The 144,179-nt window shown below is 35.4% G+C and overlaps 6 protein-coding genes and 2 pseudogenes across 6 annotated transcripts; 4 read left to right on the top strand and 4 right to left on the bottom strand.

The window, feature by feature from the left end:
* Positions 1-23,031: 23,031 nt before the first annotated feature.
* Positions 23,032-23,526, top strand: LOC120127499 (probable calcium-binding protein CML11). Its single transcript, XM_039145397.1, has one exon. It carries the CDS (start codon positions 23,032-23,034, stop codon positions 23,524-23,526), a length of 495 nt encoding a protein of 164 aa, XP_039001328.1.
* A 510-nt stretch (positions 23,527-24,036) lies between these two features.
* On the bottom strand, positions 24,037-30,320 carry LOC120127507 (annotated as a pseudogene).
* Positions 30,321-44,168: 13,848 nt separating this feature from the next.
* Positions 44,169-49,053, top strand: LOC120127497 (syntaxin-22-like). The gene is made up of 7 exons (XM_039145395.1): positions 44,169-44,505; positions 44,937-45,030; positions 45,267-45,406; positions 47,901-47,975; positions 48,425-48,582; positions 48,677-48,777; positions 48,961-49,053. The coding sequence occupies exons 1-7, from the start codon at positions 44,318-44,320 to the stop codon at positions 49,024-49,026; spliced, it is 822 nt and encodes a 273-aa protein (XP_039001326.1). The 5' UTR covers positions 44,169-44,317; the 3' UTR covers positions 49,027-49,053.
* Positions 49,054-49,645: 592 nt separating this feature from the next.
* LOC120127506 lies at positions 49,646-50,794 on the bottom strand. Its single transcript, XM_039145401.1, has 4 exons — positions 50,696-50,794; positions 50,217-50,586; positions 49,915-50,101; positions 49,646-49,834 (listed from the first exon to the last, which is right to left on the bottom strand). Exons 1-4 carry the CDS (start codon positions 50,792-50,794, stop codon positions 49,711-49,713), a joined length of 780 nt encoding a protein of 259 aa, XP_039001332.1. The 3' UTR covers positions 49,646-49,710.
* Positions 50,795-64,404: 13,610 nt separating this feature from the next.
* On the bottom strand, positions 64,405-68,370 carry LOC120127498 (heat shock factor protein HSF8-like). Its single transcript, XM_039145396.1, is given in 4 exon segments — positions 64,405-64,769; positions 64,772-65,298; positions 65,301-65,742; positions 67,806-68,370. Coding segments are annotated over 4 exon segments (1,539 nt in total). The 5' UTR covers positions 68,115-68,370; the 3' UTR covers positions 64,405-64,508.
* A 4,965-nt stretch (positions 68,371-73,335) lies between these two features.
* Positions 73,336-76,933, top strand: LOC120127500 (E3 ubiquitin-protein ligase RNF14-like). The gene is given in 8 exon segments (XM_039145398.1): positions 73,336-73,877; positions 74,224-74,298; positions 74,385-74,634; positions 74,637-74,897; positions 75,251-75,636; positions 76,036-76,262; positions 76,375-76,522; positions 76,784-76,933. Coding segments are annotated over 8 exon segments (2,010 nt in total). The 5' UTR covers positions 73,336-73,343; the 3' UTR covers positions 76,913-76,933.
* Positions 76,934-81,715: 4,782 nt separating this feature from the next.
* On the top strand, positions 81,716-87,392 carry LOC120127505 (ABC transporter B family member 2-like). Its single transcript, XM_039145400.1, has 12 exons — positions 81,716-82,099; positions 82,179-82,233; positions 82,572-82,747; positions 83,297-83,497; positions 83,574-83,833; positions 83,916-84,444; positions 84,550-84,929; positions 85,104-85,516; positions 85,600-85,841; positions 85,918-86,165; positions 86,248-86,660; positions 86,753-87,392. The coding sequence occupies exons 1-12, from the start codon at positions 81,716-81,718 to the stop codon at positions 87,301-87,303; spliced, it is 3,852 nt and encodes a 1,283-aa protein (XP_039001331.1). The 3' UTR covers positions 87,304-87,392.
* A 94-nt stretch (positions 87,393-87,486) lies between these two features.
* LOC120127503 lies at positions 87,487-94,776 on the bottom strand (annotated as a pseudogene).
* Between the last annotated feature and the right edge of the window lie 49,403 nt (positions 94,777-144,179).

The raw sequence follows: 144,179 nt of genomic DNA, 5'->3' as shown, positions 1-144,179 counted from the left end.
TGAACACATCACTGCGTTCAATGAGCTAGTGGAGACTTATTGGGTATGGATGAAACCTTCAAAGATGGAGATTTGGATTTAATGTTGTTGTCATCTCTTCCAGATGAATTTGAGCACCTTGAGACAACGTTACTTCATGGTAAGGATAAAATTACCCTTAAAGATGTAACTGTTGCTTTGTATAGTTATGAGCTTAGGATGAAAACCAAGAAGGAGAGCAAGTACGAAGCAGCAGAGGCCATGGTTGCAAGAGGTCGCTCGAAAAATCAAAAGCCAAAGAGGAGAGGGAGATAAAAGTTGAAGTCCAGACTGGGAAAAGATGAATGTTCCTTTTGTCATGAAAAAGGCCATTGGAAGAAAGATTGTCCCAAGCTGAAGAAGAACGGAAAAGCTGCTCCAGATGCATGTGTTGCAGAACATGATGTCAATGACTCTGAATCATTAGTTGTTTCATCGTCAACATTCCATTCAGATGAGTGGATATTAGATTCAGGTTGTACTATCATATGTCTCCTAATCATGAATGGTTTTCCGATTTAGTAGAACTAAATGCATGAGTTATTTATATGGGCAATGAAAATGCCTGTAAAACTGTTGGGATATGTTCAATTCAATTGAAGAATCAAGCTGGATCAACTAGAGTTCTGACTGATGTCTGATACGTGCCCAGTTTGAAGAAAAAACTCATCTCGTTGGGAGCTTTGGAATCCAAAGGCTCAGTAGTCACTATGAGAGATGGAGTTTTAAAAGTCGCATCTAGCGCACTTATGATGATGAAGGGCATCAGAAAAAATAATTTGTATTACTACCAAGATAGTACAATTTTTGGAGCAGTTGCAGTAGCTTCTAGAGGCGATGATTTGGACACAACCCAGTTGTGGCATATGCGTTTGGGACATGCAGGAGAGAAATCCCTGCAAATTTTGGCAAAGAGATAATTGTTGAAAGGTGCAAAGGCTTGCAAATTAAACTTTTGCGAGCACTATGTTCTAGGAAAGCAGAAAATAGTGAAGTTTGGCACCACTATACATAATATAAAATGTACTATGGATTATATTCACTCAAATGTATGGGGTCCTTAAAAGACATCGTCTTTGGGAGGAAACCATTATTTTGTAACTTTTGCAGATTACTTTTCCAGAAGAGTTTGGGTGTATCCGATGAAGTCTAAAGATGAAGTGCTCCGAATTTTCCTTAAATGGAAAAATATGATCGAGAACCAGACTGGTAAAAAAATCAAACATCTTAGGACGAACAACGGAGGGGAATATAAAAGTGACCCATTCTTGACGTTTGCTATGAGTATGGTATTGTTCGACACTTTACCGTTAGAAATATACCACACAGAATGGGGGTAGCAGAGCGTAGGAATCAAACACTATTGGAGAAAATTCAATGTATGTTGTCTAATGCTGGGTTAGGTAAGGCATTTTGGACTGAGGCTGTGACATACGTTGGTCATCTTATAAATCGTCTGTCGTCATCAGCGATAGGAGAAAAAAATACTATTGGAGGTATGGTCTGGAAAATCTGCTACTGATTATGATTCCTTACATGTATTTGGATCCACTGTTTATTATCATGTGAATGAATCCAAGCTTGATCCGAGAGTAAATAAGGCTCTCTTTTTGGGAATCACTCATTGAGTGAAGGGATTTCGCCTTTGGTGTTTAGACACCAATAAGATAATTTGTAGTAGAGATGTTACCTTTGATGAATATACCCTAGTAAAGAAGGTAACAAATAAAGCTGTCTAGACAACTAGTACTCCACAATAGGTAGAGCATACTCCAAAACATGTGGAGTTTCAACAGTCGATGATTCCAGAAGTTGATGCAGCTGATTCTTCAAATCCAATAAAAGAATCAGAAAATGAAGAGTTTCAAACCCAAGAACCATTGGAGACACCAGAACCAGTTGCAGTTACTCGGCCAAGGAGAGAAATTTGTAGACCTGCTCGATTTATTGATATGGTGGCCTGCTCTTCCAGTTATTGATGATGATATCCCTATCACTTACCAAGAAGCAATACAAAGCTTGGAAAGTGATAAGTGGAAAACTGCCATGGATAAAGAAATGCAATCTCTCCAAAAGAACAACACTTGGAAACTAGTACAATTGTCGAAAGGTAAAAGAGTAATTGGATGCAAGTGGGTATTTACAAAGAAATATGGATCTCATATCAAGAAAGATGTTTGCTACAAGGCAAGGTTGGTAGCTAAAGGCTACGCTTAAAAGGAGGGAATCGACTACAATGAAGTATTTTCCCCTGTTGTGAAGCATTCCTCTATTAGATATTGTTGGCCTTGGTAGCACAGTTGAATTGGGAGATAGCTCAACTTGATGTGAAGACGACTTTGTTTCACGGTGATTTAGAAGAAGAGATCTATATGACTCAGCCAGAAGGATACAAATATGGTGGTTGTGAGAAATGGGTTTGTAAGCTGAACAAATCGCTATATGGATTGAAGCAATCTCCGAGGCAGTGGTACAATCGATTTGATAGCTTTATAAGGAGGCAAAAGTACACTAGAAGCAAATATGATCATTGTGTGTATTTGCAAAAGCTCAAAGATGGGTCAAAAGGAGATAGACAAATAAAGGCTCAATTGAATCAAGAGTTTGAGATGAAAGATTTAGGGTGAGGCCAAGAAGATTCTTGGTATGGAGATAAGCAGAGATAAATAGAAAAAATGCTTTGTTTAACACAGAAGCAGTATCTAAGAAATGTATTACAATGTTTTGGCATGAATGAAAATACCAAACATGTAAGTATCCCCTGGCTTCTCATTTGAAACTTAGTTCTCTGTTATATCCTAAAACTAATGAAGAAAGAGAGTATATGGTAAAAGTTCCACATGCTAATGCAGTTGGGAGCTTGATGTATGCAATGATGTGCGTCCTAACATTTCACAAGCAGTTGGAGTAGTGAGCAGGTACATGCATGATCCTGAAATAGGACATTGGAAAACTGTGAAATGGATTCTACTGGTATCTCCAACAAACCGTGGATGTTGTTTAGTTTCTGAACATGATGAAACACTTGGTCAGTGTGTTGGATATGCTGATTCTGACTATGCAGGTGATTTGGATAAGCGTCGATCAACTACTGGGTATTTGTTTACTCTTGCTAAAGCCCCATTAAGTTGGAAGCCTACTATGCAATCTACGGTGGCTTTGTCTACAACAGAGGCAGAATACATGACATTTTCAAAGGGTGTAAAGTAAGTAATTTATCTTAATGGGTTGATGGAAGACTTAGGAGTTGTTCAAAGTCACATTAATATCTATTGTGACAGTCAGAGCACTATTCTTCGAAGAATGAAAGATTATTTCTTCAGAAGATTACGACAGCAGAAAATCCTGCATATGATGGCCAATGTGGTAATAGTAATCAAGTTCAATCATTGTTTGAACTTGATTAACATCCTGAAAGTTTGAGCATCTTCAGGTGTGTGGCGCTTGTGAGCGCAATTAGAGGCACTACATAATTTGGGGAGTTGAAGAAGTTGAGTAGGCTTGGTAATTTCAAGTCAAGGTGGAGACTTGTTAAGTAGGCTTGCAAATTAGCAAATTGGCAAGTTGAAGGCTTGCAAGTTTACAGTTGGCAAGTAGCCAACTTGTGTACATGGGATATTCATCCTTGGTTAGCAAGTTGCCAACTTGAGCACATGGGATAATTCATCCTTGGTTGGCAAGTTGACAAGTTGTGCAAGTGACCAACTTGTGCACATGGGATAATTTACTTTGGTCCCTAAACTATTAGGTTATTTATAAGTTTAGTCCTTAAAACTCAACTATAAATAGGCTTAAGTGTTTTCATTAGAAATTATCCCAAAACAAGTTCTCTCTTCAATTTGCTTTCTTCATTCTCCCACTTTGGGAATTCTAAAGAATTCCATTGTTGTAATATTGGCGATATAGTGAAGTTATCATCCGGTGTGGTGCCCGAGGAGTAGATGATATTTTCGTCGAACCTCATAAATTTGGTGGTTTCTCATTTATTGTCCTTTATTTGATTTTTCCATTATGTTTCAATATTCAATTTGACGGGTTTGTCCGTTGTGCAATCTTTGGTGGTTTTAATCTTGATATTTCAAATAAATTTTGAAACTATGTTTGTGTGAGAAATAACCCGGTTTCCTCAACAGAAACATCATCCAAAAGATTAACTGCTCAAGGGAATCCTCCACAGTCATGTCAATAGGAGTTTGTTGAATATTATTGTCCTCTTTAGGTGGGTCAGGAGGATACGCTAGAGGAGGGCTTTGTTCATTAGTATTGTAGGTGTCATTTTGAAGAGAATATATGATCACATTTGGGTTGGCATTCTCATCCATGAGACGGTCGAGTGTTTATCCGCATTTAAGATGGTACATTCCTACGTTGAGGAGTTGCATGAGAATTATTAGCTTGTGTTGGGCATGGGATAGGATGAGAAATTCAAAGAGTGTAATAGTTGAGGCTTGCGAACTAAAATAACCTTCAAATTTTTGATTGACATGTGAGTTTTGCCTTTTTTTTGAGTTTCACAGAATCTCGTGGCATAGACATAGTTGGATGTTGGTGAGGTGCTTGCTGCTGGGTCATTTGCCTGAGCATTCTCAACTTCAAATATGTGATTAAATTTGGATCCAGTAATAAAGTTTTAACTGGCTGGTTTTTATTATCATCCTACTTTTTAGCTATTCGTCGGGGTCGTCGAGCAAAGGTAGAAGAATTTCACTATCGGAAAATAGGAATTCCAACTTTTCGATATAACAAGGAGAAAACAATGACAATTATCTCTTAATAAAAAGGAGAAACAACTCTCAAGAAAACTCTCTAATTTCTCTAGTATTGGGTGAAATCTAGAATGATTTGGGATGGTTTTGAAGCTAAATGGGTTAGAGTATTTATAGTTGAAGCTTAAGTACTTATCTTGTAAATACCCTAAAGTATAGAGACTAATTTGGGTAATTTTACCTTGCCAATTTTTAACCAAAATATGCCGTGAATCTTGAATTTTACCACTGCACCATTCAGTGCATTAATGCACCGAAAATTATTTGACTTTTAACAATCTCCCACTTGAAGATTTGATTGGAACAATCATATCTTCACACCATCTTCTACCTTGTACCATTCATGTTGCTTACGTCTCTGAAAGACCACAAGGGATCGACACCAAGTAAATTTATCAACATTGACTGCCTTTGTCATGAAATCTGTTATGTTGTCTTTGGTATGGATTTTCTGCATATCTACCGTCTCTTCTTCCACCTTTTCACGAAAAAAATGGTATTGAACTCGTATTTTTTTGTCCTTGAATGATTAATTGGATTCCTTGCTAGATGCAAGGCGCTTTGACTATCACAAAACAAAGAGATATACTCTTGATTGTGCCCGAGTTCCTCCAATAACATCTTCAACCATATTGCTTCTTTACTAGCTTGTGTAGCTGCTACATATTCTGCCAATGTTATTGACGTAGCCACAACTGACTGCAATTTTAAAACCTAGCTTACAACTCCACCAACAGCTTTGAACACATATCTTTTAGTAGATTTTCTTTTATCCAAATCCCCTGGAATCACCATGTATCGACTAACCACTCCCACTGTTTGTGCAATGTCTGGTCTTGTGCATATCATAGCAAACATTAAACTTCCCACTGTCGATGCATATGGTACTTGAGACATCCTCATCATCTCTTTTTCACTGATAGGACTCATACTGGAAGATAATTTGAAGTTTAATAGGAAGGGGGTAGAAATTGTCTTACAATCTTGCATGTTGAATTGTGACAAGATATTCTTCAAGTAATTCTTTTGTGAAAGCCAAATCTTATTACTTTTTGTGTGGTGAGTTTGCATTCCTTAATCTTATTGCTGATCCCAAGTCATTCATTTCAAATTCGCTAGCCAGTTATACCTTCAATTCTTCAATATCTTTGTTGGGGCCTTCAACCAATATGTCATATACAATAGCAATATAACAAAATCGTTATCACCAAACCTCTTGAAATAGCACAAGGGTATGCATTAAGTCTGTTGTATCCAAGGCACACAATGAATGAATCAAAATCTTATACCAACACCTAGGCACCTATTTTATACCATACATAGATTTATTCAACCTTCAAACCAAGTTATTCTTCTTTTTCTTCAAAACCTTCAGGTTGGAGCATGTAAATCTTCTTCAAGATTTCCATGAAGAAAAGTTATTTTAACATCTAGTTTCTTTAGATATAAGTTACATGTAGCACATATTGCCAAAACTACTCGAACCGTTGTTAGTCGAACACAGAAGAAAGTTTCATTGAAATCAATACCTTCTTTTTTAGCATATCCTTTAACCACAAGTCTTGCACGATTCCTCTCCACTTGATTGATACTATTTTGCTTGATTTTTAAGATATATTTATTACCAATTGGCTTCATTCCTTGTGGTACTGGCACAAGGTCTCATGTATTATTTTTATGAAGGGCTTCAATTTCTCCTTGCATTGCCATCATCCACTGTAAAGCATCTGAGCTGTTTATTGCCTCTTAGAATGTTGATGGCTCACCGTCTTCTGTTAAAAGACAATATGTAATATTTCATTCTATAATATAATCTGAGTGCCAATTGGGACGTCTTTTCACACGATCTGATTGATGAGTTGTTGGAGCTTCAGAACTCTCTGGTTCTTGTTTATCATGTACTAGTTTTGCTTAAGAAGAATCTCAATGTTCAAACTCCTTTTCCATTTATATATGCAGTCTTTGACTTTTCAGCGCTACCATTTTCTTATTTTCTTTTTAGTTTATCTTCTACAAAGACATCCCTACTGATGATCACTTTGCGTGCAGTGGGATCCTACAAGCGATACCCCTTTACTCCATCAGCATACCCCAAGAATTTGTATTTCCATATTTTGAATCCAACTTTGAAATTTCTTGGGAGTTGTACATCACATACACAATAGTTCCAAATACATGGAGGTTTAAATAATCAGCTGGTTTACCAGTCCACATCTCTATTGGTGTCTTTAGCTCTTTTGTAGTTGATGGAGCTCGATTCACCAAAAAAATAAGAGGTATTAACTACTTCTGCCCAAAATGATTTTTCTAGGCCTACATCCCTCAGTATTGCTCTTGTTCTTTCCAACAAGGTTTATTTATCCGCTCTGCCACTATATTTTGTTGAGGAATATACGCCAGTGTGAATTGTCTTTGATGCATTCTTTTTGCAAAAGTTATCAAATTCTTCACTTGTGTATTCTCCTCCATTATCTATTCGAAACACTTGATGTTATTTCCAGAATCAAGTTCCACCCGCGCTTTTAAGTTTTTGAAAGTTGAAAATCAACTGACTTTTTCTTAATATGGAAATCTCCTGCAGTAGTAATCAATAATTAGACAAAGTACTTTGCTTCGCCTAGGGATGTAAATGATGCTTACCATACGTCAGAATGAACCAATTCTATAACACTTTTCCTCTAGAATTCGACGTGTTGAATTTTAATTAGTGTTGCTTACTTGTTATACAATGCTCACACAAAGTAAGTGATACCTTTATTAAGTCTGTAAGTAGCTTTTTCTCCACAAGGACGTTCATTCCTTGTTCTGACATGTGTCCAAGTTTTTGATGCCATAGCATTGTGGAATCTGAACTACATGAGGCAACAGAGGCTTCTGCTTCTAGCAAAGTCTCTCTATTCAGCATGCACAAGTTTGATGCTATCTTTTGCCTTTCATCACTACAAGTGCTCCATGGAACACATTCATGATTCCTTTCTGCATTTCAATCTTGCTTGCATTATTATTCAACAATCCATAAGATAATAAATTTTTCTTCAGGCCTTTCACGTGCCACACATCTCAAACAACTTTAATTATTCCATCATACATCTTCAATTTGATGGTTCCAACGCCAACGATCTCTAGGCCATGATCATTGCAACTATACATTGTTGAGTTAATCGATTGACGGAATTGGCCAAGAGGGGGTGAATTGGCAATAAAAAATTTGGTGAAAACTTTTGCACAAAATTGAAAGAAATTGCACAGCGATTTAGAGTGGTTCGACTTTCTCAACCAAAGTCTACGTCCACAACCTTAGCTATCCACACTAAGGATTTTCCACAAATTCACTAATTTGTCTTTCTTTTGAGGACAAAGAGTAACCTCACAAACCCTCAAGAATTATACCCCAAATTCTTGAGAACACTCTCTTCCAAAGAGAACAATACAAATTTGCAAACTTACAAGGAAATCCTCACAAGGTAGATTGTTTGCACAATTCTATAACAAAGAAAAGAACACTAAAGAATTAATACAATTGAGCATAATAAGTGTTCTTGAATGCAAAATGAATATTGAATGAAAAATAGGCTTGAAATGCTCAAACTTGAGGTTTGATGCTTTCTATTTGATTCTCTTGATTCTAGTTGCTTGATGTTTCTTGTTCTTGATCAGTGGCTTCTAAGCTTGCTTAAATACTCCTTGAATCACTTTTGAACGTTGGGGATCATTAATGAAGATAATATAGCCGTTTTAGTGTGAAATCAATTAATAAAACAGTTTGGAGCGTGTGGGGAATTGGTACCCCTTAAGGGGAATCGGTTCCCTAAATGTAAAATTCAAATATTTCGACCGTTACACAGGGGGAAATCGGTTCCCTCAGAGCATACTGGAATTCTCGGAGCCAAACCATTCACGGGGGAATCGGTTTCCTCTGAGCAATCTGGAATTTTTGGCTTTGAGATGGTTCGAAATATTTTGAAAAATCGTTTTGAAATTATTTTAAGATTAAAACTTAATTTTACACTTGAGTAAGGATTAAAAATGACATTTGAAAGATTTGGAGTATTATTTTGATATTCGAATAATTATATCGAATATACTTTAGAATTTTTTTTAGAAATCTTAAAATTCATTTAACTTAATTTGTTATATCGAAATATCAAAATGTTTTCAACAATATCTCCCTTTTGATATAACAAAATATTTTAGTAATTTTAAGATTTTGAAATCAAGTTTTGAAATTACTCCCCCTTACTTTAACACTTCTCCATTTAAAACACTTAACACTTCTCCCCCTTTTTGTTAAATCAAAAAGATATTATAAAAGAATTTAAACAAGTTTTTCAAATCATTTAGCCAATTATATATAGTTTAAGCTACTAAGATCACAAGCAAGAGAAACGTTAGCCATTAGTTTCATAATCAATATTCATAATTTTTGTGATATGGAAAAATTGGTCATATTGCTAAAGTGATGTAAATGATGCAATAATGAATAAATTTAACCACACAATATATAAGTTCAAACATCCAAACAAATCCAAAGTCTAACAATCCACAAAATCAAACAATCCAAAATATTCAAAATGTTGAAACAATAATCTTTTAGTTCAAAGTTCTAAAGCTAAACACAGAATCAAACATTTGGATCGGGAGGAGGAAAACGAGCTCGCATAGCGGCCATCTCGTGTGAGAGTGCATCAATACATTCATTCATCGAAGCATTGTTTGTGCGCATCTCTCGGAGGATTTCTAATTGTTGAGCTCCCATTTTGGATAAATGTAGAAGTAAAGCGCGAATCTATGGTAGCATATCAGAAATCGAATGTCTCCATAAAAGATTGAAAATATGGAGGCATTTGATGCATTGTTGTGATTGCTCCTCGGGCTGCTCCTCGGGCTGTTCAGGCTCATCTTCGGCTTCATCGATGTCTCGCATTAATTGTTGAAGCTCGGGATCGTCGTCAGCTTCTGGTTGAGCTCGTGAAGAACTAGATCCTGAAGTATTTTCAGACGATCAAACCCATTCACCGGTTTCCTTATCCTTTATCCATCCTGCTCTCGTTAAAGAAAGAAGAATAATTTGTTTCTTTAGAGGAAAGGAGGCATCTAGACCTACTCTAAGCCTGGCTTTCGAAAATAGATTACTCAAAATGCAACCATAAACTAGAGATGAACAAGTTTCTTGTTAGGAACAAGATTTACGGTTTCAACAATTTCAGTAAAAATGATTTGAGGTAGGTTTATTTTAATACTATTTTGGAAACAATGTAACCACCAAATATCCAAGGCTCTAATAGTAGAATAACGTTCTCCGGATAGTCGAAACCACCAAGAAATCATTATATAAAGAAAACGTTCATGAAGGTCTAAGACACTTGCACTATCCCTTTTTATAACGAGATCCTAAGATTTTTTTTTCATTTGAAATACCATCATTATCTAATCCGAATGCATTGGCTATGTAAGCTGAGTCAATATATAAGAATTGTCCTAGGAGGTAGGAACGAACTCTTATGGTTTCGGTTTCGGTTTGGTTTTTAATACAAACGGCATTAGAATAGAAGATACGAACAAATTGATGGTAGACAATGGGTTCAAGTTCAAAGAGTTTGTCAAATTTCCACTCTTGTAAAAGAGGAAGATATTTAAAATTAATATCTAATATAGCTTGATGAGAAGGGATACGTTCTTCTCTAATTTTGTAAGAGTCGAAATATTGATAATACTAAAAACGATGATTTCTAGGACAAGGATGATTGAAGCACGAGTTTTGAATAGACAAATTAGGATCAATGGGATTAGGATTAGGAATTGGATTTTCATGAATAGGAGGAGGATTTGGAGGTGGATTTGGTTGACGATGTGAGCGACTAGATGATGACCTAGCACGTTTAGGATTGGACATGGTTTAGGAAATCAGAATAGAATGGATAACCTGCAATTTAGAAAACACATGTATGCAATTCAATCAATCCCAAAACTCAATTGAGTCCTCAATATTTCAAGGTTCTCTAATTCAATCCTAATGGGCAAAGTTTTTGAAAACTATTGAAAAATAAGATTTTGAAAAACAATATAGTTTTCATAACAACAACATAATTCAATCAAAACACAACAATTTGAAAAACAAATTTTTTTTATTATTTTGAAATTTTCAAATATTTTGGAAAATTCTTGTGTTTTTGATGAAATTAGTTGTAATATCTAGTTTCTAATCACTAAGCAATCAATGTCCGATCACTATTTCTACCTAGAACTAATTAAAACTAGTCATATGTTCAAAATCAATGAAATAGAGAGTTTAGAAAATTTTACCTTGAAATATGAGATTGAGTGGATTTTGATGTTGTTTGCACGATTTAATGATGCTAGCAGGTTTAGAAGATGATGTTTGAAGTGAATTCCGATTAAAATCGTTGATTTGAGGCAAAATAGATATTTGAGAGAGTAGAGGAGGAGAACGACGACAATGAGAAGAGAAAAGAGAGGGTTTGAGCAAAAATGTGAGGTTCTGCCCGATAAAAACAGAACCCCAGGGGGGTATCGATTCCCCTATGGGGGGAATCGGTTCCCCTTCAAAGGGGGAATCAGTTCCCTCATGGGGGTATCGATTCCCTCTACACCAAAATGCTAAAATCCGATTTTAAACACACAAAATGCTAAATTAATTTTCTCTAGTGGTATTGGCAACTCATATATTGAAAATTAATCATGTTCAAACGATCAAATTATTCTTTAAACGATATTTGAACTTAAAATTAATTTTTCATCAAGAATCATAAACTCCCCCTAATTAATAGCAATGAATGCAATAAAAAATTAGCATTTTTCATTTAGTCTTAAAAGTGCTAAAATTATTTTAAACACTAAGTGAAGATATGTTGGTCAAACCTAATTCTCTCCTAAGTGTCCAAAATCTTTCCTTGTCTAAAGGTTTTGTAAAGATATCCGCTAATTGGTGCAAAATATCAACAAATTCTAGAACTACATCTTCCTTAGTGACATGATCTCTAATGAAGTGATGTCTTATTTCAATGTGCTTAGTTCTAGAGTGTTGGATGGGATTTTTAGTGAGACAAATAGCACTAGTATTGTCACACTTGATAGGAATGGTACCAACTTCAATTTCATAATCAAAAAGTTGTTGTTTCATCCATAAAACTTGTGCACAACAACTACCACCTGAAATGTATTCGGCTTCAGTGGTAGATAATGCACCACAATTTTGATTCTTTGAAAACCAAGAAATCAGTATATTTCCAAGGAATTGGCAAGTACCAGAGGTGCTTTTCCTATCTAATTTGCATCCTCCATAATCCGCAACAGAAAAAGCATGCAAGCTAAAGCTAGAGTCTCTAGGATACCAAAGTCCTAAACTAGGAGTGTCTTTAAGGTATCTAAAGATTCTCTTAACAGCTAGTAAATGTGATTCCTTAGGGCATGATTGAAATCTAGCACATAAGCAAACACTAAACATAATGTCCGGTCTACTTACAGTTAGATAAAGTAGAGATCCAATCATTGACCTATATTTTTTAACATCTACACATTTACCTCCTTCATCTAAGTCAAGCTTTGTTGGAGAGCTCATTGGAGTGTCATGAGGTTTGCCATTTTCCAGTCCAAACTTCTTAAGCATGTCTTTGACGTATTTAGCTTGATCGATGAAGATGCCATCTTTCTTTGCTTGATTTGGAGTCCCAAGAAAAATGAGATCTCCCCCATCATGCTCATTTCGAATTCACTTTGCATTAGCTTAGAAAATTCTTGGCAAAGAAAATTATTAGTAGAACCAAATATTATATCATCAATATAAATTTGAACTACTAATAAATCTTTACCTTTGTGCTTTAAAAACAATGTAGTGTCAACCTTCCCTTTTGAAAAACCTTTTTCAATTAAAAAATTTGACAATCTTTCATACCAAGCTCTAGGAGCTTGTTTTAAATCATAAAGCGCTTTTATCAATTTAAGAACATGATCTGGAAATTTGAATCTTCAAAACCTGGAGGTTGTTCCACATACACTTCTTCCTTTATAAAACCATTTAAAAATGCACTTTTAACATCCATTTGATATAATTTAAATTCATGAAAACATGCAAATGCTAATAACATTCTAATTGCTTCCATCCTAGCTATGGGAGTGTATGTTTCATCATAGTTATGCCCTCTTCTTTAGTATACCCTTGAGCAACAAGTCTATCCTTGTTTCTCACTATATTACCACTCTCATCAAGCTTATTCCTAAATACCCATCTAGTACCTACAATAGATTTATTACTAGGCCTTTCAACTAATGTTCATACTTTACTTCTCTCAAATTGATTTAATTCTTCTTGCATAGCCATAATCCAATGTTCATCATTTAATGCTTCTTTAATGTTTTTTAGGCTCTATGCATGAAATAAATGCAACATAATTACAAATATTTCTAAGAGAAGATCGAGTTGTTACCCCTTTGGATGGATCACCTATAATCTCACCATCCTTGACATAGTTGTACTCTCTTGGATAAGATACTTCCCTTTCTTCAATGGTTGGATTCTCGAGGGGATCATGAGTTTCCTCATCTTTCGTTTCTTCTTTTGATGATGATTCTCCAATGTCATGTCTAACATCATTTGTATTTATAATACCTACATCATCATTAACACAAGAATCCTTCCTCGGAAGGGGATTATCATCGAAAACAACATGTATAGACTCTTCTACAACTAAAGTTCTTTTATTAAATACTCGATAAGCTTTAGAATTTAAGGAATAACCCAGAAAAATTCCTTCATCACTTTTAGCATCAAATTTGCCAAGGTTTTCTTTACCGTTGTTCAAAACAAAACATTTACATCCAAAAGGATGAAAATAGCTAATGTTAGGCTTTTTATTTTTGAAAATTTCATATGGAGTTTTCTTTAAAATTGGCCTAATCATTACTCGATTTACAACATAACAAGTGGTATTTGTGGCTTCCGCTCAAAAAATTTTGGCAAATTATTTTCACAAAGCATGATTCTAGCCATTTCTTCTAAAGTTCGATTTTCCTCTCAACAACTCTATTTGTTGAGGGGTTCTAGGTGCTGAAAAATTGTGACTAATACCATTAGAATTACAAAACTCAGTAAATCCAAGATTTTCAAATTCAGTGCCATGATCACTCTTAACACTAGTTATAGAGTAACCTTTATCGTTTTGGATTACTTTTGAAAACGTGATGAATTTTTCTAATGCTTCATCTTTAGTACTTAAGAATAGAACCCAAGTATATCTAGAATAGTCATCTACCAAGACAAATGCATATTGTTTTCCACCCAAGCTAGTAGTCCTAGTTGGCCCAAAAAGATCTATATGGATCAATTGTAATACTCTACTAGTTGATACGTCATTAATGGATTTAAAAGAAACTCGCTTTTGTTTTCCTTTAGCACAAGCATCACATATTTTATCATTATCAAATTTAAGCTTAGGCAACCCTCGAACTAAATCACCTTGAGTTAGCCGTTGCAAAACACTCATACTAGCATGTCCTAGTCTCTTATTCCATAGCCAACTATCATGTTCATCCTTAGCAACTAGGCACAAATTAGTCATATCAATAGAATCTAAATGCACAATGTATATGTTTCCTATTCTATGTACAACAAGCATAATCCGATTAGATGCAATGTCAATGACTTTACAACCATTAATATCAAACATGACATTGAATCCCTTATCATAAAATTGACTAATACTCAATAGATTATGCTTTAATCCATTCACATATAAAACATTCTTAATTTGTATGGAAGAGGTATTACCAATACATTCAATGTGACCTTTTGAATCATCACCAAAAGTCACTTCTCCTCCATTTTTGGCGTTAAGCTCAATGAACCGATTTTTGTCTCCGGTCATGTGTCTTGAGCATCCACTATCAAGGTACCATGAATTTGGATTTGTTTCCCGTGCCTTGTAGCAATGCTCCTTTTCCTACAGACATAGATTAATTTCTAATTTTTGGTACCCAAATTCTTTTGGGTCCATATTCATTAGTTTCTAAAATCCTAATCCCCTTAGGTATCCATTTGTGTAGGATATCCTTATCTTTAGTATTAATGAGCTCTTTAGGAACCCATATACTTCTAACGATTTTTCCATTAGAGGTTCTTTGGGGACCTCTATGATTTTAGTTTTTAAAACTTTTTCTAACAAAGTTGGATTTTTAATTTTCTCCATTTTCAAAACGTTTGGTTCCAACTTTATCAAAAGAAGTTTTAAGATCATCAATTTTCTTTTGATGATCATCATTGACCTTTGAAAGTAAATTTTGCAAATCCAAATTTTTATTTTCAAACTCTTCTAGTTTGATTTGCAAATCTTTGATTTAACTTCAAGATCGTTGTTGGTTTTGGATATGAGTTTTTTTCATTTTTTAATTTTGAAACATCATTTTTATATTTTAAAAATAATTTCTCATAATCTATAGCCAACCCATTATATTCTTCTAATAACTCATCATAGGATAAATCATCAAAATCATATGAGTTAGAGGTTACCTTAGAATCTTCCCTGAATGCCATCAAACACAAGTTTGCTACTTCTTGTTCCTCTTCATCGAAACCTTCTTCATCGCTCCATGTAGCCATATGAGCCTTGTGCTTAATTTTTTATTGACCCTTTCTCTTCAGTTGTAGGCAATCATATTTGACATGCCCCGGCTTTTTGCATTCATAGCAAATGATCGGGTCCTTCTCTTTTGGTTCATTTTTTAGGCCTTCATTTCGTTTGAATTTTCTTCCTCGGTAAGGTCTCATCATTTTTCTGAACCTTTTGGCAAACAATGCCATTTCCTCGTCATCGTCATCTTCATCCGAATCACTCTCATTTTTTGTGAATTTGAGAGCAACTCCAATGTTTTTCTTCTTCTCTTTCTCCATTGGTGTCTCTTCAATCTTATCAAGGTCCACCTCATCTTCAAGCATCATTTCATGAGTGAGGAGTGAACCGATTAGCTCTTCAAGAGTTAAGGATGTTAGATCCTTAGACTCAATGATTGCCGTCTTCTTTGATTGCCACGATTTTGGGAGGGAGTAGACTAACTTCCTCACAAGCTTTTCATTTGAAATGATCTCTCCATATGATTTGCGACCATTGACAATCATTGAGAATTTATCCATCATAGCTTTGTATCTTCATTTGGTTTCATCCTGAAATTTTCATAGCTATGCGTTAGAATACTAATTTAGATTTCTTTACCTCATCGGTACCTTCATGAGTGACTTGAAGTTTGTCCCATATTTCCTTGGCGGTTGTACAAGATGAAACTCTTCCATATTCATCTGGTCCAAGAGCACAAAATATGATATGGATGGCTTTGGAGTTGAGCTGGAACATTTTTGTCTCTCCTTCACTCCATAATCTTGGATGAGTAAGAGGCTTGAAGTATCATTCTTCTATGACATTCCATGCTCCCATGTCACTTGCTTGAATGAAGTACATCATCCTATTTTTCCAATAGGAATAATTAGCCCCATTGAAGAAATGAGGCTTGTTGACGGGCATCGAATCGAGACCAGAGTCGAAGTTTGAAGTAGAGGCCATTGATGACTTTGATTATCGATGTAACTCTTCCTGAATCGACTCAAGAGGCGATTAAACCTTCAAATGAGTTAGGCTCTGATACCAATTGTTGAGTTAATCGATTGACGGAATTGGCCAAGAGGGGGGTGAATTGGCAATAAAAATTTTGGTGAAAGCTTTTGCAGAAATTGAAAAAAATTGCACAGCGATTTAAAGTGGTTCGACTTTCTCAACCAAAGTCTACGTCCACTACCTTAGCTATCCATACTAAGGATTTTCCACAAATTCACTAATTTGTCTTTCTTTTGAGGACAAAGAGTAACCTTACAAACCCTCATGAATTATACCCCAAATTCTTGAGAACACTCTCTCCCAAAGAGAACAATACAAATTTGCAAACTTACAAGGAAATCCTCACAAGGTAGATTGTTTTCACAATTCTAGAACAAAGAAAAGAACACTCAAGAATGAATACAATTGAGCACAATAAGTGTTCTTGAAAGCAAAATGAATATTGAATGAAAAATAGGCTTGAAATGCTCAAACTTGAGGTTTGATGCTTTCTCTTTGATTCTCTCTTGATTCTAGTTGCTTGATGTTTCTTGTTCTTGATCAATGGCTTCTAAGCTTGCTTAAATACACATTGAATCACTTCTGAACGTTGGGGATCATTAATGAAGATAATATAGCCGTTTTAGTGTGAAATCAATTAATAAAACAGTTTAGAGCGTGTGGGGAATCGGTACCCCTTAAGGGAATCGGTTCCCTAAGTGTAAAATTCAAATATTTCGACCGTTACACAGGGGGGAATCGGTTCCCTCAGAGCATACTGGAATTCTCGGAGCCAAACCATTCAGGGGGAATTGGTACCCCCTTGGGGGGGAATCGGTTCCCTCTGAGCAATCTGAAATTTTTGGCTTTGAGATGGTTCGAAATATTTTGTAAAATTGTTTTGAAATTATTTTAAGATTAAAACTTAATTTTACACTTGAGTAAGGATTAAAAATAACATTTGAAAAGATTTGGAGTATTATTTTGATATTCGAATAATTATATTGAATATACTTTAGAAATATTTTTTGGAAAATCTTAAAATTCATTTAACTTAATTTGTTATATCGAAATACCAAAATGTTTTCAACATACACAGATCCTCCTGAGACATGTTTATAACGAGGAAACTATTCTCTTCTTGAGGTCATGTGATATGTTGCTCCCGAATCAATGAGACATATATCTGTAAACCTCTTTCTACCTTCCACGGTTGTTGACGCTTCACAACATAGAGCATCTCCATCATATAAAGTGTTTGCGGTATTACCTTGTGGATTGGAGTTTTTAGCTAGACTCCAACAATCCTTCTTCAAGTGACCCTTCTTTCCACAATTTTAGCAATTTAAATTCTTCTTGCTTCTCGAATTTGATCTACCACATTTGTGACTGTTGCTTTGGCCACTTTCTATTGATCTCCTTATCATTGTTATCAACGCTTCTACTTGTTACAGATTTATTTGTCTATTTTTATTGCTCTTATATCGATTTTCTTCTTGTAGAATAATAACTGCAACGTCATCGAAGACTAGACTGGTGACATTACTGTTTGACAAGTTGATGATGAGTTGATCATAAGAATCAAGTAGACTTTGAAGTAGAAGTTCAGTACGTTCTTGTTCTTTTATTATACAACTTAAGGATATAAGTTGAGAAAATAAAGTGTTCAGTGTGTTTAAGTGCTCTGTTTCTGAAGTAGATTCTGGCATCCGGAGAGTATACAATTTCCTCTTAAAGAAAATTTTATTGTGCAACGATATGGCCTCGTACAGTTTGGTGAGATGATCTTATATATCCTTAGTTGTCTTCTTCTCCTCAATGCTTGACAATACTTCATCTGCTAATGCTAGTGAAGGTTTGCTATAACATTCCCATCTATATCGTTCCATTTACTGTCATATGTGAAATCTACCAGTCTTTCACTGATAGCCGCTAGACAATCGTCTTTCCTCGGGATGGCCTTAATCTTCAATTTTCGCAATGAGAAATTTCTCCCATTGAACTTTTCAATATCAAATTTTTTTTTCATAGCTTCTATTATGGATAGCTCCCACTATTTCACTATTGTGAATAGTTTTCTAGAACCTTCAAAGAATGGGTAATACCTTCTTACTTTCTTATGTTGGAGGATCCACCTTTTGGTGGCAACCAAAAAGACAATAAGTAGATATTACACACTCAAATCTGACTCTAATACCAATTTTTGTGCAATACGATTATCGGATAGAGCAAAATCACAACTGATAATTTGAGAAAATAAAAATGAAGCTAAAGAAGACACAAATTTTACGTGGAAAACCCCTAAATAATATAGGGTAAAAACCACGGGCAAGTGTAAAAGAATTTCACTATCGGAAAATAGGAATTACAACTTTTCTCGATCTAACAAGGAGAAAGCAATGACAATTCTCTCTTGATAAAAATGAGAAAAAACTCTCAAGAAAACTCTCTAATTTCTATAGTATTGGGATAAAGCTAGAATGATTTGGGATGGTTTTGAAGCTAAATGGGTTAGTGTATTTATAGTTGAAGCTTAAGGACTTATCTTGTAATTACCCTAAAGTATAAGGACTAATTTGGGTAATTTTTCCCTTTCCAATTTTCAACCAAAATCTGTCGTGAATCTTGAATTTTACCACTACACCATTCGGTGCATTAATGCACCGAGAAATTCTTTGACTTTTAACAATATGAGTTCTCTAGGTCTATACGCGTCGTTGCAAGTGGGGATATATTCGCTTCAGTATTTTGCTCATTGTGAAGATCCATATAAGAGTCTTGGGTGTGCCCATATTTATCACAATTGAAACATAATGTAGGTAAGGATTCATACTCTACCACTTGGATGTTATTATTCACCAGAAGCTTAGAAATCAGAGGCTTGGAACAGTCATTTGGACGACCATGCGAGCAAACCTCCCCCGTCTTCCTCCATTTCATTTGATAGTCGAGTTTGATAACTAAACCAATAGACTCCCAATTTTCATGATTAAGCTCCGTTTATACAAAGTAACAGGTAAACTAGGTAAACGAATCCATGCCATTACCTTGCTTGAGAAAGGAGTTTATGTAGAAAAGTATGGCGTCCATGGTTCAATCGTGAGATAATGGCCGAATATTGTCCATGGGCCATCGGCGAGGGCATGAAAATAATCGGCATGAGAATAAAATGAGACCAGAAAGTAATTATTATCAACATCCAACAGTGTTAGACTCTATCAATCAATCAAAAATCGTCAAGACAGGGTGAATTGACCTTTAAATAATTGACCTCAACTAAATTCTTCATCCACTACCTTAGTTTCACACTAAGGATTTCAACAAATTCACTAATTTGTTATTTTTTTTCTAGGACAAAGTATAACCTTTACAACTCTAGTTTTTCTTGGGCTCAACTAAAACCTCGCCCTTTTAACAAAGGATATTTGGTAAACAAGAATAAATCATAAAGTAAGTGGTTACAAAGATATAAGCTCGCAAATAATAAATACAAAGATATTCAATAAATGAATTTAATGCATTAATGTTGCTTTTATAAAAAATTAAATGAGTTTATCTGAAAAATTGATGAATATTACGTCTAATAAAACTCAAAGTCCATTAGCAAGCGTTTTGCAAAACACAAAATAGTCCTACGTGGACAATTTGAAAGGTATTTTTTTGTTTGGGTTACTTTTTCAATAAATGATTTTTTTGGTTTTTTTATAAATAAAAACGCCGTACATATAAGCTAAATATAGGGTGTTATGGGTCACATAGTGTCCTTAGGGTAGGGACACTATCATGTGTAACAAAGGTGAGTATGACATAGATTCTAAAAAATTGTTGCAATGATGTTCAGACAAAAGGAAGATGCTACATACAAACTTCTTTTTTCACATTAAGAAAGCCAAAGGAAGATGGAAAATTCGAAATATATATCAATTAAATTACATTTATAATTTATTAAAATATAGTATTGTATGCCTTTTTATGAGAAAAGTTGAGTTATGATTAATTTTACATGGTTAATCTCTTCTAATTTGAGATGAGAGTTGTAATCAATAATTTATCGAGTTGAAACAGATGATTAACAATAGAGAGATCGAATCTGAGAGAGAAAGAGGGAGCGCCCATTCATCTACCTCTCATGGTAACTTATATATTAACTTTTAGTATCAATGTTAAACTTAGGGTGATGAAAGTCATCTACAAGTTGACATGCTAAATAGAATTGGTTATCAAATAACATATTACAGGTCATGTGAACCTGTTGATGATCACGTTAAGATAAAAAGTTATATTTAGTTAAAAGATATGAAACTCCAGAAGTTTCAAAAATTCAAAAAATAAAGATCGATGGAGATGTTAAAAACTACCAAAATAAATCTCAAAACTCGTTAATAAAAGATACTGCAAAGAGTATAACCTCCTTAAGAAATTAGAAGAAAGTACAATAATATTATTTTAATTTAAAAAATCAAATTGTTTAAAAAATAATTAAATCTTAAAGGGAATATTTATACATATAAATTGATTGGAATTGTGCATGTGCCTACATTGATAAAAAAAAAGTGTTTTAATATTGTAATTTGAAATCCTCCTTAGCATCATCACCTCGAACAAAATTAGGAACCACCCATCCACTAACATGCATTTACAATTGTTATTAGAAAGGGAGGAGAATTGAAGACCCAAAATTGGAATAAAAAAAGGGTTGGTAGATGATTATAACTACCAAAATTTAAGTTTAAATTTTGTTAACCAAAATTTATATTATTAAAAAAGTTCAAGCGTGAAATGGTTGGTAGTGATAGAAGACCAGTCCATCATTAAGTGTAACTTGTGATACGTTATATGGTCTCAAAAATTTAGTGACCCTATATTTTGAAAAAAATTGATAATTTAAGAGTTTTATTTTTCCTACTATACGGACACGTAAAAAAATTCAGTGAAAAAACCTTAATTTTATATGTTTATTTTTTTCTAATTTTGTAAGAAATAATCGTAATATGATAAATTTGATATTTTATAATTTTTTCTTATTATAAAATATTTTAAAAGTCTCATTTTAAAATAACACAGAACCTCCACATCTATTGAGGCGATTACGAGTGATGGACCAATTCAATGCCGTCGTGAACCCAAATTGTTTTGTAAACTATGACCAGTAATGTGAAGGGGGAATAGGTAATAATTGGACGTGGAAAATGTGACAAATAATTTTCAACATTGGCCAAAACAAAATTTCACTTTCACAGCGACCAGTCCACCACATAAAATTCTTATTCTGCCCCAGATTTCATGCATCGAGACATAGTACGAGGTTGATAAGAAGCTTCCCATCCCTCGACCAAAACAGGACGCTACAAACTACACGACACTAATGGTATTTGTTATTTGGATTCAAAATAATTTTTTTTATTAAGTTAAGATGATTACAAAGCAGTATTTGTTTTAAAAATTCTCAACCATTTGACAATGAACGTTCAATCATCTTGTTGCAGTTATTGATGGTCGAACCCGTGAAATCTAAGAATAACAACGATTCCTTTAATCACTGAATTAAATTGGTTCGTGCATATTCAAAATAAATTATGTAAATATAATTAATATTTATGTCATGGATTTTCTTAAATATTCTAGATAATTGTAAAATAGTATCGGTAAAATCACACTAGTAATGAATTGAGGAAATTTTGTTTCATATAATGACCATTTTAATAAGATGGTCTATACAATGTACATCAAAAGTAGCATGGATCTCGTGTCTTCACGAAGACACATGGAAGTCTCAACATCTTTCTCATGCTTTCAGTGGTGGATCCATTAAGGAGTCGGAATGGATGCGTGTTCACCCTCAAATTCGAATTTTCTTCAGATAATTATATATTTTAATAGTTGTGCTCGCCCTGAAATTTGAGCAGTGCCCACCCTATATAAAATTTTTGTGTAATTAACATTTTATATATATGTATAATGTTTTTGGATTCGCTACTGTATGCTTCCATGGTCGTGCTTGTCCATGGGTCTTTCTCGGGCAATGTAGAAGACGCTTACCTCTTAAATCACCATATTTAAGAGAATAATCTCAGGGGTACAATATTTAGAGGATTTTTTCCCATTACAGTATTTGATTGATTTTGGCAATTAATCTTTATTTAAAATATTTTTTAATCATTAAGAATGCATACATCCTACGTAAAATATTAATAATTGAACTTGACAACTCTAAGAAAAACAAATACATCTTTTAACTACCGAAGTTGTTTAATGGATTATGGAAATAAGTATTTAATACTAATAATTGAAAGATTACGAGGGGCAACGGCTAATAAAGTCTACAGTCAGCAAGAAAGACGTGTGATCCGACATTTGGGTTAAACTCTTGTAAAACGAGAGCAAATATGAAGGAATTCCATGAACAAACAATACTATTTCTAGGCACAAATAAAAGCCAACCCATATCTCACAAGAAACAAATTAATTATGTCATCTTGTTTTCTCAAAGATCATTAATGGAAGTGATGACCCAATCTGCCTCACATAGCCCAAAAACAATCATTTTTGTTCCGGTTATTACCTTTCCAAGGAGTTTCTTCTTTTTGACTCTGTTGTAATCTTGTTTTAAAATTTTATAAGATCATAGACATTTTGAAGTTTCTTTTTGTATGAACATGAACGACAAGCAAACGACTAAGCTAGACGAAGATCAACTCGCAGAACTACGAGATATCTTTCAATCATACGATAGGAACAAAGATGGTAGCCTAACACAATTGGAATTCGGTTCACTTTTGCGTTCATTAGGGCTAAATCCAAGCTCGGACCAGGTGGAAGCCCTAATAGAAAAGGCAGATGCAAAAAACAATGGTCTGGTGGAGTTTTCGGAGTTCGTTACGATAGTAGCTCCGGAGCTAATGTTGGAGGAGAAATCACCCTACAGCGAGGAGCAACTGAAGCTGTTGTTTAAGGTGTTTGATAGGGATGGCAATGGCTTCATCACGGCGGCTGAGTTGGCTCAGTCTATGGAGAAGCTTGGACTTTCACTCACCGTGGAGGAGTTGACGGAGATGATCATGGAAGCCGATACCGACGGCGATGGAAAGATCAGTTTTGAAGAATTCTCTTATGCAATAACTTCGGCTTCTTTTGATAATTCTTAGGGTTGATGAAGCCATGCATTGATTTATATAAGTTTTTGTTAGTAAAGCCATGCATTGGTTTATATATGAGTTCTGTCAAGTAGTATGCCTTAAAGCATTTGATGTAATAATGAAAATTTCATGTAATCGGTTATCTATTTATTATGTCATTTTCTGTTGCATTCTGCTTATGTTGATTCATTTGTTTGATTATGAAATATCTTAAATAATATAATAAAGTTATTGGTATATAAATCATAGTGGAAAGAAAATCATTAATAGTTTATGATGTGAGATTCTTATTACATGTAAATGTTAATATATCTAAATTATACCTAATCACAATATTAACAAGATATAATTTTGTTAATGCAAATAGACTAGAACATGTAGATATTATAGAGGAAAAACACCACTAACATCGTCACTTTAATTCAATTCAATGCACTCATCATTCTGGCCATGAATATAGTGTACTTGTATGAAAAGGCTATGGGATATATTTCCCTCACTGGAAATACAAGCGCAATATCAAAGGATCAACCCTTGAGCAGGTGCATTTGGGGACTCATCAGATAGATGAATCTGTGCAAAGTCATCTGCCACTTTTCTTTTACGTTCTTCCTCGGCGGCTCCAACTTTTTCTTTTGTTATATGCCCAAAATCCCCGGCTGCTTTTGCAACCTTGTTGAAAACACCGGTTACCCATGAAGCTCCGGTGAATACATATCTGTTCTTCATTATGGCAGAACTCGCACTGCTAACCTTTTGCTCGGCAAGTGCTGATTTGATTTTCCCTGAGACCTGAAATTTTTGATCCACATCCCGCTCTTTGTCACCAACCACAGTAGCACCTGCACTTACCTTCTCGGTGAACCCGATTTTCTTGTTGAAAGATACAACCTTGGCTGAGGCTGTTGATGTTATCTGGTGCTTCTCATCGAAGCTCTTAGCCTTGTTGACTGCATCTTTTCCCAAGATGAAGCCCTTAGCAAGCATGCCTGTAACGACATCCCCTGCCTTTCAAATAGCGGAATCAGCACCAGCAGGGCTTTTATTTTGTATGGCCTGCAGAAAATAGAATTGCAAGCATTGTTATATTGTTTAAACGAACAATAAAGCGTGACACTTACAGGAGACGGCACATAAGCAGCTGAGGGATGTGCAAAAGCAGCCGGAGGCAGCTTGAAATCTGGAGCCAACGAAATGTTGACAGACAGATCAACTATTGTTGCTCCTTGAAACACAAGTACTTATTTAAGTTGTATGCCATAAAGAGAATAGATTCATGCTGGCTAAGCCAACCCACATTTGTAACATGAATACATGTTTCAAGTGAATTTCCATCGAAGCACAACATATTGCCATACACTACACCGTTAAGTAACTATAGTACTTTTCTTTAACTGTTAGGTATGGCTCATAAATATACCAGTAAAGAGGACATGAGATGGAGCGGAGTGAGCGAAGCGAACGCAGCGAACATCAACTGTCCTTACAAATAAAGTCTCGTTGTGGGGTTACAAATTATGTGGGTTGAGGGTGCGGGGGCGTAGCCCCCGCGGTACGGTACAGGGTTGATTTTGTAATTATGTACTAGGGTTTTTCTATTATAAATAGAGATGTAACCTAGACCTAAAATATCATTGAATAAAACTTCTAGCGCCGCCTAGGCACCGAGGACGTAAGCACATTGCCGAACCTCGTAAAATTCTTGTGTTCTTTCGTTTTCTTTACCCGTTTTCGTCAACAATTGGTATCAGATGTCAGGAGCAAAATTCGAAGTCGCGAAATTCGATGGTCAGGGTAACTTCGGATTATGGCAAACGAGGGTGAAGGATCTATTGGCGCAGCAAGGGATCTTGAAGGCTTTGCGACCTACAAAGCCGGCGTCGATGGATGAGGAAGATTGGGAAGAATTGCAGCAGCGAGCGGCAGGAACCATACGATTATGCTTGGCGGACGAGGTCATGTATCACGTCATGCATCTATCGTCTCCAGACGAAATTTGGAGGAAATTGGAAAGTCAGTTTATGTCCAAATCCTTAACGACAAAACTGTATCTGAAGCAGCGGTTGTATGGGCTGAAGATGCAGGACGATCACGATTTGGCGCAACACGTGAATGTCTTCAATCAAATCGTTTCTGATCTGGCTCGGCTTGATGTGAAAATTGAGGATGAAGACAGAGCGATGATTCTGTTGTGTTCGTTGCCTTCCTCTTACGAACACATGGTGACTACTCTTACATATGGGAAAGAGACTATCAACGTTGAGGAGATTACTGCAGCCTTGTTGGCTCACAACCAGCGGAAGCAGAATGCAGGGGAAAGCTCTCAAGCCGATAGCTTATATGTCAAGGGTAATCGAGATCGTGGACGGAAGCCAGAGAAGGTAGGGTCCGGGAAGCGGAATTCCAGATCCAAATCCAGGGATAAGAAGACGATTCACTGTTACAAGTGCAAGGAGGCGGGACATATGAAGCGAGACTGTCCAAAGTTGAAAAAGCAGACTGATGAGAAGCGTGATGGCTCATCCAAGTCTGTGAACGTGGTCGAGGATGATACTTCTGATTGCAGTGAGGGTGATATGCTTTCTATTTCAACGACACAATTGACGGATGCTTGGATTCTTGATTCTGGATGTTCTTATCACATCACGCCAAATAGGGAATGGTTTTCGACATACAGGCCGGTTAATTCTGGTTCGGTTTATTTGGGTGATGATCGATGTTGCAATATTGTTGGTATTGGTGATGTCAGAATTAAGATGCACGATGGCTCCGTTCGGACGTTGAGTGGTGTTCGACATATCCCAGACTTGAAGAAGAATTTGATTTCCTTGGGCACTTTGCACAAGAATGGTTTTATCCCTAAGGCTGACGAGGATAGGGAAACCATTCAGATTGTTAAAGGAGCATTGACTGTGATGAAAGGCAAGATGACTGCAGGGAATATCTACAGATTGTTAGGGAGTACCGTTGCAGGTGGAGTTCACTCTGTTGAGTCCTGTGATGATACGACAAAATTGTGGCATATGCGCCTTGCTCATCTTAGTGAACGTGGTATGGCAGAATTACACAAGAGAAACTTGTTGCATGGTGTCAAAAGCTGTAAGCTCGATTTTTGCAAGTATTGTGTTCTTGGTAAACAGACTAAAGTCCGTTTCAAGACTGCAAAGCACACAACTCAAGGGATTCTTGATTATGTGCATTCTGATGTATGGGGGCCTTCCACGACATCGTCTTTGGGTGGATCTAGGTACTATGTTACTTTTATTGATGATTTTCACGGAAAGTTTGGGTGTATTTTTTGAAACAGAAATCTGAAGTTTTTGAGAAGTTCAAGCTGTGGAAAGCTGAGGTAGAAAACCAAACAGGACGAAAAATCAAGTGTTTGCGGTCTGACAATGGTACGGAGTACACAGATTCACAGTTCCTACAATTTTGTAAGGAGCATGGGATTCAGAGGCATTTTACAGTGCGCAAGACACCACAACAGAATGGTGTTGCGGAACGAATGAACAGGTCGTTGAATGAAAGAGCCAGATGTTTGCGGTTGAATGCGGGGCTTCCCAAACACTTCTGGGCTGAGGCTGTTAACATAGCGTGTTACCTTATCAACAGATCGCCAAGGGCATCGCTGGCTGGGAAAGTTGCAGAAGAGGTATGGACTGGTCATGATGTTAGTTTTGATAACTTACGGATTTTTGGTTGTCCTGCTTATGTGCATGTACCTGCTGATGAGAGATCCAAACTTGATGCAAATCGAAGGAGTGCATTTTTCTGGGTTACAAGAAAGGTGTCAAAGGATTCAAGTTCTGGGATCCAGTTGCGAAGAAAGTTGTGATTAGTAGAGATGTCGTTTTTGATGAACAGTCTATGTTGCAGCAGAAGCAAGACACGACAGTGGTAGATTTCGAGCAGTTTCCAGTTGAGAAACCAGAAACTTCTCAACCGACTTCTGGTGGTTCCACTACGGATGATTTGCAGGATTATAGTCTCGCCAGAGACAGGGTGAGACGGACGAATATAAAGCCTCTGAACAGATTGGGTTTTGAAGACTTGGTATCTTTTGCACTTACTGTTAGCAGTGATGATCCAGTTACTTTTCATGATGCCGTTACTAGTCAGGAAAACGACAAGTGGATGGCAACCATGGTTGAGGAGATGGAGTCTTTGAATCACAATCGCACATGGGAGCTAGTTCCCCTTCCTGAGGGTAAGAAGCTGATTGGTTGCAAATGGGTGTATAAGAAGAAACCAGCAGTAACAGAAAAAGAGGGGGAGAAGTTCAAGGCTCGTTTGGTAGCGAAGGGTTTTTCACAGCAGAAAGGAGTTGATTATGATGAAATCTTTTCTCCTGTGGTCAGGCACACTTCAATCCGAGCAGTACTTGCATTGGTGGCTAGTTGGGATTTGCATTTAGAGCAGATGGATGTTAAAACTGCTTTTTTGCATGGTGATTTAGAGGAGCAGATCTACATGCGGCAACCTGAAGGTTTCACTCAACCTGGAAACGAGCATTTAGTTTGCAGATTGAAGAAATCTTTGTACGGGTTAAAACAGTCTCCGAGACAGTGGTATAAACGGTTTGACTCCTATATGATCAAGATTGGCTACAACCGATGTGAGTATGATTGTTGTGTCTATGTTAAGAGCCTTGATGATGGTTCTTTTATTTTTCTATTACTGTATGTTGATGATATGTTGATTGCTGCGAAGAACATGGATGATGTTATCGGTTTGAAAACTTTATTGAGTCAGGAATTTGATATGAAAGATTTAGGTGCTGCAAAGAAAATTCTTGGAATGGAAATTTGCAGGGACAGAGACTCAAGGAAACTGCAGCTATCTCAACGGGGTTATGTTGAGAAAATGCTAGAAAGGTTTGCGATGAGCAGCGCGAAACCAGTTAGCACTCCATTGGCGAATCACTTTAAGCTCTCATCAGAACAGTGCCCTAAGACAGATAAGGAAGCTGAAAATATGGCAAAGGTTCCGTATTCTAATGCTGTTGGCTGCTTGATGTATGCGATGGTATGTACTCGTCCTGATTTAGCTCATGTTGTTAGTCAAGTTTGTAAGTACATGTCTAAACCTGGTAAGCAACATTGGGATGCAGTCAAGTGGATCTTTCGGTACTTAAAGGGTACTGTGGGACATGGAATTGTTTTTGGGAGTCAGCGGGATAATCCTTTGGTTGTAGGATATGTGGATTCAGATTATGCAGGTGACTTGGATAATAGAAGATCTACGACAGGGTATGTGTTTACTCTTGGTGGAGGGCCTATTTGCTGGAAGTCTACTGTTCAATCTGTCGTGGCACTATCTACAACTGAAGCTGAATACATGGCAGCGGCTGAAGCTGCAAAAGAAGCTTTATGGCTTACTGGTTTAGTGAAGGAGTTGGGTGTTCAACAAGGTGGAGTTCAGTTGCTTTGTGATAATCAAAGTGCTATTCACTTGGCTAAGAATCAGGTGTATCGTGCTAGAACTAAACATATTGATGTAAGGTTCCACAAGATCAGAGAGTTGGTTGCATCTGGAGAGGTTTTGTTTCAGAAGGTACATACTGATGAAAATGCCGCTGATATGTTCACTAAGCCAGTTACGACAGACAAGTTCAAGCATTGCTTGGACTTGTTGAATGTTTCGAGTTGTTAAAGAAACAAGGTAACCCAACCCACATTGAAGTTTCCAAGGGGCAGGATATTCGCCAAGGTGGAGATTTGTTAGGTATGGCTCATAAATATACCAGTAAAGAGGACAGGAGATGGAGCGGAGTGAGCGAAGCGAACGCAGCGAACATCAACTATCCTTACAAAGAAAGTCTCGTTGTGGGGTTACAAATTATGTGGGTTGAGGGTGCGGGGGCGTAGCCCCCGCGGTACGGTACAGGGTTGATTTTGTAATTATGTACCAGGGTTTTTCTATTATAAATAGAGATGTAACCTAGACCTAAAATATCATTGAATAAAACTTCTAGCGCCGCCTAGGCACCGAGGACGTAAGCACATTGCCGAACCTCGTAAAATTCTTGTGTTCTTTTGTTTTCTTTACCCGTTTTCGTCAACATTAACCAAATTGATGTCCTGTTTAGCTATGGACTTGTCCTGTAGGTAAAACTAAAGGTTATAATGGTAAAACTATAAGTTGATTCCAAATTAAAGCTATCCATGGATCCAGTGATGGACCGAGGGATAGTCTTCACCCCTGAAAATTTCAAATTCTCATATATTTTATATATTTTCTTGATATTTTTTATTGATAATCTATTTTCGCGCCCTAACATAAAATCATGTGTCCAAAGGTGGTTCAACATTTAAACAATCTGGGAAGACAGGAATTGGACTGCAGAAGTGCAGATAGCCTTATATCATGATTGTCAATAAAGAATAGCATGCAGCTGAATTACCAAAAGAAGAACAGCAGTCTCAGCTCCTTGTGAATCCTTGAAGGCAACATAAGCAATTTGAAACACCTCATTGTCACTGCATAAGCATATAATAAGCTTTACGCCTCATCGAAAAGCGAGAATAAGAGATGCTAGAAACGAAAGTTGAAAGTGAAACCAGCCTCTGCATTTCAACATATTCTATATCACCAGAAAAGGAAAAGAACTCACTGATGTCCCGCTCAGTTGCTAGTAAAGAAACGTTGCTGACTTTAATGGTCTTAATCTGCAAATGACAACAACAAGCATGACGAGTAGAATCTTCATAATTAAAAGCAAAAGAGAAATAAAATGTAAATATATGCAAGTTAACAATCTCAAATAACAATTCCTTATTAATTTTATAATATCTGGAAGTCATGGCCTACGATTTCGCTCGACTTATAAGGTAAGCAGTAAGCAAAATTCGACCTCAACAAGCTTACGAGTATATTGTATTCTCAAACTTGAAATCATATGTTAAGTAATAAGTAAATATCAGTTCATCGAATATCTCATGATTTAACTAATTATAACTTGTATTATAAAATTGTTTGTAATGTAAAAAACTCTAAATAAATTCATAGTCTATAGAATTATTTCGAGTAAATAGTATATATTAAGATTATTGTTCCGTCTAAAGTGTGCAAAGGATGTATCTTGTCTTGCCTATTAAAGCAAGTTCACTCTCAATTAAATATAGTCTTGAACCTAAGATGAATTAAATCTTAAAGTAACTTATAGATTAAATTCACTTTTAACGTTCAAAATATGTTTCCTTTAATCTTGAGTAAATGTAAAACTATGTATGTATATCTTATATATTTTAATATATCAATAACCAAAATATCTCCTCGTTGTTGATATGTTGAACATGTAACTCATATATGCTGGGTTTTTTATTTCTAGTTCTCTTAGATCAAATAATGGGTTTCCATACGTATTTCGATTGGTTGGGGGTTTTAAGTTAACCTATCACTGATTTCAACATTCACAGAGAGATAGAGACCGAAGACACACAGTTTTTATATTTCGTGTGGGGGAGTGCATAACTACTCTTGAAGATGTTGGACTATACTCAAGGGAGGTACTAAGATTAAATTATGGGAGGAACCAAGTTACTTAATTTTGAAAAAACAAGGTTCTAAAAAGGTAATTAAATCACAAAACTAGAGGATTGGAGCTTAATTTCACTAATTTCAAAACTATCATGTCCTAAAAAATAATTAGACCAAAAAATTAGGGAAAAACTTAATTTTATTTAACTTTCAAATTGATAATGTCTTAAAAATAATTAAACCAAAATTTTTTTGGATGGAGGCAGGACTTAATTTTAATGGTTTCAAAGTTTTCAAGGGCTCCATGATGTTCCGCCCCTGACTACAATTAAGTTTCTCGGTCGATGGTTATGTTCTAACTCATATAAGTGTTGAAAGATGACATGATATGTGATCGAAACTTTCTTAGGAAAGGTCTCAAAGAATACAATGGTTGTAGAATCCATTTAACATGATTGAACAAGAATTTGGATACACCAGAAGTTGATCACTAAGAAAAGTAGACAAAGATATTCGCCCAAATACACATTTTGAAAATTATTAGAGAATCTTAATACCTGATAAGTCTTGTAATCAAGTACATTAATATGGTTATGACACTCATATAATGTTTCTAGAGTCATGAGCATAGTCTCAAATTTATTTTCTTCATCCATGTAATGACATCCCAATCTCATTTTTTCTTATTTTCGGTTAATAAATATCTAAAAATTAATATTCATATCCACTTTTAATTTGATATAATTATTAATTAGAATATTTAAAACAAAAATTATAGTTAAAAAAATCCCAATCTCTAACATTAAGTCAAGTATTCACAAATATTTGAATTTGTATCATCTACCACCATCACAACTTTTAAGTTCAAGTTAAATAAAAAATTGAGATAAATCTAAAATTAATCCACGAAGATATTAATTAATTAATCAATTCTCTTATTAAAAAGGATTTATATGAAATACAATTGAATATAGATTTCAATGATATAATAAACCTACCCTTAATCAAAGAATCATCTATTCAACAAACAAATGTACCAATCAAGTGATTTTGATGATAAAAGAATTGTTGTTATTTTTTAAGTTTTTAAATTTGAATCTCATAAATTTTAAGGAAATAAGAATTCAATGTCAAATAATTAAAATTATCTTTAACAAATATTATTTTATACTTATTCCAAATTAATAAAAAAAGTTATTGAACAAACCTGTTTCTCCTTAAAAAAAAAAAAAGAAAAATCTATTGAACAAACCTAAAAGCTGGACAATTCAGAAGTAGAACCCACCCCCTTTGAAACAAAGCCCAAGGGAACAACATTACCAGCAAATCACACAATGAAGAATCCCTTGTAAGAATGTAGCTTTTGTTTGTCATAATATTTTTTAAAATATATTGAAAATTGTTCACACAAGAGCAAAAACAACTAATTTTGATATAAACAACTAGTATTATTAAAAAAATAAAAATATCTAAAATTATAATAAAAGTTTACAATTATCATCGTAAATTAAATACACAATTTAAATGTAACATCCCTAATCTGTACCCGATCCGGATACGAATCCGAGGTGTAACATTGACTTTTCAAAACATATGTAATTAACAACTAAGAACAAATTTAAAATTCTTGATCAAGATAAAAAGGTATAAAACTTAACTTAAATAATATAATCATTTCACATTCATATTTACACAAAAGCTTGATAGTTTACATAAATACAAAATATATGATTTTACAAAATCGATCAAAGCATTTCAAATTAAACGTATAATACATGCACCCAATTTACAAAATTAATAAAAAAAACCTACATTTAATTTGTCTTGATCTAATCTTCCCGGTATGCTATCCTCGATAATTCAGTCTTCTGCTTTCTTCAAACCTACGCGTGAGAAAATCACACGCTATGTCTATGACTTAGTGAGGTAAATACTAAGAGTACTAACTTAATAAACGAAATATTTATTGGTTTTTATCGAAACCTTTTATAAAGTATTTCAATTTTTTTCCATATCAAAAAGGTATACTTATAAATATTATTCACTTTGTGTATCTTTGTTCCAAATGCCCAAGGTATTATACTGAGAACGCTAGGTATTTGAGTACATTGAGGTTGTGCACTAATGTTGTAACCACAGCTCGTAATTTGCATCAAAGTGTCACATAATTGTCCCGAAGGACCACATAGGTTTGCACCGAAGTACCACATAGGTTTGCATCAAAGTGTCACATATTTATCCCGAATGACCACATAATTGTCCCGAAGTACCACATAAAACCCTCGACTCTTGGCATGCCAACTATACCTCTAATCCTCATACATATACTTTAGGCTATTAATCACATAATTATGCTCAATCATTATTCGAAGTGTCTCTTATTCACATAGTTACTTTCACATAGTCTTTTCACATACACTTGTTCAAAGTTCACATTTCCATAATCATATGATCATAAAACATAGCTTATATTATAAATTGAATAAAACATTGCAATATAACATAAAACAAATTGTAAAGTTTTCGATCAAAAACACTGAGGTAGGTTTATCGCAATCCTTCCACAATTCTGTTACAAAACAAGAAGTTGCACTCACCTTTGCCTCACTGAAGTTCTAAGCAAAAATCCTTAATCCTTTCGAATCGATACTTAAAATGTCGAGCTGACCGAAAGTTGATTACGTTTAATCACTACACAAAACAATCAAAATCAATATGTTCTTCAAATCGCTTATATCCAATCATAATAACTTATGATGAAAGAAACCCTAACTTTTCATTCATGCCTAGAAGTATCGATACTACCTCTCCAGTACCGATACTTCCCTTCAAGGGTATCAATACCTCCTTAAGGTACTAATACCATTTTGACATTCTGAAATTGCATCTTAAAATGGTATTGATACCATCCTCTGGTATCGATACTACCAACTCAGTATCGATACCCTCTTTAACTGGTATCGATACTACCCTTTAGAAGTACATAGATTTAACCCTTGAAGTATCGATATTGTTCTAGCGGTACCGATACTCGAAGCCCATAATGGGTATTTTCACTTCGAAAATAACCCAAAAACCTCCTAAATCTCTTATATTCATCACACCATAAGCCTTTAAACTCACCCTTATACTTCCAAACCAACTTGTCCTCATTTACTACTCACTAACATACAAAATCTCATTAAAACACTTACATCTAAAAGTCATACCATGTTTTCAACCAAGCTCTTAATCATTTCTAATACTCTTAACCCTTTAATTAGCTCATTGATAATTCAAATATCTCATTAAAACTTCAAAAACTACTTCATATCAAAATTTCATTTCAAAACCCATTTTACAATTTCCTTTCAAATTCACTTATCTTGTTGTTATACTCTTCTATAAGCCTTCCTTAAGTATATATAACACCCAAGCTTTCATTAACACACCAAAAATTGAAGAACCCAATAACTTTTAAAAGAACTTACCTTTGATGGAGATAACGGGAAGAGAAAGAAGGAGACAAATATAAGCTTCCAGAACCCTTCTTATCCAATAACTTATGTTAAATATCTCTCCATAAATGAATTTTTAATTCAATCCATCAAAATACTACTTTGCCCTTCATGTCTTCCATCTTTATAAAAACCTGAGTAAAATTTCCAAAATTAATCCTTAAACTTTTCAACTTAATATAATTTAACTACTAATTTTCCTTTTTTAGTCTTTTGGTCATCGACCCGATGTTTGAGATGTTACATTAAACATTAATATTGAAACTAACCACTTTAGATCATATAAGGACTATACACGGAAATGTTAAAAATTTAATCAAAAGACTCGAACAAAAAATAGATACAAACAAATTTAATAATATTGGCAAACGAATCAAAAAAAGAATGAAGCTATTGAAAGACCATCAAGAATCACATCAAACGTCTTGAGAAACTATCAACGAATGCAAAATTGGACATTCAAATTCAATCTGAGATTCCATAGCAGGTAAGATTGTTAGGTATGATTTATATACCAGTTGGAGGACAAATATTGTAATTGTACCATGGTTGCTTTTATATTATGTAATTGTAATATAATTGTTATTGATTATTTCCAATAATAAGAAAACAACATCTCATCGCTCCCGAGGACATAGGCACCTTGTCAAACCTCATTAAATCTTATGTTATTTATTTTCTTTACTGTTAGTTTATTTCTTATGTTACTTAGCATGATTTCCCAACAATTAGTATCAGAGCGTATTGAGATGACTATGTCAGGTGCGAAATTTGAGTAGTGAAATTTAATGGTCATGGCAACTTCGTATTATGGCAAAATGAGGGTAAAAGATTTATTGGCACAGTAAGGGATTTTGAAAACTCTACGATCTCAAAAGCCGGAATCGATGAATAAGGAAGATTGAGAAGAACTACAGTAGTGAGCGGCATGAATCATATGGTTATGTCTGGCAGACGAGGTTATGTATCACGTGATGAGTCTGTCGTCTCCAGAAGAAATATGGAAGAAATTGAAAAGTCAATTTATGTCCAAATCCTTAACGAATAAACTATATCTAAAGCAAAAGTTGTATGGGGATGATGATGCAGAAAGGTTATGATTTGGCACAACAAGTGAATGTCTTCAATCAAATAATTACAGATTTGGCTAAACTTAATGTGAATATTGAAGATGAAGACAAAGCAATAATTTAGTTGTGTTCATTACCTTTATCCTACGAACACATGGTGATTACTCTTACATATGGGAAAGGAACAATCAAAGTAGAAGAGATTACTTCAGCCTTGTTGGCTCACAACCAATGGAAATAGAATGCAAGGGAAAGTTCTCATGTTGATAGTTTATATATTAAGAGTAATCAAGATCGTGGAAGAAAGTCAGAGAATGAAGGGTATGGAAAACGAAATTCTAGATCAAAGTCTAGGGGCAAAAAGACAATTTATTGTTACAAGTGCAAGGAACCGAGACATATGAATAGAGACTTTCCAAAGTAGAAAAAATAGACTGATGAGAAACATGATGAATCATCTAAGTATGTGAATGTGGTGCATGATGAAAATACATATACAGTGATGGTGATATGCTTTCTATTTCAACAACTCAGTTGACAGATGTATGGATTCTTGATTCAGGATGCTCTTATCATATAACGCCTAACAGGAAGTGGTTTTCGACATACATGTCAGTTAATTCTGGTTCTGTATAATTAGGTGATGATAGATGTTGCAATATTATTGGTATTGGTGAAGTCAAAATTAAGATGTATGATGATAATGTTAGGACATTATGTGATGATAGGCATATACCAGATTTGAAAAAGAATCTAATTTCCTTAGGCACTTTGTATAAGAATAATTTTATTCCCAAGAAAGATGAGGATAGGGAAACCATTAGAATTGTTAAAGGTGCATTGAGTGTGATGAAAGGAAAGATGAATGTAGGGAATATCTATAAACTGTTAGGGAGTACAATTGTGGGTGGAGTTCATTCTGTTGAGTCATATGATGATAATACAAAACTATGACATATGTGTCTTGCCCATCTTAGTGAACGCTGAATGGCTGAAATGCATAAAAGAAATTTATTGCATGGTGTTAAAAGCTGCAAGCTCGATTTTTGCAAGTTTTGTTTTCTTGGTAAACATACTAGAGTTAGTTTCACAACTGGAAAACACAAAACTGAAGGGATTCTTGATCATGTGCATTATGATGTGTGGGGGCCTACCAGAAAATCATTATTGGGTGAATCTATGTATTATATTACTTTTATTGATGATTTTTCTAGGAAAATTTGAGTGTATTTATTGAAACATAAATATGAAGTTTTTGTCAAGTTCAAGCTGTGAAAAGCTGAGGTGGAGAACCAAACTGGTAGAAATATCAAGCATTTGAGGACTCATAATGGCATAGTGTACATTGATTCACAGTTTCTAAAATTCTGTGAGGAGCATGAGATTTAGAGGTATTTTACAGTGTACAAGAGACCACAACAAGATGGTGTTGCAGAAAGGATAAGCAAGTCATTGAATGAAAGGGCAAGATGCTTGAGACTGAATGTAGAGCGTCCTAAAAGCTTCTAGGAAGAGGTTGTGAGCATGACATGCTACATCATTAACAGATCACCAAGGGCATCATTGGGTGGCAAGGTTGCAAAAGAGGTATGGACAATTAATGCGGATGATTTTGGTCACTTGCAAATTTTTGGTTAGCCTACTTATGTCATGTACCTGTGATAAAAGATCAAAACTTCTACAAGAAAGGTGTCAAAAAATAAAAGTTTTGGGATCTGATTACAAAGAAAGTGGTGATAAGTAGAGATGTAGTCTTTGATGAGCAGTTCATGTTGCAGTAGAACCAAGACATGGTACTGATGGATTTATACCAATATCCAGAAGTAGCTGAGAGAGGAAATTTTTAATCCAACTTCTAGTGGTTCTAATACAGTTGATTTGTAGGATTATAATTTAGCCAGAGACAGATAGAGACGTACGAATATAAAGGTTTAAAACATATTGGGTTTTGAAGACATGGTCTCTTTATACTTCACATTAGTAATGACGATCCAACTAATTTCCAAGGGGCTATTACTAGTCTGGAGAAAGGGAAATAGATAGCTGCAATGGTTGAGGAGATGGAGTATTTGTAGAAAAATCATACATGAGAGTTGGTTCAACTTCATGAGGGAAATAAGGCTATTAGTTGTAAATGGGTGTATAAAAGAAAACCAATAGTATCAGAAAAATAGGGGGAAAAGTTCAAGGATAGATTGGTAACAAAGGGTTTTTCACAGCAGAAGGGGTAAATTATGATGAAATTTTTCTCCTATGGTTAGACATACTTCAATCAGGGTAGTATTTGCATTAGTAGCTAGTTGGGATTTGCATTTAGAGCAAATGGATGTTAAAACTGCATTTTTGCATGGTAATTTAGAGGAGTAGATTTATATGCAGTAGCCAGAAGGGTTCACTCAACCTGGACATTAGCATTTGGTTTGCAAGTTGAAGAAATCCTTATATGGGTTGAAATAGTCTCTAAGATAATGGTATAAATAGTTCGACTCCTATATGATTAAGATTACCTACAAGCGATGTGAATATGATTGTTATGTTTATGTTAAGAGCCTTGATGATGGTTCTTTTATTTTTCTACTAGTATATGTTGATAATATGTTGATTGCTGCAAAGAATATGCATGATGTTGTTGATTTGAAAGCTTTATTGAGCCAGAAATTTGAAATGAAAGACTTAGGTGCTACAAAGAAAATTCTTGAAATGAAGATTCATAAGGATAAAAACTCAAGGAAACTGTGGTTATCTCAGCAGGGCTATGTTGAAAAAGTGTTAGACATGTTTGGGATGAGCAATGCAAAGCCAGTAAGCACTCTATTGGCAAATCATTTTAAGATTTCTTTAGAACAGTGTCCTAAGACATATAAGGAATTTGTAGACATGGAAAAGGTTCCATATGCTAGTGTTATTGGTTGCTTGATGTATACAATGGTATGTACTCGCCCTGATTTAGCTCATGCAGTTAGTCAAGTTTGTAAATACATGTCTAAACCAGATAGATAACATTGGGAAGCAGCCAAGTGGATTTTCAGGTATTTGAAGGGAACTGTAGGGAATGTAATTGTTTTTGGTAATTAGCAGGATACTTCTTTGGTTATAGGATATGTGGATTCAGACTGTGCAGGTGATTTGGATGATAACTGGGTATATTTTTACTCTTGGTGGAGGGGCTATATGTTGAAAGTCAATTGTTTAGTCTATTGTGGCATTATCTACAATTGAAGTTGAATACATGGCAGTAGTTGAAGCTACAAAAGAAGCTTTATGGCTTACTGGGCTAGTGAAGGAATTGGATGTTCAGCAAGGTGGAGTTCAGTTGCATCATGACAGCCAAATTGCTATTCATTTGGCTAAAAATCATGTGTATTATGCTAAAGCTAAGCATATTGATGTGAGATTTCACAAGATTAGAGAGTTGATTACTTCTAGAGGGATATTATTACTTAAGGTTCATACTAGTGAGAATACAGTTGATATGTTGACCAAGACAGTTACTAGTGACAAGTTCATGCATTGCTTGGACTTGTTGAATGTTTACAGTTTCTAGAGAAACATGGTTACCCAACCCACTTTGATGTTTGATAAACTCTCAGTTTTCCATTTCATCTCCTAAGGGGCAGGATATTCGCCAAGGTGGAGATTTATTAGGTATTGTAATTATTTTGGTAATTATACTAGGGTTACTTTTATATTATGTAATTGTAACCTATTTTTTATTCATTATTTGCCAATAATAAGAAAAAAGTCGCTCATCGCTCCCGATGATGTAGGCACCTTGGTGAACCTAGTTAAATCTAGTGTTATTTTTTTCTTTACTGTTAGTTTATTTCCTGTGTCACTTAGCCTGATTTCCCAACAAATATCAACATGATTATATGTAGCACCCATATCATGTATACCTTTCCGTACACGAGATACAGAGGTCACATCACTTTTAAAACAATTTGTCTTTTGGAAACCCTTAAAAGTTTATTTCAAAATTTAAGTTAAAACATTTTATCAAAATCATAAAACAATCATCACAATATACTACCAAAAATTTCCCTTTGTATATACATTACATAGCATTTTTCTTTAAATTCGATTACATGCCAGCAATTGTTCAAAATAAACAATGATTGTCATACTGTTACTGATGAGAGTCAATCTTAGCTTTATGATAGCTTATACTGTACCTCGTATACAACTAGTATTTGCTTTTACCTACGCGTGAAATCAACACACGTTAAGTATTTACTTAGTGAGGCATACTATTATAAAGAAACAAAAATTTATATAAATGTATCTCGTGACTATTAAATGACAAATTAAATCGTATAATTCCATAAGGATCAAATAACTCCTTCCCAGTGCAACCAAGTTTCTTTTATACACTCATCAAATTTATTCTTAGTAAGTCCAACCTACCTATCCTTCCATATACTCTTTCCAATCATTATTTATTTGGTCTATGTACGTTAAATGAGAAAGTATTACACAAGTATTGCACCAAAATGCCAATTAGTCCATTATCTGTTATACTTATCATGAAATGGCACCTTATACACCAATAATATATCATTATGTATTTTTATTTGTGGCATCATTTCATGTCAATTAACACGAGTAAGCAATTAACCCTTTATCTAACTGGCAGGATTGGCACCTTTCTGTCAATGCACAGCTAGGCCATTAATCTATTTCATTTTAAAATTCTATAGTTTACACATGTGGTACCAAAACATTCAGTCCCCAAACATTACTATTATTTACATGGATTGTACACCCACTACCAATATGGAAATTCATAAACTTCTTATGATTTTCTTAGTTTTTGAACTAGTTCGTATCATCCATAAGGATTAAGTAAGTCCATATGATTGAAACCAACTTTTTTCATAATCTTATCATATACATCCTTAGTGCTAATGTGGTAATTTACCAACTTTCTATTCATTTCATTTATTAAGATGCACCCATAGTTCTTATACGGTTATTCATCAAGTCATGATGAATTTTGTGGATTTTTACACATAGTGCCTTGTATGGTTATTCATCAACTCATGATGAATTTTGTGGTTTTGCACACATAGTGCCTTGTACGGTTATTCATCAACTCATGATGAATTCCGTGGTTTTTCACACATAATGCCTTGTACGGTTATTCATCAAGTCATGACGAATTCCGTGGATTTGCACAAATAGTGCCCTGTACGGTTATTCATCAACTCATGATGAATTTGTGGTTTTGCATACATAGTGCCCTGTACGATTATTCATCAACTCATGATGAATTCTGCGGTTTTGCACACATAGTGCCTTATACGGTTATTCATCAACTCATGATGAATTTCGTGGTTTTGCACACATAATGCTATGTACGGTTATTCATCAACTCATGATGAATTTTGTGGTTTTGCACATATAGTGCCTTGTATGGTTATTCATCAACTCATGATGAATTCTGTGGTTTTGCACACATAGTGCCTTGTACGGTTATTCATCAAGTCATGATGAATTCCGTGGATTTGCACACATAGTTCCCTGTACGGTTATTCATCAACTCATGATGAATTCTGTGGTTTTGCACACATAGTTCCCTGTACAATTATTCATCAACTCATGATGAATTCTGCGATTTTGCACACATAGTGCCTTATACGGTTATTCATCAACTCATGATGAATTTCTTGGTTTTGCACACATCTCTATACGGTTATTCATCAACTCATGATGAATTTTGTGGTTTTGCACACATAGTGCCTTGTACGGTTATTCAACAACTCATGATGAATTCTGTGGTTTTGCACACATAGTGCCCTGTACTGTTATTCATCAACTCGTGATGAATTCCGTGGTTTTGTACACATAGTGTCATGTACGGTTATTCATCAACTCATGATGAATTCTGTGGTTTTGCACACATAGTGCCCTGTATTATTATTCATCAACTCATGATCAATTCCGTGGTTTTGCACACATAGTGCCTATTTGGTAATCACCATACATATATTAAGCAATCATACATCTATGGCTAGTATAACATATCGAGGAACATAATAAATGCACTCACCTAACTCTCCTTGCTATATATCCATCAGATAATGCTGATTACTCTGGTACTTTGCCTTTGCCCTTAGATTTGCTTGTTTCAGGAGCTTGGTTTCGATCTACTCAAACATTCATAAAAACATATACCATACCCAATGTTAAAATATTTTCTAACCATTATACTTAAACAATACTAAAAAAATATATCATTAACTTTATACACCAATATCAACCTATTTTAACATTTCTAGCTCCATAGTATCGATACTACTACCCTAGTACCGATACTTCTATACTATGGTATCGATACCTCATTCGGGTATTGATACCAAAAATAGGTTCGATGTTGCCTGGTATCGATACCCTTACCATGGTATCAATACTACCCTAATATGGTACCGATACCCCTTACCGATATCGATACCAAAATTAGATTCGATGTTCCGTGGTATCGATACCCCTCATCATGGTATTGATACTACATCATCGGTATCGATACTGATTGAATCAATATCGGTATTACTCATCTAATTTATCTCATTTTAGCCTATAGTATCGGTACTGCAGTACCGATACTCTAGCCCATAATTTCTAGTTTTCAACTCGATTTTCATCCTAATGTGGTCGATTCCCGTTATATTTACCCCTTACAATACCATTAAACTTTTTTTTAACTCTCCATACTAATATTCCTTTATTTATCCTCTTAAAACATCTAAAATCATTCAAGAACATTCAATTATAAGAATCAAACCACTTTTTCTAATATGTTCTTAATACTATCCAATGTTTCTAATTTCTTAATTACCACTTTGACAAGTCAAATCTACCAATAAACATCAACAAACACTCATATAACAACATATCCTTTTAAAACCCATTTCTTTAAATCTCAAATATTTTAGTAATCACTTAGTTTTAATCCTATTTAAACATTCCTTAAGCTTCCATGTCACTTAAGGTTTCAAAACTATCTCATAATCGAAAGGAAAAACTGATAAATTGAAGTTTACCTTTGGAGCTATGGAGGAGAGCAAAACCACAGGAAGAAGAAGAGGAATAAAATAGCTTGTTGCCTTATTTTCCCCTTTCTTTTAAATCCCTAATTTAAATGGGTTTTTAAATTCATTTCACTCTAAAAGACCAAAATGCCCTCTTTATTCATCTATTGATTCAATTTATTCTAACATTATTTCAAATCATTTCTTATATTTTATCATTTATTCAATTTAATCCTCCAATATTACATCTTTGCAAGAAAGCCACTGACCTGCTATTTGGGGTATTACAGTATAAGTAAGTTCCATCTTGATCAGTCGTGACGTTGTCAAATCCCACCTTGAGAAAACATAAATGAAAGAACGACTAAGCAATCGAGAAAGAAAACAAAAAATGTGTCATATAGACAGAGAAAAACATACCACAAATGTTGAATTATTCTTATTAAAAAATTAAAAGAAAAAGAAAAGAGAATCGACAGACGACAACTATGAATTTTAGTCACTCATTTATAAGTTCTTTTACATGACTATCCTTTCTATTTTATTTTTATATTTTAAATATCAGTGGAGATATGAATTAAATTTAACACATGGTGAATTTTAGAGTTCAAATTATGAGGTCTAAGGAGTTTAAAGATTAATGGTGTAATTTCATAATTTTGACAAATATGTTCGTGAATGTTAAATGAACATATTGACGAACATATTATTTGTGAAATAAATATATTCACAAATACTAAATGAATCAAACACGAACATCTTAAAAAATAAACAAACAAACATGAACATTACTGACGGAGCCGGCTTGTGATGAGGGGTGTCATACGTCACTCCAAAATCTTTTGAAAAAATCTTTTTAAATTTAATATAAAAATATTTTTAAAAATAAAATTAATATACTTTTTAAAAAATATTGACAACCTTAAACAAAAATTGACACTCATTATTTATTTTCATCTGCTTAATTTTTTTTATACATTTTATAAATTTGACACCCAAAATTAAATTTTCTCTAAATTTAACACCCAAAATAATTTTTCTAACTCCAACCCTGTTGAACACAATATTAAAAATTTAAACAAAATATGAACAATTTAAAAACTAAACAAACAAATATAAACACAATTTTATTTGTACAAATTGGATTCTTTTACAATACTAACTCTAATTCATATTCGTCAAACTGTTATTAGTAAGGATAAATAGCATTTAATCTTTAAATAACTATTTCTTAATTTAGTCCCTACAATATTTATTGGTTCACATTAATATTATGACTTTGTATTTTTTCCAATTTGATGATTAAAAGTGGTACACTATTTTTTGATTACGTTTCATCATTATTTTAAAATAAAAAATATAGTATTTTACGTATACTTTTATTCTTTGAAAAAACGAAATTTAAATACGATGACTAAACTAAAAAGAGTTTTAAAGTTCTGAGATCAAGGTGGACAAAAGAACTAAGAATCAAATTGTAATTACTTTAAAGTTTAAGGACCATCCCTTTATATATTCCTTTACAGACGTCAAACATGTTCTCCTCTCTTTCTCTCTCTGTCACGGTCCTTATTAGATTCCGTTTTTTTTATCTACTCAAACGGTAGCCGAACAGCCTGCTCGCTTCGCATGTTATTGTCATTTTCCCACTAACTTTCTCAAGAAAATTTATTTTTCTGGAGCGAGTTAGGGGTTATATTAAAATACTTGTAGAGAAGTAGGGATCATGAGCTTTCAAGATCTGGAAGTTGGACGGCCTTTGGCGACGCGCCAAAATCTGAACAACGGCAAGCAAGATGCCACCCAAGCAGTGGCGTCCGGCATTTTCCAGATCAACACCTCCGTCTCTACCTTCCAGCGACTCGTCAATACCCTCGGCACTCCTAAGGACACGCCTGAACTCCGAGAAAAACTGTGAGTCTTTGCCCAATTTCAGTTGTTTCGATCGCAATTTTAACTGATCACGGGATATAAATATGATACTGGTGTGATTTTGAATCAAGTACATAATATTGTTGGTTTAATTTTATATACGACTTTCTTTTTTGGGTGTTTAATTAGGGGTGACATATAATGGCTTTTGTCAAGTTCAATTTGACTTTACTTTTGAGAAAGCTCAGCGAATTATCATTGTCGATTGGATGAATGTCAGAATTCTTTTAACAATTACATAAGTTTTTTGATATATAATGTTGGGTTTTGTATTTTCTTGCTCACTCAATGGTCTCATCATTGTATTGCATGGGCAACGAGTTGCTATCTTTCCAATTTCTTGATTGATTTTGACTATATGGTGTAATTAGGTTTATGAGTGGGGAGTATACCTAACAAATCTCACTTGGCAGGCATAAAACGAGGCTACATATTGGACAATTGGTGAAGGACACTTCGGCTAAACTTAAACAAGCTAGTGAAACACATCATCGTGCTGAAGTTAGTGTAAGTTTATTTTTTGGTTATGATTTTGGGTTTCATCGATCAGCCTTCTCTTTTACCTTTTAAGTCATTGAAAAGAAGATATGACTGTACTGTTTGTTGTTCATTCATGATGTTCCTCATGCTCTATATTTCGAACTCATGGTAATTTGTACATGGGTTATTGAATTTTTTTTTATAACTGCTCGACCAATCCTCTCTGGAAGTACTCGATGCTCTTTATATCCTTGTAATTGTAGGCAAGCAAGAAGGTAACTGATGCCAAACTTGCAAAAGACTTTCAAGCAGTTTTGAAAGAATTTCAGAAAGCTCAACGGCTTGCCGCTGAAAGAGAAACAGCATACACTCCTTTTGTTCCCCAAACAGTTCTTCCTTCAAGGTATTTAGCATCTGAGAGTTTACATGTACTTAGATGTCCAAGTGATTTGAATGCTTTTGTGCTCATGGCATACTTGGAAATTGAGTCAATAGAAAGTGGTTCAGAAAATCCTTAATAAAACATTCATATTGATTACTGAATTTTCTTTCATTTACTGGTTGTAAATAGCCTTCCACCTTCAGTCGCTTGTCGTCCTCCGACCACCGTCCGTCGTCCTCCGACCACCGTCCGCCGTCTTCCGACCACCGTCCGCCGCCACACTCCGACCTCCTTTTGACGCCGTTTTTCTCAAGGATCTTCGTCTACCCACAGCTTTTCCTTATTCATGGTTCTTTTTGTTAGATTCCTCTTCAATCGGAGCAAATCTACTTGCCTTCCTCCGCCGTTCTTTTCCACCAGCAGTTTTCCGAGTTTCGTTTCAACCGTTCCACTGTGCTCGCCGGAAGCTCGTGACAAAAACCCAAGTTCTCTACTGTGAATACCCACTGTTGGTCAACGAAAATCTTCTTGAGAAAAACTTATTTTTCCAGATCGCCATTGCTGGCTCTGGGTTTTCACGTGCGGAGGCATATCTTACCTAGCATTTTACTTCTCTGGTTTTTTCGTTCAAATTTGCATTCAAAATCTAGGACAGTTTGTCAAGTCTCTGGGTGTTTTATTTCAACAGTCATTCATCATGCCAAGTGCTGGAATCCTACCTTCTCTCAAGCTGAGACCTCCGATTCAAGTTCCTTCACCCTCTGCAGTCGCGCATTCTCTGTCATCTCACCCTTCTCATCATGATGAGGTTCGTACTATCTTCATTATGGGTATGCCTGAAGATGTCAAAGAGAGAGAGTTGCAGAATTTTCTGAGATGGCTTCCAGGTTTTGAAAATTCACATTTGAGCTTCAAGGGAGATAAGCCCAAGGGTTTCGCACTCTTCTCAACTGTTAAATTTGCAGTTGATGCCAAGGATGCCCTTCAGAAAATGGTTTTTGATGCTAAGTTGAAGTCCTTTTTGCACATCGAGATGGCAAGGAAGAATCTTGTTGTTAAAAGTGGAGTAGTTACAGATTCTGATTTTGACAAGTACGGAGGTTTTCCTGTTCCTCCAGTACTGCCATTGCCAATTCCAGCTTCTATAGCATCTCCTAGTATTCATGTGCCAGTTAAAGAGGTGTACTGCGATGAAAAATCTGCAGTAAATGGTGTACACGAGGGATCCAGGGAGTCAATCACAAAGGGGTGCAGAGTTGACAAGTCTGGATGCTTCACGTTATTTGTTGAAAATTTACTAGAGAAGATTCATTGGGAGAGGTTTGGATCTCTTTTTTGCTCTCATGGTCGGGTACTTGATGCTTTTATTCCAAATAAAATGAATTCAAAAGGAGTTCACTTTGGTTTTATTCGCTTCGCATCAATCGAAGAAGTAAGGAGAGCGATCTCAAAAATGAATGGCTCTCGTATCGACGGCAGCAAAATTTGTGTTTCTTTCGCTAAATTCAAACCTCGACATTCCTATTGGAGAAAGTCATCGATAGGTGTTCTTCGCAAGTCCGGAATGGAAGATGATTCGAGGAAGAATCATTATAAAGTTGAAGGTGTTATAGATGAAGAAAAACTTCAGGTGTTGAGCAATTGTCTAGTGGGGTGGTGCAAGGACTTTGTCAAAATTGGTCATCTCGCTAGACAAATGCAAGCGAAGGGCCTCACTGGCTTCACCTTAATGAGAGCTGCTGGTAATGCGATTTTAATGATTTTCGAAGACAATGCTTCATTGAGAAGTGTGAAGAACGATAAATCAAAGATTCTCGCAGAGTGGTTCTCCATAGTCGAAGCTTGGTCAGAGAGTTTGGTAATGGAGTGTCGTCGAGTATGGTTAGTTTGCGAGGGTTTTCCTTTTCACGCATGGAATTGGAATACTTTCAAGAACATTGCTAATAAGTGGGGTTTATTACTAGCTATCGACGAAAGTTGTCATTCTCCATCATCCTTTGATCGGGCAAAAATTCAAGTCCTCACAAAGGCTGATGCGAGAATTGATGCGATGGTGGAATTGAAGGTTGGTGACAACTTCTTCAAGGTCATGGTGCATGAGATAGAACTTCATTCAAACCAAACTCTTGGGCTCCTGAAGAAGACGAGTCTCATTAGATCTTGTCTCTTCAATTGTGGTTTTATTTTAGTTTATATGGCTGAAGGTGTTGCTTTTAATTTGCATTATGTTCTGTTGCGCTGTTTTATTCCTACTGCTGGTGGTGTAATTAGAAGTAAGGTGATTAGACTGTGGCTTTGTATGAGGTTAAGGTGTTTGTTGTAATGGTGTTCATCGCCGTGAGAGGATATTTCGTGGTGTCTTTTGTACGGGTATTATTATCAATAAAATTTGAGGTACTCTTTTCTTCCTTCCAATGTTAATGAGACCTCCAACTTCTATCCAAAAAAAAAAATTCAAAATGCCTTAAACTTTTGCTTGTTACCGTTATTCTCACGTTCTTCCTGTTTTATGCAGCTACACAGCTGGTGAGGTAGACATTGGATCAGATAAAAGTGCCGACCAGCGGGCCCTTCTTGTGGAATCAAGAAGGTAACTTTTTCTTTATGAATTCTTACCCTTTTCATATTGCGATCACTTCTGAAATTTGGACATGGATTTTGGGATTTCTTTCTCACAATTTCTTTCTTTAGTTCATGTTCGTTTGGCAGCTTGCACATGTTTTCTGAATAGATTCTGGACTTATATGAATCGTTATTCCTGGTATTTTCTGTGTGTGTTTACTTGCATGCTTGCCTGTTTTCGTATTTGTGTATAATCTTATTCTTAGATTGGAGTATCATAAATAAAAAAGATCCCTAGTGATGCCTTGTATTACACAATTTTAGATTCTAAATATAAAATTCTTCTGGAGGATGATTGACCACATTCTTTCCCATACATCAATACAGTGTGTGCCTTCAAATTATCTTCTTGTTGATTTTTAGGAATTGGTTATCAAACTACTGCCTTTTACCACGTGTGTTTTTTTTTTTTTGCAGACAGGAGGTCCTGCTGTTGGATAATGAGATTGCATTTAATGAGGCCGTCATTGAAGAAAGAGAACAAGGAATTCAAGAAATTCATCAACAAATTGGTGAGGTGAATGAGATCTTCAAAGATCTAGCTGTGCTAGTTCATGAGCAAGGAACCATGATTGGTAAGGAATTTCATCTTTTGTATTGAATTCACCATGATTGTTTCTGATCTTCTGGGTCATGTCGAAAAGTATTGAAAGTTAATCTATGCTGCAGATGACATTGGTAGCCACATTGAAAATTCAGGGGCTGCCACTGTGCAGGCAAAATCCCATCTTGTGAAGGCTGCAAAGACTCAGAGATCAAATTCTTCTCTGGTAATGTATAATGTTCCGATTCTTCAGTTTCAGTTTTACTGATTATACACTGTTATGAACTGTGGATTTAAAGTCCCACCTCGACAAAGATACACTCTCTTTATCCCCTTTTAATTGGGATAGTGGAACTTGTTTGGGGCTTCTTTGTGGATCCAGGAATTAATTTCCTCTCTTTTTGCGCAGACTTGCTTACTCCTGGTGATATTTGCAATTGTGATTCTGATCGTGGTCATAGTCCTTGCAGCCTGATAAGAAGCTTGTCCGATTTGATCATAGAAAAAAAATCTAGATATCTTTGAAGAACAAAAGGGTGATCATTTTGGTGATGCATTTGGTTGTGTTGTTTTGTGAAGCATGATGTCTGACACTCGTGGTATTAGTATATAGCATGTGGTTATCGGTCATTCATTATATGATATAGTGTAGATTATCTTTTAGCGTTTGTGTTTTGAGTTTGTGGAGGTTGTGTTACAGCTTTTTGTGTCCATCTTTTCTTCAAATTTCGTGTAATGACAGTTATAATTACTTGGGTTTTCGATATATATGCGTTTTACGTGCAACGTTTGTGGTATTCTAGACTGTTTTATTACTAGCATTGTTGCGGTAAGCTAATACTAACACCATCTAATCAATTCCCGCTCCATTCCATTTCAGCGAATCAAACGTACCATAATTATTAAACTCGGTTCTAAATGACTACCATAAAGACCATTGATATGAAGAAATGACTCAGACGAAACGAGGTAAAAATCTTTAAGAAACAGATGTGGAGTCTTGTCTCATAATAACAAAGCTTATAATTGAGAAAGTGATGTTGGCTAAGATTGTTTCATGTTTTGGTGCCCGGCCAAAACATAGATGCGTATTTTCCATTTGACAGTACTGATTCTGGATTTAGCACTGTCCTCGAGTGACCTAAACAAACAACTCTGCTTATCTTGCTTTCCTTCCATGCTGCATCTCAAAGATATCAGGTTCACCGATTTCGACAATAGAATAGCCACTTTCATTAAGGGCCCGCAAACACAAAAAAAATGTATGAACTTTCAGCAAATACCTTCATTCGACAATCAACACCCCTATTCAAGTGCATTTTGCCTCTAGTGACAGTTGCGTCGATTACAAAGTAAATTTGACGTGCTTTTTCTTTCACTTACTTGATATCGTGCATGTAGTGGAAGCAGTATGTTGATTTCCATTCCAGTGTTCCGCATAAACAAGATGCCTGATCCGGCATCGATGTGGACTTCAACAGCGGACCGATTGGACTGAAATGAAGGTAATTCTAAGTTGGTGTCTCCGAAAACAGCTATATTTCTAAATCCTGCAACAAGTAGAACACGCAAATCAACATCGAAAAACAGAAGATGAAGCAAGCCTAGTTTTAACATAATGAATTGTTTGTTTTCTACGATAAGGAAAATCAATTGTTGGTTTACCCATCCGCTTTTGAAGATTTTGAAGCTCAAACGGGTCAGCAAATACTCCAAGGGGTAGTCTTTGTATAACTATAACTTCACATATATGAGAAGGTAATTCAGGAATGGACTCTTCGCCAGTCTGCAATCTGATAGAAAAATATAATTGTCGATGAGAACCGTCTCCAACAAGAGAGAGCTCTCGCACCGATAGCCTCACGCCACGATTCTGGTTTTCGGGAGTCATTCGATACAAACTGGAAGAAAGTTCATGTGCCATAAAATTTTCAAAACTTGAATCATCCAGGTTCTCATAGTTGTCAAAATAAGATCTCATTATATATTTCCCATCATCTGAGTTCTGGAGATCGGACGGCCCGCTTGTTTTGACCTGAAAATTAAGAATGCCAAACTCATTGAAACTCAGCTCATTGGCTCGAGTGTCGAAGAAAATTGCAGCAGAAATAAAGAGTTTAATAACGTAGATGATGCTGACTAACCACACTTGAAGAAACGATGGCACCAGGAAAGAAAAACCACAAGATTGCCAGTTTCCGATGCAGGCATAACCAATTACATTTACATTGTTGGGTTGACATTGAGTAACTGAAAGGAAGAAACCAAATAGGGCGAGAAATTACTTGACAATCACATGGAATAACACTTTCTGCAAAGAAAACGAGAAATCTGAAGAGATCGAAGCAGAATTTAATAGGATCTATCAATCTTGCAATATATAAGGATCACTTTCCATAATTTAAAATGTTCCTCTTCACTCATTTTTTAAAACTTTTAACCCAGGCAACAACATGAGCAATTCCATTATCAACAAGAATTATGATCCAAATTATCAATAGCAAGCCAACCCAGAGCTTATAAAAACTAACAGAGAGAGATTCCAGTTACATAAAAAGGAGATGCAGATGCGGTCGCAAAGCATACTAATGCTTAATCCCACGTAGAGTGGGAAATACATTGGATTAGGTATTTAAGGTTTTTATTCTCCACTCCCTTGTTGAGTGATAGAGAACAAATGGACTTCTCGTGCATTGCCGTTGATGTCTCATTTCGTCATGATCGTGGTCGTGGCTTAATGTGCGTCTTTATCACGTTCACGTGGTTGCTATCTTTTTAGAGAAAATTAGTAAGAAAATTTTCTCTGAAAGAACAAATGAAAAAAATGTGAAAGAATTTTTTTGGTATTTATAGACTATTAAGTCTGTACGAATTTTATATTTGCAGAGAGTAATAAATGTTTAATTAGTTGTATTGAAATTTAAAATTTAAAACAAATTAATCTGTAAACGTTGGAATGAACCTAACCAATTTTACGTCTCAATTCAAGATAAGAATTGAGCTGTTAATTATACAGTTACAAGAGTTACAGAAGTAACTGCAGGAGCTACAAATTTATGTGAGTTATATAATGTATTTGGACGCTTTGAGAGCCAGATTTATATGTTTAATTCATCATTTTCATTTGTTTAAAGATAATAATTACACAGAGTTAATTTAGAGAAATAAAATCAAATTTATTTTGATTTGTGTTGGACAAAAAATGCACATATATTTAGCCTATGAATAGAGATCTCATTTGGCTTCTCAACTCATCCCATAATTCACTCAAATATCTCTCAACTCTCTCAAAGCTTTCTAAGCTGCGATTAGAGGAGCAGTATCACCAGCAATTCAATTCAATTTCGGGTGTATAAAATTTGGAGCTGCCATGTTAACCTCGGGGGACGATCCACTTATTGGAGTGATTACATATATAAGGACAAATTCGTTTCTAAGGCAGTGGTTTTTACCATGATACGATTTCGGTTGATCAAATATTATTTTTATTTTTTTTCTAGTCAGCGCTGACGATGTGATTTTGCAGTCAACTTTACCAATAATTTAGAAATAAATTCATAAACTGTAAATATGACATCACCTTTGAGCAAAATGATTCATGATCTTTCCAAGCTCGACGCACTTGATGGAAAAAATTATCGGAGGTGGTCCCAGTGGATACTGATATTTTTTTAGCAGCTTAACCTGGATTACGTTTTACTCAAGCCACCACCTACAATTCTGCTGACCACCTCAATTACCGGAGACAATACCGATACGGTTCAGTCTGATGCCACTGTTGTTGCGACTGTCGCTACTACCGAAAAATACGAGAAGGACAATAAGACGTTGTGAGGATATCTTATCAGCCACATATCTAACAAATTGTTTGACATGTTCCTTAGAGAAATAAGTGTCAAGGTGATATGGGACACTCTGAAGAAGAAGTATGGTGTTAACGATGCGGGCATAAAGAAATACGTTGTCGGATAATGACTCAAATTTCAAATGACATATGATAATCCCATAATGGATCAAGTCCATGACTACAAGAATCTGGTGGCGATATCGTTATTGAAGGAATGCAATTGTGTAAAGTACTCCAAGACAATGTCATCATCGAAAAGATGCCCAAGTCCTGGTCCGACTACCACAACTCTCTTAAGCTTAAGAAGAGAGATATTTCACTTGAGGAACTGGTGGGCCACATGAAAATCGATGAGGCCAACCGTATAAAGGATGAGGTTATAAGTTCTTTTAGTAATATGTCTTTTAAATATAACTTGTTTGAATCTGGTGGTGCATTAGGGTCTAAGTTCAAAAAACCATGAAATGAGGGAATCCGAACAAAAAGATGAAGCCTCATAAAGACGTAAATTTCAAGAAACTCGGAAAGGCCAAAGCTGATGAAAATACGTTCAAATGTTATGTTTCCGGTCTAGCCAGTCACAAAGCCTATCAATTCCAACACTACTCAGACCATCAAAATGACAACAAGCCAAAAATGCATGTTGCATAGAACAATGATGAGATCATTGTTGTGGTGGTTTCTGACGTCAACCTGGTGAAAAATAGTTCTGAGTGGGTGGTTGATACTGGCACTTCCAAACACTTCTGCGCAAGGAAGGATTTTGTCACTGAGTTTGAGGATGGGAACGGAGGTGAACGAGTGTACATGGGGAACTCCAGCAGTTCTGAAATGTTAGGTAAAGGCAAGGTTTTACTCAAGTTGACTTCCAGTAAAACTTTAGCCTTAAATAATGTTTTGTATATACCTATCTTGCGTATAAATTTAATAAATGGTGGGCTTCTGAATAAGGCAGACATTAACGTTGAACTATATTTTGATATAACAATTAAAGTAAAATGGTTTTGTACTTGAATTGAATTTATTCAAAGTTTTCAAAAATAATTCAAAGTCCATTTAAAAGTGGAATTGAGCATAAAACAATTTTCTGGACAAGAAGTACCAATAATGTTCTTACAATATCGATACCTCATAAATAGTATCGATACTGCTCATATGGTACCGATACAAAAGGTAAGGTAAGTATCGATACTCACTAGGTAGTACTGATACTACCAGTATTGCTCAAATTCCAGAATATAAAAATGGTACCGATACCCAAAGGGGTACCGATACTACTCTACATAGAAGTATCGATACCATCAGTCCCCAACGGCTAGTGACAACTAGTTTATTTAAAAATAACAAAGGTAGTATCGATACTCCCTTTAGGAGTACCAATACCCTATGTTCTAGGCAGTTTTATTTTGCACAAAAATTGATCCTCAACGGCTCCAAAACACTCCCAACGGCTAAAAACGACCACAACAACATTCCAACATATAAATACAAGTTGAGAACACTTGAAGAAGAGATAGAACACCTATCCAAGCAATCAAACACAAGAGAAGAGCTTTTCACTCTTTATTCCAAATCTCTTGTAAATTTTGTGTTTTAGTGAGCTAAATTTTGTAAACACCTACCTTAGAGAGATTTCTTTGTTTACTTCTTTTATCCTTTTGTAAAGGGTTTTTTGGTTTTATCTTAGCCAAGTAAAAAATAGGGGGTTTGTAAAGGTTACTCTTGATCCTTGAAAAAGAAAGAACAAATTAGTGAATTTGTTAGAAAATCCTAAGTGAAGAGCTTAGGTAGTGGAGGTAGACTTAATTGAAAAGTCGAACCACTATAATCCTTGTGTTCATTGTCATATCTTTTACTCTCCTTACTTCCTAAACACATTTTTATCAATTCACCCCTTTTGCAACTCTTTCGGTTGTCATTTTTGAGCTTCTGTAAAACCCAACAATTAAGTTAGTTTTTGAGGCAGATAAGTTTGTTCTTTCCCGAAACTATGATTATGAAGGGAAAGGTTTTTTAAACGGGGATTTATTTGTCAAAAAATCAACTTAATGAGAATAAAGCTACCATCACCACTTATATTATTGAATCCGTTGATATGTGTCATGCTAGAACAGGACACATGAACGTTCATGCTTTAAAGAAATTGAAGAAAATGAAAGTTCTGCATAAACTAGACATAACTAGCTTTAACAAATGTGAAATTTGTATAGAATCCAAGCATGCTAAACCTCAATTTAAGCTTATTTCTAAGAGAAATATTGAATTGTTAGAACTCATTCATACTGATCTATTAGACTTTAGAAACACTGAAAGTAAATGAGAAAAACACCACTATATAACCTTTGTAGATGATTACTCGAGATACACAAAGGTTTATCTCGTTAGAATTATAGACAAGACTGAAAACCTCTTTATTATTTATAAGGAAGAAGTTGAGAATCAATTTGATAGGAGAATCAAACGTCTTAAATCTGATAGAGGTGGTGAATACATATTGAATTTCTTGAAAGAGGTGTGTGAGAAGAATGAAATAATTCACGAAACTTTAGCCCCTTATTTTCATCAACAAAATGATATAGCTGAAAGGAAAATAGAACTTTAAAAGAGATGATGAACCATTGTTGATAAGTTCTAGATTATCTGATAACATGTGGGGGTCGCCATTCTATCGACAAATCATATCTTAAACCGAGTACCTCATAAGAAGTTAGATTATACTCTATACGAGTTGTGGAAATGATACACTCCAAATCTATAATACTTGAAAGCGTGGGGGTGTCTGGCTAAAGTAGGATTGTCAAATTTTAAGAAGTCCACTATCGGACCTAAAATCGTTGATGCAGTATTCATAGGGTATGCTATAAATAGCATCGCATATAGATTCTTGCTTCTACAAGACTATTCTATTTGTGAGCTGAGAGATGTTATTTTCTTTGAAGATTCTCTCCCTCAAAGAAACCTAAACTGAATGAAGAACAAAAATAGAAAACATTTTATCCACTTCTTTTAGTGTACCTGCTAGGCCTACTCAAGAAGTTGAATTCGAACCTAGAAGAAGTAAAAGACAAAGAATTAAAACCTCTTTTGGACCAGATTTCATATTTTCCTTTATTTCTGAGATAAATGATTTAGACTCTCTTTCTGATCCTATAGCTCAAATATTTCTGTTAGATGAGGATCTTAAGACTTATGAGGAAGCTATACGATCTATCGATGTCAGTTTATGGAAAAACGCTATCAATGATAAACTAGAATCGAAAATGTCTAATCATACTTGGGAATTGGTTGACTTGCCTAGGGGATTTAGAACTATCAGGAACAAATGGGTCTTCTGGAAGAAACTGAGGTCATATGGTTCTATTCAGAGGTACAAGGCAAGGCTAGTTTTCAAAGGGTTCACTCAAAAATTAGGTATAGACTTTTTCGATACCTACTCTCCCATAACGAAAATCTAAACGATTTGAGTATTATTTACTTTATCCATTCACAAGTTGCAAGTACATCAAATGAATGTAAAGATTGTATTTCTAAATGGAGACTTAGATGAGGAGATCTATATGGAACATTCTCTTGGTTTTGAGGTGCCTGGCATGGAAGACAAAGTATGCAGACTTAAAAAGTTGTTTTATGGCCTCAAGCAAGCTCTTAAACAGTAGTATGATAAATTTGGTTTCGTTGTGAATGGTTCGGATGCATGCGTGTGTTCGAGGATGTTTAATGCTGATTATGTCATCATCAGTTTATATGTTGATAATATGTTGATTTTCAGTAAAAAATTGAGTCCATTAACAAAACAAAAGATTTATTGTCCACTAAGTTTGAGATGACAAATTTGGGAGAACTCGATGTAATCTTAGAAGTCAAAGTTACCAAAACTGAAAAGAGATTTTCTTTGAGTCAAGCACACTATATTGAAAAGTGTTGAAGAAATTCGACAGTTTAGATGTCGTCCCTGTTTGATCTCCTTGTGACCCTAGCATACATCTCTTTAAGAATAAAGGAAGTAGTGCTTCCTAAACTAAATATGCTAAAGTGATCGGGAGCCTAATGTTCTTAATAAACTATACTCAGTCTGATATTGCCTATGTTGTGAGCACACTTAGTAGATATACCCATAATCCAAGTATTGAACATTTATTTATTCTCATACACTTACTCAACTATCTTGAGGGTACAATGGATTTGAAACATAAGATTGTTGGTTATCCTGTGGTATTGGAAGGATATTGTGACGCCAATTGGGTTTCTGACAATGATAAGGAAGCTCTACGAGCGGGTATGTTTTTACTTTGGGTGGAACAACAATCTCGTGGAAATCTACAAAGCAAACTTGTATTGCTCGTTCCACTATGGAGTCAGAGTTTATAACTTTGGACTTAGCTGGGCAAGAAGCCGAGTGGCTCAAAATTTTATTAGCTGAAATTTCGTTGTGGGGAAGATCGATTCCTCCTATTTTCTTATTGTGTGATTTACAAGCTGCGATATGTGTGACAAAGAACCAAGCTTACAATGGTAAGAAAAGACACATTCACATAAGGCATGAATCTATTAGACACTTGATAATGAATGAATTACTCTCCTTAGAGTATATGAAGTCAGAAAGGAACCTAGCAGATCCGCTTACCAAAGGGTTAAGCCGAAAGTTGATCCTAGATTCGTTGAGAGGGATGGATCTAAAGCCGATTGATTGAGGAATTCATAGTGGATACCCAACTTAGTTATTTAAGTTCAATGTGGTCAAACGAAACTACAGAAAGAATCATAGTGTACATTTATCAATCCCTTTGACGAATAATGTACATGTCCAAGTTGAGCTTAATTGCTCTTAATAAATTCATAGCTCAGGGTTTGGGTGGTCTTAGTGAAAAGACTTGATGAATTTACTGATTTTGGATGAATATCTATTCTTAATAAGTTCATAACCCAAAGTTGAGTGGGTAGTCCTAATTGAGAATGACAAAATGAACTAACCGTTAGAAAAAGGTTGTGTTTTATGAAAAACTCTTAATGAATTCAAATCCAAAGTTTGGATGGTCCTAATGAGAATGACATATTGAATTTACCGACTAAAGAGATTGAATATTTATTCTTAATCACTTCTTATCCCAGAGTTTGTATGGTTAATTTATAATAAACTTGAAGAAAGTCATCATACCCTCTGTGAGATTGAGATGTTGTATAAGCTCTTAATTATTTTATAGTCATGTTAAGGGTAGTTTATGGCGAGATAAACATGATGAAATAACCTATGTAAGTGAGAAAGGTTAGTCACCTTCTATGAAAAACATTGGGTCATTTTTCGAACACACTTACTAGAATCCTGAGGTAAGATGGCCAAATATATACTTTTGTATATATATCATACACATCGAGGAATCAGGTGGATAAAGGGGTTAGTTGTGTGTTATGATTTTACCCCTATCTTAGAAAGTTCAATACTAGTTTCACTTTTCTAAGAGAATGATTGTTCATTATCACTATGTATTAGTTCAAGATACGTTCACTAGTTCTTAAGCAACTAATCTCACTATTGCTCTTTTGGAAAAAAATGTTTTTGAGTTTCAGAAAAAAATTTCGCATTAGCGGGGGAATGTTAGTAATGCTCAATCCTAGATAGAGTGGGAAATACTTTGTGATTGGGTATTTAAGGTTTTCATTCTCTAATACCTTGTTGAGTGATAGAGAACAAATGGGGCTTCTCACTCACTGCCACAACCACCGTCTCATCTCGGATCGTGCTCGTGGACGTGGACGAGGTTGAGGTCTAGGTCGAGGCTCGTGGTAATACGTGTCTTCGACATGTTCGCGTGGTTGCTATCTTTTTAGAGAAATTTTGTAAGAAATTTTTCTCTGATATAACAAATGAAAAAAATATGAAAGAATTTGTCTAGTAATTATAGGCTACTAAGTATGTACGAATTTTATATTTGCAGAGAGTAACGGATGTTTAATTAGCTTTATTGAAATTTAAAATTTAAACAAATAGTTTTCTGAAATTAATCTATAAACGTTATAATGAACTTGACCAATTTTATGTCTCTGTTTAATATAAGAATTGAGATGTTAATTATGCTAGTTATGAGAGTTACATAAGTAACTGTAGGAGTTATAAATGTTTATGAGTTATACAATGTATTTGGACGCTTTGATAGCTAGATTCATGTGTTTAATTCATCAGTTTCATTTGTTTAAAGATAATAGTTACATGGAGTTAATTTCGGGAAATAAATCATATTTATTTTTTATTTGTGTTGGACGGAAATGACCCTATATCTAGCCTATAAATAGAGAGCTCATTTGGCTTCTCAACTCATCCTGCAATTCAATCAAATATCTCTCAAGTCTCTAAAAGCTTTCTAAGCTTCTGAGTCTTTCCAGCGATTAGAGGAGAAGTCCACTTCAATTTTGGGTGTACATAATTTGGAGTGGCCGTGTTAACCTCAGGGGATGATCCTTTTATTAGAGCGATTACAACATCGGGACGAATTTGTTTCTAAGACAGTGATTTTTACCACGACACGATTTCGATTGATCAAAGATTTATTTTTATTCATTTTTTTCGAGTCACTGCTAACAGTGTAATTTTGCAGTCAACCTTACCAACATTCACAAAAAAGACAAACTTAAGAGAGAGAAAAGAGTTTACTTTAATTTTCCTTTTTAGTTTCTAGCAGAAGCAATCAATCACCATTGAACCAAATCAATTTTGGAAGAGGAAGGGCAACTCCGATTAGAAGATAACAAATTACACATTTATTATTTAAATTATCAATTTGGTGTAACCCCTAAACTCGACCTAGAAAAATTAGGTTGAATCTAGAGAGTTCAATTGAAATCTTTTTCCCTCAAGTAAACCATGTTCGATTCAAAACTAAAAACAATATATTATAATTAAAAAAAATCCTCAAATTCAAACTTCATAATTTTATTAACACAAGTCATCGTCAAAGATCTAATAGAAATAATAATGATTTAGAAACATGAATAAACAATTCCAAAATTAAACATAAGGTACAAAGTCCCCAAATTACAAAAAAAAAGTTATGAAAATAAATAAAAGCCATACTCCATACTGAAAATAATAGTTCTTCGGAAAAATAATGGCGAAACCCTCCAAGTATCAGTTCACTTAAATCTAAGCATCTGAAATAAAAACTATGGGGTATAAGCTATAAAACTTAGTGTGTCTCTAAAGTGTAGATAAACACAAGTCATAACATAATTCAAATCAATCAATAATAATCATAGTCTGAATCAAACAGTGATAATCATAAATTTGAATATTATGCAAATGGTTATGCACCCACTCATACTCTTGTCACACCATCCAAAGAATGGGTTACCCAGAACCCATCTATCTACAATCAAATCGCACCATATAAAGTGGGGTCTGCCATAAAGGAAGAGGCCACAGAATCCGAAAGTGGCATTTACCCCGTCGAGTGAATGCACTAAACTTCCTCTATTAAAATTTGTTCCAATATGATATGCAAATAACATACATATTCAATGTCGGATCTGATACGATCCAAATAACGATACTTCATAACAAATATTCTGAAGCATATATTTCAATTCAAATAATTCAACATACTCACATATTACGAATGCACAACAATATTCTGATTCCGACAGTTAAACATTTATCACAAGACATTTTCACATTTATCTCAATCAATTTCAGAGTCAGACATGCTTTCAAACAATTTCCAACCAAAAAAGACATTAAGCATCCAAACAAAATAGGGTAAACTACATGTTTAGTACTTAAAGTATCACTTTTGTTTCATTTTAGTACCTAAACTTTCAATTTTTTCAAAACCATACCTAAAGTTTAATTTTTGTTTCATTTTAGTATCCACTGTTAAAAATTTAGGCACTAAAATGAAACAAGAAGTTAACAATGGGGTACTAAAATGAAACAAAAAAAAGAACACGAGTACTAAAATGAAATAAAAAGTAAACATTAGATATAATTTTAAAAAATTGAAAGTTTAGGTACTAAAACGAAACAAAAGTGATACTTTGGATACTAAACATGTAGTTTACCCAACTAAAATAATATAGCATCGAATAATGACACACACCTTGACAAACAGCTAAGGACGGCAATAACCTTTTCCATGGTCAACCCGAACAGTGGATCAACCCGAATCAAAATACTTAATACAAGAAATACAATTCGATTCAAAGTTTGCGGGTAATATGGGAGAAGGTGGTAACTCGATTCTCAGTTTGATCTCTCCTGTAAAATTAACAACGTCCGATTCAAATAACAATTCAATAATTTCATATTACGAAATAATAATTTAACAGCAAAATAAATTTATTTTTGTCTCGATCGGGGAATCAGTAACGGATTTGGTTCGAATATAATGGACTATCGGCAACGAAACTTCATCGACAGTAGTCCCATGGACCGGTGAACTCATGATCAACCTTGTTGTGACCTTAAACGGCTGGCCACCACATGGAAACAGGCGGCGGCACCTAAACAGAACCAACATGGGGTTTTCATAGCCAAACAACGCTGCCCAGGCCACCTGAGCCTTCCTCGATGAGAAGTCTCACAACGACCACAAATGACTGAACAAGACGACAATCGAGGTATTTTTGGTGAGCCAAAGCTCGCGGTTTCGAGTTACTAGAAGAAAAAAAAAGGCACTGACGAAGAAATCAAATGGGAGTGAAGGGCCATGGTCGAAGAACATACCGATAATCCCACCTTGTGTGACCGGCGGTAGTTGGAAGGGGAGAAGGAAGGCGGCGCACCAAGGCTAAAGAAAGAAAGGGAAAATGGGGTAAATTATACCATTGTTCACTCAACTATTTAGTCCTGACGTGGAAATTGATATAAATATACATTTAGTCATCAATACTTATACATTAGGTGAATTTTATCCTAATTTAGTAAATTTAATTTTTAATTAGATTGTGACATGTGTCACAATATAAATGGAAGATATTTTTTATTTTAGTTATGTTATTTTTCATCTAATCATATGATGACATGATGGTAAGAAAGAAAATTTAAGAGAGAAAATTACAAAGAGAGGGAACAGTATGGTTCAAACCTGTGCATTATTGGTTCTCAAGCCAACGCCCAAACCACCAAAGCTAGGCGCACTGCTTGGTGTTGAAGTACAACATATAACATATAAAGTTAACAAATATATATATATATATATATATATATATATATATATATATATATATATATATATATATATATATATATATATATATATATAATATTAGATAATACGTTAAATACATGTATCAATCTTTAGATAAAATAAATCATCATTATTTGTTGACCATTCTTAATTTGATTTTTATTTCTTTAGATAACTGGGTTTTAAAAAAAGTTAAAAAAAAGAATTGTTACTTAAATTAAAAAATATTTAATGATTATATATATATATATATATATTCTCATTAAATTTATCAAATAATTTATATATACTCATTAAATTTATCAAATAATTTAAATTTTTAAATAATTTTTAGTTAATATATATATATATATGAAATAATTAGTAAAATTTTTGAAATTGTTACTTAAGTTTAAAAAATAAATTTGATGATTATATATATAAATTATTGTTAACTCAATCAAATAATTTATTTTTTAAATAATTTCATAAATATTTTAACAAAAATAAATTAATATATATATATATATATATGTGTGTGAAATTATTAGTAAGAAAATTAAAATTATTACTTAAGTTACACGTGTCACCATATAATTGAATAGAAAATAAAATAATTAAATTATAAAATATCTTCCATTCATGTTGCGACATGTGTCACAATTTGATTAGATAATTAAATTTATTAAATTAAATTAAAATTAGGATTAAATTGACATAATGTATAAGTATTGAGGACTAAATGTATAATTATACTAATTTCTTTAAACAATTGTTAACGGCTTATTCACAACAAATAAATAGTTAAGTGATATGATTGATAAAATTGAAAGATTAATGGAAAAAATAAAAGGGATAAATAGTTGAGTGGTCAATATTATAGTTTACCCAAAAATGGGAAAAGAAATAGATGAGCGTCGTAAAATAAAAAGGCCAAAAAATTTATTTGGTCCTTGACATTATTTGAAATTTACGTAATTGGCTCCAAATTTTTTAATCTTGCAATTATGTCAATAAATTCGATTTAAGGATTTGGGGAAATCCCCAAATCTTAGGTTTTGAAATTTGGGGATAAATTGGGGTGTTATATTTGGTCCAATTTAGTACTTAAAGTTTTTATTTTTTCAAAATCATACCTAAAGTTTAGTTTTTATTTCATTTTAGTATCCTTGTCCAAAATTTAATGTTAAGTTTTAACAAAAATTAAAAGTTTATGTACTAAAATGGACCAAAATTGATAGTTTAGGTACTAAACGCGTTAAGTTTTTAACAATGGGATACTAAAATGAAACGAAAACTAAACACTAAGTATGATTTTAAGAAAATTAAAAATTTAAGTACAAAAACGAACCAAATCTAATAGTTCAGGTGTTAAATGTATAGTTTACCCTAAAATGAAAGATCGAAGTCAAAGAACAGATATTTGGGCGTAAATAAGGCCCAGATGCCATAATGCAGGAAAAATTTATTTACCATTTTAAGATCTTGCTTGCCAATGACCTCATAAACTCGATTTAATTTAAAAAGATGAGTTATAAATTAGGAGCCTAATTAAAATATCTTAAAATGTCATTCTTCATCTTTCTTCTCTGTCTGTCGTTTTCTATTTCTCCTCTGGTTTCTTTATTTGTTCTCACCGGCTTAGAAGAAACTAGAAAGGTCTTGTTTCTAGAGCTCCGGTAGCCCCATTATTATACGTCATGCCCATAGTTCCTTCAAGGTTGGAAATGGCAGTTCTTTGAAATAAGCTTTTAGTTCATTGCAACTTATCCATCAACGAAGTTTAGTTTCATACTCCGGATATTTGAAAGCCCATAAAGCTTTAATTATGGACGAGAAAAACCAAAACTTGAAAACAAGACTTTTTGTTTTTGATTTTTGTTTTTGTAGGGAAGTTGAAGAAGAGATTCCATGGTCCAAAAGCAAACTCCATGAATCCTTCGAAAGCTCACAAAGGGTGATCAAGAAACCGGAAATAGCATGTTCAGGAACATTTGCACTCGCACGGATCGAACAACATATTATGCTCTGCTCCATAACAAAACAGAGGTCTCCTCCTATAGTGTCCAACACTGCCAGGCCAGGCATTTAATAACATATTGTCAATCGACCCTTTTCAGGAGTTCAGTTTCACACGCTGCCTGATGCCGTATTACGGTGGCGTTTCGATCGAAACGGAGGACTTTCAACGCATAAACCCACGAGTTTTTACGGTTTTGGACTTTGTAGACGGTGCCGCCATTGCCATTGCCATTGCCAATGACGGATCAAGGTCGGAGAGGCTTTCGATGTCTGGGGCAGTTGGACCGATGGCGGACAGCGACGCCGCATAACGAGACTGTTGCCAGCAGCGGCTGACGGTGGGGGTATGGACAGACGGAGTCCCTGCTGGTGCCTTCTCTCCCTGACTAGTGTCATTTACACATTTTGTATTTTTGTTGTTACCTTCACCTTTGCCTTTTTCCTTATAAACCCAACTTTATTTATTTTTAATATATTTTTTAAAATGTGAATTAGCATTGAAGTTGCAAAGTGTAGTTGATAGCAAATAATGGATCTGTAAGTTCTTGGCCTGACACGTTTCTGAGAATGATTTACTTTGCATTCAGGTAAAAAGACACCATATTCTGTGGAGCTAATCGTTAATTAAAAGCGTGCCTCTAAAATTAGGAGTTCAATTGCGATATGTGAGGAAATAGGAGGTTTTGAATCATCCTACTTGTGCCCTAAACCAGTTGATATCAATAATGTTCAATAACTCACCGATTACCAAATTTGACTGGCAAAAGCTGAAGTGAAAGGAACAAAAACAGAAGAAAAAATGTATATACGTGTGAGAGAACAACACAGATAATCAAGGGATTCATCGTTTTCCAATGCCCAAAATTCAAGGATCATGTCACAAAAAAATATAACTTTCAGGGTTAACTCCAATTAATAAAATACAACAATAGATTAGACCCTCTTGTTATCTGATCTAAGAAGACCCATCTGTTCTGTAAGCTCATCCATATTCTGAGTTTTGTCCCATCCGTCCTCCATCGGTTGCCCTTCTTCATCTTCCTTGCTTTTACCCTCCATCGAGGTTGATTCAATATCCTCAGGAGCTGGACTTCGCAAAAGGTCATCCCAAAATGTAGTGCCATCTAGCAAGGCATCTATGTCTGGATCCGAAACAATGTCATCGAGTTCTAAGGGTAGCAGACCATTTCCAGCCATGCAGTGGGATCAGCCAATCCATCAGTGCCAGTTTCAGTAGGAATATCTACCATTTCTGGTATTTGACCAAGCTCGGGCATAATTATATCCGTCTGAGTAGTGGACATAGATGGTGGCTTTTCTACTCCAACCAGTGCACTCACATCTAGAAATGGTGCTGTTGTGATCTTTTCAGAGGATGTTGTACATGGGGAGGTTTGCATTTCAGATATGGCAGCTGAGGGATGATGCCCTGAAATACCTGAAGTTGTTGGTACAAATGTTGACTGACTTGAGGTTGGTGGAACCTCTTGAAGAGTCACCCCTGATACACGGGTTGAACTGTTCCCATTACCGTCCAATCCACTAGACGATGATGAACCATCGCCTAACATGATATGTTCATTATTTTCGTTAAAGGAGTCCAGTATGGGAGAAGCATCCCCTTTCATTATCTGCATGAGCATTGCTTTCGCCTCATTCATCAAAGGTTGATATTTAACAATCTGCCCATCAGAGGCCGTGGAAGTGTTACCATCCTGCTTAGCCTCCTTTTCTTGTTGGCTTCAGTTATGCGTCTATTGCTCTCATTTTGCTGCTGCACAAATTGAGCAAAAAAACCAGGGCTCTGCATAGCCTTCGCCAAAAATGACATCATCTGCTGCTGCCTTTGCTCCATCCCCTGAAGACGTTGCACCATGTTCTGCATCTGGTTATCAGTAGCCTGTTGCTGCTGCCTTAACCTAACAAGTTCTTGCATCAGCACGTTCTTGTCTCTCTTAAGCCTCTCTACCTCTTCCTCGAGCCCAAATTTCCCAACCTCAACACAGGCACTCACAGATGAACCCTGTCCTTGTGATTGCTGTGTCTGCTGATTACTATGGCCATGGGCAGACTTTCGCCGGCTTATGTTCCGAAGCAGGTGTTTCTGTCCTCTTAAAAACCCCTCATTTGCAAATTCCCAACGGTCTGGATCAACCTTTCGGAAACCCTGTTAAAACAAGCACAAAATATATGGAGAAATCAGAAAAATCAGAAGAACTGTCGCTGAATAAAAGAAATACATAAATACCGGTCCCAACTCCCAACAGAATGATGGAAGAAGGGTACAGACATCCATCTGTTTCAGCAGTGGCTTGATAATTTAGGAACTAGTTTAAACAATAAACTAAAGCCATATTCTTTGAACTTTTTCTGGTAAATGGAGCAAGGTTGCGGAAAATGTACACTGCACAATAGAAATTCAAGAAGAGCCAGCTTAGAAATTTTTTTCTTTGAGGCACTGTACATTTCCCCCAATTCCCAACTCCCAAATAATGCTGGCAGAAGCTGGCAGCAGTAGGTATACTCTACTTTAGGAACTAGTTTAATACAGTGTTAAAAAGGGCGCAAGATGCACTAAGGCGATAGGGGTTTTATAGCCGAGGTGCAAGGCGCGTGCCTTATTGAAGTGAGGCACACTTTTTAAAAATAAAAGATATACAAGATTTTTCCAGTTGTATAATCAAACAAAAAGAGCAGTTAATGCAATATAAATACCAAAGAGTATTCATTATCAGCATTTTATGCATTAAACATCACTTTTGTTCCATCAACCATTGAACCTTGAGAACCCAAGCAAAAACCCCCTTCCTTCCTTGGTCGATTAAAGTACCAGCATGAGCCTACTATTATTGATCAACAGTGAACTATTATCCAATCACACAACTTTCACCTGAACTACACTTAAGACTCCTCCATTGAACTATTATCTAACAAGAACAATGCAAAAAACACTGATGCTTAATTAAAATCTTTCCCTCACATCACAAATACAAAAATCTTACCGCTTAGTTCTTCTTACCTGCAACATATCCATTATTTTTGGTCATTTATTGACCTTTGTATGAAACAAATTAGATTCCATTTCAGTATAAAATATGGAAACTCTACCACTACTGTCATAACCATTTTTTAAAAATAAAAGTAGAACCCAGACAAAAACGGGTATCTACGGCTACATTTTGAGACCTAAATCCACAATACTCAAAGCCTAATCCCCGAGGAAAAGCCCAGAAACCAGATTTCCCAAAATCTGTCAAGATCAAACACATATAAGGGACAAGTCTAAATGTTTGCATTATTGCTCTACTTGCTATGAAGAAAGGAAAATTTGTTAATCAAATATTAATATTCATAATCACTTTCCTTCTTTAGTGCTAAACCATTATATTAACAAATTTTCCATCTTCAAGCTTTACCATTCTCCATAAAAAGCAGAGCCAATATGCCTGCAGTTAGTAAGTTTTTCACCCTACCAGTTAGTTTATCTAAGTGACGTTTTATGCACAAGTCTCTTTACACCTAATACTAAATTACCTTAGAGTCATTTAAACTAGTAACAACAGACAAAGAGAAATAGAAGTAACTATCCTTCGACAACCTTGTAACCATGTCATGAACGACATTGATCTGCTTTCTTTTCCAAATTTCCCTTTTGTGCTCCATTTAGTTGCTGAGAAAATCCAGGAAGAAGCACAGTTAAAACCCGCAAAAACACAATTTCGTGACATGAGAGACAATGACATCTATCAAATCCCCAGTACAAACATCATAGTTAGTTCAGACAGGATCCTAATCCTGTTTTCAGAAACCAAAGCAACTAAAATAATAATATAGCTTCGCATATATGTTCCTTAGTTCTTCACAAACTGATTACTTCAAAATCCTAGCTGGCTGAATCCCTGGCCTAGAGGCCAAGTTAGAACAGTAATTTGCCGCCAACTACCAATAATCCTAAATTTAATTGGATATAAAGACTTCTAAAAATTATCCTCTATGATAGTTGTTTTCCTAAGCCTTCTCAGCAATGACTTCAATGGATTGGAGCCAACCACTAACAATGTATTTAACTCGATTGGTAACGATTTCAAATCCACAGTCAAACCTTATCATCAAGAAGGAAATCGAATATTTCACAAGTCAATCTAAAACAGAGAACGCTCGAGAAAACTATAAAAGTTAAAACAATAGAGCGACAGGTAAAGGAAATAACAAACAAGAAAACCTGCGTACATAGGTGTTTAGTTGCCTGACAAAGCTCGAGAAGTTGTTGTGCTTAAAATACTTGGGCAGAAGATCCCGAGCGAACTCCGGCGGGTTCCAAACAACGAAGCTATTGTTGGTTGGGCTCCAAGAAACGATGGCATCCGTGGCGGGATCATCTACCATATCGTAAGTCTTGCTCAGGAAAGGCGGGGGCGCGTTCGCACTCTGCAACGCCACCGGCTGAGACATTGGTTGAGGTTGCGTAGCTGTTTGGGTTCCTCCGCCGTTCGTCGATGCATCGTTTTGGGTGGTGCTACCGCTACTCACTCCATCCATTCCACTTCACGAATCAAATTCTTGAAACGAAAGAAATAATAAAAGATATCTAATAAAACCAAAGAAGAGAAGGAAAGAGGGGTTCTAGGAACTAGGGTTCTGAGGGAGGGTTGATTAGCGCCATTAGACAATTGCGGATTATCAGGGATCTGGGATTTGAGAACAGAAGACAGAGAGCGGCGTTTAAAGGGAAAAAGCCGATGAGGGTAAGCCTGCACTGCACCAGGCGATTCTCGTGAGTTGGCTTTTAGGCAGCGTCACCCCCCCCCCCAAAATGTCAGAAAATATTACCCAAGTATAAAATACAATATTTAAATATTATAAAATATTTTTATTCTTTATAATTATCAAGATTAAGTAATTTAAATTAAATTTATAAAATATGTTTTATATAACAACAAAACTTGAATATTATTATTAAACATTTATTTTTATTGGATTAGTCTACCATTGTCACGGGCTAGAAACTTGGGTCCGAGACATTGGTGTAAGCGTCCGACTAAGAGGTTCAATATGGAGAATCGGACTTACCGTGACCACCAGACTTAGCCAATTCTTGGAGAATGCTTAACAAGTCCGTGAAAGATCTATTCCGAGGCGTCCGAGAGAAGCGACGAGGGCGATGGGGGCAGTGTTGTCGAGGCTCGTGGATTCGTACCGAGACATGCGAGCAGATATCTGTAAGAGAATTATACAGACTATTGGGCTTGCCCAGAACCATCAGATCTGGCCCGTTCCTTAGAGGATTCTAGAAGGATAAGGTTAGGTGGGGTTGTCTTAAATTAAGGGAGGTGGGTTAGGTGTGAATCAATCCTAGCCCTTCATGTAAAACGATCTTAGCCATCAATTGAGAGAGAGCTCCCCTATAAATAGAGAGCTCTCCTCCCCATTTGTAATCACCCAATTTCATTCTTCTCTTTGTGAGAGAGTAATAAAGCTCTGAGGCATTTGCTCTATTCTTTCTGAGTTCTTTGTTTCTTTGTTCTTGTTGCCTATCTTGGTGGCCAGGAGTAGCCACCTTCGTGTTAGTACTTCCACACGATAGACCGACCTTGTGGCTCGGAGTAGCCACGTTGGTGTTTAAAGCTCCGCAATCCGAAGCCTTGAGGGCTTGGTTCCAACCTTTGTGAGTTTGCACACTCACTTAGCTTGGGTAAGGCTTACTTAGTCGCCGAGAAGACCGAGGAGGTCTAAGGCCGCACGACCCATAAGACCTTGACTCTGATATTCCGACGGTTTGAGGCGTCGAAGTTATGGGGGCGTGACAAGTGGTATCAGAGCGTTTCGTTGTGAGCAGATCACAGTCGAAACGTATTTGGTGGAAGGTGCGAAACCGGGTAAGTTCTGTTTACCTACTCTTCGTTCAATTTAATTTGATAATTGAAATGGGGCACAAGAAAAGAGGAGTTTCCGCACGCAAAGGCAAGGAGTACCATGGTGGGAAACAAGACGAGAGTCTGAGGGGCTCAAGAGCATCATCGATGTCCAAGCATGAGGATGTCGTGATGAGTTCGCAAGGAATGCTAGAAGCAACGAAAGCACACCAAGGGGAGTCGGTTCTCGAGGTAGAGAGGCTCAAGGGTGACGCCGAAGGCATGTCCGAGCGAGACGACATGTTCTCTCATGAAGAAAAGGAGAGTCTTCATGAGGAACAAGGAGAAAAACTCTCATTGTACGAGAAATGGGCCTACTGGATGGAATGTATTGCTGACCACACAGAGAGGCTCATTCATCTAGAGCATATCTCAACTTCGTGGGAACAAAGGGTCGGTAGACTTGAACAAGCCGAGGATGAGGCCAAGCAGACCCAGGGTGTTGTAGAGTCCCGCCTTGATCGATTAGAGTCTATGGAGGGCAGATTCAAGGTCGAGACGCAACGAGTTTTCGACGAGTTGGAGACGGTTCGAGGAGAAATGCCCAAGAAGCCGAGGTAGCGGCTTTGCGAAACGAGGTGGATGAGCTCAAGAGGGAGCTACTCATATGCAAGGGAGCAATGAGTGAATGGGGAGTGCTCAAGACCTTCTTGGAAGGACTTAGACTAGAGGTGATGCTCGGGGAAGAGCAAGGTGACGCCCAGAGACTTTCGGGAGCCATAGCTGTAGCCGGAATGCCGACTGTGCTTGCAGATGTCAAGCCAAGGAGGATGTGTCGTCCAGGCCCATTCCCAGGGATAGTGGCAATAATGGGGGAGACCGGGAAAAGGTGCAGCGGGGAGATGGTATAGAAAGCTCTTCGAGTGGCCAAGTTGAGCCATCGACTGTTCGCGGCCAAGGAAGCCATCGGGAAATAATGGCAAGGCCAAGTCCGGGAAAAAGAAGAAGGCGAGCAAGGAAAAGCTAAATGCTACTTCTGTGATGGTCCTCACTTGATAAGAGGATGTCCCGAGAAGCGTCGCCTTACAACCATCATGAGGATGATGGGAGAAGGAGAAGTAGCGAGAGTTGGCGGATGCACGAGTAAAGCTGCCAAGTCAAGGGAAAGACTTGGTCCGATTGATGGGATCAATGTAGCCAAGCAAAGATCAAAACGAGGCAAGGCTGTCGATGATGAGGCGGTCGAGCCGAGAAGGAAACCAGATGTGATTGCGAATGATCGAGCAATCAAGTCAAGGGCAAGACTTGACGAGGCTATATGTTCTAAAGTAGCCAAATCGAGGGACAAGCATGGTGCGACTACAAGCTGTCAAGTAGTTCGCCCAGGATCGAGACGTGCCGAGACTGGGGATGTCAAAGTAGTCAAGCACAAGAAAGGACCCGGTGCGATAGCAAGTGATAATGCCATCAAGCCGAGGGTGCAAAGTGAGCAGGTTCGCTCACAATATGCCAAGATGCAGGCGTGGTCCAAATTGAGGCGCCTTAGGCATAAGGGGACACTAAAGGAGTATATAAGCCGATTCCGAAGACTCATTCTCAAGGTCCCAAGTTTGACTGAAGAAGAGGGATTCTTCACCTTCATGTTCAGATTAAAGCCGTGGGCAAAGAAGACGTTAGAGCGAAGGGAAGTCAAGGAGCTGTCTAAAGCCTTGACAACCGCGGAGTCCATCAAAGAGTTTGGAGTCAAGAAGAACAAGACTTCCAAACCAAAGCCAAAAGTCGAGGGTAGCGGTAAGAGATTCCGCAATGAAAGCAAGTCGAAGGATGAGGAATGTTGTTCCTCGAGTGGAGGAGCAAGTCCACTCAACAATGAACCAGACGGTGGATCTGGTGATGATGTGAACTCCAATGATAAGGGTTCAATGCGGGGAGTGTCAGACTTCATTGAGCAAGAAGGGCTGACGCAAAAATTTGAGTAAATGCCAACTAATCAGAGGGGAAGGTACATCTCAACACAATTCTAGTGTTCTTTTGAGTTTGATTTGCCGTTTTAAGTGGGTGTAGGTCAAGCAAGACCTAACCTTTAAAGCGGAGGAAACAAAGTTTGGATGGGATCCAAGACTTTGCCGCAAGGGACATGAGGGTCCAAATCGAGGCAAATCAAGACTTGTAGGAAGGAGTTCCTACGTTAGAGATGCACTTGTGGGCATATTAGCCCATTCATCACTTGGCGGCAAGAGCCGAAGCGAGCACAACCATTATGGGAGGCCGAGTCCTTATGGGGGGACATAAGCAAGCGGAGGCGTCGAAAGGCAACCAAGTTGATGTGAACTATGGCGTGAAAGATCGTGAAATTACATGGGACAAAAGCCAAGGCAAGCAGTTCGTATGGGAGAACCGCGACAAGCCAAGGCACTGAAGAGTTTCCAAGATGGTATTGCACAGGATCGTCGAGTGCAGCGACGAGGGCGTCGCTAGGTTCGGTGGGGGAGAATGTCACGAGCTAGAAACTTGGGTCCGAGACATTGGTGTAAGCGTCCGACCAAGAGGTTCAATATAGAGAATCGGACTTACCGTGACCACCAGACTTAGCCAATTCTTGGAGAATGCTTAACAAGTCCGTGAAAGATCTATTCCGAGGCGTTCGAGAGAAGCGACGAGGGCGATGGGGGCAGTGTTGTCGAGGCTCGTGGATTCGTACCGAGACATGCAAGCAGATATCTGTAAGAGAATTATACAGACTATTGGGCTTACCCAGAACCATCAGATCTGGCCCGTTCCTTGGAGGATTCTAGAAGGATAAGGTTAGGTGGGATTGCCTTAAATTAAGGGAGGTGGGTTAGGTGGGAATCAATCCTAGCCCTTCATGTAAAACGATCTTAGCCATCGATTGAGAGGGAGCTCCCTATAAATAGAGAGCTCTCATCCCCATTTGTAATCACCCAATTTCATTCTTCTCTTTGTGAGAGAGTAATAAAGCTCTGAGGCATTTGCTCTATTCTTTCTGAGTTCTTAGTTTCTTTGTTCTTGTTGCCTATCTTGGTGGCCAGGAGTAGCCACCTTTGTGTTAGTACTTCCACACGATAGTTCGACCTTGTGGCTCGGAGTAGCCACGTTGGTATTTAAAGCTTCCGCAATCCGAAGCCTTGAGGGCTTGGTTCCAACCTTTGTGAGTTTGCACATTCACTTAGCTTGGGTAAGGCTTACTTAGTTGCCGAGAAGACCGAGGAGCGTCTAAAGCATCTAAGGCCGCACGACCCATCAGACCTTGACTCTGATATTCCGATGGTTTGAGGCGTCGAAGTTCTGGGGACGTGACACCATGCTCAAAATAAAATGTTCTTTTTTATATTTTTTACAAGTAAAATTTTTATTTTGGTCTTTGAAAAAAGAATATTTTGTTTTGGTCCTAATAGACTAATCTAAATTCAAAAGCTCCAAAGACAACAATGGAAATATTACATTACGTTCAAAAGAGCCAATATATACAGTGCCGTGGTTAGGGGCGCAAATTGCGCGACCGCACAGGGCTCCCTAAAAAATGGGGTCAAAAATATATATATATAGTGGCGTTTTATCAATAAACGCCACTATAGATAACTTATTGCGACGTTTTTTTTAAAAAAACGCCACTATTATTGCGGCTTTATTGATAAAGCGACTTTATTGATAAAGTGGCTTTATTGGTAAAATATAATTATAGATGGATTTATTGCGACGTTTGTTAAGAAAACGCCACTATTATTATCTGAAATCGAATATATCTAAAAAAATAATAATAATAATAACCTTTATACGAATTTGTACAACCCAAAACCCTGCCACGGCCTGAGTATATAATAATCGGTTACTTGTCTCCTCTCCAAGAAAACACCGCCACACGAAGCCCCGCCCCGCGAAAACTTCAACCTCCGCCATGAGAAGAACAAGAAGAGGATCATCAAGGCAAGTCTACCACAACCACCGAAACGAAGACACCTGGTCCGTCAAGCCTCTTCTCCATACACCTCAGCAACGGCCACACGATCCCCAACAACAGCAAGAGGAATCGACCCTCAATTCTCATACGACCTCATCTACTTCTAATGAACAAAACTTCCACGATTCTGCCCACAAACCCCATAGAGTTAATCGAAATCCCCGCTGGAAATACCGTCGTGGCCCCGTGGTAAAAACCCAGTTCGTTAAAAAACCCGAGCTTTCTTCTTCGGAACCTGAGCTTAGTTCTGAGGATAATAAAGCGAGTTTGTGTGCAGTCGAAGAAGTGAATGTAGACCAAGGTGTAAATAAAGAAAGAGAAGCTTTGGAGTCAAAGATTGAAGAGGATGGAGAGAACATTGACGGAGATGAATCACATAGCGGTGCTGATTATGTAGTGAGTAGGTTGGAGGAGCTGCGGTTAAGGGGGGAAGAACCTGGGTTGCCTCATGAGCAGTTGCAAGAGGACGAGGTAATACATCGGATTTTGATTGTTAGGACTTCGTCTTTTATTACCTATCATGTTTTTTCCATGCCATTTCTTTTATTCTATTATAATTGTAATCTAAGGCATTATAATTTTTGCTCAACGAATAAGGATGATTCTGAGTTTAGCTTTGCTTCTTGAAAAACATATGCTTGAAAACAGTGTTGTGTGTTCGTGTTGTCCTAATAAAAAACTGAATTCTATGTTGAAGGAACGTAATGATGATAAAAGGATTTTTCCTCAGAACTTTCTGAACATCAGAAAAGGTTTCTCTCTTTTTTTAATCTATATTCAATTTCCATGTCTGATCCTTTTTTCTTGTTTTTGGTAGTTACTTGTGACACAGTCTATTTATGGAGAAAATGCCTTCATCCTCGACGAGCAGATGGGCTTACGATCCTTGAAGGTAGTTTTTTTCAATCTTTAAGTTATTGTTTTTAGCTAGTAGCTACAACCAAGTGAGCAAGCTTATACCCTTGTGTTACTTTACAGGTTCATATTCATCTTGAAGGCGGTGGTGAGACTATTATAACGGCAAAACAAAATACCTCTAATATTGGTGTAAAAAACGAGACTTCAGATTATTTTTCTTACGCTTTCAAAGTCCAACATCTTCCACCGATTGTCTTGACTTGTTTATTGCCTAAATCATACCCCAGCCATCTTCCGCCTTATTTTACACTCTCTGTTCAGTGGTTGCATCCTGCTAGAATTTCCGAGCTTTGTGGTCAGCTTGACTCAATATGAAGGGGCAAGAAGGACGGGAAGTTATATACCAATGGGCAGAATGGCTGCAGAACTTCTCTCTTTCTCATCTTTGGTTCGATAAAGAAATAATGCTTGGTCCTTATGATATTGAGAGCACAGGAGATAGGCTTGCAGTTTCAGGAAGTGTCTCTCCCGATGTTGATGTTCCATTTATTAGGAGTTACAATGATAGGAAATTCCATGAAAACTTCCTCAAAACCTTGCATGAATGTCCAATCTGTCTTAGTGAGCATGCAGGTAATTCAATATCAATTGTAAAAGTTTTGCTATTGTGAATATTTTCTCTTGTGAACATTTTAGGGCTCCTCCTTTTTGCTTTACCATATAAGCGAAGATAATAAGGAATGATGGGCATGACTTGAGAAGAAGCTAAGGCTTTATTGTGTTGTGCTCTCTTAAGTGTGATCTATATATTTTTATGGTTTTATTTGTTGTGCTAAGGTTGATTAACATGGTGGGACTATAGCATCGGTAATATAAATTTCAGTTAGTGAGCTTCCTACTATAATCTGAAGATAATACTGTACACGCTTTTCAGTCATTTTTGGTCTTATGCTGAAGAATCTTGCCCTTTACATTTTTTTATCCAGGTATTGAACTTATCAGGCTTCCATGCCAGCATTTCTTCTGCTGGAAATGCATGGAAACTTATTCCAATATGCGTCTCTCTGAAGCTACCATAACCAAACTGCAATGTCCTGAAGCTAAATGCGGAGGTATGGTCCCTCGTGGTTTGTTGAAACGGTTGCTTGGTGTTGAAGGGTATGAAAGGTGGGAATCCCCTATGCTGCAGAATACCCTTGATTCAATGTCAGATGTTGTATATTGCCCAAGATGTGAAACGCCTTGTATAGAGGATGAAGAGCAACATGCACAATGCTCCAAGTGCTTCTTTAGCTTTTGTACACTTTGTAGGGAGGGCCGTCATGTCGGCATAGCATGTATGACACCAGAAATAAAGCTTCGTGTCCTCCAGGTATACACTATGTCATTTTCTTCAGTGGTGTTTTCATGCTTATCATTTCTTTTAAACTGATTTTTCTTCAGCGATTGCTCTCATATTCTCCTGGTAAATTTAGAAATCGGAAATAGCTGTAGAAAATGCTATTTGAAAATAATGAGATCATGAGTGGCTCCTGGCTAGAGCCGTTAAAGGTTACTTTTATTGTTTACAGCTTTAGCTTGGATTTCATGGATAAAGTTGGATCAATGTTTGTCAAAGTCTTTCTTCTTTGATGTGGTCATTTTCCCTTACTGCTTTCAGATGATGTAGTATACATTTTATCATTTTCCTTGTCATGTGGTCATCTGCTTTGTATTATTGTATACTGTAGAAACTTTTCTCCATCATTAATGGAATTAATACTGATAACAGGAGCGCCAAAGTTCTTCCCAATTGAATCAAGATCAAAAGCGCAAGGAGCATGAGATGATCAATGAACTTCTTAGCGTGAAGGAAATAATGCGTGACGCGAAGCTATGTCCGTCTTGTCAGATGGCAATCTCAAGAACTGAGGGATGTAACAAGATGGTATGTGAGAAGTGTGGGCAGTATTTCTGTTACCGCTGCAACAATGCTATTGATGGATATGATCATTTCAGGTACACAAAATTCATTATTTACAGATCAAGTCTTATCATTGGCTTGGTTCAACTTTCGAATAGTTGATCTGTCGGTATTTAACTAATGAGGTTGTCTCTTTTCGTATTGTAGGGATGGGGTGTGTGCATTGTTTCCACAAGAAATGATACGGGGATGGGAGGAAAGGATCAATGCACGACAGATGTTAGGTCAAGTTCACGCTCAACTATTCGCCGACCGTGGGACGCCGTGCCCTAATTGTCGTCAGTTAAATGCAAAGGTGAGAATATATTGGGTTTGATGGAAATTTTCTCCTCCTATGCTTTCCTTTAATCTTCTAATGTGAAAACTAGGTAAGATGCCACAAAAATGATACTTTTAGCTTTGGACTAATGATGTCTAGGATTTCTTTTACGTTGTCCGGCTAATTAAGGTTATCCATATGTTTTGTAGTCGAGTTTGTTCGATAGGTGAACCCGATTTTTTGGATTTGTTAAATAGATATATGGATTGATTGGTTCAGTTGTGGTGCATTGAACAGGTAGGCAACAACAACCACATATTCTGCTGGGCATGCCGAATGCACTACTGTTACTTGTGCAAGAAAATTGTAAGGCGTAGCTCTCAACACTACGGACCCAAGGGCTGCAAACAGCACAGTGAGGGGTAGTGGCAAGGAAATGGGCTTCACACATTTTTATTTGTTGTAAATTGTTTCAATAAAACATGGTTTTGTAATAATACAGTATGCAAGTTTGCTGCTGGTTGTGTGTGTGATTCATTTTTCACCTGAATTATACCAAATGAAAAGGGATCCTTTCACTCCCACAATAAGACCCTCAATTAACAGAATGGCTTACTGTTATCCCTGTTCCTACCCTGCTACTCATTTTTTATTGTAACCAAAACGTAATTAGCAAATTTGCTGCTTCCTGCATACACAATGGACATAAGAAGGTAACCATCAACCAGACTTTTAAAAACTGTAAAAAAAATGATTTACATTTCATACGGTAAAAGTATGTTGTTAGAATTAGGGATGGATCAAGGGGTGAGTGTGATAGTAATCTTCGTAAAAGTTTTAAATATCATATATTTTAGATTTTTTTATATTTTTTATTGATAATCTATTATTCTTTCTGATAAACTTTTATGAGTTTGTTCTACTTAAAATTTTATAAATTTATCATCTAAAAATGAAACCTTTATGTCTATCTGTGGAACTATGCTGTTTCTGAAAAGGAACATAAAGACAACATGGGGGGAGTTGGGATAAGGCTTGCTTTTGTCACTTGTCAAAACTGAATAGTCATTGAAGATACATAACCATTGTCCCATACATACCCCATCGTTTTCCCAAAGTCAATTATACATGTCCCTACCCATTTTCAATAAAACAAAGAACTCTTATTTCTTTCATAATATAAAAAGATTATATGATAATAATTGTTTAAAAAAAATTTAGCCATCGATAATTCATATATTTATAAGCGTAATTGTTTAAACTTAAAATCTTTAATAATATTAATATTTTTTAATCATAAAGACTATTTGATAATTTCAAGAACCTTGCCTTTCTAAAACGATGCTCCATGGAGAATTAGGACCTTTTGACTTGGCGTAATGGTTAGATGAATGACATCGGCGGCAATAATTGATGTGTGATCCATATCAACTGCCCTTGACCAAAAGCATAGTTGATGTTCCAACTTTACTAGCGTTTTTCCATATAAATTTTAACTCTCTCGTTGGATTCAAACAAATCATTGATATTAAAATGGACCGATATCAATCTTTGATTAAGGATAATCATTCAATCGAGTCGAGTCAAAAGATTTTGAGTTATTCGAGCTGACTAGTCTTATTTTACAACTCGAATTTTTTCGAGTCGAGTTGAATTTTCAAGTTTATGTTAAAATTAAATTATAAATATTTATAATATTATGATATTATCTTACTCCAATTTAAACAATTTTTTTATAATCATATACAATATATATATATATATATTCATATTATTTCATATGTGATGCACATATATCATATAAAATTCAAAGACTCGATTTAAACTTAAAAATTAACTCACTAATTATTAATATTTCGAGTTATTCAAGCATACTACTTTAAGATGTAGTATACATTTTATCTTTTCCTTGTCATGCGGTCATCTGCTTTGTATACTGTAGAAATATTTATCCATCATCAATGGAATTAATACTGATAACTGGAGCTCCAAAGTACGATTCGGGAACTTCTAAAATTTCATTAATCGAGTCGATTTTTTTTCAAAAATAATTAATCGAACTGAACAAAGTTTGGTTAATCGGTCGTTTAATTGATTTAACTGAAATTTATAAATAATATATTTTATATTTTCGGTTAATTCGATTAATTTGGTTGGTTAATTCGGTTAAATTTAGTTTAAACACTCTAATATATAAATAATATATTAAATTTTTAATAATTTCCATTAATTCGGTTAACCAATTTGAAACCCAAATAACCGATAACCGAAGTTTAAAAAATCATTAATTGTTAACTGATTAACCTAAAATTAATCAATCGATTAATCGGAAAAAAAACTTTAATTCGATTGGTTAAATTGGTTTTAACCGAAGTTTGAATGCCTCTATCTCTAATAGTTAGTTTAATTAAATATCTAAGTCCTAATAAATGTTGATTTTCATAAAATAGTAATTATACTCGAATTTTTTTACTCAATTAATTTGTCTTGATCTAGTACTCATCCCTAATAGTTAGTTTAATTAAATATTTTGATTTAAATACCCTTTAAATTTCTATCAATTTTGAAATTGAGTTAATTAAATTCTCTCGTGGAAAAAAAAATGAGTGGTTAAGTCGATGTATATTTTGAAAGTTATTAAATAAGAATGATTTAAGAGGTTAACCTTTTTGTACTATAATATGTGTCTAATTATGATTGGATAAATTTTTTAAATAATGTAAAAACAAAAAATATATAATTTATAATATTTTTCATAATTTTAAAAGTTGTATGCTTAAATATAAACTTGGTATATGAATTAGATAACTTTTTTCAAGATATACTTAAAGAATATTTGCTCCCAAATTGGTATTTGAACTTTAATTCTATTCATTGTTTTCATATTTTATTAATTATATTAACTCTTAAGAGCGTAAAAACATAAGAATATTTTGGTACTTAAGTGAAGGCGCCTATTTCAAGTATTAAATTAGGAGAAAAGTTCTTTTAATACCAACTCGAGTATTTTGGTATATAAGAATATTTTGGTACTTAAACACGGATCAACTTATCTCAATAGATAAAAAAATCGTTGTTGTTCTTATAGGTCACAGGTTTGAGCACCAGTGGCAGCAACAACGTGATTAAGTATTTATTGTCAAATGTTGAGAGTATTTAGAACATATACTATTTTGTAATCACCTTAGGTTAATAAACAAAATTCTAATTAAATCATGCTCGTGTTTTATTAATGATTATTTACAAATTTCTACATGAAATTTCTTAAATACTTATTCATTTAAATATAAAATTAACTAATGGTTCTTAATTAGTTTTTTTATACTTTTTGTATGTATTTTACAATGTTTTCAAAACCGGACCGGACATTGAACCGGTGATGGTATTGGTTCACTGGTTCAACCGGGTTCAACCGGGTTCAACCGCAGTTGAACCGGATTTTATATAAAATAATTTTTTTTTAATTTTACATAATATTCAAAGCAATATTAATATATATGTAACATTTTTTTTAAGTTTACAATATTAAAAGGTATAAAAATATCACAAGTCATAACATGTATAAATGAAAAATCATAAAATCAAGTGAAACAAAATGATTCAAATCAACTACAACATAATATTTAAGGTAAAACATATTAAATATTAAATATAATTATATAACTATAATCAAAAAAATAAAATTAGGGTTTAAAAAAATCATAACAAATGAAGTCATTTGGTTTAATTGTTTTAAAAAAAATAATCTCACATGGCTAAGAAACATAGAAGAGTATCCCAAAAGTTTAAAGAGTAAAAATATGAGAGCAAAACAATCTCACATGGCTAAGAAACATAGAAGAGCATCCCAACTTACTTCTATAAATAATAGAGGTAATTTGACATTCAAAATCATGGAGCCTTTTGGTGAGCACAAAGCGAACTATTCTTTCGCTTCAATTGAACTCAAATTTTAGGCTTCAATCGAACTTCTAATTTTTTTTGAGTTCGAGCCTTTTCGATTTCTTTCGAGTGATAATTTTTAGCTCGTGAGTTTTGAGTCGAGTTGAGCTTACTTTAAAGTTTCGAGTCGAGTCGATCAGCAATACTCGAATTTGACTCGGCTCGTTGAACAACGACGTTGTTGGTTTAATTTTTTTTAAAGAAAAAAAGTGAACCGGCGGTTCAAACCGGTTTTGCCGGTTTTCAGCCGGTTCACCCTGGTTTTCCCGGTTTTCAGCCGGTTCTTCCGGTTCTTTATCGGTTCTGTGCTAATCCGGTTTTGGAAGTTAACCGAAACGGACAGGCCACCGGTTCACGGTTCAACCGGTCGAACCGGCCGGTCCGATTTTAATAACATTGGTATTTTACCATGATTTGAAGTCCATATTGTAGTATTACAATTTCTTTTGTGTTTGTAGCTTTTGTATATTTAGGGTAAATTACATGTTTAGTATTTTAATTATCATTTTTTTTTTCGTTTTGATTAATTATATAATTTTTTAAAATTATAATTATTATTTAGTTGTTATTTTATTTTGGCACCTACCGTCAAAAAATTAATATTGATGTTGACGTATCACTGTCATGTCATCCTTTAAAAATAAAAAAATATCACGTTAACAGTTCTATTAATTTTTTAATGGTGGGTGCCCAAAATGTAACCAAAATGTAATGCATGTATAATTTTTAAAAAATAGTTCAGTAACCAAAACAAAACAAAAGTGATAGTTGATATACTAAACATATAGTTTATCCATTTTTTTTAGATGTATTAGCATGTTATACAAGCATAATATTCAAATAAGCATTGTAATATTAAATCTTTTTTTATGTGTTATTTCTTGATGTCATTGTAAAATGTAATCAATATTTATGCATTAACCAACTTACTTCAGTGATTAAAGAAATCATTATTGTTCTTAGATGTTACAGGTTTGAGCACCAACACTTACAGTAGGGTGATTGAGCGTTCATTTTCAAATGATTAAGAATAATTAAAACAAATATTCCTTTGTAATCACCTTAGTTTAATAAAAAATATTTATGTTTTAACTTGTATTCAATATTTTTTTTGACTCGTAAGTATAATATTATTGTAAGTGGATAACAAAATGTGAAGTTGGAGCGTATATGTATTCTCAATTGATTAAAAAATTTATAAATTACAACTGGAGTAACCCATTGGCACTTGATTACATAAAATCTCCATGCTGCACCTTTATTTCTCTGTTTTCACTAACAATATTGATGACAAAAGCAACCAATATTTGCAATAAAAGGCCTCATCTACTTCACATCCTCGATCGCTTTTCTTCAGTTCCTAAACATTCTCTTTCATTCATTTTCTGCAACTTCTCTGTTGTTCTTGGGGCAAAAATGGAACCTTCAAGTAACAAAGACAGTGATGATACAAAGAAGAAACAAGTAAAGGAGGAGCATCACAAAGTTCCATTGTCGAAGTTATTTTCATTTGCCGACTTTCACGACTATGTTCTTATGGCTTTGGGTTCCATCGGTGCATGCGTGCATGGTGCATCTGTTACGGTTTTCTTCATCTTCTTCGGGAAACTGATTAACGTCGTCGGAATGGCTTATCTCTTCCCAGAACAAGCTTCTCACAAAGTTGCCAAGGTACATAAACAAAACTTGTTTACGTTTTGGTTAATCAATCATTTTAAGCAAATTTGTTACCATCCTCCTGTTTGAGCAGTACTCATTGGATTTCGTGTATCTCAGCGTGGCTATTTTATTCTCCTCATGGATAGGTTAGTGAAAAATGTCTCTCCTTCACGTAAAAAACATAGTTATTTATATATTGATGATGTCTGTATATGTATATGTATATGTATATGTATATGTATATGTATATGTATATGTATATGTATATGTATATGTATATGTATATGTATATGTATATGTATATGTATATGTATATGTATATGTATATGTATATGTATATGTATATGTATGTATATGTATATGTATATGTATGTGTATATGTATATGTATGTATATGTATGTATATGTATATGTATATGTATATGTATATGTATATGTATATGTATATGTATATGTATATGTATATGTATATGTATATGTATAGAGGTGGCTTGCTGGATGCATACTGGAGAGCGACAGGCAGCGAAAATGAGGATGGCATATCTGAAGAGTATGCTGAATCAAGATATAAGTTTATTCGACACTGAAGCTTCAACGGGAGCAGTCATTTCTGCAATCACAAGTGATATTATTGTCGTCCAGGATGCTCTTTCCGAGAAGGTAATTCATTTTCAGCCCTTCTGTTCTTCTTTAGTTTTGTTTCTCGGTCTCATGAAAACGGTGAAGATGAGAATATAATCCCAAGAGAAGTACTGTGACCTGAGTTAATAGTAGCAAGTTAAACGAAAGAGAAACTAGTTTTAAAATTTGCATTCATGCTAGCATTTATTACTAGTCGGCTGGTTGCTCGGTGTAATTTTTTCTGGGTTTTTAAGCAATGCCCCCACCTGCTTCACACTCCATGAAGCTGATCTGGGTCGTCTGATCACCTGCTTCACAGTTCCAAGCTCTAAAACAAGAGTTGACAGAGAAAAATATGAAATTAAAGGCTGTTGAGGATAAGTTTGAGTTGAGAAGCAGTATGGCCTTAAATATAGCCTGTCTGATCATTTTCATCTCGGTTGGATTGAAATTAGATCTGATCATTCATAAATGCTGTTTGACTATTTATTGCTTTTTGTCATTTTTCTTTAATCGAACAATGGGACATTTTGGATGCTGATCTGAAAATGTTTATGGATAAATCTGAAACGTGGGGAATGATGTCAGGTGGGGAATTTCATGCACTACATAAGCAGGTTTATAGCGGGTTTCAGCATTGGTTTTACCATAGTTTGGCAAATCAGTTTGGTTACACTGTCAATTGTCCCTCTGATTGCCGTCGCCGGTGGCTTTTATGCTTATGTAGCCACTGGTCTTATTGCTAGAGTTCAAAACTCGTACGTCAAGGCCGGTGAAATTGCGGAAGAGGTCGGTTTTTTTCTTCAATCTCCCATGCATTAACGTGAAAATTGATCAAAACAAATAATATGACATGACTTTTCAGGTGATCGGGAATGTTCGAACAGTCCAAGCATTTGCAGGAGAAGAAAGGGCAGTGAAATCGTACAAAGAAGCATTGATGAACACTTACAAATATGGTAGAAAAGCTGGCTTAATCAAGGGACTAGGAATGGGTTCTATGCACTGTGTGCTTTTCGTTTCCTGGGCTTTGCTCGTTTGGTTCACCAGTATAGTGGTTCATAAGAACATTGCAAATGGTGGGGATTCTTTCACTACCATGCTCAATGTTGTCATCTCCGGCATGTAAGTTCTTTTCTCCGGTGAAATCTCAATATATGGAAGTGCTGAAAACTTATTGTAATCCCTTGGTTTTGTTGTGTTGCAGGTCATTAGGACTGGCAGCACCAGACATCTCGGCATTTATCCGAGCAAGGGTGGCTGCGTATCCCATATTTGAGATGATAGAGAGGAATACCATAAGCAAAACCGGCCACAAACTAGGCAAAGTAGAGGGTCACATTGAATTCAAGGACGTGTTGTTCAGTTACCCGTCTCGCCCGGATCTCGTAATCTTCAATAGGTTCAACCTCAACATACCTGCTGGCAAGATTGTAGCTCTCGTGGGAGGGAGTGGCTCTGGCAAGAGCACAGTCATATCATTGATTGAGAGATTTTATGAGCCCCTTGCAGGGGAAATTTTGTTGGATAGGAATAATGTTAGGGACCTTGATCTCAAATGGCTTAGACAACAAATCGGTTTGGTTAATCAGGAGCCAGCTCTTTTCGCAACAACAATCAGGGAGAATATTCTTTACGGAAAAGATGATGCTACACTTGAAGAGATAATGCGTGCCGCAAAACTCTCAGAGGCCATTACGTTTATTAATAATCTCCCTGATAGATTTGAGACTCAGGTACTCCAACATGAGTTTCGTTGGAAGACCCTTGAGTGGTCATCAAGTTGGTAAAGCATTTTTGTCTTGCATTGTAAGTACTAAGAGATCACTTTGGAGGTGCAGGTTGGTGAGAGAGGAATACAACTATCAGGTGGACAGAAGCAAAGGGTTGCGATATCTCGGGCAATAGTGAAGAATCCATCTATTCTTCTACTTGATGAAGCAACAAGTGCACTTGATGCAGAATCTGAGAAGAGTGTCCAGGAGGCACTTGACCGTGTGATGGTGGGACGAACCACAGTCGTGGTGGCTCATCGACTTTCTACTATTAGGAATGCAGATGTGATAGCTGTTGTTCAAAGTGGGAAGATTGTAGAAACTGGCAGCCATGATGAGCTCATTTCAACTCCTAACAGTGCCTATTCGTCACTCGTTCAGCTTCAAGAGACGGCATCACTGCAACAGTACCCCTCACAAAATCATCCAATGAGTATGCCACTCAGGTACATTAACAATGAAGTTAATATTCATTTCTAAATATGGGGTTAATTTATCTAGTTTTATGCCAAAAGTTAGTCATAAAGGACTTAATTTGCATCAGGCATTCTAGCTTTTTTTCTGTATGCTATTCATTAATCAGAACTTTGTTTGCTTTTGCCCCTTCAACTTCTTTATAGCTTGAGTTATTCACGAGAATTATCCCGAACAAGGACAAGCTTTGGCACAAGTTTTCGTTCTGATAAGGACTCCTTACTAAGCCGTGTAGGTGTTGAAGCAATAGATACAGGGAAGCCTGTTTCACCAGGAAGACTGTATTCTATGATAGGGCCTGACTGGTATTATGGCGTCTTTGGCACCGTTGCTGCACTAATCGCTGGAGCTCAGATGCCTCTCTTTGCCCTTGGGGTTTCTCAGGCTCTTGTATCCTATTACATGGACTGGGAAACGACGTGTCGTGAAGTCAAGAGGATTTCCATCCTATTTTGCTGTGCTGCAGTGATAACCGTCATCATTCATGCTGCTGAGCACCTATGTTTCGGTATCATGGGAGAGCGCCTCACTCTTCGTGTGCGTGAAGTGATGTTTTCTGGTAATAAGTGATCCAATCCTAGCACTCCTTTTTCTAGCCACCTGTAAAAGTCATATGTTCTGTACTTAATTTTACTTTTGCAGCCATTTTGAAGAACGAAATCGGATGGTTTGACGACCTAAACAACTCAAGTTCCATGCTTGCATCACGTCTAGAGAGCGATGCAACGTTTTTAAAAGCTGTAGTTGTCGACAGGTCATCGGTTCTCATTCAGAATTTAGGTTTGATCGTTGCTGCCTTTATCATTGCATTCATCTTAAACTGGAGAATCACACTTGTTATATTGGCCACTTTCCCATTAATCATAAGTGGTCACATTAGCGAGGTTCGCACCTTTCCCATTATTTAATTTACACTTGTTATCTTGGCCACTTTCTAGTGATATTCTTCCTATTATTCAGAAACTATTCATGCAAGGTTATGGAGTTAACTTAAGCAAAGCATATCTAAAAGCAAACATGCTTGCCGGCGAGGCTGTCAGCAATATTCGAACTGTTGCCGCATTTTCTGCTGAGGAGAAGATCATTGATCTTTACGCCCATGAGCTGGTAGAGCCCTCAAAGCGTTCGTTTAACCGTGGTCAAATTGCTGGGATATTCTATGGAATTTCCCAGTTCTTCATCTTCTCATCTTATGGCCTTGCATTATGGTATGACGGTTGAGCTTCATAATAGTTCATTAATGAGAAATGAGCATTGTAGTAACTAGTGCATTGCGGTTAATTTGTGCAGGTATGGTTCTGTGTTGATGGGGAAGGAGCTAGCTAGCTTTAAATCTGTGATGAAATCATTTATGGTTTTGATTATAACGGCACTAGCCATGGGAGCAACTTTAGCATTGATTCCGGATCTTCTAAAAGGGAACCAAATGGTAGCATCTGTGTTTGAGATCATGGACCGGAAGACGCAGGTCGCTGGGGATACTGGAGAAGAACTCACAAATGTGGAAGGTACAGTTGAGCTAAGGGGCGTCCAGTTTAGTTATCCATCGAGGCCAGATGCAATCATTTTCAACGACTTTAATCTAAAGGTGCGTTCAGGCAACAGTATGGCCCTTGTGGGGCAAAGCGGATCTGGTAAAAGTTCGGTTCTTGCTCTTATACTTCGATTCTATGATCCAACAGCTGGGAAAGTGATGATTGATGGTGAGTTTTTCTCCAGAAAATCTTTGAAATCCAACTGGTGAAATACTTATTTCAACCAGTCATTCATTTAATCCTTGTCAAATCCTTAACAGGCAGAGACATAAGGAAACTGAAGCTCAAGTCTCTTCGGAAACACATTGGTCTAGTCCAACAAGAACCGGCTCTTTTCGCTGCATCAATTTATGAAAACATCCTTTATGGAAAAGAAGGGGCTTCAGAATCAGAAATAATTGAAGCAGCTAAGCTTGCCAATGCACATGGTTTCATAAGTTCCCTCCCCGTGGGTTACTCGACGAAAGTTGGGGAACGGGGAGTGCAACTATCTGGTGGTCAGAAACAGAGAGTAGCTATTGCTCGTGCTATTCTGAAGAATCCGGAAATCTTGCTACTTGATGAAGCCACCAGTGCTCTAGACGTGGAGTCAGAGCTTGTGGTGCAACAAGCTCTCGACAGATTAATGAGGAATCGAACAACAGTTATGGTGGCACATAGGCTGTCAACTATTAAAAATGCAGACAAAATATCGGTTATACAAGGAGGAAAAATAATAGAGCAAGGGACTCATTCTAGTCTGATAGAAAACAAAGACAGCCCATATTTTAAGTTAATCAACCTTCAGCAGCAACAGCAACTAGAACATTGATGTTACAATGTCTATAAGATAATAACTATACACGAAGAATAAACAAATTACCAAGACAGTTTATGCAAGGTGTTTTATTTAATACTACATATATTTTACATCATTAGAGCCATTATTTTCTAACTCAGATCTTTTATTGAAAACCCAGTTATGCCTAATACTAATCTGGCACCAAATATTGTAGCTGAAATTCAAATGAGAAAATCACATGACAAATTTGACATTGAACATAGGTTAAAACTGTACAATAATTCTGTTGGGTTGGAGCTTTTAATCAAATCATGGTACAAGGTCTTCCTTCTCTGTTCCTACCTAAACCTTTTGCCTTTCTTCTTATGATGGGAACTGCTCACTGGACTGAAGTTGTCCAGCTTGCGTTTTACACCGGTTTGTTCGGGAACACTACCATCTTTGTGTGCTTTTGTATTGGCCTTTCTACTGGTCATGTGTTCTTTTGGCTTCTCCGTTCTCTGAGCTTTAAATTTCGTTTTTACAGGGCCTAGGCTGCCCTTAGAACGGACTTTCTTCTTCTTGCAACCTGATTTGCTAGAACACAAGCCCTGGTATGACAAAGAAGGTTTCGTATTTGATCTGATGTCATTAGTTTGAGGGAGTGCTTGAACCAACAGCAAACTTCTTGGATGGGGTACTACTATCTTCCCCTGGAGATGATTGATTCTTTCTCTTAGATGGGGTGGCATCTGGCCTGGCATGAGAAAGCCTAAGCTCTCTATCCCTAAGCTTCCACGTTCGCCTTTTAACAATCAAATTTGCTGCTTCCTGCTTCCTGCTTCCTGCTTGCTGCTTCCTGCTTCCTGCTTCCACAATGGACAATAGTAACTTGAAAGACAAGAAATCCAAAACTTCTGTCGCTTACACAAATACTACCCAAACTATATTGGATTTCACTAAGTCCTACAACAATACATAGTGAGACTTCCTGGTTCACCTCTAAAGATGCAATCGATAGCAACAAGGAGATCTCCTTACAGGTCGATTGATTAACCTTTTCAAAAGAGCAAAAACAGACCCCATTGAGTGATAGTGGCCTACAATGACACTGCCACTAGGTTGTATGACATAAAATGGTAACGATCAACGAACACTATTATTGAAACCAGAAATTAAATGTTTCACGTTTCAATTGATAAATAAAGGCTTGAAAAATGAAGAAAAAGAGTAGACATACACTTGCTTTGAACAAGACGAAAGCAATACCCTTGCCAACACCAAATTGAGGATCTCTAATAACCTGAACAGCTTCAATGCTAGACTCCAGATTATTAATACCACAAATAACTGATAAATTTCTTCATCCTGCAATGAGTATCAACCTTTTGCTCAGATCATAGTATCATTGGCAGGATTAGGAAACATTAATCTCATACTAGAACCAAGATCGAAATATCAGACAGAAATCTTCACCTTCACATCAAATGGGAGATTACCAACAAAAACAGTCCTCTGGTTATCATAGAGAGGAACATTCTCTGCTTTCAACTTTTTCCTTGGTGGGCATGCCCTATCAACACGAATATGATTTCCTGCAATCTATGTCCATGAAAAAGACAACAGAATCAATATATAGCATCTTCACCCTTAAGCATTACAGTTGTTCAGACCACAATAATAACAAAGAATACCAGGGCCATCTTATTGGCTAAAGATGCCTCGGCAAATTGCTCGGTTTTGAAAACAACGTATGCATGAACACTGCAAAAAAAAGTATATATCATTAGTGATAAACAATATATGTGAGTAAAAAAATAAAAACAAATCAGTCCTCACTCCCCACCTTTGGTTCTGGTTTTTACTTATTGCAGATTTTATTTTGGTTCCTTCTTGAAACTCTATTGTCCCTCATGTTTATGAGATTTGAACGTGTGGTTAAGTATGGTAAGGATTTATACCGCTATGCATGCAGGTTTGGTATTATACTATTTTCGGTTTGCTTGTCATGTCTTGATATTTGTTGTAAAACAGAGAAGATTAGAGAAATATGATTCTATTCAGCTTATTATATAGGCTATTTATACAACTATACAAGCTAATATGAATGGAAAGTAAATCAACTCATTCCTAAGAATTAGCCCGAGATCTTGCTACCATCTATACTAATTTGCAGTCTGTAACTCTCCCTCTCAAGGTAGTGCATAGATGTTAGTCATGCCTAGCTTGTTACATTGAACTCGATTTTCGTTCAGTGCCTTTGTGGTTAAATCAATAAGTTGTTCGGTTGCGGTCGTGTTTTTGGTCTCATTGCGTTTATTGAGATTGCGGACATAATGGGTGCTATTGCGGTCATTGTGGGTATCGTGGCTGTGCAATAACGGTTTCGGATGACACTAAACTCGCTATATAATGGCCGCTATTCCAATGGTGGACCTCTATTTAAATCCCTGGTCCTAACTGTGTGGGATTATCTCTTTTATCTCATTATATTAGGCTGTATTTTTCTTGATTTAATAAGAGAATTTTTCCTTCACCAAAACTCTCAATTGGTGTTAAAAGAAATATGTATAAATTGGCAAAAAAATATGTTATTGATGTTGAAACTTATACATAAACTGTTACCAGCTGGATTCATTGCATTGTACTTCCTCGTATAGGTATTAAAATTGTTGTATACTGAATTCTAGTGACTAGTGATCACAGAAGTTTCTATTTTTGCACTTTCAACAGACAAAATCAATATATGTATATCTAAATTGCAAATTATGAGTCACAAATATGATGAGATTAATATATTGGCCATCTTAATGAAGGTATGTTTTTCACTTATTTCTCAATTTTATGGTTGGAACCAATGAATGTTATTCTAATCTGATTTGGGTTCTCTTTCCATTGATTTATCTTGCATGCAGTGTATATGGTCATTGCTTTAACTAGTGAAAGGGCATTTTGTGACTATTTTTATTTAAATCCACCTATTGTCATACAATCATGTCATTTAGTTTTAGTTCGATGTCTATGTTTAAGTCAATGGTACTATAGGAAAACTATCATTGAATTTGAAGATGCATTAGCAGCTTCCTATAACCCTTGCTACTTTGATTGTTTGAGTGTTGAGGTACTCAGCTTAATCTGTTCAATTTGTGCCATCTAAGTTGATCACAAGTAGTTTGTTCATTAATCTGGAAAAATTTTGTCTTGTTTCTTCTACTTCCTGTCAGCTGTTGCGGTGAATGCCAAGCTTCAATATTGTGTTGGAGCAAAACCATTCTTTGAAGATGCCCACCTATCTGCTGGAAATAAGAAGAAAAGAGTTGGAAATGTTCTGAAGGCATCAAATATGCTTTTCTTTATAGTGGCATATGATCTTGTGCCAACACTAAAAGCAAAATGGGGAATTAAGCTCATCATCAAGAAAACGCTATTGAGTTAAAACTAAAGCATGTATATACTTCTAATGAACTAATTCAAGGCATCATTTAACAATGCATGTTTGGGGTATTAGTCAAATTTTCAAATTTTCTGAAAATAGATCTTGTGGTTTCAGGTATGTTCATCCATTTACCAATATCGAATGCCCTGTTGTCATTGGAGGAGATTACTGTTGGAAAATATCGAGTAATTTCCCTATAACCAGATTAGTGAGAATACGAAATAAAATCGGAAAAATAATACCCGAAATTGATAACAGAGTTCAACCAATTTTTCGTACGTCTTCGGACTGCTGCAGATCTTTTACTAAAGAAAAATTTACAGGTGTTTACAAAACATTCACAACTCACAAGAGAACTCTCTAAACTCTTTAGTATTGGGAGGATGAAATGATTTCAGATAATTTTAAAGCTAAATGGGTTAAGATATTTATAGTTGAAGCTTAAGGACTAATCTTGTAAATACCTAAAGTGCCCATTTTCGGTGCCCCACAATTTGAGCCCCCTAAATTTGACTATCAACGAATCCACTTGCACTTTCGGTGGAAAGCAATTTTCAACAATCTCCCACTTGAAGACTGATTTTAATTTGTCTTCACACCTCGATCAATGCAACAATATTTCTGGTCTTGTTACTCTAGCATGCTAACTGAAGCTGAACACAACTTCATTTTGTCCATAGTCTCCGTCCTATAAACTCACTTGTTATGGAGCGGTTTCTCCGTGGTTGCCTTGTCCCTCAACGTCTTGGCTCCCTTCGACTTTTGTCCACTAGTCTTTGAAGGATTATTCCTCACTTGAACATCCTCGGAAAACCCCTGCTTCGACCCTTCTCTTAAGATGGTCTTTGAAGCCATGTTCTCTACACGAACATGCTCGACAAACTCCTTGAACACAAACAACTCTTCTTGCACTTGGCTTCTACTCGCCTTGGCAGAAATAACCTTATTGAGCCAACTCTCAACGCCTCTTCGATCCTGGGTTCGTCATTTTCTCTAGAAAACTCGATCTTGTGCTCATCCATCACCTTGGATGACTCGGCCCCCTCGGGTAATTTTGCAACAGTTCTGGCATCTTAAGTCTGCGCCCCCTCGTTTGCTCGACTCTTACCCTCGGCTTAGCATCTTTGACACGCGAACTTGTGCCAAGACTACACACATATTCCCTAGACTCACCATCTGGTTCATCATTGAGTGGATTTTCTCTGCCACTCGAGGAACAACATTCCTCATCCTCTGACTTGTCTTCATCACGGAATCTCTTGCCACTACCCTCGGCTTCGACTTTGCTTTGGAAGTCTTGTTCTTCTTGACTCCAAATTCTTTGATGGAATCAGCGGTTGTCAATGCTTTAGACAACTCCTTGACTTCCCTTCGCTCCAACACTCTCTTCGCCCATGGCTTCAATCCGAACATGAAGGTGAAGAATCCATCTTCTTCAGTCAAACTTGGGACTTTGAGCATGAGTTTTCTGAATCGACTCACATACTACTTAAGTGTCCCTTTATGCCTGAGACGCCTCAACTTGGACCACGCCTCTATCCTGGCATACTATGAGCAGACTTGCTCACTTTGCACCCTCGGCTTGACGGTTTTATCTCTTGCTATCGCACCGAGTCCCTTCTTGTGCTCTACTGCTTTGACACCCGTAGTCTCATCACGTTTCCATCCTGGGTTGACTACTTGAGAGCTTGTAGTCTCACCACTCTTGCTCCTTGATTTGGCTACTTTGGAACATGTAGCCTCACCAAGTCTTTCCCCTGTCATGATTGCTTGGATACTCGCAATCTCGGGCTTTCTTTCGGGTTTGGCTGCTTCAACATCAACAGCCTTGCCTCGTCTCGATCCTTGCTTGGCCGTATTGATCCCCTCAATCGGACCAAGTTTTTTCCTAGCTTGTAGCTTTAACACTTGCGACCGTGCCAATTCCCGCTACTTCTCCTTCTTCCATCCTATTCATGATGATTGTAAGGCGACGCTTCTTGGGACATCCTCTAATCAAATGAGGACCATCACAGAAGTAACACTTCAATTTTTCCTTGCTCCCCTTCTTCTTTACACTGGACTTAGCCTTGTCATTCTTTCCCGATAGTTTTCCTTGGCTACAAACAGTCGATGGCTCACCTTGGCCATTCGAAGAGCTTTCTCTACCATCTCCCTGCTGCACCTTTTCCCAGTCTCCCCCACTGTTGCCACTATCCTTGGGCATGAGCTTGGACGACATATTGCTACTTGGCTTGACTCCTGCAAGCTCAGTTAGCTTTCCGGCTACAGTTATGGCCTCTGAAAGTCTCTGGGCATCTCCTTACTCTCCCTCGAGCATCGCCCCTAGTCTAAGTCCTTCCAAGAAGGTCTTGAGTGCACCCCATTTACTCATTGCTCCCTTGCATATGAGCAGCTCCTTCTTGAGCTCATCAACTTCGTTTTTCAAAGCCATCGCTCCCACTCGAATTTGGCTTTTTTTGGATCGTTTCTGACAATTCCCGCGAACCACCGTATATTAGAACTCATCCGTCGACAAATTCGTATCGCCGACTAAATTTTGCTATTCACGAAATTTACTATTTATGTGAATAGTAACCTCGCAGAAAAACCGACAAAATTCACCACCAAAAGCTCTGATGTCAGTTGTTGGGAAATAAACGAGTAATTTTCCTATAACCAGATTAGTGAGAATGCAAAATAAAAGCGGAAAAATAATACCCGAAACTGATAACGGAGTTCAACCAATTTTGCCTACGTCTCCGGACTACTGCAGATCTTTTACTAAAGAGAGAAAGTTTACAGATGTTTACAAAACACTCACAACTCACAAGAGAACTCTCTAAACTCTTTAGTATTGGGAAGAAGAAATGATTTGAGATAATTTTGAAGCTAAATGAGTTAGGATATTTATAGTTGAAGCTTAAGAACTAATCTTGTAAATACCCTAAAGTTTGCAGGGACTAAAATATAATTTCCCCACACACTTTTCAACAATTGCTACCCATTTTCGTGCCCCTCAATTTGAGCCCCTAAATTTGACTATCAACAAATCCACTTGCACTTTCGGTGGAAAGCAATTTTCAATAATTACATTACTACAGAATCAGGAACTGGATTGGTGCATACATCACCTGGTCATGGTAAGGAGGATTATGTGTCTGGTATGAAATATAGACTGCCTATAAATTCTCCTGTAGATGATGATGGAAAGTTCACCGATGAAGCCGGGCAGTTTAATGGGCTTGATGTTATTGGAGATGGTAATGTTGCAGTTGTCAAATACTTGGATGAAAAAATGTCCCTTATAATGGAAGAATCATATGGTATGTTCTTCATTTAAAGGCGATCTTTTTACTACTTCCATTACTGTTATTTTTTCTTCGATAATTTTATGGTCTGTTACTCTTGCCTGCTATTCTTTTGCTGACATATTGTTAAACCTAAAGGGTAGCCATGCCAATAATCAACATCTCTATTCTGTTATGCAGAACATAAATATCTCTATTCTTAACCTTGAGGTCGTAGGATTGAGTCTTACGGAGGGCATTTCATAATTCGGAGGTCTCTTACGGAAGTTGCTCTCAACCTAGTGTTGGGGTAGCCTACTATCTTACCTCCCCTTATCACACATATATATATATATATATATATATGGGAAAAAAGGGACAACCATTTTTATATATATAATATATATATAAAACGAGTCCCCACACCCGTGTCCTCCTGTCAGATCTTTTTGTGTTGTATCCCTTGTCTTGAGCTTAACTCAATTGACAAGTTGGACATCTAGGATTCTAGACATGTACCTGAGTCCGACACCCACACTCGAGTAGTATGAGCAACAACGTTTCGGGTTGGGTGATGCTTAACACTATGTAAAGTGATAAAATATATTTAAGCTCATTGCTAATTTGCTTTCCACATCTTAGATATTGATTTTCTTTCCTCTCATTTTTTCTACTCTATCATGCAATGAATGAAAGAAAATTACTTTTCTTTTCCATCTTTCCTACCACACATACTGATAGAAATAAAAAATTAATATGTTTTTTACCTTTCTCTTTTGTCTCTTTCAATTTTTTAATCTTTCCACCTTACCAAGGGAAGCCTTGATTTTATCTTTTGGCAAATGGTACCATTTATGTTAACAGTTACATTTTATGTAATCATATGTTTTGATAATGACATTTTAGGCTCAAAATAGAATTTCTGCCATGACTTCCGGCCGTTCTGATTGGTGCATATCAAGGCAAAGAACATGGGGTCTTCCCATTCCTGTATTCTATCACGTGACTTCAAAGGAACCTCTTATGGACTATTGATCATATCAAATGTAAGGTGTCCTCTAAGTCTTCTGCCTTCATTTAGGTTTTTCTCATTTGATATCTTTGAAGGAGGATTCATTACTTATGTTTTTGGGTTTCTATTAAAGTTTGGGTTATTTTCCACTTGAGGGCCTACAGTTAGATTTTCTCACTGATAATCTTCAAGGATTCAATAGTGATATTTTGGATTTATATCAAATTTGGGTTATTTTCCACTTTTACGAGGGTCCCTAATTATTGCCCTTGTATGATACTTTTAAACTTCTGTGTAGCTATTAAGGTTTCAAGCCATGATGTTCTGGTCATTTTTTGTGGCAGCCATTATAGCCGGAAAAGGCAGTGATGCATGGTGGTACATGACAGTGGAGGACCTGCTACCTGTGAAATATCGTGATACAGCATCAGAGTATGAGAAGGGGACGGACACAATGGATGTTTGGTTTGACTCAGGTTTGTTTTAGGGGTTGAGCTTTAGTGCTTTGCCGCCTAAGAGAAATAAGTTAGAATGTAGTTTCTTGTTCTTGCTTTAGCATCATCACAAGATTGACATCATCATTTCCACGGTCATAAAATTGTTAAGGTTGTCTTGAGAATTCTCCAGATAACTGTGCATCAAGTTGATTGTTTCTGAAACTAGAAGTGTCTTGGAGTTTTAGCCTTCTGGGTGTTTCCTTATTTTCCTCGCTTAATTTGATTTTTACAACAAGACATGAACTTTCAACACTGCTATCTAAAAGACCCAAATTTAGATTTTCTGGGTTCCTCCCTTTCTTTGATTTCCCAGTCTCTGTTGCTTCTTCGCTTGGACCCAAGGTAGTGATTTCAGCCTTCTCTTTCTCATTTCGCTTCCCATGCTTCAACTCCGGTTCACCCGAATCCAATGAATCGACATTATTAGGGTCATCAAAGGATTCCATGGGTTTTCTTTTGAAAGGATTGCCATCGGAAAAAGGGAAGAAGCAGCGGTATCTGGATCCAAAACGTCACCAAAGAACCACCTTCCGATAAATTTAACTAAGGAAGATAATAATGTGTTGGTTTAAATATTTCAGAATAATTTACATTTAATTCCAGTTACTTACACAAAATAATAATTTTAATTAAATATAATAATAATTTAATCATCTAATATTGTGACATGTCAATCTATAATTGGATTGATTAAATTTATTTGTAATTTGTTTAATTCATTAAATTTATTTTATTCTAATCATAAAATAAGAACACAAATTGAAGAAAACGAGCGCAGCAAAGATACGAACGAGGGGCGCCTGGCTTACCAACTCAACAAGCGGCCACTGCGCCAAGGGTACTCCATTGTTAATGTTTTACAACAAATAGTATATACTCAAATTAATAAAAGAACGACGGGGTCGCCTGGTTTTAACTTGAAGTAAAATTTAATTCAAATAATAAAATATATTAACTTAAAATATATATTTTAACAATTTTTTGGGTTGGATCGGATATTTTTCACTCTAAATTTATGTTAATATATTTTGCTCTTTTATTGAAAAATATCCGATCTGAAAAAATTGTTAAAATATATATTTTAAGTTAATATATTTTATTCTTTTATTAATTTAGAAAATATATTCTTTTATTAAAATTTAAGTAGTTGGATGGTCTGTTTTATCGAATTAAAACATTGGTGGTCAAAATGAATTTTGACTATAGTTGAGTGGTCACCCGTATAGTTTACATTTTTTATGGTACGTTTTATTTGTTTCTTCGTCGTTCTCTTTATCTGTTACTGATCTTTTTGTTAAGTTTTTTTTTTGAAAACTATCTTTTTGTTAAGTTGAATGAATGGTTGAAACCCCATTCTCAATTCAAGATGTTGCAGTGTTTATTTGTTATTTCTATTTACGTTTGATTTTTTGAGTAAAATGTCATGTATTAGTTGTGTTCTGCATTACATGTAACGAGTTGGTTGAAGTTGAAGTATTGTTAAGCTAGATTAGATCTAAAAAGTTAATATTTAATTTGATTTGATTTTAAAACTCGTGAGTTAAAAATTATCAAATTTAACTCAAATTTGAAATTAAAAATCGAAGTCTGACTCAACTCAAAAGCTCGTAAGTTTAATATTTTCTTTTTCCACTCAAAATCGTAAATTGAAGTTCAATTCGAACTCGAAACATTTTCAGACTTAGCTCGATTGAATCTCAAACTCAGTTTCGATCCAAGCTCGAACTTGAGATCGGTTCAAACTCGAACTCAAACTCGAACTCTAGTTCAAACAAGAACTTTAAGTACATTAAAATCTTATATTGTATTCCTAAAGAATGACATATAAATGATAATATCATTAAGAATTTAATTTTAAAAAAATAAAAAGTTAATATATATATATATATTAATTATTCACGAGCTTTTCAATTCAGATATTAAGTAACTCGCTTCGACTCGTTAAGAATTCGAATCGATTTCAAACTCGAGTCAATTCCATTCGATTCGAATGTTAACCGAATCGAACTCGAATAACTCATCTCATAAACAACCCTATGCATATGTTTTATATGATTTGTTTTTTAATAATTAACTAATGTTTATATAATTTTGTGTAGATTACAATAATTCTAAACGTAAAAATAACAAACGACAGGAAAAAATATATGAAATGTTTGAATCTAAAAACGAATCTTTTGAATATTAGCACTGATATGCTTCATAGTATTAAGTTCCATGTTAATTTAAAGTAATGGGAGTTAATCTAATATTGAAATTTATGATTTTTCAAATATTGAATCCAAACTGTTTATCGAGCTTTCTCTTATTTATGGAAAAAGAGAGAGGAGATTGATTACCAAGTGCTTCATCGATAATCTTTTACGGCGTTTGTTTCTAAAACACCGATAAATATTTTAATTTTTTACAGCGTTTTGTTTTCATAAACGTCATTAATAGTTGTGTGGTTGCACTGCCGACGCTTCTTGTTTTGCTTTCTTTTGCATCGGGAACTATTCTAGCGAAGCTTTAAAATACAGTTATAGAGTTAAAATACGCTGTTATAGATCAATTTAATGTGACCATCTTATCATAGAATATTAAATTCTTCACGTTGTCGTAACCGGTTTTCGTCCGGGCATGAATTTCATTTGGCGGGAAAAGTGATGTAAATAAATGGTTTTTAAAATAATTTGAGAGTCGCCATCGGCCTTTTGGATCAGGTAGGTCGAATACCTAAAAATCATCCTTTAAAAGAATTTTTAACAAAACATCGATTAAAAGATAAACTGGTCTGTATTTTAACCAAAAATTCGTTCTTTTTCATAATAAAAAGGGATTCGTGGTCGGTTATGTTTAGGGAAGGATTAGCACCCCTACAACGCCCAAAATTGATACTTTTTAATTATAAATTGTCTCTATCATTAAAAATTTAAGAATTCAAATATATTTAATTTATAATTATGTTATTTCAAATTTATAATTTTATAAAAATACATAAATATAAGAAATATCTAATTATTTAGAAATATCAGAAAAGGGCTTCTAGGTACTTTAAGACAGCTCTTTTCTTCGATATAAATAAATAAATAAATATCAAAATATGATTATTTCTTAAAAATAATTTATAAAATTAAATAAATAGGATTTTTATAAAAATAAATAATCATATATTATTTATTATATATATATTTATACATAATAATAATAATAATAAAATATAAAAAAATAATAATGAAATTAAAACTATAAATAAAAAAAACTAGTAATTAACTTAAAGTATTAAAATGACTAAAATAAAATTATCTTAAATTCGAATATCATATTAAAATAAATTAAAAACATGTATTTGGGATTAAAAAATTAATTATTAAAATTAAAGGATTAAATCAGTAATTACCTAAAATATTTATAATTATGTTAAGTACTAAAATACATATATAAAATTTGAATACCGAATTAAAAGGATCTAAAATTTGCTTTAGTGACTAAAATGGAATGTTACAAAACTAAGATGGCTGCGGAAAGGATTTATCCATACATGTAAATTATGTATATACCCCTTCCCAAAACGACGTCGTTCGGGAAGGGATATATATTCCCCTTCATAGCTGGCCCGAAGGGCCAGCAGCCTCATTATTCTTTTCTTTTTCTCTCTCAAAACTGAGAGAGTTATAAACTCTCTCACGCCTCTCTCTAGCTTCTGTCGTCGAAGAGAGACCGATCATCAACCGACCGCCTTGCCCCGGCGCCGGTAACCACCGCCGGCCACCACCCATGGTGGCCGGAATGTACAACATTACCTCACTTTCAAGATCCAACAACCCCAAAACCGAATCTGGCTTTCTTTTCTCCTAAAAACCCCAAGAATTTCCTAGATCTAGGTTTTATACCTTCGAGTTTTCGATGTTTCGACGGCGGTTTTGAAGTTCCGTTGAAGGTAAGCCACTCCACTCTCTTCTCTTTTCTTTTTGCTCCCTGTCGTTTCTGGTTTATGCTCTGTTTTAGGTTTGCTGTTGGTCTCCATTTCTTGCAGTGAACGGTGGCTTTTATAGCCACCTTCGTGCTCCTCTTCGGACTGGTTAAAGAATGTAAGCCTCGGTGAGTCACCAAAGCTAGGCTGGTGACTCACCGTAGGGATGGTCGTGGGATGCCATCTGGTGTTCTGGAATTCTCGTTTGGTGTCGTGGCAACGACGGAGCAGCGTGGAGGTTTCTGGCGAGGCGGCTGGAAGCTGAATCGTCAACGTGAAGGCTGGATGAGGCACTGGAGTGTCGGCAGCTGGACGTTGGACCACCTGGCAGAGGCGACAGTTGGCCTTCTGGAACCTTGGAGGCGGCGGCAGTAATGCTAGGGTTTAGAAACCTAGCTGAAACCCTAAATTAGTTTAGGGTTTTAGTTGGGTTATCTGGTTGGGCCAGAATTGGGCTCCGGGTATTGGGTATTATTGTAATTGGGCCTGTAATAATAATAAATTATTTATTTAATAATAATATAATATAATAATAATATTAAAATAATATATAAAAAAACAATAATAATAAATAAAAACAAATGAATAAAAAACTAGTGTCTTCAGCTGCCCCTCTTTGTTCATTCTTGTGTTAACGAGAATAGGGCAAAGATGAAAAGACAATAAGTTTTTTTTTTCATTTGACTTCACTTGATTATGATGGAAATGTTGAACAAGTTCTTCTTCTTTGGGATTAGTTCTTCTCATTATGAACTTTTTCACTGGGGATGACAATTTATCTTCTTCTATAATGCTATTTAGCAAAAAGTTGAACAAATTCTCCTTTTTCAAATGAGTTCTTCTCATTATGAACACTTCTGGTAATGTTGATGCTGATCTATCTCCTTCTGTGATAGAATCATGAAAAAGATTGAGCAAGTTCTTCATTCTTCAGATGAGTTCTTCTCATTATGAACTCTCTCTGGAAATGTTGATCCATCAAGTGACGAATTCAAGCAAAAAGTTGAACAAGTTTTTCTCATTATGAACTTATTCTTCCTTCTTCAGATGAGTTCTTCTCATTATGAACTCTACCTGGTAATGATGATCCATCGAATGATGAATTCAAACAAAAGGTTGAACAAATTCTTCTCATTATGAACTTCTTCTTCCTTCTTCAGATGAGTTCTTCTCATTATGAACTATCTCTGGAAAAGCTGATCCATCGAGTGATGGATTTGAGCAAAAGGTTGAACAAGCTCTTCTCATTATGAACTTCTTCTTCCTTTTTCAGATGAGTTCTTCTCATTATGAACTATCTCTGAAAAAGCTGATCCATCGAGTGATGGATTTGAGCAAAAGGTTGAACAAGCTCTTCTCATTATGAACTTCTTCTTCCTTCTTCAGATGAGTTCTTCTTATTATGAACTATCTCTGGAAAAGCTGATCCATCGAGTGATGGATTTGAGCAAAAGGTTGAACAAGCTCTTCTCATTATGAACTTCTTCTTCCTTCTTCAGTTGAGTTCTTCTTATTATGAACTTTCTTTGGAAAAACTGATCCATCGAGTGATGGATTCGAGCAAAAGGTTAAACAAGCTCTTCTTATTATGAACTTCTTCTTCCTTCTTCAGATGAGTTCTTCTTATTATGAACTTTCTCTGGAAAAGTTGATCCATCGAGTGATGAATTCAATCAAAAAGTTGAATAAGTTCTTCTTTCTTCAGATGAGTTCTTCTCATTATGAACTCTAACTGGAAATGTTAATGATGATCTATAGAGTCAAGCAAAAGGTTGAACAAGCTCTTCTCATTATGAACTTCTTCTTCCTCTTCAGATAAGTTCTTCTCATTATGAACCTTCTGGCAACGTTGATCCATCGAATGATGAATTCGAGCAAAAGGTTGAATAAGTTCTTCTCATTATGAACTTCTTCTTCCTTCTTCATATGAGTTCTTCACATTATGAACTCTAACTGGAAATGTTGATCCATCAAGTGATGGATTTGAATCTTTGCTAAAATCTTTGAAATTCCTGTCAATATTTAACATGGATAAAATGAATGGAAATTCACTTATTTTTGCAAATGCCTAAATATGATGCATGAATGTTGATGCAATCTTCATTTGACTTCAAAATGGTGAACTCGGTTTTCCTCCACTTCATCATTTATTGCCAGGGTCACCACTGGATATCAGTGTAGCAACTTATGCTATCAAGCTTGTATTTCTGAAGAACCATCTGATCAACTTGTATCTTTATGTCTTCTTTGCTTCATGAAAGTCTCAGAAGAATTGTTTCATTTGTGGAACTCTTGTCGTAGTCAGAACTATGACCTTGATGCCCCATTTTGTCTTGGATAAAACCAACTTTCTTTACTTGGAGTTGTGCAGAAATCCGATAAAGCTTTCATATTTGAAAAGAGAATCTGTCATCTTTAAAAAGGAAATCTATCATCTTTGAAGAGTGTAGATGTAGATATGCCTGACTCAGCAGGGATTAATTAGGAGAGTAGAGTCTGTTTTGATTTGAATCTTGAAACATATCACAAGGAGGATTTATCCTAATTCCTTTCATGTATCCATATATAATCAGATCTTGAATAAGGCAACTTGGACCATATTATGTCGAGATGTTTAACAACAACCTGTCGTTCAACCTTAGTAGGCGCCACTAGTTTCTTGTTTAAAAATTTCAGTTCTCCTTCTGTGGAAAGAAATCTTCATCATATCTCATTTCTAATCTTGGGGTTGAAGAAGACAGACTTTATCTTGGATCAATAAATGAAAACCATATGATTGCAACATTGGTTCAGCACCATAATCACTGGTTCGTAAAATATTTGACAACACATTCTTCATCTCCTGTGGTTTCTGTCCAGATGTAAATATTTGAAAACATATTCATCATTTCTTGTGGCTTATGCCTGGATTTCTGGTCAGGGAGGCTCTTTCGTAGCGCTCAGAACTTTCGTATAACGTCACAAGACCACTTGAGAACAAAACTCAATAGGAATACAAATGGGATGTTGGTATGACCAAAAAGTCAGTCAAATTCACAAAATATGCTAGTGTCGAACTGAATAAGAGACACTAAATGATCTTGATATCATCTCGGGCAAGGGCAAGTGTGATATTGATTACGCTTTCTTCTTGGCTAGCAATGATGATCCCAATAACAACGGGAATAACAGTAATATAAGTGAGAGTCGAGTCTCCCTTTTCAATGTCATCAAGTAAACAAAAACTGATGTGAAAAACAGCTTCATAATCTCAACATTATGGTTGAAACTAACTGCCTGGAATCTCAAAGAAATATTTCCAATCATCACCGACACACAGAATGCAAAATTCAAAGCTGAGATCTTGTGGAACTGAACCCTGGATCGAGTAGTCTACCTGGGGACCATCTTTATTTATGCAACCGTGATGTAGCTTAACAAAGAACACAATGTCATGTGAAACACGGTTAAAAAGATTGGGTATTTGAAAACATACTTGCTGAGTAGATATTTGTTCAACAACATGATCATAATGTAACTGCCTGATGAACGAAGCAATTATGTGTAGTCAGATTGATTGTTATTGTTTCACCATTTTCATTCTTCATATTTTTCTGTCTCATTGGAAATATCTGCTCAAGTCAATGATTTTTAACACATGATGATGTGGGCCTTCAGCATGCCCCAACATTAGCTAATACAAGTGTTCAAAATGCATCAACAGTCTTGACTCTAATTGAAAGGGGCTTTTAGCATACCCCAACATTTTGCTGATATAAATATTCAGGATATTACTGATTCTGATTGAAAAAGGCTTTCAGCATGCCCCATCATTTTGCTGATTCTGATTGAAAAAAAGGTTTTCAGCATGCTCCAACATTCAATTCTTGTTAATTTGAGCCTTTAAAATGCCCCATATGGATTTGTCTGAAAGAACCTTTAAAATGCTCCAACATTTGCTGATACAGATATTGAAAAAGTGCTTAACATTATTTCTTGTTGAGATGAGCCTCCAAGAATACCCAAATATTCATATTGTTGTGAGCCTTCAAAATGCCCTATTTCTGGTTGAAACGGGCCCTCAAGATGTCCCTCTAGATCTGTCTGATTCACTCTTAATGTCTGTTTGACTGAAATGTCATGATCCCAACGAGGTTCAATTTTGACAATGAACCGTTGTAGGTACTTGTAGCTTTATTCGTGCCCCAAATCTGTTTATCTTGAATATTCTCATTCTGGTGTTGCTGAACAGTAGCGTTGTCAAGTAACTGGTGAAATTCTCTTTCTGTTGTCACAAACTTAAGAAGTACTCAATCATTCTGACAGAAATGTCTGAGATATGTATCTTCTGAATGAGGTGACCATTTTCTGTATCTGGAGGGATTTAGTCAGACAGAGTAATATAAATAGCTTGGTGATCCGTTCCAGGCTGACACAGTGGCTTATCATCTTTCAGTGAAAGCCATCTCTGAAATATACTTTTCTGTGGGAGAGAAACCAATTTATGTGAATAGTAATCTGGTGCAATAGCAGGACTACATATACAGTGGTACAGACTCTTGAAAAATCCACACCCATGCAACATGTTGATTATGATAACAACTCGTCTGATTATGAAGCGATCTTTCAGGATTTCACATATATTGATAGTTCTTTATGATACCGAGGAAATCCTGAAGTCTGATTCTGATGAGGAGAATAAACTATTATTCTTGACAAAAATAGGATATTCATAGGTTGAGGCTTCAATAGCCATGGAGAGATGTGGTCCGAATTTATCAATTACAGAGTTGACAGATTTTATATGTGCTGCTCAAATGGCTAAGGCTGCTGACGCACTTCTTTCAGGAAAAGATATGAAGCCATTATGCAATGACCCCAATTACAAGAAAAGGCAAAACCCAGGCTATGATTTTTGAAAAAGGAAGAAGCAGATGAAGCTTGAAAAGAAGCTTCTTAATGAAGACGATCATGCAGTTCATCTTTTAATTCCAATGATTGGTTCTGGGGTTTCTACCGAACCAGATCAGATAACTCAAAGAACACTTCCAGAAGATGCTATTGGGTCTCCTTATTTCTACTATGAGCAAATTCATCTTTTAAATTTAATGATTGGTTTTGGGGTTCATACCAAACCAGATCAGATAACTCAAAGAACACTTCCAGAAGATGCTATTGGGTCTCCTTATTTCTACTATGAGAACGTGGCACTTGCTCCAGTTAATGTTTGGACTGGAATATCACAGTACTTATTCGATGTAGAGCCAGAATTTGTAGATTCGAAGCATTTTCATGCTACTACACTGAAAAGGGGCTATATTCATAATCTGCCAATTGAGAACATATTTCCTCTTATTATGCTTCCTCCATGTGCCATACATGATGCTTTTCCATTGACAAAAAAAGGATGGCCTTCTTGGGATCCAAGAACAAAGTTGAACTGTTTATAAACATGTACAGGAAGTGCCAAATTGACAGAAAGGATCTGTAAGGCTCTTGAAGCTTATGACAATGAGCCACCTCCGAGTGTCCAGAAGTATGTTCTTGATGAGTGCTGAAAATGGAATCTGGTATGGGTTGGAAGGAATAAAATTGTTCCACTTAAACCTGATGAGGTGGAAATGTTTCTAGGTTTCCCTAAAAACCATACACAAAGATCTGTTAGAGACAAGTTCCCCAGTGATATCAATGTCCTGTCTCTTTTCTCTGGAATCAGTGATGCAGAGATTACCTTCTATTGTCTTGGCATACTTTTAAAAACAAATGTGTAAGAACTGAATAGTGATCAGTTGGAGCAATTTATGAGTAGATTTGGTGGATTCAATCTTGTTGTCGATGACATCTAATGTAACAATCTTACTGGGACAAATAAATATCATCGGGATGACTAGAAGACTTTTGTTGGTGCATTTTCTTGCAATGACTGCTACGACAACTGTCTCTTCTGCTTCTCCAATATATCCCACTCTTTTCGAATCATGGAACGGTTTAGTTGACAGTAAAACTGGTCATCTTCAACTTTTGGAATCCTGTAACCAATGTTCACCCATATGAAAGGCTTATAAGTGTAGAATCTGTTTCAATGTCCTATTCTATGCCATATGTTCTCAATTTCAAGTTCAGCAATCTTCTGAAAGACATAATGGATATAATCTTGTCAAGGAAATTGATCAACATGGAAGAAGTAGCAATGATGTATCAAGACTTGATCCAGCATCACGGTATAACCAGAGTGCAGGTAGTGACTTGTTCATTCCCATAATACATCTTACTGGGACTTATATCTCTGTGATGTAATCTGCCAGAAACATGGATTGATGGCTGGGGAAAATAATTTGTCTGGTGATGCTTATCGACCTCAACATGAGATAAACGATAATCTTCCTTGATGAGCTGCTAATAATGTCATAGGAGAGTGTCACAAGTTCAATTCTCCAGACTTTCTGGCTTCTTGGACCAATGGCTTTCAAAAATGTGAAGTGCTTCATTATTCTGGCCTCGTTCATTCTTTTGTTTCTACAACAGAGGTAGAATAAACAACAATTGCTTCAAGGACCTTCCTCATTTGAGACTGTCCTGTTTGAAAATGTTTTTTTCTTCTCCTTTCTTTATCGAAGAATGAAAGGATTTTGCAAAGTAATGCACTTCTCAAGTTCACAATAGAATCAAATCATAAATAATGAGTTTAATGAATATCAAATAAATCAACTACACTTTTAAATCATTCAAAAATCATAGTCCTATAGCAAGTGTCAAAAATATTGACTGATTTAAGGTATAGGTTGGTTCTGGTAAAGTAGGTTCTTTCAAGTTGGTTTAGTATGTCGCTTCGGGCTTCCACTAACTTGAAGAAATGGTTGTTATGCTCATCTTGTAGAGATACTTCTTGATTCCAGAATCTCAGGAACGTCTTTGGGATGTGCGGTGCTTCATTTAAGAGCTTAAGATCATCTCTTATGTCGTTTGTTGCACCATTCAATATTCGAGCCGCCTTTTCAGGTTTTCAACTCGAATCCTCCTTTGGTTCTAAGATGTTATTTAAAAATTTACATCTTGAACCTCCCTTTTATCATTTTTCATATCATGCATTAAGGATTTTAAAAACTAATTTTTGCAAATAAAAATCAATCTTGAGAGGCGGAATGAATTCTGAAGATATTCTCTTTAGATGCCTTCAATCTTGCTTTGCTTGACTTGGATCTGCTTTGTTGGGGATTTTTCTATCATCTGGATCCCTCTAGACTGCCAAATTTTTTTTATCCATTCATATTTTCTCATATCTTCAACATTTCTTGCTCTTCTTGCTGAATATGAATATTTGAACTAATTGTACTTGATCAACTTTGTAACTTGAGGTTCCATGAGTCACCCATCTTGGTTCAATTTTTTTCCTTTTTTCCTTTTTTTTTCTCCTTTTTTTCTTTTGTTTTTTTTCAAGTATAATATTTCTTGACAGAATCTGAGTTTATTTGGTTTCTCATAACTTTCCCATTCATTTCTGCCAAAATCAATGCTCCTCCGGAAAAGGCCTTTTTTACAACGTATGGCCCTTCCCAATTAGGCATCCATTTCCCACGGAAATCTTTATGTATAGGCAAGATCTTTTTTAGTACTAGATCACCCTCTTGGAATTCTCTTGGATGTACTTTTTTTGTCATGAGACTTCATCATTCGTTTTTGATACATCTGTCCATGGCAAATAGCTTTCAATATTCTCATCAATAAGGTTTAATTGATCAAATCGAGCTTGGATACATTCAGTCTTCTCCAATTTTTCCTCTTTTAGGATACAAAATGATAGGATCTCAACTTCAATTGGTAATACTGCTTCCATCCCATAGACTAAACAATAAGGTGTTGCCCCAGTAAATGTTCGCACAGTAATTCAATATGCATATAAGGCAAAAGTTAGCTTCTCGTGCCAATATTTGTAAGCTTCAGTGGTCTTTGTAATGATCCTCTTAAGGTTCTTATTTGCTCCTGCAAATGCCCCATTCATCTTTGGGTGATATGACATTGAGTTGGCGTGCTTGATCTGTGCGCGAAGTTTAGTCATCTCATACATAGAAGTCCTTGTAAAAAGAGGTATCTCCAGTGGGATGAATATTCAAGATTAACTTTACTTACATGAAAAATGTAATTAATGCATGATATATTTATTTCAATTAATCACTTTTTCCTTCTTCTTGAGTATGCCCTAATCACTCAAAATTATCTTCAATGAGTTGGTCCATGATGCCTCATCTCTTCTCTTCTTGCAGTAAAATTCACGGATAATTAAAAGTTTGGTTCTTTTGAGGTCTTTTGGTTTATGATGGTTTTGTGTTTGGAAGGATAAATGTGTGACTCTTAAAGTCATGTATATGGTGGAAGGTAATATCATCAATCAACTCTATCCGATAAGGTAAACATCTAGAGTTGGTGTCTCAAAAAAAGGTAGAGACATTTCTTCAGAGTCTCAGATAAATGTAGTGTCAAGATTTGGTTTTGGTAAGGGTCGAATAATTGGCATTGGATGGGATATTGAAGATATAATTTTACCACTTGCCAATAGATCTATAACTATTGAAAAATTAAAAGAATATTTAATCTACTTGATACTCAATAATCTCAAGATTAAAATTTGACTCTTTGCTCATAACCATAAAAGAAACACATATTTATTTATTGCACAAAAGGCGGAGAAAGGAACAAAAAACATATTCAAACAAGATTATGAAAATAGAAAGTACTACAGTGGTAGATAACACTTCCACTTATTTATGCATCATTACTCCTATATTGTTGGGTGTGTACTTGGCCCAGGATTTTTATCCTTATTTGCCCCCCATTTCTTGATCATTTCTTGTATCAAGACTCCCTTGTCGATGAGCGTCTCTATTTCCTTTAACAGTGACCAACAATTCCCTGTTGAATGTCCAGATACTCCCAAGTGAAAATTACAGAAGCTATTTTGATCATAGCAATGGGCATAAGGCTTTGGTGACACCTTCACCAATCTTGGTGTAATGTATTGACCTTTAACCAAATGAGGGTACAGATCTGAGATAGATTCTTGAAACACCTTCAGAGTTTTTCTCTCTCGTGAGGCTATCACTTTCTTTGATCGTTCTGAACGAATGAATGCTCTCATGTTATCGAGGGGGTTCTGAATACTCATTTCAGCTATAACTGGGGTAATATTAACCATATTTCTTAAGTTGTCCTTTGCCTTACTGGTTTTCGGAAAATCTGATACATGTATCTAAGGTGTCTTCTGGGTTATATCTGCCTCATTCTTTCTTAGACCTATAGGACAATCTCGAATTACATCCATGGGAGCCTTTTGATTTCTTTTCCCATTTTCTTGTGCCCGATATTCTTCGTAGGATTTGGTTACATTAGTTTCTGTTGCAACAACGGTTTCTGAACATTGAACTTTAACCCTTCTTTTATCTTGCATTTTTGAATTGCTTGCTCTAAAGGGTCTTGGAAATTTCCCTTAAGGTTACCAGGAACCTTAGCTGAACAATTTGGAATTCCAGTCTGATTTATCCAAGGAACTTCCTTATAGGTCCAATTCTCATTTGGAGGCCACTGTGATTGATCAAGTTGTGGAGTAATTGATCTGGCTGAGAGCATTTTTGGATGCAATTTTTCACTCGAACAGTGGAAGGGAGGAAATTGAAATCCCTGCACATTCTTTTTCTTCTTGATCACTCTATAAGGTTTGGCACCATGTTTAACTGAATAAGACCTCACTGTATTAACCCCAGCTTCTTTCTTGACTTTAGTATTGTTAGAGCCTCTTATCTTGCCATTCTTGATAGCCATTTCGATGATTTCTCCACTTATGATAATGTCAGAGAAATTATTAGGGACAACCCCTATCATGTGATTAACATAAGGAAATTTTAATGTGTTGATGAACAAAGTAGTGAACTCTTTTTCAGTCAATGGTGGATGTACTTGAGAAGCAACGTCTTTCTATCGTTGTGAATATTGTCAAAAGCTTTCATTGCACTTCATATTCATGCTTTGCAACATTGTTCGATCAGGGGCCATAGCAGTCATGTGCTTGTATTGACCCAAAAAAGCTTGAGCTAAATCCCTCCAAGAACATATTTGAGTATGTTTTAGCTGATTATACCATCTGGATGCAGACCCAGATAAACTGTATTGGAAACAGTGGATCAACAACTTTTCATTCTCTGCATAGCCAGTCATACGACGACAATACATAGTGATATGATATGAAGGGCATGTGGTCCCATTATACTTCTCAAAATCTGGAACCTTGAACTTTGGTGGAATAACCAGGCCAGGGACCAAACTTAGTTCTTTGGCATCAAACCCATAAAATGACTCAACTGTCTCTATAGAATTTATCACCTCTTCTATATTTTCTAGTCGTTGAGTGAATTTTTCCTTCTCAACTGATTTGTTTAGGTCAAGGACCTCATTACTAATACAAAATTCATCAGGCTTCAACTCAGAAGTAGTAGGACAATCAGTGGGGAACGATGCTCCAGCTTGATATGGTGAGTTCTTAACAGCGAAGTAAATCGGTGATTGAATTTCCTGGGGTACAGAGGTGAACTCAGGAATATGAACAGGTGTAACACCCAAAGCATTTATGGGGTTTTCAACAAGACTCTTTCCAGCGGTCTGGTGCTTCTCAATCATTTCTTTCATATTGTTCAGTAGATCGATATGAGAATTTGTGATATTAGCTTCAATTTGTGTCAACTTGCTCCTCAATTCCTCTTGTATTTCTTTATGCTCTATCTCAAATTTGGCTAGCCTATCCTCAGTTTCTTTAGACATTTTTCTTGTGTTTTGCTAAGCGTTCTTCTACAAGGGAGAACCAAGATCACTTCGGTTGAAATCCTTATTTTAATGAATGAATGTTTTAACGTATGATATTAGTTTGAAACTATAAATGTAACTATACAAATATGAAAATGTAAAGATGTAAAATAATACAAAAGCAAACAACAAATGCAAAATGAAAATACAAAAATGCAAATGCATGTATGAAAAGGTGTTACTCAAGAGTGATCATCTTAGAACATATTTCATTGAACACAAAAGTTTCGGTACATCAAACAAAACTTTACATATAGGGATATATTTCATTCCTAACTTCTCCAAAGCCAAATTAGTCTATCAGCTTAAGGGACATATTACTTGTCTGGACTGCAACTTCTTCCATGACATTCTCTTTCATCTTCTGTGTCACTTCTCGGAGTTGCTCATTTTCCTTTGTAAGAGAACCTTTCTGTCCAAGAAGTTCTTGAACAAGATCTTCATATATGTTGCAATTCTTTTTCAGCTTGGTGACCCCTGTGATCCACTCTTCTGGGGTGTTTCCTATGCCAGCATTTCGAAAGGCTTGACTGATCTTCTGAAAATCTTCATGCATGGTTTTCATTTCTGTGCTCAATTTCTTGTTTTGGTTGTTCAAGTCCTTCAAATAACATGCTTGAGCTTCATAAAAACCTCCACTACTCTGAATGTCCCGACTGATACTCTTACTATAGACTGCTTTTGGTATTAATCTGGTAGGATCTTTGTGTAATACTTTTGGTATTAATATAACCGGTTCTCTATGTACAGAACTTTCCTCGATCCTCGTAGTTTCTTCAGGATGTCATTCCTTGGCCGCATCATATTTTGTTTGATCATAAAACTTTTTGTCCATTTACGATTTCTTTCCAATATGATGAACAGTCTTTCCAGTAAACACCTTTTGGTTATGCCATGATCATGCAATGCAAACAAAACAAATCAATATGAACAGATTAGAGCAATGTAACATGCATGAAAAAAATAAGAAAAAATAGAATAGTTAGTACCAAATAAAAAAAATCTATCTATCAAGGTATAAATCTTAACCTCATGCTTTCTAGTTCCATGCTTTGTTTGGAAAATTTAACCTAACCGCATGATTTCTAGTTCGCATGCATTTATTCAGGAAAAAGAAAAGGAATTAAAATAAATTAAAAGCTAGAGCTTATTTCTCCTTTTTGTATACCTACTGACAAAATTTTGGCATGGTTTCAGATCGGGAGAGTTTCTAGGGTTTATTATATGCAGGTTTTCAGTTCTAGGAGTAAAGGTACTCGAACTGTCCTTGTTGATGCCCCCTTGGGCTGTCAAACCCTCAATCCTAGTCCATTACAGATTTATGCGGATCTAGTTCAATTCGAGGGGACACATTTCTCTATGCCTAACACGGAGAATAAATTCTCACGAAGACATAGAGCATATGAACCCCGAAAGTTTCTTGCTAGTTCTGACACGGAGAATAAATTCTCACGAAGACGTCGCTTTCACTCCCACTTAAAAGGGACAAGCTTGATTAGAAAGCTTATGTTATGCAATGCAAGTGTTGTGTGTAAGGAGAAATGTTCAAACCTCTAACAGACAAATGAATTTTTAATTTCTAATTAATAGAGACAATTTATAATTAATTTTAAAGTTTGACAGTCCCCAGCAGAGTCGCCAAGCTGTCGTAACCGGTTTTCGTCCGGGCACGAATTTCATTTGGCGGGAAAAGTGATGTGAATAAATGGTTTTTAAAATAATTTGAGAGTCTCCATCGGCCTTTTGGATCAGGTAGGTCGAATACCTAAAAATCATCCTTTAAAAGAATTTTTAACAAAACATCGATTAAAAGATAAACTGATCTGCGTTTTAACCAAAAATTCGTTCTTTTTAATAATAAAAAGGGATTCGTGGTCGGTTACGTGTAGGGAAGGATTAGCACCCCTACAACGCCCAAAATTGGTACTTTTTAATTATAAATTGTCTCTATCATTAGAAATTTAAGAATTTAAATATATTTAATTTATAATTATGTTATTTCAAATTTATAATTTTATAAAAATATACAAATATAAGAAATATCTAATTATTTAGAAATATCAGAAAAGGGCTTCTAGGTGCTTTAAGACAACTCTTTTCTTCGATATAAATAAATAAATAAATATCAAAATATGATTATTTCTTAAAAATAATTTATAAAATTAAATAAATAGGATTTTTATAAAAATAAATAATCATATATTATTTATTATATATATATTTATACATAATAATAATAATAATAATTATTATAAAAATATAAAACAATAATAATGAAATTAAAACTATAAATAAAAAAAACTAGTAATTAACTTAAAGTATTAAAATGACTAAAATAAAATTATTTTAAATTCGAATATCATATTAAAATAAATTAAAAACATGTATTTGGGATTAAAAAATTAATTATTAAAATTAAAGGATTAAATCAGTAATTTACCTAAAATATTTATAATTACGGTTAAGGACTAAAATACATATATATAAAATTCGAATATCGAATTAAAAGGATCTAAAATTTGCTTTAGTGACTAAAATGGAATGTTACAAAACTAAGATGGTTGCGGAAATGATTTATCCATATATGTAAATTACGCATATATCCCTTCTCGCCAAATGAAATTCGTGTCCGGACGAAAACCGGTTACAACACACGTCAATATCCAACTCTTAAATAAAAAATTATAAGTAAGATTTTACTTTTAATTAGAATTATAATCAATTTTTATAAAAAAAAATTCAACTGGTTTAATATTACAAAGGTAAAGTACTCAAATGGTCTCTTGATTATATGGTATTATTTTATTAAATTCATCGTCTATTAAAAGTTATAAAATTATTTTCATACTATAGAGTGTTGCTTGTTGAGTCCCTCTACTATAAAAAGTTACAAAATGATCATCTGAATATTCATTATGCTTCAATTTCATCATTTTTTATTAAAAAATTAGAAATTCTCTAAACTGAACGTTAATATGATTGTTGTGATGTGATAGTCAATTGAGATTTTAGTATCTTATACTCAAAATACCGTCAATTATTGATAATTAAAGGGTAAAAAAAGGCAATGCGCGCGCGCACACCTTGCTATTGCATGATTAACCACCCATATTCATGCTAAGGTTATTGTGTCTTCGACACGTATAGAGTATGGTATTTTTTTTTCTTTTAGATAAAACTAATAAACTTTTTTTCCTTAATTTTCCATTTTTTATTCTCTTTCTTTCTATTTTGAACATTTTCATTCAATAACCGGGTAAAAATAAGTTTACTTTTTTTAATTATTCTATTATTTTTTTCTTTTCTTTTAATCTTTTAACGCATACATATTTTACATTATATAGAAGATACACTTCGTCAACAGCGTATTTTTTTATGTTTTGTCACATAAGTAAAGTTATATTCAGTCAATTGTACATTTATGTGCCACATGTGTAAAAACATATCTGATAATTTTCGTAGTGATAAGCTAGAAATATTTTTTTAAGGTAATCACATGTTTATCAATAATAGAAACTTTTCGTATGGATATATATGAATAAAATTTTAAGATAAACACTATAAATAAAATTAAGAACTAATATAAAGAAATTTAGATTTCAGGATGTACATGTGTTCGCTCTGACATACATATAGATATACTACTAAATTTACGTCTTATAATAATATTTTATTTCGATATATAATATTTAAAATTATGTGTCCACCTTAACATACACATAGATCCGCCGGAGCATTTACATCTTATAAAAATGTTTTATTTCAATAAAGAATAATTAAAATTGTTATTTTCATAAATACTATATATTAGTATATAAACTCACTGAAGGAGTCGAGCAATAATGAGGAGTGTCAAATGACACCAAAAATTTTAGAAAAAAATAATTTTTTTAAATTTATTATAAAAATGAACGTTCATTATTAATTTTTACCAACTTAAAAAGGTTTCTTCAATTTTTTTTAAATTTGACACCTTATTTTTTTTTTAAGTCTGATATTGTCAACACACCTTTTTGTCCTACTAGGATTCAAACTCCTAAAAATAGGATAGAATTTTGCTAGGATTCAAACTCCTAAAAATATGATAGAGTTCTACTATTATTTAAACTCCTAAAGATAGGATCCACAAACATTATAAATAGTCATTGTAACTCACTATTGTAACACATTCGGAGGAGGATATACGAAATACCAAGCAAAAGATTACAAGCAACTCGTAGCCATTTTTCGAAGCATTTATATTTTGAAAGGTAAAGTTCATACATTCGCATATTATTTTTCTTTACCCTTGCTGTGTTTTGATTTCGAAAGAAAACTGAGAGAAGTGTTTTTGACCGATTAACGGGGGCGTTTTCGAGATCTATTTTTGTAGATCTAGTCCCCGAGGCTTGTGTTTTTGAAAAACTATTCGGATTTTTATAAACGGGTCGTGTGGATCCACATGTTTTGTCGTTTTTTCTTCGATTAGCTTTTAATTTTGATCCCTAATTCATTTTTTATTTTAATTTAACCCTTATTATTTATATGTATATATTTTATTTATTTATTTATTTATTTTTTTTATTTTTCTTTGTGTTATATTATATTATTTTCCTATTATTATATATATATATATTATATTATTATTTTTTTATCTATGTTTATTTATTTACTATGTTTTTTTTACTATATTTTCCTAACGTTATATATATATATTCTTACTTTATTTTATTTATATTTCTATGATTACTATTTTTAGTTAATATTATATGTATATTTATTTTTCATATTATTATTATTATTACTATTTACATTTTTTATATTTTATTTATATATATATATTTATTATTTTATTTATACTATTTATTTATTTTCATTATATTTTTAGTTTCTTTGCTCTTATTATTATTTTTCTTTTTAAAAAAACACTTTACTTTTTTATTCTTTTTGTATATATATTTTATCTTCATTTATTTTATTTTATTCAATTTCATTTTTTTTCATCCAATTATTTTATGTTTATTATTATTGGTTTCATTTATTTCCTTGGTTTACTCTTTAGTTTTGTTACTTTCTTTTATTATTATTATTTTCTTTTAAAATCTTATTTTTAAGGGTATTTTCGTAAACTCATTAAGGGTAAGTAATTCAGATCAAATTTTACCTTTTAATTTAACTTGCAATTTTCTTAATCAAAGACAACTGGAAATTACGTAGTACCGAAAGGACGATTCAAGGGTGCTAATCCTTCCTTGATCGTAATCGACTCCCGAACCCGACACATCTTTGGAAAGACGCAGATAAGGTAAGAAATAGGGTATCCGATCAACCTATTTGTTTTAAATAAATGATCGGTGGCGACTCCAATTCACATTTTTCAAGTCAAAGCCCAATTCCGGGGCCCAACCGAAAGACGGTTGCTACAGCTTGGCGACTCCGCTGAGGACAAGTAAGTGAGTCAGGCTAAGGTAATTTCAGTTGTCTTTTTAACGAAAAGGGTAAGTTTAAATTTTAAGGTAACATTTCGATCCTTTTTTATTTACTTTTGATTATATTTTCGAGTAAATAGTTGTACTAATCGTTTTCTCGTGATTTCAGCCTTCAAATCTTTTTCATTTAAGGCTCTATACCCGAGCTATAAACCCTGTCTTAAGTAGGGGTGAAAGTGATGCCTTCGTGTGAATTTATTCACCGTGTGGGCCTAGCAAGTAGCCTTCGGGATTCATATACCTTATGTCTTCGTGTGAATTTATTCACCGTGCGGGCATAAGGGAATGTGTCATCTCGAGTTTAACTTAGTCCACACAAGCCTGTGATGGGTTTAGGACTAAGGGTCTGGCAAGCCCAAGGGGGCACCAGCAAGGAGAACTCGGGTACCGTTTTTTAGCACCTAAACCAGGAGACTTTGAAGAATTAGAGCCTACCCCAAAACATCATTTCAAACCCTAGGATGCCAGAATTATTTCATGCTTTACTTTCTGTTCAAAGCATGCGAACTAGACAAATATGCGGTTAGGATTTGTTTGAAATTAGCATGCGGGATAGAGATAATGTCCGAGTAGGAATACTAAGCATGTTCGGGTAGATATCATGTGGGGTAGGATTTTTCATTTTATTATTTTGATTTACCTCACTAATTTTTTTTTATTTTGTCCTCTTTTATTTTGTTTTCATCATTTGCATCATAACAAGAAGACATTGATCCCTAAAAAGGTATTTATTACACAAAATAATCTGAATTAATGGATAAAGGTATTGTAATACAAGAGATTAAAAACCCCAAGGTACGACTATGGTTCGAGAAGACTCAGAAAGAAAAGGGAGACAGTCTTCAAGGAAGCTATGTGTCAGAACTGGTTAGCTACGCCTCTATTAGCCTAAAGCAGAACGACGTGCAAGAGCTTCGGGACATCTGGGGCAGTTGGAAGAATGATTGGAAACAGAAGTTCAGTCAGCGATATGGTGACATTGCACTTTTGTTTCATGTTAAGACCGATGAGTCCTTAACTAGAGCCTTGGTTCGATTCTAGAACCCGGGATACAGTTGCTTCACTTTTAACCAGGAGGACATGGTACCTACCATCGAGGAGTATACTACACTATTGCACTATGAAAGCATTAAACTGGAGCGAGCCTACATCAAACACATCAAGAGTCAGTCTTTCAAGAACAGACTAGCTAAGATTACAGGAGTTGATGAAAAGTGGGTGACTGACCGACTCCGAAACAAAGGTAACGGGCAGGGAATTGAGTGGATCCACATAAGGAAACTAATGAATGACCACCCTGATGAATGAAAGACTATAGACCTTTTTTGCACTAGGTCTGTATGGCTTGATCATCTTTCCGAAGATTTTGGGATGCATTGACGCAGCCGTTGTGGAACTGTTTGAGAAACTTCCGAAACGGGTCAACCCAGCACCAACCATCTTAGCCGAGACCTTTCGGTCTCTCAACCATTGCCGAAGAGCTAGCGGAGGTAGATTCATTGGATGTGTTCAGCTCCTTCAAGTCTGGATTCACAACCACTTCTAGAAGAATAATGGATTTGCCTACCACCGATTTAGCACTACGAATTCACCTTTGAGAGAGTTCATCACCATGAAATGGCATGAAGGAACTTCAAAAGAGAAGTGGATGAAAGTCTTCACTCATCTATCAAGACCGAGATACTACTTGGAGAGCCCCCTGGTTGTTCCTCAGTGACGTTCTTTTCCAATGTGGGGACTCTGACACTATGACCTTATCTGAACTTTGGGATGCAGTTGGGTATGCTCCATTGTTAGCACTTAGACAGTATGGGGCACGTCAGTTTGTCCCAGCAACATGCAGACTAGCTAAATCAGAGTTTGAGTATCACGGTGACAGTTATAAGAAGAGGATCAAAAAGATTGTCGACTCATGGAAGAAAGTGTTACGGATGGATATTGTGGCTGCTAAAGACATGCTTACCCCAGACTATTTAGAGTGGCGAAGATTGCGAAAAAATGACAACACCCCGGTGCCAAACTGTGAGGACACACGAACCATGGAGGAGCATCTCAGGCATGTCTCTTCTGGACTTGAGATAGCCAAAACAGAGCTTGAAGCTGTGAACAATGAGCTGGGGAAGAGGATAAAGAAATTTGAGGCTGAGCGCTATCATTGGAATATAGATGCCGACTCTCAGAAAGATCGAGCAGACAAACTAGAAAGAGAACAAAAAAGAGTCCGTTTAGAGCTCGAAGACTTGAGAAAGGGGTATCAAAATAAAGTCAGGGATAACTCCAAGTTGAAAGTGGCTTCTAAATACTGGAATGAGAGAGCTTGGAAGGAACAGATGAAGACTGTCCAGAGGCGCTTAGCAGGCAGTCAACATCAAAACCAATGCTTGAGAATCCAAATGGCTGATCTGGAGAAACAACATGAGAGAGCTGGTAAAACAATAGCAGAGTTAGAAGTTATTGTAGATGGATTCAAAAAGCAAGCGAGCGAGCTTCAGATAATGCCCTTCGACGGGGGTCTGAAGTGGCTTTTCCGTTGGGAGCAAGCACAACAAAGGGTGAAGGCCAGAGACGCAGTCATCCGAGACTTCCTGGATCAAGTACAGAAGGCAGCTCTCCATCTACATGGCCTGACAAGGGAAGCTGGAATGGTTCAACAAGGCATACAACCAGTGATAGATGAAAACAGAAGATTTGTCAATATGCTGGAAGCTGTTCGGGGTCTAGAGGATTTAGTCCGAATGTACCTTTGATTGTTTTTATGTCTCTTACAAGATAAAATATTTTTGTCGAAATAAGGATTATTTATAATAATGGACATTTTTTTGGATCAGTGCCTCGAACATTTCATGCATTTTTTTCATTTTGCGTTGTGCATCTACATTTCATTTTAAGCATTTTCATAAACATGAAATTTCTTCATATAGGATTCGATGAAGTGGTTTTAACCACATGACACCACATGGAAGCAAGATTGTAACATCAAAAAGAAAAAAACTGAAAACAATACAGTGGGAGCCTGATCAGCTGATTGTAGGACAAAGCCTGCCAGGATGATCTAAGAAAAGAATCCCCATATCCTAAGAGTTACGATGTTGAAGCTATTAGCTGTTACCACATAAGAAGCCCCAAACATTCCTTTGAAAACTGTAAGGCGCTTGTCGAAGAAGGGGGCATGGCATATATCATTTGCACTTAGAGGATTGTTTTGTTTGAACACGTCTTTGATCTTTCATGTTTGCTTAATCTTTTAAATGATTGAATTTATGCTGCTTTCTAAGGTGGAGCAATTGAACAAATTTTAATCTTTAGTTCTTCGAATATTAAATGAATTAATGATTCTTTTAATTCTTCAAGAATTATAGATTTTTGACATATGGAAAGATTAGACCTTTCTTACCCTGTCTCAAACCCCAGAATAAAATACCTTGATTCTTTGCCCAAAACAACTCGTGGTCATTACCAAAAGACGAAATTTTGACATTACCTCCTTTTGAAATTCTTGAACATTGCCTTTATCTTTTTGATACACTCATACCTTTCTTTGAGTCAATAAGATCACATCACTGTCTTTTTTAGACTCAAAAATAACCTTTCTTACCATTAAAACCCAAGGCATTGAGTTGTTCATTTTAACATGAGCATTCTTCTAAAGAACCAACTTGGGGCATCTCGCAGGGAGCCTAAACATTGAGACATCTGGGAAAAAAGAAGAAGAATTCATTCGAAATAATTCTATCATACATTAATTACACTGTTTTCATGTGAATAGAATTAATCTTAAAAATCTATCCCCTGGGGATACCTCTTCTGTGAAGATTTATATGTATGAAATGATGAACGACTTTCTTTCTTTATCCCTTCACAACAAGAGAAAATAATATATCCCTTGTGTCCCCTTTTGAGCCTGTAGTATTTTTCTTCTGATTAAACTCTAACCAAGGATCACCCTCCACACTGGGGGGCAAGGTGGAAGAAATATGCTCACATGAGCGAAGACATTGATTCAGATGAGATACCAAAAGGTGAATCAAATGCCAAGTGCGAAGATTCAATCAGAACAAAAAGGGCAAAAACAAAAAAGAAAAGAAGCAAAAAAGAACAAAAAAAAGAACAAAAAGAAAAAGGGACAAAAAAGCATATGGAAAGATTCCCTAAAGACAAATGGTACATCAAGCTTCAAACTATGAGATTGATCAAGCACAATCATTCCCAAATCACTAAATCACTTCACTCGAAGATCATAGAGCATCAAGAGAGAGAAATATTTTGAGCAAGATTGAAGGCATCATAATGAATTGATCCTTGGTTCAACACCCTGAAACACTTGTTTGGGCCTATTTATCCTTTTCTTTCATAACCATGAACCCTGGCCTACATTACATGCCTTAAAAGTCCCTTCTAATCATACATGGATTTCTAAACAAAAGAGAATATCTTCAGATTTCATTCCGCCTATCAGGATTAATCTTTGTTTGTAAAAAATAATGTAATTAATGCATGGTAGAGAAAAATAACAAAGGGGGGTTCAAGATGTAAATCCTGAATAACGTTTTGAAACCAAAGGAGGATTCGAGTTGAAAACCTGAAAAGGCGGCTCGAATATAAAAATTATGCAACTGAGGCGATCACACAAATTCCTTGATAAGGCATCGCACAATCCAAATATGTCTATGAAAGCTGGGAGTCGGAGAAAACTTCCAGTAGAGGAGCATGCAAGCTACCCCATCAAACCTTTGAGCATCAAATGCCAAACCTTTGAGCATCAAATGTCAAACCTTTGACCAAACACAATAACCTGAGACATTTTTATCATTTCCTTACTTAACCATTTCCCAAAGATAGCTTTGATCTTGGCACGTGTCAAATAGCTATAATTTATTGAAGGATTAACATTGTAATTAAACATTTGATATCCAATGAACTCTAGTTTTATGATTCGTCTCAATTGTAAAACCGTGAAAGAGACAATATTTTCAAAACTTTTGATCAAACATTTTTCAAAACATTTTTAATTGATATTTTCAAAACTTTGAAAATAAAAGAGAAAGAAAAACATTTTTTTCAAACAAGTCAGTCTCTCTAGAGTGGATCTTGGTAAATGACATGTGACTTTTAGACACAAAACTCATGCTCAGAATCAATGCTGAAGCAAGAAATGAGGAACATTTGGGGCATCTTTGAAGATTCAACATCAAATATTAGGGCATCATTTGGGGATTCAACATCCTAATGCAAATTATCAGACCTTTTTCAGGAGATAAAATATAACCAATTCATGTTACATGCATCTTATGCATACATTTTAGAGCATCATATTTATCATTTTCCACATACATAATTTTTTGCAGCTTTTAGAGTCAAGTTTTAACTTCAAGACGAAGGATACTCGATTCAAAAGCACCTTTAAAGATTCATATTGGTTGCTTAACTCAGCAGCAAGAAGCTACACTTCGACCAACTCGACAGATTGAAAGTTTCTCTCGAAACAACACAATTTGCTCGAGAGTGGATTTCAACTTCATGACGAAGGATATCTAGCTCGAAGCCAAACTTCACAATAAAGGGGTCTCCACGATTTCAACTTCACGACGAAGGGAATTGTGTCCACCCGCAACATACAATACTTGGATTTCAACTTCACGACAAAGGATATTCAAGTCAAGGCTCAACTTCACAACGAAGTGGCCATCCGCGATTTCAACTCCACGACGGAGGATATCGTGCCACTCGAGACAACACAAGTTCAACTTCACAACGAAGGGACGGCTAGTTGTCAACAAATAACTTCCCAAATTCAGAGTCAATTTCAACTTCACAGCGAAGGATATTGGACTCCAGACAACACAAGTTCAACTTCACGACGAAGGGACCGCTGGTTGTCAACAAATAACTTCTCAATTTCAAAGCCAATTTCAACTTCACAACGAAGGATATTGGACTCCAGACAACGCAAGTTCAACTTCACGACGAAGGGACCACTGGTTGTCAATAAACAATTTCCCAATTTCAGAGCCAATTTCAACTTCAAAGCGAATGATATTGGACTCAAGACAACGCAAGTTCAACTTCATGACGAAGGGACCGCAGGTTGTCAATAAACAACTTCCCAATTTCAGAGCCAGTTTCAACTTCACAGCGAAGGATATTGGACTCCAGACAACGCAAGTTCAACTTCACGACGAAGGGACCGCTGGTTGTCAACAAACAACTTCTCAATTTCAGAGCCAATTTCAACTTCACAACGAAGGATATTGGACTCCAGACAACGCAAGTTCAACTTCACGACGAAGGGACCGCTGGTTGTCAACAAACAACTTTCCAATTTCAGAGCCAATTTCAACTTCACAGTGAAGAATATTGGACTCGAGACAACGCAAGTTCAACTTCACGACGAAGGGACCGCTGGTTGTCAACAAACAATTTCCCAATTTCGGAGCCAATTTCAACTTCACAGCGAAAGATATTGGACTCCAGACAATGCAAGTTCAACTTCACGACGAAGGGATCACTGGTTGTTAACAAACAATTTCCCAATTTCGGAGCCAATTTCAACTTCACAGCGAAGGATATTGGACTCCAGACAACGCAAGTTCAACTTCACGACGAAGGGACCGCTGGTTGTCAACAAACAACTTCTCAATTTCAGAGCCAATTTCAACTTCACAACGAAGGATATTGGACTCCAAACAACGCAAGTTCAACTTCACGACGAAGGGACCGCTAGTTGTCAACAAACAACTTCCCAATTTCAGAGCCAATTTCAACTTCACAGCGAAGGATATTGGACTCGAGACAACGCAAGTTCAACTTCACGACGAAGGGACCGCTGGTTGTCAACAAATAATTTTCCAATTTCGGAGCCAATTTCAACTTGACAACAAAGTATATTGGACTCGAGACAATACAAGTTCAACTTCACAACGAAGGGACGGCTGGTTGTCAACAAACAATTTCCCGATTCCAGAGCCAATTTCGACTTCACGACGGAGGATATTGGACTCGGAACAATTCTACTTACTTGGATTTCAAGTTCACGACGAAGGATATCCAATTCCAGACTCAACTTCACGACGAAGGGGCCACCCGCGGTTTCAACTTCACGACGAAGGGAATCGTGCACACAAGCATCATCCATCTTTAGATTGGATTTCAACTTCACGACGAGGGATATCCAACTCAAATAAGGATTATCTGTCAACAAATACCTTCGAGTTCGACTACGCTCAGCTCCAAGGCACATCATTTACAGCATAACTCAAGGCTAGAAGGGTTATCTGCCATCAAAATTGTCGAGTTCGATTCCATTCAACTTGATGACACATCAATCGCACTATTTTCCGGTTGCAGTCGAGGTTTTCAAGTCGAGAAGAGGACCTGGGTTAGCCGTGCCTGAGTGACAAGCAACCATTTTCAAACAGCATAGCTTAAGTCAAGAAAAAACTATCTGTCAATGAAGATTTTTGAGTTCGATTCCGATCCAAGGTCTTTAAACCGAGAATAAGACCGAAGGGCAACGGGAAGCCACATGCTGATTCAAATTCCGAACTACGGCTTCAATTTCATATCATTTCAAGATGAACTCGACTTCACGATGGAGGAGTCATCCGTAACTCAATTCGATAGGGAGTTATTGAAACATCAGAGTCAATTTTCAACTCCACTGAACGAAAAGTGTGTCTTTTAATCTTTGCCCTATCCCCGTTACACGACTATGGGCAAAGAGGGGCAACTGTCAACACACCTTTTCGTCCTACTAGGATTCAAACTCCTAAAAATAGGATAGAATTTTTCTATGATTCAAACTCCTAAAAATAGGATAGAGTTCTATTATTATTTAAACTCCTAAAGATAGGATCCACAAGCATTATAAATAGTCATTGTAACTCACTATTGTAACACATTCGGAGGAGGATATATGAAATACCAAGCAAAAGATTACAAGCAACTCGTAGCCATTTTTCGAAGCATTTATATTTTGAAAGGTAAAGTTCATACCTTCGCATGTTATTTTTCCTTACCCTTGCTGTGTTTTGATTTCGAAAGAAAACTGAGAGAAGTGTTTTTGGCTGATGAACGGGGGCGTTTTCGAGATCTATTTTTGTAGATCTAGTCCCCGAGGCTTGTGTTTTTTGAAAAACTATTCAGATTTTTATAAACGGGTCGTGTGGATCCGCGTGTTTTGTCTTTTTTCTTCGATTAGCTTTTAATTTTGACCCCTAATTCATTTTTTTATTTTAATTTAACCCTTATTATTTATATGTATATATGTATATATTTTATTTATTTATTTATTATATATTTTATTTATTTTCCTTTGTGTTATATTATATTATTTTATATTTCTATAATTACTATTTTTTTAGTTAATATTATATGTATATTTATTTTTCATTTATTTATTATTATTATTACTATTTAGTATTTTATTATATTATACATACGTTTTTATATTTATATATATATATATTTTATTATTTTATTTATACTGTTTATTTATTTTCATTATATTTTTAGTTTCTTTGCTCTTATTATTATTTTTCTTTTTAAAAAAAACACTTTACCTTTTTTATTCTTTTTGTATATATATTTTATCTTCATTTATTTTATTTTATTCAATTTCATTTTTTTTTCATCCAATTATTTTATGTTTATTATTATTGGTTTCATTTATTTCCTTGATTTACTCTTTAGTTTTGTTACTTTCTTTTATTATTATTATTTTCTTTTAAAATCTTGTTTTTAAGGGTATTTTCGTAAACTCATTAAGGGTAAGTAATTCGGATCAAATTTTACCTTTTAATTTAACTTGCAATTTTCTTAATCAAAGACAACTGGAAATTACGTAGTACCGAAAGGACGGTTCAAGGGTGCTAATCCTTCCTTGACCGTAACCGACTCCCGAACCCGACACATCTTTGGAAAGACGCAGATCAGGTAAGAAATAGGTTATCCAATCAACCCATTTGTTTTAAATAAATGATCGGTGGCGACTCCAATTCACATTTTTCAAGTCGAAGCCCAATTCCGGGGCCCAACCGAAAGACGGTTGAGACAAATATCTCTAAATTATTTTTTTAACTTTATTATTATTATTGATCTATTTTCGGTTTATACTTTCCTCTATCATTGGTTGCTTTACTAATAGAGAACTCTCTTCTTGTGTTTTTACCAAAATATCACCTTTAGACTCAATAATTATTTTTCAGACATCTCTCCTCAAATATTACTGATTTAGCACCCTTTCTGATACAGTGACAATAAAACACGGATCACTATCTGTACCTTCACGGGATTATGTCCGAGCTGGCGTCACGTAAGGGGAAGGCGTGGATCACTATTCGCGGGTTCTGACACGCATGATCAGCGTCTTTCCTTTAATTCCATAACTGTCTGTCTCCCATATTAATTGCCACCTGTCTCCCCCCTTTCTCTTTTCCTATAAATACCACACTCAACACAACCATCAAACCACACTCAAATCTCAAAATTCTCTCATTCTTCATATTATCAATCTTTATATTAAGAAGGTAAAATATTTTCTATTATATTATAATTATTTAATAATTTATTATTTTATTAAATTTTATTGTACTTATTTTTTATTACTTTTTTCAGTTATAAAATGAAAGATGTGTTGCTACGTTTAGATCAGAATCATATCTCGACGCATTTTACCAATATAGTATCAATTTTAAATTGTGTTGTTATTTTAATTATTGTGAATGTTTTATTTATTTAATTTTTAGTATTAATTTATATTTTAATTTGTATACTATTTATTAAATTAGGAGATAGATCGTATGTTAGATCCATTCATTCGTAACGTTAAGTTAGAGATATTGCAAGTGGTTTTTGAATATATATATATAATATATAGTTTTGAAAACATGTTTGAAAACATTTATATATTATAAGTATTTAAAACATTTTGAAAATAAATATAATATATAGTTTAAAAAAACATTTTGAAAACATATATATTATATATTTTAAAAAAATATTTTGGAAATATATAATATAGTTTCTGAAAATATTTTTAAAATATATATATATGGTTTTTAAAAATATTTTGAAAAATGTATATAATATATAGTTTTTAAAATATTTTGAAAACTATATAATATTTGATTTTGAAAATATTTTTAGAAAAATATATATATAATTTTAAAATATTATTTGAAGACATATATTATATGATTTTAATTTTTTTTAAAAACATATATATAGTATATAATTTTTTTAAAAATGTTTTTATTCATTTATTGTTATTTTTATTTATTATTCTTATTTTTTAAATTTATTTTCATTTATTTCTTTTCGTTTCAGGGTTTATTGCCCGAGTCCAATAACAGTCCAACAGTTGGGCCTGAACCAGCCTGTTAAAGTTTAGAGTTTGAGAACCCTAAAATGATATCATCAACAATGTCACAAAATCATGAGGTTAAGGGTCACATGAAACGGCCGGACGTTGACCGAGGATCTCTGGACTGAACCATCCCGGGATTTCAGCAGTAACGTTCACGACCCCGTTATCATCGGAGTAGGCCACCGGTGGCGTGGGTATAAATACCCCACCACGATGACATCAAAGGGGGACAAGGAAACACCAAACCACAGTACCGTACACAAAAATCCACCAGAAACTGTCATCGGCTAAAAAAACAACGAGGGGAAACAAAGACCAAAACTGCCAACGAACCAGTAAAACCACAAAATAACCATCGACGAGGACAGTACACAGAAATACCCACGACAGAAAACCAAGCAAAGTAACCAAGGCGTTATACATAACCACGAACCCATATCAAACAACCAAGAGCCATCAAGCCAACGTCACAAACAACAAGACTTAATACCAAAACAGAAGACATACAAGTGCTAAACCAAAACATCATAACCAGAAAAGGAAGATTTTCATCGGAGCCGAGAAAAGCACGTCGGGAAGATGAAGGGATTCGGCAGTGAAGGTAAAAACCCGAGCACATTTATGTAGATCTATGCCGATTCGATTATTTTCTTGAAAAACAGGCTATAGAACGGTGTTTACCAGCAGCGGTGGTAGTTGGCGTTTGGCGATGGCCGGTATCCTTCGGTGAGGGCTCTAGAGAGAGCCATAGAGAACTATGCTCTCTCTTTTTAGTGAGAGAATGAGAGTAACCAAATGAGGAAAATGAAGAAGCAAAGCTCCATTTTTGGCTTTAAATACCAATTTCGAAACGGCGTCGTTTTGCTCGGGGACTTACTGTGTATTTTTCACGAATGGGTAAACAGTGTCCTTGGTCACTGTAAGATGCAACATTCGAATGTTCAACCGTTTTAATTTGGATTTCAAATTTTATTTTGTTCATATTTTAGTCAATTTCAAAATTTAGGATTAATTACTGTTTAGTCCTCCTAACCTTTTATTCTTCGTTTTGCAGCTTATTTTTTTATTTCAATTTAATCCCTTAATTTTAGGTGGTCTCAATTTAGCCCTCTATTTTTATTTATTTATTTTGATTTTCATTTTAGTTTTAATTTTCTTTTAACATTATTATTATTATTATTATTATTATTATTATTATTATTATTCTTTCATTTCACTTAAATTTATTTTTTATCTCCATTCTTTTTATTTATTTATTTAATATTTTTTCCTTTTATTCGTTTTTTCTTTTATTCTCCTTTTTTATTTATTTTTTCCCTCCTTTGATTTATCATTTTAGTAATTTTGATTATTACATTTTTGATTCATTAGTTTTTATTTAACATTTCTTTTTTAAGGGGTCTTCGTAAATCAATCAGAGAGGTAAGTAATTTGAATCAGATTTTTAAATTTAAATTCTTAATTTTCGCAATTAAAGACAACCGATAAATTAATTGGTACCGAGAGGGCGACTCAAGGGTGCTAATCCTTCCTTGACCATAACCGACTCCCAAACCCGACACGTTTCTGGTACAACGCAGATCAGGTAAGATGGCGTCCGACCCACCTAAATTTGTTTTAATGGTCGGTGGCGACTCCAACCCACTCATTTCAAGTCGAAGCCCAATTCCAGGGCCCAACCGAAAGACGGTCGCGACAGCGTCACCTAGCAGATTTTCATGTTACCGACGCACTTAGATGGGGCTCTGTAGTTTTGGCATTTCTTTATAGAGAAATGTGTCGAGCAACTAATTATCGAAAAAATGCTATCAGCGGATGTCTCATTCTTCTCTAGTCTTGGGCACAGTATCACGAGCCCTTTTTATGTCCGGTCGTGAAAAACCCGTTGGTCTTACTGCTATTGTTGAGGTAATTTCAATACTGAATTCATATAAAAATAATTTTGTTGAGTATATAATGAAATTTTTTCATTGAATAGGTGATCAAGTGCAAGAAAAGACCATCATGATTTACCAGATGAATTGGAAGAAATTCAGCTACTCATTGATCAGAAGGCTGGTATAGACACATGTATTATAATTTTATTATTTACTTTTAATTATCATTATATAATTAAAATATTATTTTGATAAGAATTATATATATTTGTTTTAGTTTCAATGAGCTCCTTATTCTACTGAAGAAATGAGGATTTGCATCCCACATCACTTGAGAGGCCCATTAGATGTCTGGATGGTAATGGTTCCTCTTATATGTTATGCTATTGTCGAATGACATCCTACTGATAATGTGCTCCGCCAATTTGGTTTCGTAAAATCTATTCCGGAAGTACATAAGAATCTCGACGATATGTATGTCGTAACCGGTTTTTGTCCGGGCATGAAAATTTTACTTGGCGGGAAAAATAATGTGGATAAAAATGATTTTGATTAAAAAATGTTTTGGGAGTCGCCATCGACCTTTTTGGGTTAGGTAGGTCGAATACCTAAAAATCATCTTTTAAAAGAGTTTTTAAGAAAACATCAGGTTAAAAGATAAACTGGTATGCGTTTAACCAAAAATTCATTCTTTTTATGAAATAAAAAGGGATTCGTGGTCGGTTACGTTTGGGGAAGGATTAACACCCCACAACGCCCAAAATTGGTACTTATTAATTATAAATTGTCTCTATTATTAGAAATTTTAAAAATTCAAAGATATATTTAATTTATAATCATGTTATTTCAAATTTATTAATATAATTTTAAGAAAATATATATATATATATATATATATATCTTTATTTTTATAAATAAGATATTAATTTACTTAGAAATATCAGAAAATGACTTCTAGGTGCTTTAAGACAACTCATTTCTTAATATTAAAAAATAAATAAATATTAATAAAACATTTCTCTAAAAATAATTAATATATAATTTATAAAAATAAGATATTTATTTACTTAAGAATATCAGAAAAAGACTTCTAGGTGCTTTAAGACAACCAATTTCTTTGATATAAAAAAATAATATTATTTAATTAAATTATAAAATAAGTTAAATTAATTAGCAAAATAATAATAATTTAATGAGCACATTATCACAAAATTTGTGTAGAAACTATAAAAACTTAGGAATTACAAATGTTTTTCGAAATTAAATTTAATAAATATAATTTCTTACAAGTAATAGTATAATTTACTAATACATCATTTATTTATTAATACATATACGTGGAATTTAAATATTTGTAGAAATTACAAAAATCAAAGCACATTATGATTAAATAAAAAAAAACATGCACGTAGGATTTAAAAATGCAAAAGTTGGTAAAGGAAAGCATTTTAGTTATTATTTAAATGGCAATAGTTATTGTTTAATGAAGAAAAACATGCACATCTTTTTTATTGGGTTAGGTGACCAATCATGCTAACTTTACAACAATTTCAAAACTATACTATTTTCACCAATTATGTCCACTAATTTATATAAACTAACATTTTTTTTTTATTTTTTAATTATTCACTATTTATATTTTAATTTAACTATTAATATGTATTATTAGGATATATCAATTAAGTTACTTTCTTGTTTCTTACCAGCAGAAAATGACGACAAATGTATAATATTATAGTATATTTATTATATTAAATTCTACACCATGACAGTGTTTTTTTGTTCTTTAATTGGAGAAAATCCTTTCCAATATTTTATTATAAGAAATAAAATATTATAAGAAAAATATTACTAAAATATTGTCAAACTTATAATAGTAACCAAGAGCTTAAATTTCAATATTTAAAGGAAGAAACGGTGCCATTGATGAAGGAAAGAAAAATAAAACTATTTGCTAAAGTTTTTTTAATTTTATTATTTATGTTAGGTGGAGGAAAACTATTGTCTTTAATAGACCACCAAACGTCCTTATCCTAATTTTAATGTGGATATCAGCTAATGACAATGATACTAAAACCCCGAAACAAATGGATTCAAAATTTGAATTATATTAATTTGACTGAAAATTTGAATTACGTTAAACTAAATGAATAAAACATAATAAAATAAAATTTAAAATCTAAATTAAAATTCATAAAATATAATTAAGTCAAGGACTAAATTATAATAACCTAAAATTCGAATATCAAATTAAAATAAATTAAAACATGTTTTTTGGGATTAAATTGAAATATTTTAAAATCACAGTGGCTACGGGTACAGTTAACCCTTACGCGAAATTATACAGAAGCCCTCAATAAAACTACGTCGTTTTGGTGAGGGTATTTATACCCCCTTATAACCGGCCTTAAGGCCAAATTTCTCATTTTTTCTCTTTTCATTCTTTCTCTAAGAGAGAAATTTTTTTCTCTCTTGCCTTTCTCTATAATTCCCTCATCTGAGGGAATCCGGCAGTCGACCGACAGCCACACGCCGCCATTAGCTCCACTGTCGGCCACCACAGTCGGTGGACGAAAAATATAAAATTCCCCTAAATGATAGATCTGACCGTTTTAAACCCAAATTCGACCCCCATTTCTCTAAAAAGACCTTAGATTTTTATAAATTTAAAGAAATACCTTCGGTATTTCAACCTTTTCGACTGTGAGTAGAGGCACGTAGAGACTCTGGTGGCGGTGTTGCTTCCTCGGTAAACCTTTCTCTATTTTTTGGTTTTGATATTTGATGGTTTTGGTTGTTGTTGGTTGCTTGTTGCTCCCTCCCCCTCTTTTTCCCTGCAGGGGATGTCCTCTTTATAGGCCTCATCGATGTTGCTTTCAAAACGGTCACAAAGGTGGCCCTCAGTGAGTCACCGAAGCTATGGTGGTGACTCACCATAGGGCAACGACATGTGCGACTGGCCTAGAATCTTCTAGAGCCTCTGGAGTCGTGGCAGCAACTTACTAGGGAACATAACGGCGGAGCAGTTCAGAGTGGTTGAAGGCGACGTCGGAATAGACCCTAGGGTTCACCAACCCTAGGGTTTCTGCTGGATCTTCTTTGGACCTTTTGATCTCTTTAGATCCAACGGCTGAGATTGCTGGTGGATGAGATGATGTAAAAAACCCTAGATGGTGTTAGGTCGGGTTTGGATCTGGGCTTCTGGGTTTTGGATCTGGGCCTTCGGGTTCTAGATCTAGGCCTCCGGGTTCTAGATCTGGGCCTATAAAATTAATTGTAATTTTTATTATTTTTTAATAATAATAATAATAATAATAAATTGGACAAAAACTTAGTGTTTACAGCTGCCCCTCTTTGCTCATTCTTGTGTTAACAAGAATAGAGCAAAGACGAAAAAAAACAATAAGTTTTTGTCCAATTGACTTTTCTTAATTAAGACGGAAATATTGAACAAATTCTTCTTATTATGAACATCTTCTTCTTTAGGACTAGTTCTTCTCATTATGAACTCTTCCACTGGGAATGATAATCCATTTTGTTCTGTGATGAAATCTAGTAAAAGGTTGAACAAGTTCTTCTCATTATGAATTTCTTCTTCCTCTTCAGATGATTTCTTCTCATTATGAACTCATTCTGGAAATGCTGACCCTCAAAAGAGGTGTCATTGATTCAACTCCATATATGATGAATTAAAGCAAGGTTGAACAAGTTATTCTCATTATGAATTTCTTCTTCCTCTTCAGATGAGTTCTTCTCATTATGAACACTTCTGGAAATGTTGATGCTGATCTATTTCCTTCTATGATAGAGTCATTCAAAGGTTGAACAAGCTCTTCTCATTATGAACTTCTTCTTCATCTTCAGATAAGTTCTTCTCATTATGAACTTTCTCTGGAAAAGTTGATGCTGATCTATCTCCTTCTGTGATAGAGTCATACAAAAGGTTGAACAAGTTCTTCTCATTATGAACTTCCTCTTCCTCTTCAGATGAGTTCTTCTCATTATGAACACTTCTGGAAATTTTGATGCTGATCTATCTCTTTCTTTGATAGAATCGAGCAAAAGGTTGAACAAATTCTTCTCATTATGAACTTCTTCTTCATCTTCAGAAGAGTTCTTCTCATTATGAACACTTCTGGAAATTTTGATGCTGATTTATCTCTTTATTTGATAGAATCGAGCAAAAGGTTGAACAAATTCTTCTCATTATGAACTTCTTCTTCCTTCTTCAGATGAGTTCTTCTCATTATGAACTCTTCCGGAAATGTTGATCTATCGAGTGATGAATTCAAGAAAAAGGTTGAACAAGTTCTTCTCATTATGAACTTCTTCTTCCTTCTTCAGATGAGTTCTTCTTATTATGAACTTTCTCTGGCAATGATGATTCATCTAGTGATGAATTCGAGCAAAAGGTTGAACAAATTATTCTTATTATGAACTTCTTATTCCTTCTTCAGATGAGTTCTTCTCATTATGAACTCTTCCGGAAATGCTGATCCATCGAGTGATGAATTCAAATCTTTGCTAAAATCTTTGAAATTCCTGTCAAATATTTAACATGGATAAAATGAATGAAAATGCCCCTATTTTGCAAATGTCTAAATATGATGCATGAATGTTAAGTTCACCTTTATTTGATTTCAAAGTGGTGAACTCGGTCTTCCTTCAAGTGTGTAGAAATCCAACAAATCTTTCTTCTTTTAAAAGAGAATCTATCATCTTTGGAGAGTGTAGATGTAGATATGCCTGAATTTTTGTATGAAGTCACAAAACCACTTGAGAACAAAACTCAATAGTATAGGCTCTTGAAAAGTCCACACTCATGCAACATGTCGATTCTGATAACTACTTATCTGATTATGAAATTATCTTTCAAGATGATTTCACAGATATTGATAGTTCTTCTGATACCAAGGAAATCCTGAATTCTGATTCTGATGAGGAGAATAAAATGTTATACTTGACGAAAATGGGGTACTCAGAGGATGAGGCTTCAATAGACATGGAAAGATGTGGTCTGGATTCTTCAATTGCAGAGTTGGAAGATTTTATATGTGCTGCTCAAATAGTTAAGGCTGATGACACACTTCTTCCGGTAGAAGATAGGAAACCATTATGCAATGACCCCAATTACAAGAAAAGGCGAAACTTGGGCTATAATTTTTGGAAAAGGAAGAAGCATATGAATCTTGAAAATAAGCTTCTTAATGAAGACGATCATGCAGTTCATCTTCCAAATCCAATGATTGGTTTTAGGTTTCCCGAAACAGATCAGATAACTCAAAGAACACTTCCAGAAGATGCTATTGGGGCCACCTAATTTCTACTACGAGAACATGACACTTGCTCCATTTGGTGTTTGGACTGAAATGTCACGGTACTTATATGATGTAGAACCAAAATTTTTAAATTCGAAGTATTTTTGTACTGCTGCATGGAAAAGGGGCTGTATTCACAGTATGCCAATTGAGAACATATTTCCTCTTATTCCGCTTCCAAATGACTCTATGATGGAAATAACTTGTTTGCTTTTCAACAGTGATTGCAAATGTCGATAAGACTTACTTTGGATTCCATATACTTAAAAGTATTAGCATAAAGTGATAACCAAAAATATTTTGTTTGTTTCAAGATTATGTTAATCCATTTACAAGATGTTTATGTGAAAAAATAAATTAAATTTCGAAAATAAATTGAATTTCAATAAGATAATCTTGGAATAAATAATAAATATATAAAAATGTATTCAAAGTCATGGCAAACATAGGAATGATAAAATTCAAATGACTCAATAAATTATTAGCATAAGTATTTCTAAACTAATCAATTTGATATAATTTAGAGCACTGAGGTCAGTTTATGTTTGGAAGATCTCAAACGTTGCCAGAATGCTTGTAGATGTAAAGTTCCTCCCAAAATATCAAGCTCTTAAGAGGGTTTAATTGCCAGATGCCTAATATCAACATGTATTTGAGCCGCCCTTTCAGGTTTTCAACTCAAATCCTTCTTTGGTTGCAAGACGCCCTTTGCGGGTTTTCATCTTGACCCTCCATTTTCTATTATATTTTTTTCATTTCATTTTTCTTTCTTTTTCATTTTCATTTTTTTTTCAAGCATAATATTTCTTGACAGAATCTGAGTTTATTGGGTTTCTCAGAACTTTTCCATCTATTTCTGCCAAATCAACGCTCCTTCGGAAAAGGCCTTTTTACAATATATGGCCCTTCCCAATTAGGCATCCATTTCCCACGGAAATCTTTATGTATAGGCAAGATTTTTTTCAGCACTAGACCACCCTTTTGAAATTCTCTGGATGCACACTCTTGTCATGAGACTTCGTCATCCATTTCTGATACATCTGTCCATACCAAATAGCTTTCAATCTCCTCTCATCAATAAGGTTCAATTGATCAAATTGAGCTTGGATCCATTCAGACTCATCTAATTTTACCTCTCTCAAGATTCGAAGTGATGGGATCAACTTCAATCGGTAAGACAACTTCCATTCCATAGACTAAAGAAAAAGGCGTTCCCTAGTAGATGTTCGCACAGTAGTTCGATATGCATATAAGGCAAAAGGTAACTTCTCGTGCCAATCTTTGTAAGTTTCAGTATTCTTTGTAATGATTCTCTAGTGTTCTTATTTGCTGTTTCAACTGCCCCATTCATCTATGGACGACATGCCACTGAGTTTGCATGCTTGATTTTAAACTGTGCACAAAGTTCAGTCATCATTTTGTTGTTCAAGTTCAGAGCATTGTCTGTAATGATTCTCTCTGGTAGCCCATACGCAAATTATTTCTTTCTTTATAAATTTACAAACTGTAAACCTCTTAATATTGGCATATGAAGCTTCAACCCACTTCGTAAAATAGTCAATTGCCACTAGGATGAAACAATGTCCATTTGATGCTTTTGGTGTGATTGCCTCAATGACATCTATTCCCCACATAGAAAATGGCCAAGGTGCAGTCATTACATGTAAGGGTGATGGAGGTAGATGAATCTTATCTACATATACCTATCATTTATGACATCTTCTTGCATAATCAATGCAATATGTGTGCATGGTAGCCCAGTAATACCCATATCTCATTATTTTTCTAGCCATGCAAAGACCATTTGCTTGTGTTCCACATATCCCACTGCTTCCTCAATGATACTTCTGGCTTCGCTAGCATTTACACATCTTAATAGCATTTGATCATTGCTTCTTCTATACAAAGTTTCACCATCAAGAAAGTATCCAGCAACCATTCTTCTCAATGTTCTTTTATCAATCTCAGATGCATTTTGCGGATAGCTTTGATACTTAATATATTGCAAGATATCATAATACCATGGCTTGCCATCTGCCTCTTCTTCCACATTGTAGAAATGTGTAGGAATTTCATATACTTGCATTTTGATTGGCATCATATCAACTTTCTTATTTGCTTGAAACATAGCAGCTAATGTAGCCAAAGCATCTGCCATTTAATTTTCCTCTCGAGGAAGATAATTGAAGGTGACTTTCTCGAATTCTTTCACTAATTCAGGGTAAAATTTCGGTATTTCAACCATTTAGGATCTTTCGTTTCCCATTCTCCTCGTAATTGATACATCACTAACGATGAATCTCCGTATACCTTGAGAAATTTAATTTTCCTTTCTATGGCTGCCTTCAATCCCATGAAACAAGCTTCATATTCCGCCATGTTAATGGTGCAAAAGAACTCCAGTCTGCTTGTGAAAGGATAATAAATATTTTCTGGAGAGATCAACACTGCCCCAATTCCTCTTCCCAAGGCGTTGGATGCTCCATCAAAATAAAGCTTCCAAGATTCATCATTTGTTCTGACTTTTCATTCATGGATATGCACAACAAATCTTCATCTGGAAAGTTAAAACTCAGAGACTGATAATCATCAGATACACGATTGGCCAGAAAATCAACTATAACACTTCCTTTTATTGCTTTTTGGTTGACATATACAATATCAAACTCGGATAATAACATTTCCATCTAGCCATTTTGCCTCTCAAAGCTGGTGATTCCATTAAGAATTTAAAGGATCAAGTCTATATATCAGCCAAGTGGTATGATATAACATGTATTGTCTGAGCCTTCGAGTAGTCCACACCAAGGCACAACATAATTTTGTATTGGTGGGTATCGAATTTCACAATCAGTAAATTTCTTACTCATATAATAAATGGCTTTTTCTTTTCTTCGGATTTATCATGCTGCCCCAGTACACATCCCATCGAATTTTCAAAGACTGTTAAATAGAGAATTAACAGTCTATCATGCACTGGTGATACTAAAATAGGGGCATTGGATAAATATTTCTTAATAATATCCAAAGTTTCTTGACATTCTTCATTCCAGACTTCAGGATTGTTCTTTCGGAGTAATTTGAACACTGGATCACATTTGTCAGTTAATTGAGAAATGAACCGAGATATATAATTTAATCTTCCCAAAAAGCCTCGAACTTCTTTTTTTTGTATTGGGTGGTGGAAGATCTTGAATTGCTTTTACTTTATCTGGATCAATCTCGATTCCTTTTTGGCTGACTACAAATCCCAAAAGCTTCCCTGATGTTACCCCAAAAGTGCATTTACGGGGTTGAGCTTTAATTGATACTTTCTCAATCTCTGGAAAAGCTTCTCAAATTTTGAATATGTTCTTCTTCGGTTCGGGACTTGGCAATCATGTCATCTACATATACTTCAATCTCTTTGTGCATCATGTCATGAAACAGAGTTACCATTGCTCTCTGATACGTTGCCCCTGCATTTTTCAATCCAAATGGCATTACTTTGTAACAGAATATGCCCCACATGGTTACAAATGTTTCTTTTTCCATGTCCTCAGGGTTCATTTTTATCTGATTATACCCTGAAAAGCCATCCATGAATGAAAACCATGCATATCCTGCAGTATTTTCCACCAATATGTCTATGTGAGGTAATGGAAAGCTATCTTTCGGACTAGCTTTGTTAAGATCTCTGTAATCCACACACATTTGAACTTTCCCATTCTTCTTTGGTACTGGAACTATATTGGCTACCCATTCTGGATATTTGGCTGCCTGTAGGAAACCTGCATTAATCTGCTTCATCACTTCCTCTTTAATATGCAACAATATTTCTGGCCTCATTCGTATGAGCTTTTGTTGAACAGGTTTATATTCTGGACTAATCGGAAGTTTATGGACCACTATATCTGTACTCAAACCAGGCATATCTTGATAAGACTAGGCGAAGATATCTTTGAACTCTTGGGGGAGATCTATCAAATCTCGTTTTATCTGGGCTGACAAAGTAGTACCAATTTTCACTTCTTTCATTTCTTCATCGGTTCCCAAATTTACAGTCTCAATCTCTTCTTTGTGAGGTAAAATTTGTTTATCTTCTTTTTCTGTCAGTCTTAACAATTCGGTAGGAACATCACATTCTTCTTCATCCTCACACTCATTGATTTCCTCCAAACATATGGGCCGCTCTAAATTTATCTCATGATTAAATTTAGGAATAATCATGCTATTAACATTGTGACACCAACAAATTTAAATCGGACATATTTCCTAAAGGATATAGTAAATTTCTAAAATAAATATAAAGAATGAGAAATAATGAATGTAAAAAATGTAAGGTATAAAGAATGATTGCCATTTGAGAATTTTAAGAAAACTTCTTATATTTGATATTAAGTGAACTTAACATAATTGCTCTTACAAGATAACAAAAACCTTTTATATTCTTGGGCTAAAGCATAAAGATTAGTTCTGAGTATTACTCTAAGTTAATACTAAAAACTACAGGGAGATCTTCAGCAGTCCAATTGTTGAGTGTTTCTCCAGGAAGACAAGGGCGAATCCCCGCGAAGTATTTGCCAGTCTTGTGGTCATTTGTGATCATGTTGATAAATAATCCTCCCATAGCTTCCTCAACCATGTTTTGATCTTTTGTCAACTTTTCTTCTTTAAGAGCATCAACAAGCTGTTATTCTACATTAACCATTCCTCCGGATTTGAATGTGGACTTGAGATGAGGGAAAGACATGCGTTCCCAAGGAATTTCTTCTCCCTTCAATCTTGTCTTTCTATTTTCACTTCTTCTTTTCATTTCTTTGTTCCTTTGCTGAAAATTAGGCTTAAATCCAAGCCCAAAACGATCTTTCTTCATCTTCATATTCACAGGAACTGAACTTCCCTGAAGATTCTTTCCCAAACCTTTCCCGGTTTTAGCTCCGATGCCTAAGGTCTGTCGTACAGTCATTTTAGTGCAATCAGACAATCTGGGATGTGGAATTTTGCTTCCCTCAGCAATAAAGGTTGTATTGACAAATTCCAAAGCTCAAAAAGAGCACTCGAGAGCATCATCATTGGTTTCAATATACGGAGCATCACTTGTTATAGAAGCAACGATTTCTTTTTCAGCTCCTACACATATCAATTGACCATCAACAACGAACTTCAATTTCTGATGCAAAGAAGAAGAAACAACTCCTGCAGAATGAATCCACGGCCTCCCCAACAAACAATTATATGTAGGGTGGATATCCATTACCACAAAGTCAATATTGTATACTACTGGTCCGATCAATAATGGTATTTCCATTTTTCATAGCACCTTCTTTTGAGTGCCATATAAAGTTCGCACTATATTCTGATAACTCTTCATGTGCGATTTATCCACCGACATCCTCTGAAGTGTGACCAGAGGCATCAAGTTAAGAGCAGATCCATTGTCAATTAATACTCCTGGCAAAACATGGCCATGACAATGTGTGGTAATATTCAAAGCTTTCACTGATCCCATTCCACCTTCAGGTATTTCATCATCAGTGAACGTTATATAATTATAGCAGCTATGTGCCCTACAATCCTGTCAAGCTTGTTGAGAGATATATCTTCTGGGATAAATGTCTGATTAAGCATTTTCATCAAGGCCTTTCTATGTACTTCTGAATTCATCAACAAATCAAGAATTGAAATTCGTGCTTGTTGTTTATGTAGCTGTTCAACCACACTATATTTGCTATGTTTCAGAAATTTTAAGAATTATTGTACTTGTTTTTCTGTTACGGGCTCATTAACTGTTGGTGGGGATTCATCATCGAATACCTTCTGGGGTATCACTGTAGCTTTCCCTTTACTTTTGCTTGTTCTGATACATTCGATGTTTCGGGAGAGTAACATCTCCCACTTATTGTAAAGAATCCGACTTCACTTACTGACTCAGATGTCGAATCCACACTCTGTATTTTCATTTATACTTTTTCCAGAGAAACAGATCCTCATACCATTGAAACATTAGTAGTATAATTCCAAGGTACCCTGCGGGTATCCTTATATGGAAATGGTAAAGGAGTTGTGATAACTACTTTCGGCTTTGTTGGTGCAGGATTCACTGTAGATGATTTCACAGTGATAATCACGGGATCACTTGTTCTATGCTTAGGTTTAGAATCTTCTGATGCACAAACGTCATCTTCTCTTTTTCCTAGTTCTTCTTTAAAGAACTCTATCTCCTTGTCATTCATCAGTTTTTGCACTAAATCCCTAAATTCAGGGCATATTTAAATTCCATGTCCCTTTTCTTGATGATATTCACAATAATTTTCGCCTTCATTATGCTTTGGCTTGAATTGTTGCTGAATCATACCAGATAGGGAGAGTTGTTAAAATATCCAACCAAAGGGAGATTTAATTTCAGAGACATCAGTTTTTACTTTCCTTCTATTCTCTTCCTGAATTGCGTTCACGTTTTTATCTCCATGATTTGGCAGCGATGATTTGATGTAACTGGGGAATTAAATTCCAATTTTCCAGTATTAATCAAATTTTGGACCACCCTTTGAATGCCAAACAATTTTCAATAGAGTGACCTGTAATTCCTTCATGATAATCACAGCGTGCTTTTACATCGTACCATGGAGGGAATAGTGGTTGCATGGGAATCAAAGGATAAGGTGTATGATATCTGCCTTTAACAGCGAATCATAGATCTCAACATATGGTACTGGTAATGGTGTGAACGAAATCCTTTCATTTTCCTGCGAGATCCTCTAGATTCTGTTCGATTAGTGTTTGTTTCCTCCTTCTTAACCCGTGGTTGGGTTATTGTAACACTTTTCGAGGTATCCTTGCTGTAAGCGTTGGCATTGTTAACTTCATTCTCCTTTTTTTGGTACATGGGTCTTTTGGAACTAGACCTCTCACTTGACTCAATTTTACCACTTTTCATGACATTCTCAATGAGTTCTCCAGAAATGACCAGATCTGCAAAATTTCTAGTTGCATTCCCCATTAAATTGCTTAAATATGGAGCCTTTAAAGTGTGGATGAACATCACTGTGGCTTCTTTTTCTGATAGTGGTGGCTGCACTTGGGCTGCTGTGTCACGCCATCTCTAAGCGTACTGTCTGAATGTTTCACTGTTCTTTTTCTCAAAATTTTAGAGAGTCCATCTATCAGGGACCATATCTGTAACGTGGCGGCACTTCTCTAAGAATGCTTTTGCCAGATCCTTCCATGATCTAATGTTGGCTTTGGTCAGTTGAGTATACCACTTTAAAGCTAGTCCTGCCAAACTATCTTGAAAGCAATGAATTAACAATTTCTCGTCTTTCATATGACCTGTCATCCTGCGATAAAAAATGGTTATATGAGACGAAGGGCATGTAGTACCGTCATTCCTTTCAAATTCAGGAACTTTGAACTTGATGGGGAAGATTAGGTCCGGGACCAAACTCAATTCGCTGGCGTCAAACCCATAGAACGATTCAGTTACTTCTATGGATTTATTCTTTCCTCTAAGCTCTTGATCTGTCTGGTCAATTCTTCATTGGCTTTTTCTTTCTCATTCAGCTCATTCAAATATGGAATTAGATGCTCAGCATTGAATTCCCCTATCTTCACATCTAATATAAGCGGATTTTGCTTGAAGACGCAAGATCCACTTATTGATTTTCATTTGGTTTGGTCTCTTGAAGTGCCGATGCGCGAGCATGGATTTGCACAGGTTTGATGCCAGAATGATAAACCGGTTCCGGCGTGAAACCTAAAGGATACATAGGTTCCTGGTCGAAAGGTACAGGATTTTCATGAATTTTTCCAATGGTAGCTTGCTTCCTGAGCATATCCTCTATTTTATGCATTATACTCTCTTGTGAATTAGCAATGCTGGATTTAATTTTCTCTAACTTCATTCTCATTTCTGCTTGTTCTTTATTATGCTGATCCTCAAGACGTTGTATTTTATCCTCCATTTTCTTAGTAGCTTTTCTAGTACCGTAGTGATGTTGAATTTCTCGTTTGGCCAGGGTAACTGCAATTGAAAATCCTTTTCATATTATTTTTCAAATTTTATTTAATGAATGTTTATCTTAATGTAAAATAAAAATATACATAAAGAAAATAATGTAATGAATAATGAATGTATACAAAATGTATTCATCCCAAAAAGTTAACTGTCATAGAACAACTTCCATTGGCATACAAAAGTTTCTTTATAATAGTTCATAACTAGATACGACATAGCTTTCCTATTAAGCTCTATGATTTCTTTCATCATCCATGTCATCTTCTTTCCATACTTAGAAACTGGATCGACGTGATACTCAATAATCTTTGCTTCAGCAGCTAACTCCCCAATATATCTGGCAACTTCGCTCATTTGTACCATGGCCTCGAATACCATACTGCCTCTTTCTTCACTTCTTTCTTCAAAAAATCAGTAGATTTTTGCCATTGTTCATTAGATCCTCGAGAGTCTGCTCTAATTCAGTGATTCTAACTTGACAACAGTGCAGAGTTTTTTCAAGATCTCGGATTCATCTTCGTAGTGAAGCGTTCTCCTCATAACTCTCTTTAAGATCACTAGGTCCTACACGAACCTTCTCTTGGAATAATGATTCTTCAAGTTGTAAGATGTAAGCATTAAACTCTGATTTTTTGTTTCTAAACTAATCCAGATCCTCTTCAAGTTTTGTTCGTGCTTCTTGTATCTTTGACTGGTTTTCTAGATTTGCACATTCTTGTTTCTACATCATTGCATCCAAGTGCTGGCCACTTCTTGCTCTACTTCAAGTCTAGTGTTGAAATTCTTCCTCTTCAACTCCCATCTTTCCTTTTCAACATCGAACTCTTCAATCCTTTGGCCCCTGACTTCAAGTTCGGCAATCAGATTGTTCATTTCAGATTTAAATCCCTTGAACATGGTGTTTTTCTCATCCTCAAATCTCTCAAACATATTATTCTTCATATCTTCTAATTCTTTAGCTCGATCTTTTTCTTTATGCATTTCATTCATAATCTCGCGATTTTCAGCTTTGTGCTTTATAATTCACTCCCTTTTGTCAACCTCGAGATCTTCCATTTTCTGCTTTCCTTTCTCAAGGCTTTTGAGCAAGGGACTATTTTTTCCTTTCAAATATTCAACTCGGCCTTTCTCGATGTTCAACTCTTTGGTCATTGATCCTGTTACTCTCCGGGATTTGTGTAGTTCATGGTAATTCTTCTTTAACGTTATGAACTCATCATCAACTTTTTCTTTGTTTTCCCTTAGCATTGCACATTGTGCTAAATGAAAGTCAACGTCGACGCCCAGCATAGCTTTTTCTCGTCTCATTTGTTCTAACTCTTTCGACCAACCTTCTCTTTCTGCTTCAAACTAAACTTTTAGGATTTCGATCTCTGATGGAACTACCCGAATGCGATCTTCCATAGAGATATCCTCATTTTGATCTGGTAGAGGAATATTTTCATTTTTCCTAACAGACCTCCATTCCTCATAATCATTAGTTAACATTAGCTTCGCTGCTTTAGCTCGAATACAAAAAGTTTTTTCCAAGCTGTAATGACATCCATGATGTTTCTTTTGTAATTTTTGCTATGAAAAGCAAACCCAAATGAATGTAATCCAGTAGTAATAGGAACAAATTGATGACTCTCGTACTGCCTTATAACCAGAAGTGGTGCATATCCAATTCCTCCCCACAAACCGAGCAGCATCACCCAGTTGTAATCACCACATTTGTAAAAGAATTCCCTTTGAATTTGCCATGGGGCACGCCAAACGATATCGTCGCTTTGTAGATTTTGAAGAGCATTGATCCACATATCTTTCGTGATTTCTTTTGGCCATTCTTGCTCCAGAAACTCTTTCAACGGTGAGTAGTCCGTACTAAAATGACGGTATGAAACCTTTTCTGTCCTCCAAAAATGGCTACGGATCCATACATATAACAAGGGTGCACATCCCAAAAATTGTCCACCTCATAGCCTTCTGCAAGCGCTTAACAATCGAAAAGTCTCTGCGAGAATTGCAGAAGCAAGATTGACCCTTTTTGGTAGCTGCTCAAACAAATCTACTACTGCAGCCTCAATGTATCCCAATACTTTTGGGAAGATGACCATACCATATATACTCAGAGCAAAAAGATCAAATCATACTTTATCATATGGATAACTCTGAATAATTTCTTTGATGTTGGTCCAAGCAATGCCTTCACCTTCGCCCTTTTGTTTCGTGCAGGCTACTAACCATTCATCTCGTACTCCTGCAATCTTTGCTAATTTAACTCAGAAAGGTTGAGTTTTAACTGACCTTGAATAAATTCGATTCTCCAAAGCCCCTTCTATATGTATCAAAGTTGTATACTCTTCAATAGTATGAACCAAATCCTCCTTATTGAAGTGAAGCAATTATAACCGGGATTCCAGAATTGAATCAGGGCTCGAAGCAAGTCATCATCAACTTCGACATAGAGCAAATATGGGATGTCCCCGTAAGACTGGTAGAACTGCAGCTTTCTATTTGAATCCCAACTCTCCCAAATACCTCGTAAATCTTGCATATAATTTTTTTAGCGAAACCGGAGCATAACTTGCCAACTCGGGTACATAATCATCCTGCAGACTGTCTCCCTCTTGTCTCTGTAAGTCCTCAGCCCACTGCCTTACTTCTTTGGAACTATTTGTTTTGAACACTTTTTATCCATAGATGAAGGTTTTCCAATGAGACAATTAACTCGAAGATCAATACCTTTAATCCTGTATGATGCTAAGCAAACAAAAATAAAAGAAAACATAAAAAGAAATGAATTAGATCAAATAATAAGGAATAAAAAAATATTAATTTAATGTCTACCCATATATTTCTATTTAACATGCTTTTTACATAGCATAATTTAATTAATCTAAATTCATATGCAATTTATTTAACAGAAAAAT

The sequence above is a fragment of the Hibiscus syriacus genome, unplaced genomic scaffold (genome assembly GCF_006381635.1).
Source record: "Hibiscus syriacus cultivar Baekdansim isolate YM2019G1 unplaced genomic scaffold, ASM638163v2 tig00110468_pilon, whole genome shotgun sequence".
Classification (NCBI taxonomy): domain Eukaryota; kingdom Viridiplantae; phylum Streptophyta; class Magnoliopsida; order Malvales; family Malvaceae; genus Hibiscus; species Hibiscus syriacus.
The sequence above is the reverse complement of the archived record's forward strand: the minus strand, read 5'-3'. Positions and strand labels throughout refer to the sequence as shown.

What these genes read in the sequence shown, in the direction of transcription:
- LOC120127499 (XM_039145397.1), top strand. Translation starts at nt 23,032, where the DNA reads ATGAACATGAACGACAAGCAAACGACTAAGCTAGACGAAGATCAACTC.
- LOC120127497 (XM_039145395.1), top strand. Translation starts at nt 44,318, where the DNA reads ATGAGCTTTCAAGATCTGGAAGTTGGACGGCCTTTGGCGACGCGCCAA. An exon ending in CTTCTTGTGGAATCAAGAAG is followed by an intron (nt 47,976 to 48,424) that starts GTAACTTTTTCT and finishes TTTTTTTTGCAG; the next exon opens with ACAGGAGGTCCTGCTGTTGG. An exon ending in AGAGATCAAATTCTTCTCTG is followed by an intron (nt 48,778 to 48,960) that starts GTAATGTATAAT and finishes CTTTTTGCGCAG; the next exon opens with ACTTGCTTACTCCTGGTGAT.
- LOC120127506 (XM_039145401.1), bottom strand. Translation starts at nt 50,794, where the DNA reads ATGTCAACCCAACAATGTAAATGTAATTGGTTATGCCTGCATCGGAAA. An exon ending in CCATCGTTTCTTCAAGTGTG is followed by an intron (nt 50,587 to 50,695) that starts GTTAGTCAGCAT and finishes CTTAATTTTCAG; the next exon opens with GTCAAAACAAGCGGGCCGTC. An exon ending in GTAAGTGAAAGAAAAAGCAC is followed by an intron (nt 49,835 to 49,914) that starts GTCAAATTTACT and finishes TGTCGAATGAAG; the next exon opens with GTATTTGCTGAAAGTTCATA.
- LOC120127505 (XM_039145400.1), top strand. Translation starts at nt 81,716, where the DNA reads ATGACAAAAGCAACCAATATTTGCAATAAAAGGCCTCATCTACTTCAC. An exon ending in TTTATTCTCCTCATGGATAG is followed by an intron (nt 82,234 to 82,571) that starts GTTAGTGAAAAA and finishes GTATATGTATAG; the next exon opens with AGGTGGCTTGCTGGATGCAT. An exon ending in CCGGTGAAATTGCGGAAGAG is followed by an intron (nt 83,498 to 83,573) that starts GTCGGTTTTTTT and finishes ATGACTTTTCAG; the next exon opens with GTGATCGGGAATGTTCGAAC.